At 37.5% G+C, this 117,379-nt stretch overlaps 1 protein-coding gene, 1 non-coding gene and 2 pseudogenes across 2 annotated transcripts; 1 reads left to right on the top strand and 3 right to left on the bottom strand.

Annotated features, from left to right (window-relative positions):
* Positions 1-1,168: 1,168 nt before the first annotated feature.
* Positions 1,169-59,395, bottom strand: Alkbh8 (alkB homolog 8, tRNA methyltransferase). Its single transcript, XM_051155866.1, has 11 exons — positions 59,263-59,395; positions 50,270-50,507; positions 49,509-49,640; positions 48,355-48,450; positions 46,466-46,570; positions 39,181-39,251; positions 30,650-30,756; positions 16,677-16,828; positions 14,685-14,941; positions 5,538-5,687; positions 1,169-1,919 (listed from the first exon to the last, which is right to left on the bottom strand). Exons 1-11 carry the CDS (start codon positions 59,389-59,391, stop codon positions 1,362-1,364), a joined length of 1,995 nt encoding a protein of 664 aa, XP_051011823.1. The 5' UTR covers positions 59,392-59,395; the 3' UTR covers positions 1,169-1,361.
* On the top strand, positions 6,941-8,919 carry LOC127198075 (heat shock cognate 71 kDa protein-like; annotated as a pseudogene).
* LOC127198792 (small nucleolar RNA SNORA24) lies at positions 37,611-37,739 on the bottom strand. Its single transcript, XR_007831840.1, has one exon. It is a non-coding gene; the product is annotated as a small nucleolar RNA SNORA24 (small nucleolar RNA).
* Positions 59,396-65,630: 6,235 nt separating the features above from the next.
* On the bottom strand, positions 65,631-67,511 carry LOC127197933 (tubulin alpha-1B chain-like; annotated as a pseudogene).
* Between the last annotated feature and the right edge of the window lie 49,868 nt (positions 67,512-117,379).

The raw sequence follows: 117,379 nt of genomic DNA, 5'->3' as shown, positions 1-117,379 counted from the left end.
GCTGAAAACATTTTGACTTTCGCAATTTAGCTGTTAAAAGAAACTATTAGAGGAGACAGGAGCTCCACAAGAAGACCAACAGAGCGAACTAACCAGGGTGCAGAGGGGCTTGCTGAGATTGAAGCATCACCCAAGGACCATGCATGAACTGCACTGAAGCTCTCTATGAAGATGTAGCCAATGAGCAGCTCAGATTTCATGTGTGTCCTCTAGTAAGGAGAGCAGGGGGATTTCTCTGACATGAACTCTGTTGACAGCTCTTTGATCACTTCCTTCTGGTGGAACTGCCTTGCTAGGCCACAGGGAAAGAGGACATGCTCAGTTCTGAAGCAAGTTGATGAGGTGGAGTGGACTGGAAATGGGGCTCCCATATTCTGAGATATAGGAAGGGGAAGGGGGGAGAGGAAGGAGGGATGAGGCAATGACCAGGATCTAAAGTAAATAAAATAATTAATAAAAAATATGGAAAAAAGAAGGTATTAGAGTTGTCTTTAAAGCTTGGGCCAATGGACCAGAAATAGTAATTTCTGGTAATAAATCAGTCAGGATTAGTGGTTATTTCAGCCATTAAATGGTAATCTTTTGCTCACAGGCTAATATCCCTTTCACCCTCTTTATTTATGATCACCAGGAACACAATATTTACTAATTTGTTTGCTTTTGTCAGATTTTCATTCTAGAAAGTAAGCTCCCTAGGAATTGGGGCTTTACTTTTGTTTTCTGCTGGTATTTATGTTTGTGGTAATGGTATTAAGTCCAGGGCCTCAGTGATAAACACCGGTTCTTTAACTGATTTACACCCTAACCTCTTTTATTTGTTCACAGCTCCACTCCTAGTACTTAATACTACTCAGTACACGGTATGAGTTTGGTAAATATCTATTGAGTGAAGTTTCTATTAATTTATGAGTATCATATGGCTAAAGTTTTACTGGGCATCAATAATGTGATAGAATTATGCAGTGAAAAACTTACTATAATTTGGGGGAAACAAACAGCTGCTGGTAATACTTCAGATAACTTCATATTTTTCAGGAGTATTCACTTTATTAAAAATACAATAGTTGTATTGTTACAATCCTACATAGGTTAGGTGCTTTATAAACAATTACAAAAGCTTATTTTCAAAATGCTATATACTTAGACAAACTTTTCATAAGTTTCACAGACTTTTCATAAGTTAATGCCAATTACTTTTAAACACTGTACTTAGAAGGCATGTGAAAGGAACCTATGTTTGTGAAGTCAGCCTACAGTAGCAGACAGAATGCTAAGTAAGTAATCTCTGATATCAGTGCTCCTCTAAATAAAACAAAACCATAGGCATTTTTTCTTTACACATGATATGTTCACATAAATGATCAGACCTTTTGAAGAACAACACACCAATTTCCTTCATCATAATAGCTCTGCAGAATGCTAACATCACCCAAAGCCTGGCAAGAAGCCTCCAATTCTCCATCACAGAAAACATGGTAGTAACGATGAAACACAGGACTTGGGTTGGGGCATCCTGCCAGTCCAAATGACTTAACAGCTTTGTCTTTACCAGGGTTTCCCTTGAGGTGCCAGGGAACCAACACATCTTGAGAGTGAAAAGAAGTCCTATTTCTATGAACAGGAAGCTCAGAATTAGAAATTTTCCTTGACTTATACTCTCCTTTCTTGATGTTATTAGTGGAGGGAACAGACAATGCTGGGTCTTCACTGACTCCATCAGGCATTTGATTTACAGGTAGTGCTTCCATGAATCTGTCATTGTTTATGTCCTCTTTCTCTCCTTGGCTAATTCTGTTTTCTTTAAGGTACTTGGACTTCTGATTTTTGTACTCTTGTTCCATTGCCCAGACATAAATAAGGGCCTGCCCACCAGGTCTCAGGAGACGGGCAAGTTCTTGGAGAGCTTCCACTCTGCGCTCCTAAAAAAAATTGAAAATGAAAGACTGATTTATCAACCCAGAGGAGACAGAGAGAGGAAGTGGGAAAACAATTAAATGTAGGACTGTTTGCAGATGCTCAAAGCTGTACATAAGACACCTGGCTAAGGCACAGTAAACAAGTCTACAGGCTGGACCTGAGTGACTTTAATTCACAGTGAGAGGGAATAAAATACAAGAAGGACACCAAGCTCTGAGTGCAGAGAAGCGAAAGCAGCTGCAATGTAGGGGTCAGAATCATAAAGGAGGAACTAGAGAGAAATGCCTCCAAAGGCTGCATGCAAAGTCCTCTAAAGGCATCTTCCAGTTACCATACTGCATGAACGCTGGATAAAACACAACAGAGAAGTAGCTGGGAAGTTAGAAAGCAAAGAAGAGGTTTCAGCAATCTAACTGCTGGAGAGACAGAAGATAACTTTAAGGTCTACAAAGTACAATGGTGCAGATATAAAACAAGCTTAATTTGCTATGTGAGGAAGGAACAGAAGTCACATAGCTATAATCTGGCCCCAGTGGAGCAGAGAGTCAATCTTTAAAGAGTTAAAGTGATCATCTTATACGTACTTGTTGGTCTTAATTTATTCTTCTTTGGAAGAGGACAAAAGAATTCAGACCATTTAATAAAATGCTCAGAATCCAACAACAACAAAAATGATGATGATGATGATACAACCACTATGAGGTATATTGAAAGTAATCATGACTAAAGCTTCAAAAGCAGAGGAAAAGACAGACTATAAAAGTAAACCCTCAAGCCAGAAGAAGGCACCAGGTGTCCACTGCTATCACTTTCCAAATTGCTCCCTTTCGACAAAGGGTCCCCAGACCTAGAACTAGTTTTTTCCTTCTAGGGGGTGTTTAACTACTGCCAAGAGAGAAAGAGAGAGACAGAGATAGATAGATAGATAGATAGATAGATAGATAGATAGATAGATGATAGATATAGATAATGATAGACAGATAGATAAGTGGATTTAACGACATCCTTTTATTATTATTATTTTTTTTTAACTAGGAAAATGAAGGAAATTTTGACTTATTTGATTATGGAGTATGTTTTTCAAAGTTACCTGGATTCTTTGTAAGTATCACTTCCAGAAATATAAGAAACTAAGCAAGGAAAATAACTTTTCATTTTAGAAAGGCTACTTATCACAGTCTGTTTTCAATTGCTTATGTATTCTAAGAAACTTTATCCTCAGGTTTTACAGACAGAAAAGGAGTTATCTATCATTTCATTAGATTTAGATACTTTCCCACCACTAATTAACCACCAATGAGTATAGCTTCTGTGCAGAGATATTCTGTTCACTTTTGTCTATCTTTCTTTTTTTTAAATAAAGGATGTATAATTATATATTGCAGCTTTCAAGATGCATACTGTTTTTCAACACCACAAGTGTTTTACCATTTGAGAACTGAATTCAAGTTCTGAGTAGGCTCCATGACCATTCCATCACTCGGGTATTTTAATTTTTATATGAGCTAAAACAAATATAATATATTTAACAATAATTATTACTATTGCTTCAATATATTTTTGTAAGCTTCTCATATTTCTTCAGTTGATTTACTACTTGTTACAGTTTCTATTAATTTAAATAAAAATCAAGTGATATACTACTTGAAAATGAAACTGGGTTTATACTATTGTTTTCATCTTAAGGCTTTATAGTTATTGCCTTCTATTTTTGTATAAGAGACAAAATTTAGCTCTCTGTTATGTAACAGAAAAAAACCCACCTTTCTATAAGCAATGTAATTAAGAATTAAACCTTATATAATTTGGGCTAAAGAGATGGCTCAGTGGGTAAAAGCTCTGGCCACTGCCTGATGATCTGAGCTCAATTCCTCAAACACATGTGGTGAAAGAACTCAACCAAAGTTGTTTTCTGACCTACAAATACACACTGTGGCTAACATTAACATACACACACCCACAACAGATTAAATAAATGCAAATAAAGTAAAAATATTATATCTTATCATTTTAATTATTTTGTAACAACATAGTTTACATGAGTATATTAAAGCAACTATTAACATGTGTTCACTTATGAATAAAACAAGAAAAGACTTATTTTTCATTTTAAAATATCAATAAATAAAATTTCAAAGACTTTAAAATAACTAGAGCTAATATGTCCACAAAACTAAAAAAAATTTTTTCAATAAAGAAAAAAAATAAGTTCTAGACTAATATAAAACAACACATGAATTTAACAGCAAATTGCATATATCTCCAACAGAGAAATATTGAGCTAGAATTCAAGTCAGGATAAATTACCTAGAAGAAAACAAGATGATAAAAAGGTTGCAAATGTAGAAAATATTATCAACTTAGAATTCAAAATATAGTCAAAATAATTTTTTTTAAGTAGAGTTTGGGTTGGAAAGATCACTCAGTGGTTAAGAGCACTGTCTATTCTTCCAGAGGTCCTGAGTTCAATTCCCAGCAACCACATGGTAGCTCATAACTATTTATACTGAGATCTGGTACTCTCTTCTGGAGTGAAGGTACATGTGTATATGTATATTACACTGTATATGTAATAAGTAAATAAATCTTCAAAAAATAGAATTTAGTGACACAAAATTTAGATGTGCAGTCAACATAACTATACTTAAATAAAAATAGCAAAGAGAATTCTTCAAGCAAAAGAAAGCTGGTCTTTCAGAAAACTTTAAAAGTGTTTCAAAGAAGGACTAGATAGAGTAAATATTAAAAACTACAAATAAATACCAAGAACCTAAAACAACAAAAATAATATAAAATAATATATATTATATAGGCAGAGGAGCTAAATGCTGTTCTGATAAGATATAAGAGCTAAGCATAACACCTTAAGATAGTCTAATGTCATGGATAGGTATTGATCACCTATGGTAACTATTAAAAATATCAAAGACAATCTAGTCAGAAACCCAAGGGAGGAGGTACAACAATATTGAGGCTATAAGGCAAGTAATCAAAGAGAAGAATTATCAATTTTTGTCACTATGGTAAGATGACTGAGAATTGGTGATTTATTTTGGTTTGCAGACTTTCAGATTTCAGTCCACGTACATTTGGCTTCCTGTTCCTAGTGCTACACTGAGCAGACCAACACAAAGAAGAAAGCATCCTGGCAGCACTGCTCACCCGATGGCATCCAGGTAGCAGAGAGAAACGAAGCAGCCCAGGATAAGATATGTTATTCAAAGTCACTCCGCTGGTGAGTTCCTTCCTTCTATCAACCCTTGCTCCTAGCCCAGACAGCATAATATAAGCAAGGAATTAACCCACTGATGGAATTAGCACCCTCATGACCCTATTCACCTTCCCATAGAGCCACCAGCTTGGGCCAAGCCTTCAACACATGAATCATTTAAAATGTTTATTTTTGGAGGATACTTCATGTTGATACCATGACAAAAACTAGAAAAATTAAAAAAAAAAAAAGATATTTAAGGAAAGAAAGGCTTATTTTGACTCACAAAAAAATCTATAAATAAATACATGTGTGTATATATGTATACACATGTATACACACAGACACACACACAAACTTTTCTGTCACTTTAGTTACAAGCTCGTATAGAGAGAAAAGCAATACTCACTGCAGTTGCAAAATGGTGAATGACAGCAATAGAGATGCAGGCATCACAAGACCCACTTCGGACTGGAACTGACAGTGCATCGCAGACTAAGGCTTGAAACTGCCTCTCTCTACAAATGTTCACAAGATTCAGGCTACGATCACACCCAATCTGGGATAGAGAAAAAAATTTATAGCATTTAGTTTATTTCATACCTTGGACTAATCATACAAGCTTCGTATTCACAAGGAAAAAAGAACATTACAAGTTGTAACAGTCAGTACAAGGTCATATTGTCGTCAGAAAAAACAGTTATTTTCAAACCAACACTCAAGGAGTCAGAAGCAGGTGAATCTATGTGAGTTTGAGACCAGCCTGGTTTACAAAGCCAGTCCAGGACAGCCAAGGCAACACAGAAAAACCCTCTCTTTAAAAATAAATAAATAAATAAATAAATAAATAAATAAATAAAATAAAATAAATAAAAGGGGAAAGAATTTATAATTAAAGTGGCAGATTTTATCAAACAGTAGTGGCCAGTTTGAGCTCATATTTACTCATTATTTCTTCATTATAATAAACATTAATTCTTCAGGCTCTTGTCCTTCTGAAAATAAAGAATATAAATTTTCTTATCAAAATAATTCTTGGCTGTGCTAAACTACAATGCCATCCTGGTTATATTTAATACATGTGTTCAACTTCCAATTGGTATTTAACAATGTCTATATTCAATCCTTAGAACTGATTTAATTTATGAAGAGGAATAAAGAGTCAGAACTAGCAATCTTACCTTGATATAATCCAATAAAGGAATGTTCCAAGGGATAAGCACCATTCCTAAATCTCTCCCTTGTTTAAGATGCACACCTGGTTGATCACATTTATTTATTTTCATCTATATTCTTTACAACTCAGCAAATAAGCAGAAACTCAGGATGGTACTACCACTGAAATAATAGGCTATGTTTTCTTACATTTAAATTCAGTTAAAAAAATCATCAGGAGCCAAGCCATAAGTATGTCCAGTTGTGACTGAAAGCTGAATCTTACTAAAAGCCAACAGAAAAAATCCAATCTGACTGTAAAAAGCTTTAAAGGTAGGGCTCAATGGTTATTTAGACAAAAGTTGTTAGGAAACACACACACACACACACACACACACACACACAGAATAGTAGCCAAGCAAGATAAGAGGAAATATCTCTTCTCTTGCTAGATGCTTTTGAAAGTTTGGACATAGCATTCCTTTTCACTAACAGGAAAGCACATGCATTGTGTCATACAAATTCCACTGATGGAGAAGCAGCCCAAGCCTGGCTTAAGACTTTCATCTGTATTGTTAGAGTCTCCACAAACTATAGTTAAATCATGTTGTTGGGGGTCTCATTGAACGCGGTGCCAGCTTTTGTGGGTTTTGTGTGGTCTCGTCGTCAGTACGGTTGGGCCTACAAGCGAGTAACCATGTCTAAGGGACCTGCAGTTGGCATTGATCTTGGCACCACCTACTCCTGTGTGGGTGTCTTCCAGCATGGAAAGGTGGAAATAATTGCCAATGACCAGGGTAACCATACTACACTGAGCTATGTTGCTTTTAATGACACAGAGCGATTGATTGGGGATGCAGCCAAGAATCAGGTTGCAATGAACCCCACCAACACAGTTTTTGATGCCAAACGTCTGATCGGACGTAGGTTTGATGATGCTGTTGTTCAGTCTGATATGAAGCACTGGCCCTTCTTGGTAGTGAATGATGCTGGCAGGCCCAAGGTCCAAGTAGAATACAAAGGGTTTCTACAAACAAACAAAAAGTTTCTACCCAGAGGAAGTGTCCTCTATGGTTCTAACAAAGATGAAGGAAATTGCAGAAGCCTATCTGGGGAAGACTGTTACCAATGCAGTCTATGGTCACAGTGCCAGCTTAATTCAACAACTCTCAGCGACAGGCAACGAAAGATGCTGGAACTATTGCTGGCCTCAATGTTCTTCGAATTATCAATGAACCAACTGCTGCTGCTATTGCTTATGGTTTAGATAAGAAGGTTGGAGCTTAAAGGAATGTCTTGATTTTTGACTTGGGAGGTGGTACTTTTGATGTGTCAATCCTCACTATTGAGGATGGAATTTTTGAAGTCAAATCAATAGCTGGAGACACCCACTTGGGTGGAGAAGACTTTGATAACAGAATGGTCAACCATTTCATTGCTGAGTTTAAACGAAAGCACAAGAAGGACATCAGTGAGAACAAGAGAGCTGTCAGGGGTCTCCGTACTGCCTGTGTATGGGCTAAGCGCACCCTCTCCTCCAGCACACAGGCCAGTATTGAGATTGATACTCTTTATGAGGGAATTGACTTCTACACCTCCATTACTCAGGCTCGATTTGAAGAATTGAATGCTGACCTGTTCCGTGGCACATTGGACCCTGTAGAAAAGGCCCTTCGAGATGTCAAACTGGACAAGTCACAGATCCATGACATTGTCCTGGTTGGCAGTTCCACTAGAAGCTCCAAAATTCAGAAGCTTCTGCAAGACTTCTTCAATGGGAAAGAGCTGAATAAGAGCATTAACTCTGATGAAGCTGTTGCTTATGGTGCAACTGTCCAGGTGGCCATTCTATCTGGAGACAAGTCTGAGAATGTTCAGGATTTGCTGCTCTTGGATGTCACTCCTCTTTCCCTTAGTATTGAAACTGCTGGCGGAGTCATGACCGTCCTCATCAAGCGGAATACCACCATTCCTACCAAGCAGACACAGACTTTCACCACTTACTCTGACAACCAGCCTGGTGTCCTCATTCAGGTGTATGAAGGTGAAAGGGCCATGATCAAGGATAATAACCTGCTTCGAAAGTTTGAGCTCACAGGCATACCTCAAGCACCCCGAGGAGTCCCTCAAATTGAAGTCACCTTTGACATTGATGCCAATGGCACCCTTAATGTTTCTGCTATAGATAAGAGCACAGGAAAGGAGAACAAGATCACCATCACCAATGACAAAGGACGTTTGAGAAAGGAGGATATTGAGTGCATGGCCCAGGAAGCTGAGAAGTACAAAGCTGAAGATGAGAAGCAGAGAGATAAGGTTTCCTCCAAAATTCACTGGAGTCCTATGCCTTCAACATGAAAGCAACAGTTGAAGATGAGGAACTTCAAGGCAAGATCAAGAATGAGGACAAACAGAAGATTCTAGACAAGTGTAATGAAATCATCAATTGGCTGGACAAGAACCAGACTGCAGAGAAGGAAGAGTTTGAACACCAGCAGAAAGAACTGGAGAAAGTCTGCAACCCCATCATTACCAAGCTGTACCAGAGTGCTGGTGGCATGCCAGGAGGAATGCCTGGCGGCTTCCCTGGTGGTGGAGCACCTCCATCTGGCCCCACCATTGAGTAGGTGGATTAAGTCAGTCCAAGTAGAAACATTTGAAGGACCTAAATTTATTTAGCAAGTTACATGGCAGTTAAATTAAACTGCTACAATAAATTTCCGGGCATTCTCAATACCTGAACATGGAACATGTGCACAGGGAAAGAACATTGCACTTTATAACATTGTATCTATCCTAGAGTGGAAAATGCAATGTCTAATAAAATTATGTAAATTGACACAACAAAAAACATCATGTTGTTGTTTCATTTTTTCATCTTTTTTTTATAAATGCCATGGGTTGTATCAGGTATTTGAAATTCTTCATAATAATTTTGTACTGTGCCCACAACAGAACAGAAAGATGGCTTATATAGAAGCAAAAGCATGAACTCAAGAACTCTTGTAAAGCCACATACTTCATTGTGTTGCGTACAGATCAGTGACATAAAAATTCATATTAGTTTTAAAAATATTTCCTTTACTCTTCCCTATTTCTGTTTGTTATGCGTGTACTTGTGTTTATGTTCATGTGTGGGCATGCTGGCATGCATGGGTGTGCCACAGCATACATGTGGAGGTCAGAGGACAACCGCAAGCATTAGTCCTTGCATTCCACCTTGCTTACTTCAGACTCTCTTGTTTACTGTCATATACACATGGCTAGCTGGCCCACAACCTTCCAAGAATTCTCCTTTTTCTATCTCCCATCTCATTGGAGGAGACAGTGAATTACAGACATATGCTACAACATCTGGGTTTTATGTGGGTCCTGAGCATTTCAACTCATCCTTTTCTTTGAATGACAAGAACTTGTATGACCTGTTGAGCCATCTACCCAAGTGAATCTTCATTATTTTTAATTTTTTCAAAGAAAAATAAAACAAACCAAAACCCTAAATACATGACTCTGGAAGTAAAACAAAAAATCATTAAAATAAAGCTCCATTTTCTACTATTGAACTATCAAATATATAGCTTTTAGTGCAAGAAACTGATCGATACTTACCTTAGCAAGCAAGAAGAAAACCAGAAAGTAAGCACACCCTTCAGAGTAGAGAGGGACCTGCACTGAGCAGAATTTCCAAATCTTTTTAGTCAAAATACCCCACAGTAATGGCAGTGTGATAAAACTCTCCTTACATACTGTTGTTGACAGTGTAAACTGGCACTACCATTTAAAAAGCAATAGTCATGCTATCTTTTGTTACCATGATAAAAATGTTCACAACACTAGCTTAATAATCATGCTTCTAAAATATTTTAAAAAGTAAGACAAGGGGACTGGAGAGATGGGTCAGAGGTTAAGAGAAGTGACTGCTCTTCAGAAGACTGGGATTCAATTCGCAGCAGCCACATGGTAGCTCAAAGCAACTCCTGTTTCAGGGGATCTGACACCCTCACACAGACATATGCAGACAAAATACCAATGTGTACAATATATAAACAAAATAACTATTTTTTTTAAAGTAACACAAATTTTAGAAAAAGCTAACCAGGCTAAGAGCCATTTACCTGTTTTAAATTCACCTAGGCAGATTCTTTATAAAATATTTTGAGTTAGTTATATTTCAATATTGGAGATGATGAAATTTCATGACAAAGAAAGTTAGTACTAATGCCTAGAATAAACCAAGGATTTAAAAACCTTATCTTCCTCATCCCCCAAATGCATATTTTTCTTTCTTGTCAAAATGTCTTTCAATATACATGCTTATATATAATAAGGCATTTTTATGTTTTTAATTGTATCATATATACTCAATATGAAATCTAACGTAACAAAATTCTAAGTGCACAGTAGAGTTGAAACCAGAACCCAGAACTCACACATACTAATGCACTGTGCTAACTCTCCAGCCCTCCAGAGTTACTTATAGCAGTGCTAAACTGAAAACAGCCATATATACATATATGTCACCTAATATATTCTAAAATCCAGAAATTTTAAGAGACAATTAATATAAAAATGAAGATAAGTGATATGCACTATCAAATTACATAAACTATGGTAAAAATGTTTATGGGGGAAAACAGTAAGTGAATATACTCATAATAAACTGGCTTACTAGGGTAAAAGAAAAACAGGTAGGTGAATATCTGAATAGGGACTTTGTTTTTCTTAAAAATACACAATATTTGGGCTGGAGAGATGGCTCAGGAGTTAAAAGTACTCACTATTCTTACAGAAGAGGTTAGTTTGATTCCTGAACACTCATACATTGTGGCTAATTATTTGTTATATAACTCCAGTTTCTGAGGATCCAGAGCCTATTGCTTGCATCTGGTAACATGCTTGTATGTGATGCATGTACATAAAAACTAGGCAAAGCACTCATATACATAAAATAAGCAAATATTTTGAAAACAAGAACACACACACACACACACACAGAGAGAGAGAGAGAGAGAGAGAGAGAGAGAGAGAGAGAGAGAGAGAGAGAGAGAGAGAGAGAGTGAGAGTGTTGATTCAGTGGTTAGGAGCACAGACTGTTCTTATGGAGGATACAAGCTCAGTTCATACCACCTTTATTGTATGGCTCACAACCACCTCTAACTCTGGCTCCTTGGGATCCAATAGCCTCTGCTGGCCTCCATGAGCAGTGCACTCATATACACAAATCTACATTCATACATGCATATACACACTCATGTGCACAAGTACATGCACACATGCATATACACAATAGTTTAAAATAATAAATCTTTTTTTTTAAATTCCATTGCAGAGAAATCAAACTGGCAATATATAAAGTTCAGAGAAACCTTACTTCAGTGTGGCATAATTTGAGGTTGAATATTGTGATATGTGCAGCAGTGTTCATCTAAAAAATGGACTGTAGTTTTCTCTTTTTGTTGTGTCTTTATATGGATTTAGATCAGTATAACCCTTGCTTAGTGAATAGATTTGGTTGTGTTCCTTCATTTTCTATTTTGTAGGACAAATTACAAAGAATTAGTATGAGCTCTTTCTTGGAAATTTGATAGAAATCAGCAATAGCTCTTCTGGCCTCGGGTGTTTATAGACCTTGTATTTATTTATAGCTTTCAACTCATTGATTATAACGAGTCTGCAATATCACTGGTTCGAATTTTGTGGATTTAGAAGTCTCTTTCTTTTTGTCAGAAAGCACAGTCTACTAAGAAACATTTTTGAATAAGTTTTTAAGAAGTTAACACCTTGCAAGCATGTGCCTTTAATCCTAGCACTTGGGACAGAGGGAGACAGCTTTCTATGATTCCGAAGCCAGCCTGATCTACATTGAAAGTTTCAGGAAAGCCAAGTTTATATAATAGGGCTCTGTCAAACACTTTGTTTTGTTTTCTCAGTTTTTTTGGTTTTTGTTTTGTTTTGTTTGTTTGTTTGTTTGTTTTTTAGGTAGACCAAGTACCCCTCAAGAACTGAGATTATAGGAATGTGTCTTCAAGTCTCATTTGATTAACCTCCTTTGAACCGTAGGATGGAATTTTTTATGACACATTAAAAAACCTACATCTTCAATGTGAGTTAGTCTGCTTTTTACAAACTAAAATTAAACTATATACATGATAACAATACATGACTATTATGTTGTGTCTAGATGGAACATTACTTTTCATCTGCCTCTTAGTATCAACTCTACTTCCCTTAACCTCAGAAGTCGTGTTTTCTTTTGTCTTGGCGCACACTGTAAAGTGTGGAGAAGGAATCCAAGAATCCAAGCAACCTAAGATATTTCTATTACTTGGACTAACTCATTCATTCGTTCACTCGTGCAATCTGTTCTACTCTTGCCCTTCCCCTCTCCTTCTTCTTATCACTACCTCTCTTTATCACCAATCTTGAGAAACAAAAGCTCTAGTCATCACAAAGCAGTGAGAACATGGATATTTATATCAGAGCTGATTATTCAAAGAACTTTTTTCACACAGCAAGAAGAATAGGTGACTCATGGAATGATAACAAATGAAAACAGACAATTGCAGGATTGGAAATGGCTTTAGCCCTATGTCTAGGACAGTAAAATTGGTAAGGTTTTAATCTATGAGACAATACTTTGTTTTTCTGACTATGATGAATGAACACTAGGAATCAAGTCTGTTACTCAGGTGTAGTGGCTGGCTGTGCTGAAGATGTATTAGCTGGCTTATCATTAGTTACTTTGCATTTTGACTAGATGTGGCTTTCTATCAGTCTTCATCTGTTCCAAAAAGAAGCTGTTTTGATGCTTCTATCTTTGTGTTCTCCTTGCAGTGGTTCTTTGTCACAGCATATTACTATTATTTGGGCTACTGCAGAAAGTTAGAACAGGTTAAACATTAACAACCATGCATATTCTATTTTTCTTTTAAATATTTTGTGTATGTGCACATGTGGGTAAATATACATGTGTGCATTAGACTATGAAGGCACAGGTTACTTTCAAGTGTCATTCCTCAGGAGCTGTCCATCTTGTTGAGACAATTATCTCTCAAGGATCCCTAGAGATCACTGAATCAGCTAGGCTGGTTGGTCACTGAGCCCCAGGCACCATCCTATCACTGCATCTCCAACACTGGGAAGGCAAGCATGTGCCACCATACCCAGCGTCTTATGTGGGCACTTGGGGATTGGACTCAGGTTCTCATGTTTCTCTGACAAGCATTTTATCTACTAAGATATCACTCCAAGACAACTCAAATTCTTTTCTTATTGCCCTAGGTATATATAAGCATAATATTCTTTGCAAATTTTTCTATCTTTAGATTTTACCTTGTTATGTAATCATAAATAAAATATTTTATGACTATAAACTATAGATTAGAAAGGATTGTATACAGAGGTTTTCCTTATTGTGACATCCTAAGAGAAGAAAGATAACACAGATGCATGAGGAAAAGAAAAACAAAACACTGTATAAAAGGATCAAAAATATTTTAAGAGCCAGAGAAACAGGACATCTGCTTTGTGACAGTGTATACGGTAGGAAGCACCCATGGATGCTGTGGTAGTTTTTCCTTATGGCCCCAAGATCCTGGAATAATGACGCATGAGGCTCAAAATATATTTACAAATACATAGGTCATATAGCTAGGTGTTCCTCTGACTACCTCATAACTTAAAATAACCCATTATACTATACTAATCTACATTTTCTCACATGGTACCTCTGCTTAGGTACCATGTATCTGTCCTCACATCTTCCTGTATGAATCTGCCACAACTACCTCTATCCCAGAATACTTCCTGCCACCAGATGTCCCATTTCCTATTCTACTCTTTTCCACAGACCACAGTTTTTTTTGACTGAGAGGCAAAGCATCCATACAATACACAAAATAGTCTGTTGACACATGGAATCTCAACAATATGGCTCTCTAAACAAGACCTGAACAACACTAGGTGACATGCTAATGTGGATGGGAGAAATTTCACAAGTCCACCACTGCATGAAGAGCTATAGGCAGTTAGTAGCTGTTGTGAGAAGGAGAACTAGTCTTCAGGGAAAAGCTCCCTCCCCCAAGAAGTCATCCAATCTCAAGTTGTCAGCTCTAAACACACACACACACACACACACACACACACACACACACACACACACCACCACCACCACTAAATGGACTCAGCAGGTGATGATATATACATATATATGAATATTTATGCAATAATAACAGTTAAAGAAGAGGTCATAAACTTGAGAAGTGAGAGAAACATGGGAAGAATTGGAATTGAGAGAGGGAAAAGTGAAAATGATGTTAAATACAGTACACCCCTTCCCCATTTTTTTTTTTTACATTAATAAAAATGAGAGAGCAAGAACAGGAACAGCATAAGTACTTGCCATATATAATTCCTTGTTGATCCCAAGGTACTTTCCATTTCCACATCCAATATCTGCCACTATGGAACCACTTGGCAAAGCTTTCAGGAACTCTACTATACGTGGCCATGGGCTGTGCCTTGTGCTGCTGAAGTGCCTCGCAATCTCATCATACACATGATGGACGTGCTCTTGCTCTAGCTGCAACGCTTCTTTACTGCTCGCTGGGAGGGAGGGAGGTGGGGCCTGCCTCTGTCTGTCACAGACTGAGGAGTAACCTATATGAGAAGAAGAAGCTCTGCACTCAAGTGTGGCAGTTCATACCAACAACCCCACCACTTGAGAGTCTGCACAGCAGAACCAACATGAATTTGAGGGCAATCTGGACTACACAGTGAGTTCCATGCTGCCCAGGCTTAGAGTGAGACCACATCTCAATCAATAATAAACGACCTAATTTGTTCAATAATTTTTATGCAAAAGACTAGGGTAGCAAATAAAATCCAGATATGGGACAAGGTCTAGGAATTGTTGAAGGTTGCTGGGGGAAGGGATGTCATTTTCTTCAACAATGTAGCCACTGATAAGTTGTCCATGTTCCAGAAAATATTCTACACCCATGCTCAAAGCAAGTAATTCTAACTAAACTCAGTGGGTTATAAAAATAAACAAAAAGAAAACAAACAAAAACCCAACAAAACAAGTAAGGGGTGGGAGGTTTCTTGAGAAAAAGACAAGACAGAGGGAGAAGGTAATGGTGAGTGACAAGGACTGAATTTCACTACACATGCATGAAATTGTCAAAGAAGAAAATGGGGGAAATCTACAAACTAAAGCCCAGTGCGTTCGGCATTTTACTTAAAATTAATAAACACCCACAACAAACAAATGTTTGCATAAGAAGCCTAGTTTTTCTTTCCAACAAAAATTTTAAGTAGCTTTAGTTTTCTATAGCTTACAAATCTTCAAGTAGTGTGAAATTTTTTGAATACTAAACATCGTTAAATTTAAAGTTATGAGTTCATTGACCCTTGTTAGTGAAAGAAAAACTCATTTTTCAGCCTCACAAGTGCAGCAATTTTAATTTTTAAAAAAGATTATCATCTTCAGATGTAATAGGCTTTGTTCTTTAAGATTTGTTTTATTTTTGTTTGGGTATATGTCTGTTTGCATATGCCATGTGGAAAGGGGCTGCCTGAGGGGGCCAGAGGGTATCAGATCCCTTGGAGCTGAACTAAAAGTCTGACAGTGTGGGTACTGAGAAGATGCAAACTCAGTTCCTCCGGAAGAGCTACAGCTGAACCATCTCTTCCACCCTAAAATAAAACATTGATAATTTAAAATGCTCTTTAAGATTACAGATAAATATAATAGCTATTGCTACAGGCTGTGATATAAAAAGCATTCTCTGTTTCCTTCCAATTACAAATTATCATTTATAAAGTTAAAGAATTTTCTGTTGAGTCCAAGAAATATATCCAGGGAACGACACACATATATAAACAAGTCAGGATAGCATCCTGTGATGTACAGATCTTTTTATATCCTTCCAGGTTTTCAAACTAAATTACAAACCACCACTTACTCCCATAGAGTCAGCTACACAAACAATCAGCCATTTCCAACTTCCCTGTTAGTATTTTTTTTTAATGTATAAAGCTGACAAGCATTTCCAACAAAAGCCATTTCTGCATAAGTAATGTTTTATTGCCCTACAATCCCAACACTCTTAACTGTTACTTTAAAAAAATAAAGCACTTTCTTGGCACTCAACAACGCTAAAAAAAAAATCGAATTTCAGGCAATTTAATGATAAAATATAGGCCCTGCCTTACAAGAACATACATGCCAATGAAGGAAGCTCAGAGAAGTGCTGTGAAAGGCTAAGACAAGGTAGAACCCAGGAGCTATCACTTGAGAAGCTAAGAACAACCTCTCCTAATTACTGATGGCCTTAAAGGATTTTCACACCAGGTTAATTCTGTTGCAGTGCAGACATAATTAGAGACTTACTACAATTGCAGGGCGTTCGCCTTACTTTCCTAAATGTAAACGATGTTCGCATTCCCCTCTTGCTCAAAGTCAAGTCTCCGATGTCACTGGTGATTATTCCACCTTTGAACTGCTTAGATGCTTGGACAGTGTCAAATTTTCTGGGTGTGATTCTGAAGACAATAAATACAGTAACTAACTTGACATTATAGAGAGCACAATATTTAAGAAAGACAACAAATGATGGAATTAACATATCTTTTCAAATTTATGACACTCTACAAATTATAATGTACTTAGGAAAGAATGTACATATAGCAGGTTGGGATTTTGTTTTATTTTTTTTCCAGAACAAATATCAAAAGGTTTTAAATCAAGCTTACTTCCTGTGCCTGCATGCTTATTTCAACCTCTCCCTTTCACCAATGATCTTAATAACCATTTCAATAAATGGTATACTGTTTTGTTTTGTTTTGTTTTTCTCTATCACTCTCTTCTTCATCTCTGGCTATCTACCACCTTTTCCCTCATCTCTTTGTGAAGCACACAAGGGCATGCACACACACACACACACACACACACACACACACACACACACACACACACACACACAAACACACACACACCAGTCATTTTGGAGGTAATGAATGTCAATGGCAACCTTCAAAACTAATGCTGATATTTATTTTTCTTTCTCTTAAAAATATTACAAAGAATTTACAATCCTTATATAAGCTTTAAACATTAGCATGGTTTATAATCCAAACTTTCAGAAATAAGTACTCTTAACATCTATATAGTTTCTTTCTTTTAAAAAAATATTTTTATTATGTTTCTTTTTTAACATATACATTAATATTATTGCACATGAGTAAAATAAACTACATACAGCAGGAAGAACACGAGACAACCAGGAATTATATAAATGTTACATTCATAGTGATTTGGCTATTTGTATTTGGCAAACTTGAAGTAAACATCTTTCCTATCTTGTTGGGTCTAAATTTCTGAATGGAGATTAATATCTATCATATCTCATCTCTATTAACTTAAAACATCTCTCCTGATCTAAAAACATCTTAACTCCTAACCTAAGTTTTATCCCTTCTCAAGACTTTGATGGGTTTGAAGACCAGATAGTTTAGTCTTTCAGTTACCATCTATATATTTTCAATAAAGAAAGTGATCAAAATTGTTAACGCCAGCACACTTTTCAGCTACTCAGCTCCTGTAGCTACGTAATCATCACCTACCAGTGTAACATGTGTACTCTTTAGAAGGTCTCTGACATTATGGCCTGCTCTCTTTTTCTCTTGCTCTGTTTGTCTATCTCTGTCTCTCTCATTGCTCCCCACCATCACCACCAAATGAATTTCTAGTGTGAGATCACTTGCATGGTGCGATCTTTGCCAAGGTGCTGTGCTACAAGACCCAAAGAAAAATGGTATCTGAGGAGACGCTATATCATTTCCAAGAATAAATTGAAATATTTTCACAATATATGCAAAGTAACTCAGTTACTGTAAGTGCTATTATTCTAAAAAAGCTAAGAATGAGTAACAACACAAAGAGTCTGAATGAAAAAAGAAAATAATGTTTATTCTCAAAATTCCAAAAATATTTGAAAAATTGGTTAGATTGCATTCAAAGTGAAAATATGTTAATGGTCATAAAAAAATCAAAACCAGCCATCTATTTTTTTATGACTCAAACTCTCAAACCTAATTCTCAAGATTGCCCCAACTGCTACAATAGAACACTAGCTACAGCTTCTCTTCCCACTCCCAGTATACGCCTCCTGTGGATCTCACCATCCTCCTACGCCTGGCCTTCACTTCTTTGCTGTATCATACTCCCCAAATCTGGCAAAAACTGAAGCACTTGGTGATGGAAAAGAAGGATGCAAGATGTCAGTATCCATTATGCTGAGTGGAATGAATCCTGTCAGGTCTAATCCTCAGCTCTTTGTATGAACAAAAAGAAAACATTCATAAATCTTCATTCATGCCATATGAAGAATGGCTTCTAATAATAATTCACAGGGATTCTGTAGCCAACAAGAATTGTCTGTACTTAAAACACTCATGTCTCAGCCAGTCTCAGTTATTCCCATGTAGTGGGATTAGAAATATATGTAACCTGTTTGTCCTGCAGTTTGAATTCTTTACACCTGATTGTATTGCCCTTTTTCATCCCTTCCCAATCCCCTCTTCCTCCATCCCCTAGTTCTCAGAATAAGGAGCCCTCCTCACCTAACATGTCTCATCTGCACTATGGGTATCCTCTTCCTCTGTGGCCTGGCAAGGCCACCCTGTCAGGGGGAAGTGATCAAAGTTGGAAGTCTAGAGTCCATGTCAGAAGGAGTCCCTCCTCCCTATATGTGGGACCCACAAGGAGACTGTGCTGTCTATCTACTACATCTGAGCAGAGGGTATAGGTTCACATCATATACAGTCCTTGGTTGGTGCATCAGTCTCTGTGTTTTAGTGTACTTATCCTGTACTACACTTATGAGTGAGTACAGACCATGCGTGTCTTTCTGGGCCTTGGTTACCTCACTCAGGATGATCTTTTCTCTAGTTCCATCCATTTGCCTTATTTGTAATAGTTGACTAGTATTCAATTGTCTAAATGTACCACAGTTTATTTGTCCATTCTTCAGTTAAGGGATATCCAGGCTGTTTCCAAATTCAGGCTATTACAAATAAGGCTGCTATGAACATAGTTGAGCAAATGTCCTTGTTGTATGTTAGAGCATCTTTGCGTATATTCCCAGGAGTGGTATGGCTGGGTCTTGAGGTAGAATTATTCTCAATTTCCTGAAAAATGCTAGATTGATTTCCAAAATGGTTGTACAAGTTTGCACTCCCACCAGCAATCAAAGAGAATCCCTCTTTCTCCACATCCTTGCCAGAATGTGCTGTCACTTGAGTTTTTGATCTTAGCCATTCGGATAGGTATAAGACGGAACCTCAGAGTTGTTTTGAGTTGCATTTCCCTAATAACTAGGATGTTAAGCATTTCTTTAAATGTTTCTCAGCCATTTGGTATTCCTCTGTTGATAATTCTCTGTTTAGTTCTGTACCCCATTTTTCAATTGGGTTATTTGGTTTGGTGGTGTTTAATTTCTTGAATTCTCTCTATATTTTGGATATTAGCCCTTTGTCAAATGTAGGGCTGGTGAAAATGTTTTCTCAGTTTGTAGGGTGTCATTTTATTCTGTTGACAGTGTGATTTGCCTTACAGAAGCTTTTCAGTTTCATAAGGTCCTATTTATTAATTGTTGATCTTAAAGCCTGTACTGGTGGTGGACATTAAATTTCTTGAATGCTAATGAACAAAAAACAATGGCTGATGAGAATTATTGGATTATAGAAAACTCTGCTGAATTAGATCAACCTGTCTATTTCAAGGATACCTTGACCTCAGAATGGAGAACAGGAAATGTGTTATGCTGGGGTATAGGTTTTATGTATGTTCATATAAGAAAATAGAAATTATGAGTTGCATCAAAACTGATAAAAATCATATATGACAGGAGAATATCCCATGAAGATCTTGCATATACACACCAGAAGAGAGAAATCAAGAAGACCAAGTAGAAGGGAAAGTTGATAGCAGCTGGAATTCAAGGCTCTCTAGCTACAAGGTGCTTGACAGCTATTTCTGGAAAGGGTCCACCTATACATTTTAACAACTAAACTTCCTCCCCCAAAATATCCTTCCTTCTATAGGTAATTTATTGTATATGTGTGGAATAATATAAACGTATATGTAAAAAATAAAAAGGAATTAAAAAATAAATAAATAAAAAGAAATAAATGATGAACAGGGCTTTGCCTGTTGGTGCCTTAATTGGTACAACTGGCCCAAAACTTAGGTTTTATTGTTTCTTTGCTTGATTTTTTTTGTTTGCAGGTTTTGAGTTACAATGATATGGTATTGAGAGGAAGATCTCTTGAGTTCTGGATCAGACTGATTTATACAACAGAGTCAGGGTAGGAACCCTTGCTGATAAGATAACCTGCTTTTTTCAGCCCCCTCCTACAGAAAAAGGGTAGTCAGTTTAAGTTTTTCTGGGCAGGAACTCCCTGCTGATAAGCTGCTTACCAAGATAGTCTAGTATTCAAAATGATAAAATTTTCCTCAAAGTTACTATATAAGTTCCCTTTTACTTAATAATAGAGGATATATCATTACTGATCTAAAAGATGGATACACATCAATCTTAGGTTTATGTGAGGAGAAATGATGTCACTTTGCTTTAAAAAGGACAGGAAATCTCCTTGAAAGTGTGGCTCCCACGGGAAAACTGGTGTCAAAGGCAATCTGGCTTAAGAGGTATGTTCTGTGGGTCAATGTAAGGATCCAAAGTTGAGCGGGAAGACAAGATTGCAAGCTTCGTTACTCTCACATTGAAAAGCTTTCGAATTCTGATTGAGTTGAGGTGTCACACTGCTCTGGAAGCCCAATTACCCCTTTAAACGTGATACATTATCATGGAGGAAAGGTGGTGGTCACACCTGATGCAAAGAGACACAGGGGACTATACAGGTGGTCAAGTACAAGCTGGCCTAGTTGGCTCCCAGAAACTCAAAGGCTACAATTCATATGTTTAAAAGGTGGAACCATCCATCCCATGTGGAGAAAAGGGGTGGGACAAAAATAGATATAACAAATTTAAAAACTAAGCTATAATATGCCTAGGGTATGCTTAAACTCTAAAATTAAAAAGGATGTTATATAAAGTTTATTAAAAACATGTCATTTCTATTGCTCATGGCAACCACTTTGTCTCTTTTTGTCTCTTTAAATGTGATCTATACAACTTTAATTTGATTTCAACATAATAACTGTATGCACAATGATAATGGCAACACACATCCCCTTTGAGAGAGGTCAAAATAAAACAGACCCAGGTAATAAGAAAAAAGAGATTACTAAATTGTAACTGCCTAAACATATATGACTTCAAGCTGCAGAACAAGCAGGTAAAGTACATTAGTGGTTCTGATATGGGAATAGCTTTGAGACTGGCTGAGACATAGATGCCTATGCACAGCCAAAATTTCTTGTTGGCTTCAGAATCCCCATAAGTTATTAATACATGCAATCCTTCATATGGAATGAATGAAGATTTACAGATGTCTTTTTTTCTACTCATACTAAGAGCAGAGAACCATCCTTAATTGATCTGTACATCCCGCACATCTCATACATTTATAAATTTAGGACTGTACAACGCTTGTGACAATTATGTTTTCAGGACAAAAGACCAGACACTGATACTGGCTCAGACCTGACAGGATTTATCTGCCATGAAGCTGAGATGCTGGCACATCTGCTCCAGCATCGTGCATTTTCCAGCCTCAACTGCTTTGTTTGCTGTTCCTCATCAGAGCCTGCTTCCAGGTCAACTCTGAAGAAAGCTGCTGATCTCGAGTGGTCCAGTATTTCACCCTGCTCCAAACAGGACTTCTATTAAACCTGGGATTTCTCAATATTTAGTGACAAGACCACAAACATTATTGCTATCTTGGTTAGCCTTTTTTCCCCAAATTTATTTGGGTCCCCCAAAAGATATCTTATGTCCCAAAAGCAGCAGGAAGCACCCTTGAGAAAACAATGTCCAATTTTCACTGAGGTTGGGCTGCTCGATTTAGCTTGTTTTCCTGAGTAATAGAGCTTGTTGTTTTAAGGGGATTGGGAAAAGCTACTAATGGTCTTATTCAGAAAGAAAATGAAGTTAGCCTCAGGGAATTTCTTTTTTTTTTTTTTTTTTCTTTTTCTGTTTTCTATATTTCTTCTTAGGTAAGGAGAAAGGGGTTGAAAGGAAGAAAGGGGACTATAGAAATATCTTAAAGGAATAATAAAACAAAATGTGGATTATTGTATCTACTCTTCAACTTAGAAATACTGTTATATTTAAATAAAGTTATTTTAATATGTTGGCATAAATTTGGATATATTGATACAAGTTCAAGGTTACTTTGTTACAAACAAACAGACATATATTCATATATTCCTTTGGTATGAGGTACTATACCCATACAACTCATGGAAGTACAAGGTGTACTTCCAGTACTTTTAATGCAGCTATTACAACCTGTTAGGATAATTAAATAATTCAAGTTAATTATTAGTTGATCAACTCATGGTCATCTCAGATACTAGTCTGGCATATATTTCTCATAGAAATATACATCCTAGGTTTAACAGATCATATAAAAATAAATAAATAGGTGATCTTCAAAAATCTCAGAGATCAGGCATAGTGGTACACACCTGTAATCCCATCACTTGGGAGGCAGAGGCAGGTTGACTGCTGTGAGTTTGACATCAGCCGGGTCTACAAAATGAGTACAGGACAGCCAAAGCTACACAGAGAAACTCTGTAAAAAGAAAAGAAAAGAAAAGAAAAAGCCCCCAAACCTCAGAGATCTACAGAAAAATGCACTTAAAGATTTTTTTTTTACTATATTACATATCAGCTCCTTGAAGCATCCCCAGCCAACCTCAAAGAAGATAATGAGCATCCAAGAATCTCCATATGACAATGTCTTCAAATATGGCATACAAGCCACCTAGCAAAGAAATGTTCTCATTTCTACCACAGACAGAATTCTGCACAAGACTGGCAAGCACGGATGCAGGCTGAGTTGACTGCCAATCTCTGCCAAGACAAGGCAAGCAAGTCCTTAATAGTCTCTGCTTCAAAAATATGTCTATCAGATATAATAGGCCAGAAGGCTGAAGATGATGTTGCAACATTATAGAGTTTTTGGATGGCTGTCCAGGCAGTAAACTATGTATTTTTTTTCTTGAAGCTGCTAGCCTGCACACCCTGCTTACTTAGGTAATTGATTTTATACTTTCTCAAGTTTCTGATGGGGTTGAAGACCAGACAGTTATTGTTTTGCAATTATGCTTCATTCCTTAGGAGTTAAGAAGATGTTTTTAGATCTAAATAGATGGTTTTAGGTTGATAGATATAAGATATGAGAGAGATTGATTTATCTTCAGAATTTCAGACTCACAAGAAAGGAAAGGTGATTTTTTTTTTCAAGATTGCCTGTTGGCATAATGTTCTTGTGTACTATGTACAGTTTACCCTTGTTCATTCAAATGCTGGTTTCTCTACCCCACCATCTTGATCAACCCAGACATTGCATTGTGATGATTTTTCTAATTATCTCCAGTTTCAAGTTTGTGTAAACCTGTCACGTTTTGTTCTCATGTTGCCAATAAAACAAACTAGCCAATGCTGAACAGTAACAGAGAATAGGGTGGGACATCCTGATCCAGGGAGGGGAGGAGAAAGAAAAGGAGGGAGAGGATGGAGTCACAAGAAGACAGGGAAACATCAGGAGAAATGAACTAGGCCTAGGAGATGATTTAAATGTAAGTATAAAGTGGGAATTCAGAATGGGAGGTAAGTATATAAACATGGAGATTTAGGATAGAGTAATTATTGCACAGCATTGTACTATAGGCTAATTAAATAGATCCTGTTCTCTCTGTGTGGTTATTTGGGTCTAAAGCTGGTTAAGGAATAACTTCTGATTTCCTTAAATAATAATTCAATATGAAATATTATTAATCATGTAACAATTGTCAAATATAAATAAGCAAAACACTAAGAATGTGACTTTTGTGTATGGTTTTCCTGATTGTTTGTGGTTCTTCTTGTTGTTGTATCCATGTATCATAACATAGATGTTTATGTAAAAGGGTGCCTTTTATTAGACTAACAGGAGGAATTGTGGAGGAATGTCTCCTGTGGATGTAGCAGTCGTCAACAAACAGGTGTTTGAACAATCAGCTGGGCAGCAGGGCAAGAAGTAGGTGTGACTTGCTGACAGGGAGAAAGGAATTCTGGGAAGACAAGGAAAAAAGCTTTGTTCACCAGGAGACACAGAAGAGAAGTGTGTTCATAAATGCTGAGAAGATAGCTGAGCATGTGCTGGAGGAATAGACTGATGGAGTAGAAGCTGCTCTGGAATCATCAGATTGGCATATTATTGGTGTTTGGGTGGGTTTAAAAGGTACTAGGCTTAGAGTAGTTCAGATTCTGCCCAGCATAGTGCTTACAGCTTAAAATTAAATCATAGTCTCTCTATGTCTGTCATTGGGGAACTAGCTGGTTAAAGAAAACTACTACTTTAATAATTTGCTGTATTAAATAATATAAAAAGAATAATTCTTCACTCAAAAATTCCCCCCTGGGCTCCGCACTCATCTCAAAACTGTGCTAACCCCTTACTCGGGTAGACATCCCTTGCTCAATCACAGGTTCTACCTGCCAGATGAGCAGGAAGACTGCCAGTGGCACTTCTCACCTATCTCTGTTCACCTAGACCCAATCCTCCGGGTCACCTCTAGCAGCGAAACAGACCATCTCCCCCTGGCCTACTACAAGCATTCTCTACGAACACACCACTCTAGCAGGCCAGAAAAAGAGGCAAATCAGCCAACACATTCTCTGAAAATCCAGAGAGGAAACAGAAACCAAGGAAAAAACATCAACTCTACAAAAACAAACCTAGACCTATAATCACCCCAAATCAAGATGCCGAGGTACCAATATAAGAACACAATCAGCAGTGAAGGCAATATGTCTTCCCCAGAGCCCAGCTATCCTACCACAGCAGGTCATAAATATACCAACACAGTTGAAGCACAAGACAAAGACCACAATTACATGAATATGATAGAGGTCCTTAAAGAGAAAAGGAATAAATACTTCAAAGAAAGCCAGAAAAACACAAACAACTGGAGAAAATGAATAAATCCCTTAAAGAAAGGCAAAAGAAATATAAACAGTTTAAGGAAACAAATAATACTTTTCAAGATCTGAAAATGGAAATAAAAACAATAAATAAATTACAACCTGAGAGAATTCGGGAAATCAAAAATTTAGGAATGCAAACAGAAACTTCAGAGGCAAGTCTCACCAATATAGTACAAGAGATAAGAGAGAATCTCATAAACTGAAGATACGATAGAAGTAATAGATACATCAGTCAAATAAAATGTTAAATTAACAAAACTCCCAACACAAAACATGCAGGAAATCTATGACATTATGGAAAGACCAAATCTAAGAATAGGAATAAAGAAGAAAAAGACGTTTTAAGGCCCAGAAAAATATTTCCAACACAATACTATAAGAAAAGTTTTCTAACTAAAAGAAGATACCTAAAGAGATACAGGACACATACAGAACACTGAATAGATAGAACCGGAAAGGAAGGTCACCATGCCATATAATAATCAAAAAACTAAATACATAGAACAAACCTGCAAAGGAAAAAGTCCATGTAACATAAGAAACCAGATCTATTAGAATTAACTTGACTCCTCAATTAACAGTGAAAGCCAGAGAGGCTTGAACAGACGTGTTACAGACTTCAAGAGACCACAGATGTCAGCCCAGATTACTATACCTAGCAAAAATTTTCACTCTTAGTCATCAGGGAAATGCAAATCAAAACAACTCTGAGATTCTATCTTACACCCATCAGAACGGCTAAGATCAAAAATTCAAGCGACACCACATGCTCACGATGATGTGGAGAGAGAGGAACACTCCTTCATTGCTGGTGGGAATGCAAACTAGTACAGCCACTTTGGAAATCTATCTGGTGCTATCTCAGAAAAATGGGAATAGGGCTTCCTCAAGACCCAGCTATTTCACTCCTTGGAATATACCCAGAAGATGCTCCAGCACACAACAAGAAAATTTGCTCAACCATGTTCATAGCAGCCTTATTCATAGTAGCCAGAACATGGAAACAGCCTAAGTGTCCCTCAGTAGAAGAATGGATAAAGAAACTGTGGTACATATACACTATGGAATACTACTCAGCTATTAAAAACAAGGAATTCCTGAAATTTGTGGACAAATGGATTGAACTAGAAATTATCATAATGAGTGAGTTAACCCAGAAGCAGAAAGAGTCAAATGGTATATACTCACTTATATCTGCATACTAGCCCAAGGGGCATGTCCCATCAAAGTCTTCACTTACCAGGAAACTGGGACAGAGGGGAGGACATCCTATTGGGACTCTAGATGAGAGAAGCATGGGAGAATGGCAAAATAGAAGGATCCAGAGGGTCCTAGAAACCTACAAGAAGAACATTATGATAGGCAGATTTGGGCCCAGAGGTCCTGCTCAAACTATGGCACCAGCCAAGGACAATACAGGTGGTAAACTACAAACCCCCACCCAGATCTGGCCAATGGACAGGACATTCTCCACAGTTGAGTGGAGAGTGGGGTATGACTTTCTCATGAACTCTGGTGCCTCATATTTGACCACGTCCCCTGGAAGGGGAGACCTGGTGGCACTCAGAGGAAAGATAGCAGGCTACCAAGAAGAGACTTGATACCCTATGAGCATATAAAGGGGGAGGAAGTCCCTCTAAGGAACAGTCATAGGGGAGGGGAGTAAGGGGAAAATGGGAGGGAGGGAGGATACAAGGGATAGGATAACCATTGAGATGTAATATGAATAAATTAATAAAATAAAAAAAAAACTTAAAAAAACTTTTACTCACCATAAATGGAGAAAATAAGATAGATATTCCATGATGAAGCCAATTTAAACAATATCTATCTATAAAGCCAGCTTTATAGGTGTTAAAAGAAAAAATCTATAGCAAAATGTTTAACTACAGCCATGAAAATGGAGCAAGTAATCTTATACCAGAAAAACTAAAGGAAACACACACACACACACACACACACACACACACACACACACACTCATCACTATCACCAAGAATAATTAAACAACAATAAAATAACAGGAATTAACAATCACTCATCATATATTTCTCTCACTAGCAATGATCTTAATTGCCCAATAAAAAGACAAAGAATAACAAAAATGGATGTAAAAATAGAATCCTTCCTTCTGCATACAAGAAACACACCTCAACATCAAGATACTAATTACCATATAAATAAATTGAAAAGAAAACAAACAAGCAACCCACATGATCATCTCATTGGATCCCCCCCAAGAAAACTTCAACTAAATCCAACACCTCTTGATAACATTAGGGATACAAGGGACATACCTAAAAATAATAAAGTCAATTTATAGCAAACCTATAACCAACATCAAAGTATATGGAGAGAAACTGAAAGGGATTCCACTAAAGTCAGGAACAAGACAAGGTGACCTGTCTATTCTTTCCACAGCTATTCAGTACAATACTTAAGAGTTTTATCTAGGGCAAAAGACACATGAAAAAGATCAAATGAATACAAATTGGAAAGGAAAAGGTCAAAGTATATTAATTTTACATAAGGACCAAAAAAATTCTTCCAGGGAACTCCTATAATTGATAAACATATTCAACAATATGGTTGACACAAGACTAACTAAAAAAAAAAAAAAAATTCAGTAGCCCCCTATATACAAACCACAAGTGGACTGAGAAAGAAAACAGGGAAACAATACACTTCACAATAGCCCACGAACAATATAACATATGTTGTAGTAATGCTAACCAAGCAAATAAAAGACTTGTATGATAAATACTTCAACAGTCTTTGAAGAAAAAAATTAAAGATGATACAAGAGTATGGAAAGATCTCCCAGGCTCATGGATCAGTAGGATTAACATAGTAAAAATGCCCATTCTACAGATTCAATGCAATTCCCATTAAAATTCCAACACAATTCTTTATAGAAATTGAAAACACAAAACTCAATTTTATATGGAAAAACAAAAATCCCAGGATAGCTAAAACCAATACTGAACAATAAAAGAACTGGTAGAGGTATCAGCATTCCTGATTTCAAGTTGTACTAGAGAGCTAAAGCAATAAAACCTATATGGTATTGGCATAAAAACAATTATGTTGATCAATGGAATTAAACTGAATTCCCAGATATAAATTACAGACCTATGGACATCTGAATTTTTAAAAGAAGCCAAAACTTGGAACTGGAAAAAAGAAAGCATTTTCAACAAATGATGCCTTTTGACTGGATATCTTTCTGTACAAGAATGAAAGGACATTCATATGTATCACCTTGGCCAAGACTCAAATCCAAGAAGAACAAAGACCTCAAAATAAAACCAGACACATTGTACTGGACAAAAGAGGAAGTGAGGAACAGCCTTCAATGCACTGGCATAGGAGAGAACTTTCTTAACAGAACACCAATAGTATAGTCAGTAAGATCAACAATTGACGAATTGGCCCTCATGAAACTAAAAAGCTTCTGTAAGGCTAAGGGCATTGTCATTTGGACAAAGCAGTCGTCTACAGAATGGGAACAGATATTTACCACCTCCACATCAGAGAGAGGTCTAATATCCAAAATATGTTAAGAACTCAAGAAATTAGATATCAAAACCCCAAATAATCCAATTAAGAAATGGATAAAGATTTAAACAGAGAATTCTCAAAAGAGGGATCTCAAATGACTGAAAAACAAAGAAATGTTCAATATCCTTAACCATTAGAAAATGCAAATCAAAATGACTTCTGACATTCTATCTTACACCTGGCAGTATGGCTAAGATCAATAACACATGTAACAGCTCATATTGGTGAGGATGTCGAGCAAGCTCCATTGCTAGGGAAAATTCAAAGTTTTACAGCTATTATGGAAATCGATATTGTGATTCCTTAAAAAATTGAGAATCTACCTCAAGACCAGCTATATCACATTTGGGCATATACCCAAAGAACACTTCATCCTACCACGAGGACTCTTGCTCAATTATGTTCAGTGTGGCATAATTCATAATAGCCAGAAAACTGGGAACAACCTGGATGTCCCTCTATCAAAGAATGGATTTTTTAAAAAGTGTGGCACATTTATACAATAGAGTATTACTCCCTCTCCTTGGAGTTCTCAGAAGCCCAAGGAAGCATAAGTGAGTGAGAAAAAATTTTAGGAGTAAGCAGGGACTGAGAAAACCAGGAGAACATGGCTCATTGAATCAACTAAGTAGGGCTCATGTGGGCTTACAGACACTGAAATGGCAAACACAGGGCCTAGATGGGTCCACACCAGGTCCTATGCATATATGTAATGGGTGTGAGCCTGGTGTTTTTAATGGGACTTCTCACAGTAGGAGCAGGTGTATCTCTGATGCTTTTGCCTACTCTTGAGACTCTTTTCCTATTATAGGGTTGCCTTGTACAACCTCAATATGAGTACTTTTGCCTTGTCTTATTGTATCTTGTTTTGTCCTATTTGGCTGCAGTCTCTTGAATGTCTGCTCCATTCTAAATAAGAAACAGAAGGGGAGTGGATCTGGAGGACAGTGGAGGTGGGAGGGAGCAGGGAGGAGTAGAAGGAGGGAAAACTGTGGCCATAATGTACCATATGAATGAAGAATCTATTTTCAAAAAACAAATAAAAAGATAAATAAATAACTTAGGACAGGTTACCAATACAAAAACATGACAATTTTCTTGGATATTTTAAATGTGTCAGCTAAATTTTATAAGTATAACAGAATACATAGAAAATTCATCAACATTTTAATTATTTTACACCCACACACATATATATTTCTCTGCCACACATAAATTCTACCAGTACTATGTTCTATCCTCAAAACATTTAATATGCATGACCGCCAAATAGAATTGTAATGCTATAAATTATAGTCAAAGGCTTAAGTAAAAGTAATGATGATAACATGTGAGAAAAAGTAAAAGATGCAGCAAAGTGTTCACAAGTAAGACCTACACATGAAAAGCGAAGCAAGTCTGCCCTTTTATGTTTACAATTTTTCTTTAAATTTGAAATCTTTTCAAAATAAAAAGACAGTGCATAGAAAACAAACAAACAAAATAAAACTCTGCATACATCCTAGGAGGTTTGTTCCCAAATGATTTGATGTGCAGGCACAGGAAATGGCTTCAGCAGCTCAGACAGTCAGATGAAGAAGAAGGAGAAGTTTCACCAAGCAGAAAGTGTCCCATTAGTCACCAAGGTCATATAAATACATACCCATGAGTCCAAAGGTATCTAGATTCTCCTGTCATCACCAGCAAACTCCGACGAGGTAACATAACTTGTACTGTGACACCGTCTGGATGCTTAAAATCCATAACAATCTTAGAGCAAAGAAAGACCAAGAGTGGAAAAGTTATTACCAAGAAAGGTTAATACTGAGTCTAGTTTCATACACTACAAGGATTAAGGATAATTCATTTATGCAGACTTTATTTCTACATTAACAGATGAGAAAGCTACATCTTCCTCTAATACAGTACAATAAAGACAGGTGAACAACTGGGGTAGCAAACTTATGTATTGAGATCCAGACTGGGCAAATGTGAAGGGAAGTTCAGAATTCCCTATTTCTAGGACTCATACTCAGGAAACTATAAGGCTGGTGGTTGTGAGATTTAGAGCATGGGAAACACTAAGGCAGTGTGACACAGGATTCCATAGTGGAAACACTACTACTAGTCTGGTTCTTCAGTTTAGAGGCTATATTTAACAGTCAGTGAGCCTCCTCACACCCTGGTTTTCTTCATCTTCATAGGATTGTTGCATGAATTAAATAATGAGTAACGGATATAAACCATGGTGTTTGGCATGTAGCAAATACAGAAAAGCAGCATATTTTATTATCAATAGAATGTTAATAAGCAATAATCTAAGGGGAAAATAATTATTAGATTCAGAGTCTCATTTAATCTACGTGGTACTCTGAAAGCCATATAACACACTGGAATTAGATACTAACAGATGAGCAAAGAAAACAGAATAACTTTCACTGAGTTACATTCAAATATTCTAAATGGCCTTGTAAAAATACAATACCTAAGAAGATATTCTGACTTAGGAAGCCATCAAATACCAGGGATTTCAGATTATAGACAGCAGTAGCTAATGAGTGGGAATTTAAAGAACATAGCACAGAACTGAAAAAAAATTTTTGAGTGAATAAATCAACCTATATAAAAAATAAAATATGATCAGAAAATATAAGTATGATAAGGAGAATTTAGTATTATCCGTCTTGAATATGAATACAGCACAATAGCTGGAAAAGAGGAATATTTATAAATGTCACTAAATATCACTGTTATTCTGGATAATAATACTGACCTATCTAGATAATATACATAAAAACTATCTATAAATAATGAAGAATTAGACAAGTCTACACTTCTTTCCCTTTGTTTCAATCTAAGTAAAGTGAGGTGACTGTATTTAACTTTCTACATTCTTTCTCAAATGTCCACATAGTTTCATTTAGTCATATTTTAAAATTACTCTAGTTATAAACACTATATATATATCTGGTTATTACAGATGAAGTGCACCTATTTATGACTGACTTGAAATGTATATACTGATGGAGAGAGAGAACAATATTTGACTAAAGCAAATATATTAAAATGTTAATTGTGGATCTAGTGAGCAGGTTTAGGTGTGTTTACAATTCTTTCAACTCCATTGTATGAAAGTGCTTATAATAAATTGTTGAGAGAAAGGGGGGAAACCCACCATGGCTTACTTTAAACCAATGTATGTAGTTTTTAATCTTCTGAAGTTAAGCTAAGGTACAAACGATAGAACAAAACAATGAACAAAATTTTTATTTTATTAGAGATGATCATCTGTTGATTAAATGAAATCCCATGCTGTGATAGCGAAACATTCTAGAAGATGAAATTCCAATTCACTCATCAAGAAATACTTATCATACCCTACCCAGATCTAGCCAACGGTCAGAACATTCTCCACAGTTGAGTGGAGAGTGGGATATGACTTTCTCACGTACTCTGGTGCCTCACATTTGACCATGTCCCCTGGAGGGGGAGACCTGGTGGCACTCAGAGGAAGGACAGCAGGTTGCCAAGAAGAGACTTGATACCCTATGAGCATATATAGGGGGAGGTAATCCCTCTCAGGAACAGTCATAGGGGAGGGGAATAATGGGAAAATGGGGGGGAGGAGGGAAGAATAGGAAGATACAAGGGATGGGATAAACATTGAGATGTAACAAGAATAAATTCATAAAAAAAATCAAAAATTAAAAAAAATAAATAAAATTTAAAAAATGAATCTTTAAAAAAAAAAAAAAAAAGGAAATACTTATCAGTAATTGTGCCAAGTGTCAAAGATTGCAATGGGCAGGCTCTCTCTTACCTAAAGGTTACAATTTATGGCCAACACTCAGCATTTTACAAATACACCATACGTTTAATTTATGAAATTAAAACACCATCTACAGCATCAAAGGAAGGCAAGGGTTTTCTAAAACAGAAACTCCAATTTAACCAAATAGTTAGAATCACAAGAAGCATAACTGGGACTACTCAACTTGAAAACATCTGTCATGACATACACAACCCATATTTCAAGTAAGAAAACTGAGTAACCAATAGCCCAAGGTTATGCGGAGTATAATTTGGAGTGTAAAGAGTACTTACTACTAATGTAAATGATCACTTTGTCCTAGCCACTACACTTCTAAAACATTTTGTTGAAGACTAGTTTCAGGCCATTAATTTATAAATGAGGATGAGCTGAAACTCAAGTCTTTGGCTTGTCTGGTTAGTTCTCAGCCTACCCTCAGTCCCACCATATAAAGACTGGAAGAACATCACATAGGCATTCTTTACCTTTCTAATTTCTAATTCTATGTTGGAAAATTAATTAAATGATGTTTAAAACTGCCATTTGCAGCTTACTCTACTTTATTCTTGTTTTTGGCCTCATAGAATATAAATGGATGGTGCTAGGGAGATGGATCAGTACATAAGAGCACTGATTACTTTTCCGGAAGATCCAGGTTCAATTTCCAGCACCCACATAGCGTACAACCATTCATAATTATTTCCAGAAGATCTGATAGATCTATCCTCCACAGGCACTGCATGAATATGGTGCACAAATATACAACCAAAGCACCCATACACATTAAAAAAAAAAAAAACTCACAAAAAATTCCTTTGAGATGTTATATAGCATTTAAGCATTTTCTAACTGAATGGCCCATTATTCCAACAAATAACATAACTGACAAAATACCTATGAGCTTTGTATAAATATAGAAAATTCACCATCATCTCAAATATTCTGAGTCAGAATAAGTGACATTGTTTGTTCTGGATAAAGATAACCTAGAAGGAGGCAAAATGAACCACAAGAACCACTACAACTTAAATAACAAACTCTAGCTATAAAACAAGGATGCTCACATGTTCAAGTATCCATATGCTAAGTATCCAGGTACTAAGCTTAGACACTTTCCCAGAAAACAGAAAGAGAAAAAAAAAAAACACCAAAAAGATCTTCCAAAACAGAAAAACACTACAACAAATGATGACATCAATGAATGAATCTAATTATAAATTAGACATGACTGATCCTCAATTTTTAAGAATTATCTTCTGAATTCACATGTATACTTCTCTATTATACATGCTGTGACCTGCACTCACACTTATATATACACAGATTAACAAATTTTAAAATCTGTTAACATAAACAACTACTTGGTTGCTTGTGAAAAGTGTAGAGAGATTAGATACACAAAAAGAGAAGAAGTGAAAATAAAGAGTATAGAGGAAGGGTGAAGAGACAGCACCTAACAATTGTATAAAAATGATGGATAAAACTAGCCCACAGATTCAGTAAACGCAACAGCCCAAACATAGAATTGACAAACCCATCATTATTGAGGGAACAAATCCATCAAAACATAACTGTAAAAAACAAATCCATCAAAACATAACTGTAAAAAACAAAAGATGAAAGGAAAAATCTTGAAAAACGGCAAAGTTACCTTCAAAGGCTAAAAAAAAAAAAAAAAAAAAAAAAAAAAAAAAGAAATAAAGAGCATTAGCACATTAGTTTTTCAATCTGTGGGTTACTATTCCTTTGGGGGTCAAACAACCCCTTAACACTATAATAATTAATAATAGTAGCATAATTACCTTTATGAAGTAGCAAAGAAAATAATCTTATGGTTGGGGGTTCCTACAACATGTGGAACTGTAATAAAGAGTTACTGCATTAGGAAGGTTGAGAACCACTGCATTAGCATTTTGAGAAAAATAAGCTAAAATGCATTTAGAACATTAGATATTCTGGTCTAACACCAGACTGTAGAAAATTTAGGCTAGAAACATTTTCCTTTTTCTCATATTCCTGAGGGAAACAGTGCCTAAGAAAAAGTAAGTGACGATGGCTTCATGTGTTCAGTTGAGTGTGGGAAACATTTATGAGCTGATTTGTATTAAACTCCTTTACTTAAAGTTGGTTCAAAAGAAAGCATGGAATGCAATAAACAATAATTCAGAACAAAGGTATAGGGCCCTGGACATAGCTCAGTAGTATAGCTTAGCATGAGTGAGACCCGGAGTTCAAATCCCAGCACTACAAAGAAGTAGAATCCTTAAAATACATATCAAGAACGTTTGCAGATTCTAAAGTGATCATGACCTAGAATGCAAAACCAGAGGGAACAGAGATCTAGTTTTATTATGTATAGGATAACGGAAGTGGTGGCAAGTGACTGACAATGATCATGATTTAGGCAAGTTGAACCTGAGAATAATAAAAATGAGATTGTTTGGCTTCTATGTCTGTTAAAACAGCTTATACATGCAAATACTGAAGGCTGTATATGAGGCTAGAAAGGAAGTCAATATCCAGTTGTCTTAAGTTGTATCAAGAAAATATCCTAGTGTATTTTGTCAGTTTGTGCTCAAGCACAGAATGTAATGAAACATAGTAAAACAATGGATGTAACCCCCTAGTGGACATTCAGTAGATGGAGACTTCATTATCCATGTATCTGATTATTCAACCCCACTGGACTACAAAGGTCATATAATGAGGAATATTTACTAATGGGTCTGGGGATGTATCTCTTTAATAAAGAACTATGTCATGTGAGAATTATTGACCTCAGTGCCCAGCACTGGGGGAAAAAAGAGGAAATATTTGCTGATGAACCAATTTTATAAAATTAGTAATGATCCAAAGATTTCTCTTATATTTTTGGTTGTGAGCCTAGCCTTTAATGGCTGATCCATCTTTCCAGGCCTCAAAGATTTCTCTATGTTCAATACCAGCTATTATCCCTGCCTACTTTGATAGTCTTTTACTGAATGTTGATGTCAAAAATAGTAGCTAAGGTATTGCAAATATAAGCAAATTAAAATCAAATTCAATCATAGACTACTATAAGACTTTCTAAAGTTGACAAAAGGGGTGTCTAAGAATTATTTAAATCATTGGCAACATACTTGAAATTTGAAAATCTAGCAATCAGGGCATAATTATCACTTCTCAATGTGGTAGGAATATCAGAGAGCTAAGACAGACTTCTGGAAAGCCAGTAAGCTAGCTCACATCTGTAATCTAAGCACTAAGATGTTGAGGCAGGTAGATTACCACTAATTCAAAGCCAGTCTGGCCTAGTGAGTTCTATGACAGCTTGCACTACAGTATAAAACATTGCCCCAACAAACAAACAAGAAACCAAAAAACTGCTAAAAACTTCAATTCGTATGTACAGAAAGTGCTTTTGAGAATAAAGCTGTAAAAGGCAAAGGATTTTTTTTACTATGTTGTCATATTTTATGAGAAAATGAGTATCAAGAAAAAGTCTATATTGTATTGATTTAAAAGTAGTAGTTATGATACAAACTACTGTTAAAAGGAAAGCTATTTAATCATCTCTATAATTTTTATTTTCATTTTTCAAGTTATGCTTTGGTCATATTTTAATTTATAATAACTTGGTACATGTTTTGCACATTAAATGCTCATGGGCATCTTCACCTGACTGAGCCCCTATGGCATTTTCTGAACTGATTATCTGCCCAACGTTCGTAGCTCATTATCACAAGGGAGTTCATGGTAAAGGCCTGATTCAAAATACATTTGACCAGAAAAGAGAGGCTTCAATTTCTAACAGAGCAAACCAATGGTAAAGGAAGGCTTGAATGAAACTATACAAGAAGTCTACAATTTTCACATGTCCTGATGCATCCTACCTGTTGCTTTTATCTCACTAAGCTAGACCTTAGGCAACAGAGCATGAACTAGCCTTCAAAATGCATCTTGTTATTTGAGATACCAATTTAGTTCACTGTCTAATTGTTTTCATTCTTACTTGCAGCTAAAAGTATCCTCACATGAATACATATCAAGAAATGTATGTATATATGTGTGAAGCACTTTTAGAGGCACAAAAGCATTTAAGATGACCACAATTTAACTGTAGAAGCAATACAAATAGCTCTGAAAAAAGATTACTGTTTTGTTCTCTATAAGATGTATACTACTGTCTCCAGTTTTGTTTAGCTTGGGTTGGGTTTGGTTTGGTAACATAGTCTCATTCTATATACCAGCTCTACCTAAATTCATGGTAATCTTCCTGTTTTAGCCTCTTGAGTGCTTAATGTATGAGCTAGCACATCTAACGACATTTTTTCTGACCAACACCACAGTTTTTAGAAATATTGTAAGACTTTTAAGTAAAATAGAGTTATAATAGTAACTGAGTTATTGAAATAAGACCTAGATTAATATGACAAAGAACCTTACAGAACACCTTGAGTTAAAACACTTAAAAATTAAAAGTGATCTTAAAAATTTCCCAAGAAAGGAGAAAACATAATATAAATATATCCTCTTGGATTTTAGGTGGGAGGAAAAAAGATAAAACAATGGCATAAACAAACAAACAAAACCAAAAAATGCTACAAAAGAAAAAAACTCTCATTCGAGAGACAGGAAGCTGATATAGAGACAGTACACTAGTCAATAGGCAACTAAACAGTATACAATATAGAGGCTGTTTTAGGTATGCTAAGGACCCTGTACACTCTTGTATAGGCAACTATACACTATTCATTAGGAACTGAAACATTGTCATGTTAACTTAGAGAAGTATACCCAATAATCTGAAACTGCACAATTTATTCACAGTGAAAAAGGTTACTGTGCAAGTCAGAATCTTATACCAATTAAATGGTGACAGTTCTGCCAATAAACAAGCATCTGTTCTTCAGTGGCTAAAAAAGGAAGCTGTCATAGCAAACCTTTGCTGTATTTTTGTGATCATCTTGATGATGTAGTTAAAGAATCAATAATGTTTGCTTGAAACGATAAAACCATCTTGTTAATTTCATATGTGGATTCTTGGTACAGAATTATAAAAATTTTCTTGAAATAACTGAAGATGCCAAGGATGAGAGAAAACTTGCTTCTAGATATTGGGGACACGGGCATTTGTTTCCACCAAAATAAAGGCTTAAAGCAAGGACTTGCTGTGGACAAGCCCTCTTGGGTCTTTACCTATATGGATGGCTCTAAGTTTGAAAACCATTTTCACAAGATTAGCTCGGTTTCTTCCCACCATAACCCTTAGGTAAGGAAAGTAATGTTATTAATCCCATGTTATGATAGAAAAAATAAAATCTCAGCTTCAGAACCTTATTTTGATTAGCATGATAATCTGAAATGAGTCTAGGATTGGTGGGATTTTGTGGACCACACTTGGGGCATGCTAAGGGACTGTTGGACTTCTGTGGCCTTATCTGTAACCAATGCAGGATTGGTGAGATTCATTGCTGATATTGGGGCAAACTTAGGAATTGATGGGATTTTGTAGGGCAGAGCCTGACTACCTGCATCTCCAGGGGCTGGAAATTGAGGTGAAGAGCATTAGAATAGTGTGTGTTGTGAGGCCTGGCCACTTAAATGGCTCAAGGAGGTGAGCCTGGCTGTCAGAGTAGTCTGGGGATGGGGCTTAGTCACTAGGACCTTGAGGATGCTACATTCACCATTTTAAATCATGGCTCTGCATATTTAGCAGCTCAAGCAATGTGTAACTAATAAACAGAGCATTGAATAAACATGGGCCTCTTCTTCAGCTGGAGGGCCAGAAAAGATCCTCCGCTAAAGTTTCTGAAAGGTCTGACTGTGGTTACCTAAATAAAAACGTCCACCACGTGGCTAGGTCTGAGGGCACATACTTTTACTCCTATCATTCAGGAAGCAGAGACAAATGGATCTTTCTGACTTTCAGGCCAGCTTTTTCTACAAAGGGAGCTCAAGGCTGTCTAAACAACAGCAAAAATAAACAAACTAACAAAAGGATAAATGAACTGAGGAAGGAAGGAGCATTATCCTACATCCTTTTGTCCACTACTATCTTTTCCCATAAGGAGGCAATGTCACAAAGGTGGTCAAAAGTTGGCCAAACTGCACCAGAGAAAATCTTGATTTCATGTAACTGCTAATGTGAAATGTATAAATAAATGTATAGATATTTCCGGGCAGCTGATGAGCTATAAGGTAAAGCTTCAGACATCTAAAAAGAGAGGCTGTGAAAATTTCCCACTCTGTAAAGAATTGAAGTGTTAACAATGTCCTCTCCACCTAAACATCTGAATTTATTTTTATTAGAATGTAGATAGTCCCACAAAGGGGGAGGGGCAATGTACATGGTAAAAAAATGCTAAGAGCTGATTTATAAAATACTTCAGCACCACACTTACCGCTGACCCCAAACTGAGAGAAACGATCTCATCCTCAAATGCAGAATGTGTGTCAATATGTGCAGGAATTCCTGAGATAGAAAACATGACAACATCACTTCATTGTCCATTGTAGGTTTAGACTGTGCACACACGTAGCCTCATATAAGTACAATGAAAAGATTGTTTGCTCTCAAGAAGGTTCTATAATTTAGTTAAAGGGAAACAATAAATATGACTCAGCAAATGTAACTAAATCTGAAACAGAATACCTCAACTTCGAGATAAAATGAAACTGAGGCTTCACTATAAAATCAAGGCTCAGGAGTCACTGCTTAAATAGGACACTTTTCATTATAGCACATGAGCACAATGCGGACGACAAATACTAGTCCTTTTCCCCTTTTAACACTGGGATTCTCAGGCAGGCAGTGGTGATGGACAGGGGCTGCAACGCGCTGCGAACGGCTGAGGGTGATGGACAATGGAGTCCTGCGCCTTGGTTCAAGGGCAGGCTGCAAAGAGCTGGTAGCAACAGTGGCTATCAGCAGGATGGCTCAGTGCAGCAAAGCAGGTGAGAGAACCAGCGAGGCACGTTCCAAAATGCAGGCTTGGGGGCTCCTCAGTCTAAACAAATAATGAAGATAAAAAGAAAGCCCTACCCCCCCCCCCCAACCTGGTTGGTCTTCCCACAGGGTTGGGAATCACAAACTCTGAGCACACTGCACTCTTTAGAGAACTGAGGCAGAGTGGCCCTGCAGCAGAACAAAGGATTAACAAAGCAGAAGCCACACAGCATCTGGCATCCAAATCACAGGTCTACTGTATGGTTGATTCCTCAGAGGAGCACAAGTAGCCAGAGGAACCCTACAAAACCACGGACCCTAGGTGGCAGAGCTTAGACAAATATGGATCCAGGAAGACAGAGTCTGTCAAGCCAGTAGAGGAAGCAGTTGCCTCCCAAAGGTACTCATCCATGTGACTACCAGCTCAGAAAGTCCAAGCTTTCTCAGCAGATGTGTAAAGGAAAGAATAAGAGGTCAAATAACAAAATCCAACAGAAAACCCAGAAACCAACAGATACACTAATGTAGTGGAATCACAGGAAAATGACTTCAAAATGTTGCTTATACAGTTATTTGAAAACTATAAAGAGGAAATGAATAGATCCTTCTAAGAATTCCAGGAAAATACAAACAGAGGCCATCCAGGAAAAATAAGAAACCACAAGCAAACAGGCGAAGAAGTTAAATAAAACAGTTCAAGACATGAAAACAGAATTAGACAATAAAAAAGATCACAAATTGAGAAAAACTGCTAAATGGAGTGATTAAGGAAAAGAAGCAGGAATCCAACAGACAAGTATAACCAACAGAATCCAACACACGGAGTAAAGAATCTCAGGTCCTGAACATACAATAGAAGAAATTGATACATCTCTCAAAGAAAATATTAAATCAGAAAAATTGGTGCCCCAAACATCCAAGAAATCCAAAAAATCATTAGGTCTTACTTTAAAAGCATAAAATGCCACAAAAATTGAAAATCTAAAGGAGATGGACAATTTCCTTGATAAATTCCACTTTCCAAAGTTGAATCAAGATCAGGCAAACAAATTAAACAGTCTTATATCCCCTAAGGATATGGAAGCAGTCATCAAAAGTCTCCCAACCAAAAAGAGCCCTGGGCCAGATGGATTCATCAAAGAATTCTACCAGACCTTCAAAGAACTAGTACCAATGCTCCTCAAACTATTCCACAAAATAGAAACAGAAGGAACACAACCAAACCCATTCTATGAAGCTACAGTCACCTTAATACCTAAGGCACACAAAGACCAAACAAAGAAAGACAATTTTAGACCAATCTCCCTTATGAATATAGATGCAAAAATACTCAATAAAATTCTGGCAAACTGAATGCAAGATTACATCAAAAATCTCATCCATCTTGACCAAGTAGGCTTCATTCCAGGCATGCAGGGGTGGTCCAATATAAGGAAATTCATCAACGTAATCAACCATATAAACAAACTGAAGGGAAAAAAAAAGCACACGATCATCTCCTTAGATGGGGAAAAAGCATCCAATAAAATCCAACACCCTTTCATGTTAAAAGTCTTAGAGATCGGGGATACAAGGCACATACCTAAACATAGTAAATCAATATACAGCAAGCCTATAGCCAACATCAAGCTAAATGGAGAGAAACTTAAGTCAATCCCACTGAAATCAGAGACATGACAAGGCTTCCCACTCTCTCCATTTCTCTTCAATATAGTACTGGAAGTCCTGGCTAGACCAATAAGACAGCTAAAGGAGATCAAGGGGATACATATGGGAAAGGAAGAAGTTAAAGTTTCACTGTTTGCAGATGATATGATAATATACATCAGCAACCCTCAAAATTCTACCAAAGAACTCCTACATTTGATAAACAACTTCAGCAAAGTGTCAGGATACAAAATTAACACGAAAAAGTCAGTAGCCCTCCTGTATACAGATGACAAATGGACAGAGAAAGAAATTAGGGAAACCTCTCTCTTCACAATAGCCTCAAACAATATAAAATATCTGGGTATAAGTCTAGCCAAGCAAGTGAAAGACATATATGAAAGAAATTACAAGTCTCTGCAGAAGGAAACTGAAGAGCATATCAGAAAATGGAAAGATCTCCCATGCTCATGGATTTGAAGAATCAACATAGTAAAAATGACAATTCTACCTAAAGCAATCTACAGATTGAAGGCAATCCCTATCAAAATACCAATGCAAGATTTTACAGAACTGGAAAGATCAATTCTCTATTTCATATGGAAAAACAAAAAACCCAGGATTGCTAAAGCAAACTTATACAATAAAAGAGCTGACGGAGGAATCTCCATCCCAGATCTCAAGCTATACTACAGAGCAAAAGTAATAAAAACTGCATGGTACTGGTATAGAAATAAGCCAGTTGACCAATGGAATCAAACTGAAGACCCAGGTATACATCCACACACATATGGTCATTTGATTTTTGACAAAGAAGCCAAAACCATACAATGGAAAAAAGACAGCATCTTCAACAAATGGTGCTGGTCCAACTGGATGTCTGCTTGTAGAAAAAATGGTAATAGATCCATATTTATCACCCTGTATGAAACTAACGTCCAAGTGCATTAAAGACCTCAACATAAAACCACTCACACTAAGTCTTTTAGAAGAAAAAGTGGGTAGAACCCTAGAGCTCATTGGCACAGGACACAACTTCCTGAACAGAACACCAACAGCTCAGGCTCTAAGATCAACAATTAATAAATGGGACCTCATGAGGCTAAAAAGTTTCAGCAAAGCAGAAGAAACTATCAACAGAACAAAATGACAGCCCACATATTGGGAAAAGATTTTTCCCAACCCCACATCTGACAAAGGGCTAATATCGAAAATATATAAAGAACCAAAAAAAAAAAAAAAATTAAACACACGAAACCAAATAATCCAATTGAAAAATGGGCTACAGAGCTAAACAGAGGATTCTCAATAGAGGAATATCGAATGGCTGAGAAACACTTAAAGAAATGCTCAACATCCCTAGTTATCAGAGAAATGCAAATCAAAACAACCTTGAGATTCCATCTCACACCTATGGCAAAAATCAGTAACTCGAATGGCATTACATGCTGGCAAGGATGTGGCAAAAGGGGAACACTCCTCCACTGCTGGTGCTAGTAAAACTTGTTCAACCACTCTGGAAAGGAATATGGTGCTTTCTCAGAAAATTGGGAATAACTCTATCCCCAAGACCCAGCTATACCACTCCTGGGCATATACCCAAAAGATGCCCCACCATACAACAAAGACATTTGCTCAACTATGTTCATAGCAGCCTTCTTCGTAATAGCCATAACGTAGAAACAACCGAGATGTTCTTCAACTGAAGAATGGATAAAGAAACTGTGGTACACCTACACAATGGAATATTATTCAGCTATTAAAAACAAAGAAATCTCTAATTTTGCAGGCAAATGGATGGAATTATAAACGATCATACTAAGTGAGATAACCAGACCCAAAAAGACACACAGGGTACATACTCACTTATATGTGAATTTTAACCAAATATAGACATTCTCTGAGAGACTCCACCCAGCAGGGGATAGAACAGTTATAGAGATTTGAAGCTAGACAGTGGAAAGAGTGCAGAGAGTGTAGGGGGTGGCCCAACCAGGCCACAGAGGAAGAGGTAGTATATAGTACAGGGACACTAGATAAACTAAGGTCAGACATTAGGGGAGGAGGGCTCCCCTTTCTAAGGACTAGGAGAGGGAGGGAAAAGGGACAAGAGAGGGGATGGTATCGGGAGATGATGAGGGAGGGGGTGGGATTGGGAGGGGAAGGGTAAGGGGGGTACAATTGGGATGTAAAGAATTCAAACTGCAGAACAAGCGGGTAATTTATATTCCTAATCCCCCTACATGGGAATAGCTCTCAGACTGGCAGAGATACGAATATAAATGCATAGAGAGGCTTCATGTTGGCCACAGATTCTATGTGACTTATTACTAGAGGCCACTCTTAGTACGGTATGAAGGAAGATGTGCAGACACCTTAGGTAGGCTCATACAATGAGCAAAAAACTAGCTTTAATTGTTATATGCATCCCACACACCTCACACAATTATAGTGTTAGAACTGTATAATGCTTGTGAGAAATTATGTTTCCAGAACAAAAGAACTGGACATTGAGGCTGGATCAGACCTGAGAGGATTAATTCCTCTTAGCATGCTGGATGCTGACACCCTGCATCCTCCTAGCTCCAGCCCCAGATGCCTCTGTTGCTGTTACCCATCAGATTTGGACAGCTTTCCAGACAGCATTTAAGAAAGTTTCTGATCCAATTTGGACCACCATTTCAATCTTTTATCAAGCCTGGAATCTGTCAACATTTAGAAACTAGAACACAAATGCAATGCCTGGCTTGCTTAATAACCATTTTCCCCATTTTTTTTTTTCCTCTTCCAAGGCATTATTCACCCCAATTCAACCTGAAGAAACCTTAAGGAAATGATGTCCAATTCCCTCTAAGAGGGGTCGTGTAGGTTTCTGTTTTCTCTCTTGGCCTACAAATGCTTATTTTCATCAGGAGGTGGTCATAAGTTATTATTGGTCTTATACAGAGAAAAAAATTAGTCTGAACTCAGGGATGTCTCTCTTTTCCTCTATCTTTCATCCACAGGTTAGGAGATAGGAGCTGAAAAGGAAGAAAGGGAGACATAGGAACATAGAAGGAGGATAGAACAAAAGCTACATGATTGAACCTACTCCTTAACTCAAGGCTTGAATTGTACTCATAATGAAGGTTATGTCTAAGTCATTGGTATAGAATTTAGTATATTGATACAAAACATGGGCATGTCAAATAATTTTCAGATTTTAGCACAAGAATATATATATATATATATATCTTAAGTCTAACAGATAGATTTGACTCTATCGATATATGAGATAAAACAGACAAGGTCTTCAAAAGCCTTTAGAGACATACAGAATATGGCATTTAAAGATGATTCTATAATCCTAAAGTTTCTCTGACAACAAGACAAGTTAACTCCTGACAACACCCAGCCAACCTCAAAGATGATGAGCATCAAAGAGCCTCATTATGGAGATGGCTTCAAATGTGAAAAACCAGCCACTGGGCAAAATGTCTTTGCTCCTGCCACAAACAGAATTCTGCCCAAAGGTGGGCAGCTTAGATGCAGGCAGAGTCGACGACCACACTCTGCTAAGACAGGTTAAGTCCTCAATAGTTCCTGCCTTGCGAATAAGTCTGGCAGATGTATTGGGTTCAGAAACCCAAATATGAGGCTCCAATGTTATAGAGAGTGTTGGGTGACTGTTCAGGCAGTAAACTGCCTCAGTCAATTGGTTCATTTTGGAAGCTGCTAACCTCCACTTAAGTTTAACTCCTTCTCAAGTATCTGATGGGCATTGAAGGCCAGATAGCTTAGTTTTACAATCAAGTTTAGTTGGTTAGGGGACAAGATCTTTTTAGATCAAGATAAAGAAGTTAAATTATTAGAGTTGAGATAAGATAGATATTGACTTTTATTCAGAAATTTAGACCCAACAAGACAGGAATGATGTTTATTTCAAGTTTTACAAATCATGAGTTCTAAAATGTTACATTCATAGTGATTTGGCCATCCCCTCCCTCATTCCATTTCCCTCCCTCCCCTAGTCCTGAGAACGGGGATCCCTCCTCCCCTAATGTCTGACATTAGATTATATAGTGTCCCTTGTACTACATATGACCTCTTCCTCTGTGGCCTGGCAGGGCCACCTTACACTCTCAGCATTTTGTCCAGTGTCCAGTTTTGAGTATCCATATCTGTCCCTATCCCCTGCTGGGTGGAGTCTTTTAGAGGGTTTCGAGAACTGTGTAGCCGTGGCTGGAACAGGCTGGTCATGAACTCAAAGAGATCTACCTGCCTCTGTCTCCCTGAGTGCTGGGATTAGAGGTGCACCACCATGCCCAGCTTCCATTTTACATTTTCTGTTTTCCAAGCTTCCAACTCCATCCCTAACATGTTGAGAGGGGAACAAGAACAAGCATAAAACACAGCAGCAATTTAAAAGTGTAACTAAACATCTAAAGTATTTAATTATGTTTTATAATGGAAGTTTCTCAAGGGAAGGAGGTTCAGACTACAAGTGATAAGAAGCAATACAGATACTGAATACAAGCAAGGCAACCTAAAAATGAGTGTGAGCTAAAACAAAAACATAATCCATTAAATTTATAAATATATATATATATATATATATATATATATATATTTTTTTTTTTTTTTTTTGTTTTTTTTTTTTTTTTTTTTTTTTTTTTTTTGGTTTTTCAAGACAGGGCTTCTCTATGTAGCCTTGGCTGTCCTGGACTTGCTTTGTAGATCAGGTTGGCCTCGAACTCACAGCGATCCGCCTACCTCTGCCTCCTGAGCGCTGGGATTAAAGGTGTGCACCACCACAAAACCCACTAAATTTTAACTCTTGATCTTAAGTTGCTCAAGCTTCTTAACTCTGAAATACACAACTGGGATTTTAAAGAAGAAACAATTGTGGTTAAGAGCACTAGCTGTTCTTTCAGAGGACCTACACAGCATTTTACAACCATCCTTAACTCCAGTTCCCAGGACCTGATGCTCTTTCCTGACCTTCAAGGGCACTAAAGACACATGTGATTCACAGATATGCATGTAGGCAAAGCACTTATACACATAAAAGAAAATAAATTATATAAAAAATGTTTTAAAAAAGAAATACCTACCATGTCCAGGCTCATACTCATTTATGGTCAACTGATCTGGTTTATGTTTAATGTAACCTTCTTTCAACCATTTCTCCAAAATGCCATTGCAAATATCAGGAAAACCTAAAGTCAGTAACAGAGAAGCAAAACATGTTAAAATATCTGCGTGCCTAACCAAGAACCAAAAAGAATAACATTATGATAGCGATCAGAGTTTTTAGTGTTGCAGTCAAAATAAATAAAGATAATAAGTCCACAGGAAAAACAAATTTAAAAATTGACTTGTAAAAATCTTTTAAAGATATTACACCATTGATTCTATCAAATAAAAAGCACAAAATAATAATTTTATTAATAATAACTGACAATTTATAAAATGTTAATAAATTTAATATAAATTGAATTTTCCTAATATAAATTTACTGAGGGTACTTTTCTATCTTATCTTTGGTGTACTTGTGTTTTTGACTACGACCCATCATAAGAACTTACATATGGACACCTTCCACTGGTAGCATCATGTGAGCTCTCAAAGACCTTTATATTTGAGGGAAATCTGAATTTTGGATTTTTACATTGGGGAGGGTCAACCTGTATGATTTTATCTTAGAAATTAAATAGAATACTTTGTAAAATTTTTAAAGTATTCCATTTACCTCTGAGATTATTATCATTTAAAGCAAATTTTTTATAAGGTCATAAATGTGATTTCACCTTGTATGAAAGCCTTAAATATGATCAAGGACATAAAAAAATAATATTAGTATTTGAGAGATGGCTCAATCCACAAAGTATCTACTAGATACCACAGAAGAAAAGCTGGGCATGATAACACAGTTGTAACATCTATGGAGGCAGACACAGGCAGATCACTGAGGTTCACTCGCCAAACAAACTGGTTTGTTTGGTGAGCTCAAGGTCAGTGATACCCTGTCTCAAAATAAGATGGGCAGCTCTGAAAGAACAATACTAAAGGCTGTCCTCTGTGTCTCACAGACACCTGTACACATTCAGACGCAGCACACATAAACACACAAATAAATAAAATTTAGTCAAACAGATGCCTGTCAGTATAATGTAGATAATCAGTTTATATGACCCATTTTTAAAAAACCCAGTAAAAGATACAAAAAAAATTTGAAAAGGAAATATAAGTGGCCAATGTCATTACTAACTAGGAAACTAAAGTGCAAGGCTATACGGCATGGTGATAAGGACGGAAAGAGACAGTGTGTAAGAACATACTGGTGCACTATTTGGACAAACTTGTGTCTGTTAGATGAATCTAAACTTTGAAACAACAATTCTACTTCTCTGCAGTCCTGCTTAAGAAACTCGTGGACAGCATATGAAGAGGCAGGCACAAAGATATTCACTAAGGTGCTTTTTGTGAGTATTAAAACCTAGAAATAACCTTAATGCCTAAGGTAGGTAACTACTTTGATACTTTGTAAAATGAATAATGACTTAAGATTGCCAACGTACAATGCAGAGAAAAGCAGTATGTGAGAGAGATACCTACCATGTATGAATGGCGGAAGACAACTTTTACAGTGTGAAACTACTCATGTTCAACTATGTACTTGAATAGTACACACACTTGGATATGTACTCACTTCTTAAAGGAAGAAGAGGAATGTGTACTAAACTGATAAGAGCACATACAGGAAAGAAGTAGGGAAGGATGGTAGAAGTAAATAGGAGATTTGACTTCATCGGTATGCTTGAATGTTAAAAAAAAACAAAAAACAAAAACCAGGCCACTTACAAAATTAAAATGCTCTAGATTTAACCAGGCATATCAAAAGTTTACCTACCTATGCCATGCAACTCAACTAAAATAAATTTCTAATGTATTACATCTTTCTTTCCAAGCCAGCACTGACTGTGTATTAATGTGTACTTACCCCCAGGTAAAGGCTTATCTTTATCCACAGTGTTGTTCTCATAGTGAAATTCATAACCAAAATGTTTTACTCTTCTGTGTTTTAAGGACTTTTGAACTGTATAAAGAAAATAAACTCTTTGAAAGAAAAGAATGACAGCCCTTCATATTTCACTTAATATTATATGAAGACATTAGGTAATAGCCGAATGTCTGTTAATTGATAAATTGCTGTTTTAATAGCATGAGCCGTAAGTTTTGTTGTGTTTAAAACACTTAGAGTTTCACCTATCAATTGAGAGAAATGTGTGTGTGTAAATATATATGTATGTGTGTGTGTGTGTGTGTGTGTGTGTGTGTGTGTGTGTATATATATATATATATATATACTGTCACTCAAAGGGATGCTAATGCTCTGAAAAGAGGCAGAGCAGCTAATAGCAGCTTTGCTTTATTGGATATCCTGCTCTACTGAGTACTTGGAGGAATCCTCAGGGCAGAGAAGAGCTATTAGGAGCCAGGGTAATCTATGAATTTCTCAGAGTCCCTTAATAAAAGACTAAAGGAGTATTATTTCTGTGTCCTTAACTATAGGCAGATCTGGCAAGGGCCACTGAGTTCCATGGTTCCAGGGTTCCACAGCACCTGATCACAATAAGATACCCCATGTTCCTTGATGCAACACTGATTGATTAACTTTTGATGATTCTGTTTGATTTCCCCCCTGTAAACTGTATATAATGCTGTCCTTATTAAGCTTGCTTGGCATTAAGTAATAACCTATGCAAGACCTTCTGACTTTCCTGTGTTTATTATTTCTAATCTTCTTGTCAAGCCCCTCAGAAACTTGTCACTGAAGAACAACCTGCTGGACCAAATGAAGGATAAAATGAGATTTCAAACAGTAGAAATACTGATAAAAGCTATTCCTCTGGAGTTTGTTTAAAAAAAAAAAAAAAAAAAAAAGAGTTTAGAATTGGGCACTAAACAAATGTTATATATAATACTGTTTCTAAAAACTGTACTGTAGTTTGTATACTATTAGGTCCAATCTACTTCTGGGGATCTTGAGGAAATAGTAGGATGCCAGTGAAGCTGTGGCATACAACAAAAGCAAGAGCAGAAACAGGTATTTTCCAATAATTCTAATCTATGGACCTTGTACATTTTACTTACAATTCTGGTTGCCTGTGTCTCCTGTCCATTTAATACTTTCCAAAAGCAGCTTCTCATCCTCAGGAGGAATAATTTCTTCTACCACCAACAGGCCTGGAGGTAAGGTTTGAAGTCCCAACTTTTTCCATTGTGCTACAGGAAAACAAATTAAAATAGTCACATATAAAACCTCAACTCCTGTATACAAAGAATTCTGCCCCAGAGCCACATTTTGTAAGGCTCTTGTCATTTTTCAGAAGTAACTGTGTTGAAAGACCCTGACAAAATGCAAGTCCAAAGACCAAGATCAGAGTTGCACTGCATTTTACACTTTACAGTTCTCATCAGCAAAGAACGGTACTCAAATCTTCTCTTTGTACATAACTGAGTTGCTTTCTAAACCTCTTTCAAAGATAAGCCTTTTCAAAATACTTATTGTATAAACTGCTACTAAAAAAAAAAAATGTCAAGGGCAAGACAGTACAGAATGAGAACAGAAACCATACGGTCATTGAATTCCACTTCAAGTGGTTGTCCATATTTCTACCAGCAGTGAATAAGGGCTCCTTTCTTCCCACATCAAACTTTGACCTCTGCAGGCACAGCACAAGCAAGCACACTAGCACATACATGTGCGTGCGTGCGCGCGCACACACACACCCACACACACACACACCCTCATCATCATCATCCATGCTCCCACACACAAAGAAGTTGATAGAGACTCCATGACAAGAAAATTCACAGAAAAAGTAAGTTGAAAAAAGCTAAGTTCAAGGTACCTTTTTCAACAAAATTCAAGTACAGGAAGATCTTGTGCCCCAAATCATCAATAATTTCTTTTCCATTTAGAGTACCATAGGCTTTCTTGGATCCTTCAATACTTTGGTATATTACAAATGCATAGGGCTTATTAGGTGGCATTAGAAGGTCTTCTACAGGTCCACATTTCTCTAAAGCCAAAAGCAGTTGCTTCCTACACACACCATTACCCAGGCCACCATTGGCAACAACCAGGCTCTTAAAAACAGAAAAGAAAGAAAAGAAAAAAGGTAAGTAAGAAGCAATGGATATAAACTCTTTGTTGAAAACAAAATGAAATCACATTATTATTTCAGAATAACGTGATTGAAAATAATTTCCTTTTCCTTTTTTATTTGGTTTGCTAGCTTCATACAAAATATATAAACTAGTTTGTTAAATTACCAAATTTTTTTGGGGGGGGGAATTACTCCTATGCTGTAAACATTTGTTTTGAAATAACTGTATTGGTGATACATTCATTTCTTCATAACCAAAAGTATAATTTAAAGATTACTTCCTACTCTTCAGAAACGCAAATTAACATAATAAAAAGAAAGGAATGAAGAATAGAGAGAAGCACGCAGTCAGCAGTCATCTTGATACTTTCTGCCAGAGAATGAATGTCCTATGTTCTTTTACTATTTAATCATAATTAGCATAATCTTCAAAACAAAGTAAACTTGAGTAATCTGAGCCCCACTTTATAGAACAAGAAACTATTCACCAAAAAAATTGGGTTAACTGAGTGACTAGGGAGCTATTTATATACTATTGCTGTTAGCTTCTGGAGCCCATATTTTGAATATAACCATTATGTCATGTTTATCAAAAAGTTAAAAATCAAGGAACTGAATCACAGTTTTCTACTCGAGGAAAATAATTTAGTCATATTGCAAGGCAACATTTTTCTTTATATGTTTCAAGTTTACTCCCTGTCACTTTGAAGACTGCTAAGCTCTAGTCAAGAAATTTGGGGTAAAAGAGAGAATCCTTCTATCTTTATTTTGATGTTTATAGCCTAGTATTCTTATAGTTACTATACTTAACAAACACCCTACATGGTGTTAAAATATGTTAACACAATTTATCACCTATTATTTCAAAATTGTATTTGTGTGTATGTGTGTGTGTGTGTGTGTATGTCTGTGTGCAGGAGTGCATGTGCCATAGTACCCATGTGAAGGTTAAAGAACAAATTTCTGGAGGTATTTCTTTCCTTTTACCATGTAAGATCCAAGGATAGATCTCAGACTGTTAGGTTTGTGTAGCAGGGACCTTTATCTACTAAGCCACTTCACCGGCCTAACCTATTACATGTAAAATTATTTTAAAAAGAAGGCAAAGGTTATTATTAATTAATTAATTTATTTATTTATTTATTTATTTATTTGCTCCATGGGGAGTAGGGCTCGAGAAAGGGTTTCTTTGTGTAGCCTTGGTTCTCCTAGACCTTGCTCAGTAGACTAGCCAGATCTCAACCACACAGAGATTCATCTGTCACTGCCTCCTGAATGTTTGGATTAAAGGTATGTGCCAGCACAGCACAGCTAGGATAATGTACTTTTATCAATTTCATCTTTATACCAATTGTTTTAATGTTCTTGTTTTGTTTTGTCTTTGTTTTTTTTTTAATTTTTTGAGACAGAGTTTCTCTGTGTAGCCTTGGTTGACCTGGACTTGCTTTGTAGATCAGGCTGGCCTTGAACTCACAAAGACCTATCTGTCTCTACCTCCTAAGTGTTGGGATTACAAGCATGTGCCACCATGCCCAGCTGAAAATGTTCTTAAAACAGTATTTCAGGGGCATACAGGTTATCTAAGTTTCTGTAACATAGCCTCAATGTAATTTTATTTAACATGTTTTTAAAATGTGAAAACTATTCTTAGCTCACAAGACACATTTGTTCTCCATATAATAGTTTGTTGACTCTTTGAGTTGCACTAAATTCAAGATTAGTAAATTAATGTTAGTCTTATTACACAAAATGAGGATATCTATAACCTTCCTTCAAGAGGGTATAATAGAATTGTCATTAAATTGGATAATAAGAAAGATAAAACTCTTCCATAGAGGGCAGCCAAATACATTTTACACACAAGTATAAGGATATACTTATAATAAACTCATTACTATGCCACTACATTGAAGAGAATAAAATTTATTCTCAGACTGCTTTACCATGGACCTCATTCAGTATGATATTTTCAATAATATGCCATAACAATTTGGTTATATTTGACCACCACTGCAAAAATATTTCCATTTTTCCCTTAAATCCAAGTACAAGACACAAAGGAAACAAAGCACCTTTTCCTATTTTCATACAATATGATTGAGAACACCAATGTACTGGATAGTTTGTGTCAACTAGGAAGGAGCCTCAGTTGAGGGAATGCCTCCAGCATTTTCTCAATTAGTGATATGTTGATCTATGACAGAAGGTTAGTGCCATCCCTTTGTGGGAGGTTCTGGTTTCTACAAAAAAAAGCAGAGCAAATAAGGAGAAGCAATCCAGTAAGCAGCACCCCTCCATGCCTCTGCAACAGGTCCTGTCTCTAGGATCCTTCACTGTTTGAGTTCCTGTCTTGGCTTCCTTCAGTGATGAACACTGCTATGGAAGTGTAAGCTGAATAAGCAAATCCTTTCCTTCCCTGCTTGTTTTTTGGTCATGGTGTTTTGTTGAAGCAACAGCAACTCTAACTAGGACAAGTTGGTACCAAAAGTGGGGTATTGTTGTGACAGACTTGACCATGTTTTGGGGAAGAATGTGCAAGGGCAGAAACCAGTAATGTTATCATGCCATTTTCTGCTATGATAACCTGTAGCTTTTAAAACTATAAGCAAAAAATAAAAAATAAAATAAAAAGATTCCTTCCTCTGTCAGATATTCTCCTGTGGTGATAATAATAAAAGTAACTAATATAGCACTAAATTCAACTACCTTTCCCAGGAAAAAGTCCAAGCATAGCTTGCTATCTCCAGTGACAACTATTCCAAGGCTGTCACAGACATGAAGATAAGTCGTACAGGCTTTGTTTAACAAAGTTCCAGAGACCCCCGACTGTCCAGCATGATCACTTGAAATCCAGAGCAGCTGTTGAGGCTTTGCTTGACAAAGTTGCAAAGATCTATGACTGATCACTACTACTACAGCCCCTAAATATTATGTCCAGGTGTAATGTTTAGAAATCTCCTACTTCTCCTAAAACTTTTTTCTCTTTATTTCTCAGCCCTAAGGAAAATCACACAGGGAAAACTTTTCCCCATAGAGAATGTTGGGGGATGGTCTGATGTATTTTGATGTTAATTACCACTTACTATCTCTGACTTACCTTTTGCTTAATAAAAAGCCATCCCACCTGGACAGGACAAAAGAGGTAGGTGGGGCTAGGAGAGAGAAAGGAATTCTGGGAAGAAGAAAGGACTGCCAAGAGAAGAAAGGAGAGAGACCTGAAGGGAAGAGAGGAAGGCTGCCATAGGTTAGATGGAGGAAAAACATGTGGCCGGCATGGAAGGAAAATCCAGCCCAGATAAAGAACATGAACAAGTACATGAGATTATAGGTGGGAGGTAGCTTGACGAAAGTTATTGAAAGCATGTCTGTGTCTTGATTGATCGCTAGCCAGGCCTACTGATAATACATGTAATTTAAAAACAATAAGGGGCGCCACTTATTGTTTTTAAATTACATGTATTATTTGCATTATCTGTAGGTTTGGTTAGTAATTAATTAAGACACAGACACTTGTTATATTTTAAAATAGTCTTAGTTAACCTGGGGCAGGGTAGATATTAATCTTTTAAACTACCTTCTATAGTGTGGCAGGCATGGGATTTCTGTCTTAATCCCATGCCATCTGTTTTAATAACTTTTATTAAGTTACTTTTTATCTATGATCTTATATACTTGTTTATGTCTTTTATTTGGTTGGATTTTCTTATCTATGCTGCCAGCCATGTGTTTTTGTTTTGTTTTGTTTTGTTTTTTTCTTTACTTAACCCATGGCAGTTGTTGGTCTTTTTGGTTTTGTTTTTGTTTTTTGTTTGTTTGTTTTTTAGGGTCTCTCCTTTCTCGTTGTCACAGTCCTTCTTCTTCCAAGAATCTTCTCTCTCCTAGCCCCACCTATCTCCTTTGTCCTGCCCAGATGGGATGGCTTTTTATTAAGCAAAAGGAAGGTCAGACAGCAAGCAGTAATTAGCATCAAAATACATCAGACCATCCCCCAACATCTCCCCTTTTCTAAATAAAAAGAGGCCATTTTTTATATACAGTAAGTTTAATTATGAGAAATTATAAAAACTAATAGGTAATATTCACACACATAATTTTTAATCAAAATGTATTTGGCAACCCTGTAGAAAATACTATCAATTTTATCTTGGTAAATCTAAAGTTTTGAACCTAAATCAACATCTATTAAAGTTTAAATTTATCAATTTAAATGTATCTATTTAAATTTAAAAGTATCTTTAAAATTTTTTAAACAACTAAGCTTAATTTTAAAATTAACTATCTGGTCTTTAACCCCATCAGAGACTTGAGAAGGAATACATTTAACTACCTGAGTAGAAGGGAAGTGTAGGTTAGCAGCTTTTAAAATGAAAAAATGCCAGAGACAGTTTACTGTCTGAACAGACACCCAAAATTATATAACGTTGGAGTATCATCTTTGGCCTTTTGACCCAGCATATTTAAAAGATATATTTGTGAAGTAGGAACCATTGAGGACTTGTTTACCCTGTTTTGACAGAGTCTGGCCGTCAACTTCGTATCCAAGTTTGTCCATTTTTACGCAGAATTTTGTTTTTGGGAGAAATGAGGACATTTTTCATCCAGTGGCTGTTTTGTCACACTCTCTCTACAAGGAGGTTTTCTAATGTTCATCATCTTTTTTATGGAGGCTGGGTGTTGTCAGGAGTTAACCTGTTTTATTGTCAAAGAATCCTTAAAACAATAAAAATATTTTTTAAATGTCATATTTTATAGGTCTCTGAGGTTTTTGAAGACTTTATCTAATTATTTTACTATAAATATCTATCTATAGAATCATATCTGTTAAACCTAGCATGTATATTTTTATATTTGACATGACTATGAATAGATTAACAATTGATTTGTTTTACTTAATTATTTTAAACAGTCTACAATAAGATTATCAGACTACTGGAAGTAAACTATGTATTAATTGAACTGTACGTGTACAATACCTCATACCAGAGTAGAAATATAATGTGTGAAGAACAATACCAAATCTGAATTTTATTTTAATGTATCAAAATTAAACCTATTTTGTATCAATATACAAAATTTTATATCAATGAATCAATATTAACCCTATTTGTAAGAATTAAGGCCTTGAGAAGTAGATTTAATAATTTGCTTTTTGTTTTATCATTTGTACATATCTCTATACTTTTCTTTTTCTTTTTTTATAACCCCTATCTTTATACCTTTTAATGACAATATATATCTATAGCCTAAGAAAGTAACCAAAAACCTATCCATCCTCCTTAAGAGAAACAGGGCATCTTTTTTTTAAAGTTTTTTTTTAAGCTGATTTGGAACTGAGAATGCCTGTAGGGGGCCCAAATAAAAAATTGGTTAAACAAGTTGGGAATAGTATTTGTGGTTTATTCTTTAAATGTTGAGAAATTTTAGGCTTAATATTAGTCCTGTGTGGGACAGTCTGAAATATTGGACCAATTTGGATCAGGAGCCTTTTTGAAGTTGTCTTTTTTGGATGCGGAACAGTAACCAAAGCACTTGGGGCTGGAACATGAAGGATGTAGGATGTCAGCATCTCAGCATGTTGGAGGAATAAATCTAGTTAAGTCTCATCCAGCGTTAGTGTCTGGTTCTTTTATTTTAAAAACATACAACTTTTTACAAGTATTACACAGTTTTAAAACTATGAATGTATAAGGTGTGCAGGATACACATGTTTTAGACAGTCTCAGAATTATTTTCATTAGTGGGATTAGTAAAATAAGTTAACTGTTTGTTTTGTAGTTTGAATTTATGTAAACATAGACTTTTTTAAGTTAGCAGTCTCTCTTTTATTTAAGTTTGTTTTGTTTTATTGTGACCTCTTTTAAAGACAAAATATAACATCACCATTAACAATGAACATATAATTATCATATTGGAATCAAAATAAGATTGTATAGTTTTAAATGTCTTTTTTTAGGCTCTGTGGCGTTTGATGTATAAGCTAGGCTGCAACCTGTTTTTTGAGAAAATGTTTGTTTTAGAAACACACCTGTTGTCCTGAGTGAAAAAAAAAAAAAAAAAAAGAAAAGGCATTAAGTTTTAAATAAACACCAAATAGAATTTTATTTTATTTTAGGGTTTATGTATATAGTAGGTATCTTATACTTATGTAAGCAGCTTATATGTCTGTTTTGTTTATTTTTTAACCTTGGTTTGTTTTTGGTTTTTGTTGTGTGTGTGTTTTTGTTTTTTTTTTTGTTTGTTTGTTTTTGACCAACAAAATATATTATTTAGGCCATAGGTATCTTGTACCTGGCTTTTTTACATTTGTTTTGGGTGATTTTGTCTCACCCCTTTTCTATGTGGAAGCCATGTAGCTTTATGTCTTTTTTGTTTGTTTGTTTGTTTAACCAATGTCTTTACCTTGACCAACAAAATATATTTAAAGCATTTTTATTACCTTTTTTTTAACACAAACCTCAGATTGATGTGTATTTATCTTTTAGGTTAGTAACTGTTAGTGAGCATATATAATCCATTGTTAAGAAAAAGGAACATACCAAAAAATGTCACTTTAAATCCTAGGCAGTCTCTTGTAACCAACTTATTTTATCAGTAGGGAGTCATACCTGTGGAGGCCAGGTTTGAACTCAAGAGTTCCATCTAGCTTTTGTCTTTACTGTGTTGGGATTAAGGTCTGGTGCAACCACTGCCCTCTTTAATCAGACCATCCTCCAACAGCCAAAGGCTTAAGACAATGATAGAGTTTTTTGCTTTGACTGTAAGCACCCAAGCAGAAATTGCATGTAAGAAAGTTAAGACTTGGATATAACAGTACCTGGCTAGATACTGTTACCTGTAGAAACCTTTCTTTAGAATCTGCTTTGAGAGCATTAGAAGGTGGGCTTGAAACGTCATGTTTTACAGATATTTTACAATAGAGGACCCTTTGGTAGTTAGCCTAGGCTTGGATAGCACAATAGTTGGTCTGGGACTAGAAGTAGGTCAAGTTTTTTCTTTAGAGAACATTTAGCTCATGACCATCTTATAAACACATTGGCTTTAGCCGGGAGAAATTTATGATTAAACTGTCCCATCAGTTGTTTCTAAGATAATGAGCAGGTTATGCTGATCATTGTTTGAAAATTAATTTATTTTTGTTGTATGCTTTGTTTTAGATTACAGAACTTTTGGTATTTCCTTGTTACTTTGTTGATTTTTGATTGCCCTAGTGATTCTAAAGATGGAAAAAAAACATCATGATGTAATCTGTAATGAAAAAAAATTGAACTTCATTTCAATAAAATACTGGAGTTGGCCCAAGGAGAAGGGGGCAAACAAGTAGCAGACATGAGAGAGTAAGCTAGAGTGAGATGGAGAACAACAAGAGAGATAGATGGGCAACAGCAAGCAAGCAAGCTAGCTAGTTACGTAGATAGGTAGATAGATAGGCAGATAAGTCGACAGAAAGACAGCAAGCAAATAATTGAGCAAAGAGCAAGGAGTCAGACAGACAGCAAGCAAGACAGAGACAGAGACAGGTGGAGAGCCAGAAGAAAAGTTCTCCTGGGCTTTATGACCTTCAGCTTGTACCATATATGCCTGAGTCTCTGAGTACTTCTTTGTCCTCCATTCCTCAACACCTCCTCAACAACTTGTTCCTCTAGCTAGTTAGTTGTTCAACCAATGGTTGGTTTCCCTAAACCAGCCATACTATGCCCAGCTTAGAAATAAAGCCATAAAATTAATACTCATACCTAAATAAGGAGAGAAATGAGGAGTTGAAATGAGTTGTAATTTAAAGGCCAAGAAACCCCACAGTAGCTTATATCATTTTATTTAATTACTGTCAACAGATAGTGAAAAGATTTTGTAAATAACTAATGAAATTTTTTATGTTATATAATCAAAATACCTTGTAACATAGGAAAGGTAAGAAAAGAAGAAAGATTATACTAGGATATAGAAGATCAACCTGCAAGTTTCTATTCAACCACTTACTACTTTATATTAAACAAATTAATCTCTCACGATAACAGTTTTCTTACCTAGCTCACATGGACTTTTAAAGAATTAAACATAGTAATGAAGGCCAGGAGGTGGTGGCACACGCCTTTAACCCCACTTGGGAGGCAGAGACAGGGGATCTCTGTAAGTTTAAGGCCAGCCTGGTCTACAAAGTGAATCCAGGACAGCCAAAGGTACACATAAAAACCCTGTCTCGAAAAAAACAAAAACAAAAAACTACAACCATGATAATGAATGTTAAATTTGCTTTATCAACTAAAAAAATTTGTACTATCTTGTTATTAATATATACCTGCAGCGTGCTCTAATTCAGCAGTTCTCAACCTGTTGTTCATGACCATCAGAAAACACACAACACACAATTCTGATGGTCTTAGGAACTGAGACACCATTCACTAGCAAAATTATACTTACAAAGTAGCAGCAAAAATAAATGAATGGTTGTGGGTTCTTAAGATCATTAGAAGCATGTGTTTTTCAATGGTTGTGACCCTCAGGTTGAGAACTACTGCTCTAGTTCAACTCACACTAACAACAACAACAAAAATTCAAACTGCAGACTAGACTACCACACAAATGGAAAATTAACACATGCTACCACATGTATATTTAATATCGGCACATTACATCACAGAATAATTACATCTTTGAACTACACCTTACAATATTAGCATAATACACTAACATATTGATACAGCTACATTCAAGTGATATTAACACTTTAATGTCACCTGAGTAGGATATGACACTGCCTGGATGCCTTCATGTTTCAGCAGCACATGTCTGGCTTTACTCTGTTTCCTTAAGAACTTCTTCTCCATTTTATTGAGTTTCAAAACCGCTTTATGATCGATGTTCATAATAATACTGTAAATAAAAAGTATAAATTTTAAAAATCCTGAAGGAACAATTATTAGGCATATATTCTAGTTTAAAAATACTTGTTGTATAAAAAAATAAAAACAAAAAACAAACAAATAAACAAAAAAAAATTAGTTTCCTTTCCAAAAACCTAGAAAAGCAAAGACACATAAAAAATACATAAGTACTTCAGAACTTAACACAAGTCATAGCTTAAGTTTTCCATCATGATGTAAATTCTGGCAGAATAGGAATGTCAGCATACAGTACATGTCCGGGAAACATGTAGAAAGAATAAATAAATATCAAGTGAGTGAGCTTGTATGCTTATTATGGTCTCAATGATCTAACCACACAATTATAACACAAGGCATGGCTTTGTGTAAACTTGTAAGTTATTTGAGCAAAACAAACACATATGAGACAATGAAAAATATGACATACTTGCTTGCTCTTGGTTGTGGCACATCTAGAGACTAAAACACAAAACCACTGTTAATTGAAAATTAGAAAGATGTCAAATTAGAAGGACCAGAACAACATAAAGTCATTTTAAAAGGAGGTATTTGGTAAGATAATAAAGAACAAATAGAAAACAGAAATGTTCACCAATGGTAGTGAAATATAGACATAATTTGAGGGGATTTCTCCCCGTTTTTTGTTGTTGATGTATCCCAGGATGGCCTCCAACTTATGACTAGGCTGAGGATGACCTTGAATTTCTGCCCACATGCCCAGTTTATACTTATTTTTTGTTTCTTAAGACAGATTTTCACTATGTAGCCCTAGCTGACCACAGACTCACAATGTTTATCCTACCTCAGTCTTGGTGTGCTGAGATTACAAATGTACACTATCATGCCCAGCTGGCATGAATTTTTAGAGCATCAAATTTATTGACCCTCTAGTCCAATGCTGCACACTTCAAAGTTAGCAAACAAACTTAAATAAAATTATATTTCAAAACAATCAGGGCACAGTCAAAACTCTAATTACAAGTTTTAATTTAAGGATAGAAGAAAAATGGCATTAGTTCGTTCCCTAGCACACAGAGCACATGTTAGGAGGTACAGTAGGTAAGGCTGGTTAGTTGGACATCCTAAGAATGCCTAAGATGAAACACTCAAGTGACACCACATGTTGATAAGGATATAGAGAAAGGGGAACACTTCTCCATTGCTGGTGGGAGGGCAAACTTGTACAACTACTTTGGGAATCAATCTGGCACTTTCTCAGAAAATTGGCAATAGTATTACCTTAAGATCTAGTTTTCCCACTTCTAGACATATACCCAAAAGGTGTTCCACAATACCATAAGGACATTTGCTCAACTATGTTCATAGCAGTTTTACTCATAATAGCCAGGAACTGGAAACAACCTAACGGTCCTTCAACGAAAGAATGGATAAATAAAATATGGCACATTTTATATAACGGAATACTATTCAGCTATTAAAAAGAAAGAAATCATGAGATTTGCAGGGAGACGGATGAAACTAGAAAGGATCATTCTGAGTGAGGTAACCTAGACCAGAAAGATATACATGGTATGTACTCACTTATAAGCAAATATTAGCCATATATTACAGGATAACCATACTACAATTCATAGACCCAAAGATGCTAAGTAACAAGGCAGACCCAAAGAAGCCCTTTCTTGAATCTCACTCAGATGGGAAAATAGAATAGACATCAGAAGAAGATGAAGAAAGGGAACTGGGTAGGAGAGGGTGTGAGGAGGAAAAGAGGGGGAAGGGTCAGATGTGGGGAGAGTGAGGAGAGGAGGTAAAAGGGCTTGGAGAGAAAAGGGAAATCGAGGACAGAGGATCTCTGAGACAAGCTGAGGAGGCTACCTTCTAGCAAAGCAGGACATATAGTGGTGGGAGGGGAACAAAAATCCACCTGCAAAAACCCTGAAACCAAAATTTACCCTGTCTACAAGATATGCAGAAATAAAGATAGAGCCAAGACTGAGGGACTGTCCAACCAATGCCTGGCCCAACATGAGACCTGCCCCATGGAAAAGGGACAACTGACAGGCTTAACGATATGATGTTTACAGACAGGAGCCTAGACTAACCATCTTCTGAGAGTCCCAACCCAGCAGCTGATAGAATCAGATGCTGAGACTCACAGCCAAGCATTAGGTGAAGCTCAGGGAGTCCTGTGGAAGGATGGGGGTAGAGATATAGAAGAACCAGGAGACGATGAGAATACAAGAAGCCTTAGGCTCATGTGGGCTTATAGAGATGGAAGCACCAACAAAAGAGCCTGCATGGACTGGACCAACGCCCCCTACACATATGTAACTTCTGGGCACTTTGATCTTCATGTGGGTCCCTAGTAAGTTGAGTGGGTCCTGGCTATGACATGGAGTCTGTTGCCTGCTTTCTACCACTTCCCCCTAAGGAGCTGCCTTGCCTGGCCTCACTGGAGTAGGATGAGCTCAATCCTGATACAACTTGATGTGCTGGGGTGTACTGGTGTGGTAGGTCCCCTTTTCTGAGAAGGAGATGGGGGATGGGGGAAGAGGGGAAGAGGGTGGAACCTGGAGGAGAGGAGGGAAGGGCCTATGATCAGAATGTAAAGTGACATATAAATTAAAAAATAAATGTAAAATTCAAAAATATAATTTTAAAAAAGCAGAAACATTTAAGCAATTAGAAAAAATTACCATTATTTATATGTCCCTTTCTAACTTTCTGAATTACAGATTCTATTTTTTTTCTTACACTATTATCTTCTATAAGTGAATAAAAAGTTAATTTCATGTAGTGATTTTGACTGTATCTGTAACTCAGATAACATTCAGCACTTAAACAGGATGTGATACCCAGTAGCGACTCATTAAATATGTATTTTTAAATAAACCCAAGTATAATTTGCCATTTTAGCTGTTAAACTTCTCTTTTCCGGAATTCTAATTTTGGTAGCCATCTTCAATGATTTCCATAACACCAGGTGTGTATCCCAATAACCTGCATGTATTAAAGTCAGAAAGACTTTCATCTACAATCTTGGATACCTGGCATACAGTTGGGTACAAACGTTCAGGGACCTCGATCAAAACCAAAAGCTGACACTACTCAACTCCAGAGGCAGAAGGACTGAAAAAGGAAGAATATAAGGCTGCGCAGATTCATGGGCGAAGAGCTACTAAAGGTCTGTGCGTCACAGAATTGACGCTGACTGGAAAATGACAAGAAGCAAGGTCCGGTCTCCAACCCCAAAGGCAGCTAACAGTCACCCCTGGGCACCCATCCCATAGCAAGCATAAGAACACTAGACCCTAGTCGAGCTCCCCGTCATTCCCCGGCGGCCTAGGTCGGCTGCGCGCGCTGGTCAGGACAGAGCAGAGAGCTGAAGGAGTAAGCCATGGTTTACAATCCTCCGTGCCCGCCAAGAACAGACACCGTACACTTCTGTCTCACCAGAAATTTTCTTTCTCCTCACCAGAGATTTTTCACCTCCCGACTGCTTTGTCTATCTCCAAGCCTGCCACGCCACAGCCTAGAGAGCTATGCATGCGCTCTAACAATCCTTCACCTGGGCGCCGCCATATTGCAGACAATCGCACTACATTTCCCGTGAGCCCGCGGGGCTACCATAATTCCCTCCGGCATCCAAATCCTTTGTTCACCCTTTCTCCGCCAAGCGTCTGTAAATTGTTGTGCGGGAGAGAAAATCGGCTGATTTATGTGGGTGAATCATTGGAGTAGCACCGACAGCTGCTACATAACTAAAACAGCACACTCCCTAACTACATGCTAAACATTTTACCTTATTCCCATAGATACCCACCCTTTATTAAGGGAATTTATCTTTTTAAAAGATGGAGATCATAAACCTTGGTTGGGCAGGCCTCTAATCCCAGAGAGGCAGGTGGGTCACTGTTAGTGCGAGGCCAGCCTGGTCTACAAAGCGAGTCCAGGACAGGCAAGGCTACACAGAGAAACCGTCTCGAAAAACAAAACAAAATAACAACAACAAAAGACGGACATCATTGCTGAAAACCACAACCAGTTAAAATGCAGAGCTGTGGAGCCCAATGTGAACTGTCATCCACAAGAAATGAAAACAGCCATCCTTGTGTGGTCAGGCAGAAAGTATAGGAGGCCTCAAACCTATACCAAGAATTACAGGCAAATAAGGAATTCTGAGAGCAAGATAGTCTTCTGCAGGCAAGAGCACACCAGTTGTTTATCCAACAGTGAATCCTCAGCCTGAAAACACTCAAATACAAGCAACATTATACAAATTGAGAAATTTGCATTTATGTATATATGTACATTTAATAATAGAAAAGGTCATGAGTTCCAAAGAGTACAAGGAAGACGGATATAGGAGAAGGTTTGGCGGTAGGAAATATAATGGAAAAATTACATAATTATATTATAACCTAAAAAAATAGTAGAAACTAGAAAACAGAAGAAATTAGATCTACTCTGTGGAAACCGTTTTCATTAAAGTCTGTGTCAAAACGCCCCCCCCCCAAAAAAAAACAAAGTAAACTTTAATGGCAGAAAAATTAGTCAAAGAAAAAATTATGTCCGTGACTCCTGACAAAAAACAGCAATAGTACTGTTTTAATTTGTATTTTTTACCCAACTTACATTGTTAGGTCTCAAAGAAACCAGGGACAAATGGCTAACTGAAGTGCCTGCTAAAATACCAAAGCTCTCCTAGCTTCACTCAGTACCGGTTGCTCCTCCCAGCACTGCTCACCCTGCCCCTGCCCTAAACCTTTCCCTTCCAGGGACTTGGAAAGTATCTCTCTGGCTCCAGGAGCTACCATGTCCATCTGAGCATCTACACCCACTTGGTCATCTTTCTTTTTCTCCTCGCCTGCTCTACTGCTTAAACGTGCCCTGGAGCTGCCTCCTTTGTCAGCTACTACTACAAAGGCCACAGTAGTGTGCCATTGAGGTCCTCTAGCCCTTCTGGTATCCCTAATCATGGAGAAAGTGATGCCACTCCTCAAACAAGTCTTTCAGTCTGTTTGGGGACACCTTGGATTGAAATTTGTGTCAAGTTTTAAAATATATTAAAACTTCCCTAAGCCAGTCTGAGCATAGAGCGTGCCTCTCTAAGATGTCTCTATAAGGGGGCTGTCTCTCAGCTCCCTTTTAGAGCTTGTAGGAATTCTTTCCACTTTGCAATTCCTTTCAAGACACCCTCATTTTTTTTTTCTTCCCAGACTTAGACTTTATTAAAGCCTCGGTCTTACCATAAATGGCATGGCCTCAGTACAGTTCCATGACAATTATCTCCTATGGTATCAACCTATGCTACTGCACAAGCAAATGATACTCAAATCTTTTATGTCTATATTTTGTCTGTTCTACACTTCCAAAAGTCCCTCATCTGCAAGTATTTTTTACTTTCTACTCTTAAAAATCTTTTATGTCTACATTTTCTCTGCCCTAAAAAATGTTTTAAAACTATGCTGTACACTATCTCTATTATGAGTTCAGAAATAGCTGTACACTGACCACTCAAACACCAAACTCAGATTGGTGGCATTTTATTGAATGCTGAACAAAGGCTGACTGGTCAGAGACACAATCTGAGATTGGGAAATAGACTGTGAAGACAGTCTGTTTCTAAGGTATACTTTTTATAAGAAAACCATAATTATGTAACAACCAGGTAACCAGGTGGGAAGCAAGAGGAGAGCAGCATTATATTATTTTGACCAGCTAAATAAAGCATTTTTAAGTACATTGTACCTAGGCAGTTAGAAAATCATTTTAATCTGATTGACTAGGATATAGGCTTAAGGACTTTCCAATTCCCTACCATTCTGGAAGAAAAGAACAAAGCAGGATATTGTGGTTGTATTGAAGTAGAACATATGTCATTAATTCAAGCAAAAATCCAACAGCTATTGAGTTGTAAGAAATCGGATATTGAAATTCTCAGGCAGGCAGTGCCTCAGAACCTGAACTTAATTTTACCTTATGGTCAAAATGGAGACTTAAAAACAAAATGCTGTGTATGTAACTTGGATTCAACTATTTTTTTTTAATGGATCTACCAAAGAAATAGGTTTATTTATTTATTTATTTTCTGTAAAGCTTTTACTTTGAGATATCATGGAAAAAACCTTTTAGGCACACATGGAGAAAACATGATCGTAGGATGAAGATAACACTATTAATAGTATCAATGCCTGTCAGCTAAATGTTGAAGCTGAAGTCTTGGGAGTTTGACATGATACATGGGCTCTAAGAATAGACTAATATTCCTCTCCTTCCTCCTCCCCCTCTTCTTCAACAGAATCCACACCAACCTCCTCATAATCCTTCTCTACGGCAGCCATGTCCTCATGGGCCTCAGAGAACTCTCCATCCTCCTTGCTCTCACCCACATACCAGTGCACAAAGAAACATTTGGTATATATCAGATCAAACTTGTGATCCAGGTGTGTGCAGGATTCAGCAATGGCTGTGGTGTTGCTCAATATGCACACAGCTCTCTGTACCTAGGCCAGATCTCCACCAGGAACCATGGTGGGGAGGGGGGGCTGGTAATTAATGCCAACCTTGAAACCAGTGGGGAACCAGTCCACAAACTGCATACTATGCTTGGTCTTGATGGTGAGATGACAACATTGACATCTTGGAGAACCACATCACCATGGTACAGTAAGCAGCAAGCCATGCATTTACTATGGTGAGGGTGACATTTCACCATCTGGTTGGCTGGCTCAAAGCAGGAATTGGTGATCTCTGCTACAGAAAGCTGTTGTGGTAGGCTTTCTCAGCAGAGATGAAAGGGCATATGTGGCCAAAGGGAAGTGGATGCAAGGGTAGGGCACCAGGTTGATCTGGAATTTTGCAATGTCAACATTCAGGGCTCCATCATATCTGAGGGAAGGAGTGATGGATGACACAATCTGGCTAATAAGGTGGTTAATGTTAGTGTAGGTTTGGTGCTCAGTGTCAAGTGGCAGATGTCATAGATGGTCTCATTGTCTACCATGAAGGCACAATCAGAGTGTTACAGGGTGGCATGAGTGGTGAGGATGGGATTGTAGGGCACAACCACAGTGGTGGAAACCTGGGGCATGGAGTAAATGAAGAACTCCAGCTTGGACTGCTTTCCATAACCAACAGACAGACTCACCATCAGCAGGGAGGTGAAGCCAGAGCCAGTTCCCTGGCCAAAGCCGGAAAACAAAGAAGACCCAAAGTCCAATTCACAGAATTGCAAATTCTGTCCAAGACAAGACCAAATATCTCTTTGCCAATGGTATTGGTGGATGGTCTGATGTATTTTGATGCTAATTACTGCTTGCTGTCTCTGTGACCCACCTTTTGACGGATAAAAAGCCATCCCACCTGGACAAGGCAAAGGAAATAGGTGGGGCTCAGGTGGGGGATGTGGCGGGGAGAGAAAGAGAGAGAGAAATCATGGGGAGAAGAAAAAAGGAGGGACACAAGGAGGAAGGAGAAAAACCTAAAGAGAAGAGAGGAAGGCTGCCATGGGTTAGATGGAGGAGAAGCACATGACCTGCATGGATGGAGAATCCAGCCCAAATAAAGAAAATTAGCAAGAATTTGAGATAATGCATGGGAGGTAGCTTGATAAAAGTTATTAGAAACAGAAAGCATAGGATTGAGACAGGGATCCCATGCCTGCCCCACAATGGGAGGTAGTTTAGAGGACTGATACCTGCCCTGCCCCAGGTTAACTAAAGCTATTTTAAAATGTAACAAGTGTCTGTGTATTGATTGATTGCTAGCCGGGCCTACTGATAATACAAATTATACAGATAATTTAAAAACAATACAATGTTGCCATGGCCACAGACGTAGTTACTGGCAGCATCTCATTTGCATAGGATGAATGGCTCAGGGTGGAAGAGCTGGCAGTTGGTACAAGTGTGAACCTCATCAATAAGTGCGGGTTCCAGGTCTATGAATAGGAGCACATGCTTGCCAGTGCCTGGCTCACAGAAGAAGATGTTGAAAGAGACATCTCTCCCTCCAATGGTCTTGTCACTTGGCATCTGGCCTCCAGGCTGGATGCTATGTTCCAGGCAGTAGAGCTCCCAGCAGGCATTCCCTATCTGGACACAAGCTTGGCCAACATGGATGGAGATGCACTCACGCATGGTAGCTATGGGTTAGAAGGTAAGGGTGGCAGAAGCAGACACGAGGTCCCAGTTCCTTTTTCTGACATCTAAGAGTCAAGGTAAGTAACACAATGAGGCCAAAATAAGCATTTTAAAATAACAACAATCAGCTCATCTCCATGGCAAACAGTATAACTTTATTACCATCTTGTTCAGTGATTTTCAACCTTCCTAATGTTGTGACCCTTTAACATAATTGCTCATGTTGTGCTGACTTCCCAACCATAAAATTATGTAGTGGAAGTAAACTTTTGATACCAAGTATGGGAAGTAAAACAGACTTGTGTAAGGATGTGCAGTGTTTTTCCACTGAAAACAGACTTGTGAGAGCACAGGTGATATTTGTCCACTGGAAGAGGAAATGACTATTATGGAGGCATAGTTTTGCCAACTGATAAAGATCTCTGAGAGGATATATATGTAGATACATAGACAGACAGACAGACAGACAGACAGACAGACAGACAGATAGTCCAAAACAAGAGGCAGGGCTTTTTAGTCTTCGCTGTTCATCACTCCACTTCAAGCCTCCAGGTTCCAGCTGCTGCTCTGGGCTTATGCTGCTGCTCCAGGTTTCAGCAGCTGAGACTGATGTCACATTTGCTAAATTACTAGTTTGCTGTTTGACTGGTCTATTGAAATACTGCCAACTATGCCACTGGAGTCACTCCAAGGAACTGAGTCTAAAAAAGGTCTATTTCTTCTGTTCCGATTAACCTCTTTTCTCTCCTATCTAAGGTAGGTGGGCTGGAAGGAGGCATAAGCATTAAAGAACTCCAAATAAAGAGTTCAAAGCCTACAAAATTATTTTTTGTTCCTACTTCATAACTAATTTTGCTACTGTGAGAAACTGTAAAATTATAAAATGTAAGACGCTTATTTGCCCTGCCTACCCAGAGGCTTCTCCCAGTTCTCGTTACTGCTAGCCTCAGGAGTTACACCCTAGTTCCCAGAATAGCTATATGCGAGCTCCCAAATATCAGAGGTCCCATACAGTTTCCAGTAACCGCCCTAGGGACCCACACCCAAGTCCCCACAAGAGGTCTACCAACGCCAGATGTCCTAATGTCCATATGGTCTAACTTGATAAGCAACCCCACCTGCTTTGTGGTTTTAGCCTTTAAAACTAGCCTGTAACAGTCACGGGGTCCTTAGCCTCTCGAGTGCTGAGGGACCCTGGCGCATCAGCAATAAACCTTTGCTTTTGCATCAGTGCGTTGTGCCTCGTGTGGTCTCTCACAGCGACCCCCTTCCCGAGTTGGGCGTGAGGGTCCAACAACTGTTATGAATTGTAATGAAAATATCTGATATTTCTGATGGTCTTAGGTGACCTCTGGGGAAGGGACATTCAATCCCCAAAGGGGGTGTGACCCACAGATTGGGAACCACTGATCTTTCCTAATATTACTCCACAAAATAAACCAATTAAGGAAGCATGTATAAAATTTCCTAGTCCTACTGAGTGCTTGGTTTATAATTGTATCTACTTTTTAGGCTAAGGAGACAGTAACATCTCTCCAAAATATTTTGAACTAGAGTGGATTTTTGTGGGGTTTCTCTGGAATGGTGAAAGTCTGGTGCTTGCAGATAGTCTCTGAACTCAGTGTACAGTAATGGAATCCCTTTTTCAGTGGGATCTCCTCTCTACCTGAACTCTAGAAACTCTAAGAAGCATCACATTTCCAGCAGGGAGGCTACAAACTCAATCCTTTCCTGATAATAAACATGTTCATCAAACACCTAAGGATTCCTGGAGATACCCACCCTATATTAATAAGATATCTTAATGTCTTGGCTTTCAACCAATGACCATTGATTTTTCCTGGAGATCTTCCCCCACCTATACAATAATTAAGTACTATGTTCTCCTTCTTATGATAGAACCCCATGAAAATGAAGCACTGTACTACTGGATGTAAATTAATTGTCCCTAGCATCCTAGTCCCAGTGAATCAGATACATTCACCCTTGAAATCCCTGCCACTGCCCAAGGCTTATAAATGTCTCTAATTCATGAAATAAAATCTCCACCATGACTGTCTGAGCCTCATCATTTATTGTTGGGAAGAATGACCACTGGATGCCTGGGGCTTGACTGCCAGTCAGGTAGTTATGGTGGGGCTGCCTTGGTTAACACTGAGACCCACTCCATCACCACCACTAGCTCTGTGCTGACCATCAGTGAGGCTTTCCAGTCGATTTTTGGCATATGCCTGCTTCCTCTGCCATGTTTACCACACAAGCTTGACAAAGGATTGTAACACTTGTGGAATTCCCAAGTTTCCACTGCCATCTGATATGAGCAATCTTATTCTAAAAGAGCTAACTGTAACACCCAGTGGAAAATCATTTCCACCTCCCCAGTGAAATTAGGCAAGGCCTGATACATTGGCCTTGCCTTGAGTGCTCTAAGCTGCCTCTGAGCAAGAAATGGGACCTTTGATCTCATGGTCCATCATTTCTTGTCTGGAATCAAGCAGCACCTGCCTAGATTGGCTTGTGAGACATGGAACCCAGGGCACTACCAGCTGATGAACAACAGGTTTTTCTATGAAGATAAATTCCTAAGGTTATAAAAACTCTCTCAGGTTAAAAAAAAAACTGACTTGTAGATGTATGTTTAACTACTCATATATTTGCTAATTGTTCCATAACATGCTTCTAAAAAATTACAATAAAAATTATGTATGTTTGTGATATATATATAATATATTTTATAAATCCCTAAGGTCTACTCAGGTTAACAGTAACTGACTTGGAGACACATTTCTAGCCTCTTTGTCTTTACTATCTTTGTTAAGCTTTAGTTATTTGGATAAACTGTGTCATACCAAAAAAAAAACCTGTGATTTTTGTAATACTACACTATAAAATGATCAAAAAATAGTTGTGTCTAAATACTGAATAAAGCTCCCAGTTTTCCTATGGACTTTACTTATGTTTTAAAGCTTTATTTGTGTGCTAAGCTCTTCAGTTAAATCTTCAATTCATATTTTTAAGGATCAAACTTAATAGGAATAAAACTGTATAATTCTATTTTTATAAAAGGTACTAACTTGTAAACTCATGTAATTCATTTAATGGCAAGCCTCTTATATGTATTTTTATGGTTAAACTAATTAAACTAAGGAAAGTTTTTTTTAAATCACGTATAAATAATAGATTATGGTTCTCAAACTCTTCAGAGATCTACTGAGTATGACATTTAATATTTAATTAAAAAGCTTCCCATGATGGACAGAAATTCTAGTGAATCCAAAGGTCTCCAAAGAAGATAGATGGGTACAGAAAATGACACCTGAATTGTAATAATGCTAACCACTGAGCAAAAAATTGCCCTATGCCCCATATCTTGTATTCTGCCAGGGTTCTACATAAACTGCAGGTACTGTTGGGTTGATTGCCCTAACATACTTAAGTCAAGGTAGGTCAATTTGTTGTTTTTAATAAAATCTCAACTATTTGATTTGACCAATGAAGTCAAGCAAAAAGCACTTGGACTAACGGTATGTGCTAGGGCAACGTCACACCACAACAATTTTTGCACTAAACAACACAAATCAGGTTTCACAGTATCATCAAATATCCTGCAACACCAATTTTCCAAATTTACTCATCCACAGAAAAATATCTCAGACTTCTGGTTCTGACAGATGAAACGCAATGCTGCTCTGTGTGGTAGTTGAAGATTTAAAGCTGTCTTGTATGATAGCTAAAGACGAACTACTTCTGGCTCCAATGAAGCCACTAAGATTATCACTGGAACGTACGTTACTGGTCTAGGTAGCAATTTATGTATCTGTCATTTTAATGGATACATAGGCCATTTGAATTTCACTTCTCATTTGAATTTATCCTTCTCAGGTCTCTGTTGACTATTGACTGTTAAGTGTAGCTTTATGTTCATAACAACAAGCAAACCAGCTTCTCTCTCAAGGCCTCAGCTTTCTCTTTAGTGCACTTCAGATATAAAAATCAGGCCTTGCTTTTTCTAGAGCTAGTAGGTTTTATAATTAAAAAATAAGATGTGGGGTGGAGAGATGGCTCAGAGGTTAAGTGTACTGACTGTTCTTCGAGAGGTCCTGAGTTCAATTCCCAGCAACCAAATGGTGGCTCACAACCACCTATAATGTGATCTGATGTCCTCTTCTGGACTGCAGGTGTATACGCAGCTGGAGCACTGTATACATAATAGTAAATGAATAAATATTTTAAAAAAAGAAAATAAGATGCCAGGCAACAGATATATATAGAGGTTCATTAAATGAGCATGAGGAGAGAAGAAAAGGGAGTGGGGACTAAGAGAGAGGGGGGGAGAGTGAGAGAGAGAGAGACAGACAGACAGAGAGACAGAGACAGAGAAAGATAAGAGAGGAAAAGAAAGGAAAGAGAGGAAGAGAGAGAGAGAGAGAGAGAGAGAGAGAGAGAGAGAGAGAGAGAGAGAGAGAGAGAGAGAGATGAGAGAGAAAGGGAATAAGAGGTAAGAGAAAAAGAGGCGAGGTGGGTCTGTCCTTTTATATACTGGGCAGGGCCACTCCCTCATGGTAGGGACAGGTAGGCAATGACATCAAAGGTAGGCAGACTGAAGCAAAATCCTAATATTCCTCCCTTTTTATATTAAAAAATGAGGGTTTTGGGTTGCTTTTCATATACGGTAAGTTAAAATATATAAATGTAAATTCATTGGCAGCAGCTTTTGGCTGCTATGTTTGGGGAAAAGAGAGAGAGTAACAAAATTTCCAGATTATTTAGTGAAGGAAAAGGACTGCCCTAGAAGTTCAAGATACAGGGTAGGGTGTGTCAACCATGCCCTGCAGCAGATAGGAACTGAAGAATGTTGGGAGAACCTGGAACTGTTTGTCCTGGGTCTAGAGCACATCATTTCAGCCTTTTGTAAATGGATAAGGAGTGAAGTAATCAATGTCTTTGGCTGCTTCCTGCTGACACTAGGGTGGCAAGAGGAGGTTAATAGTCTGAAGGGTTGGTCAGAATCAGAAAGAACAGGCTGTTGTCCTTCCTGTCTGGAGTCTGAGAACATCTGTGGCTAGGAAGGGTGATATGTGAGGTTGGACTGGAACAACTGTGGGTAGCTGTTTTGACAATGTCCTGGATGTAGGAACTCTGGCAGGATACAGGAACATATATGTGGGCAGAAGAGAAAGTTAGTTGGTTAGAGAGAAAATTCCCTGTAGATGTACATTTGAAACTCATGGGAGAGCAAAGAGAAAAGGCTTGAAAATAAGAAAAGTGACAATCCTGACAATAATTGAAATTTTTGGATAGCAAAGAAAAGATTGAACATGGGGAACTTCCTACCACTTTACCCAATTGCTGGAAATAATTTTAAAAGTTAAGATTTGGATCTAACCAAGCTTGGTTGCAGAGGTTTGTAAGGTTAGCAGCCCTTAATGTAGGCATAAGAACTTGAAATTCTCCAGAAGGCATCCCAGAGGATCCTCGAAATGTGGCAAATGGACTGTTTCTCATGGCAAGGTGAAATAAGTAATCCAGTAGAGTGTCTCCAGAAATGGATTGTGACTCAAAAGACAGGTACACAGACTGTCCAAGCAACTTGTCAGTGCTGGTCAGCAATCAAAAGAGCGCAGCTCTATAGATAAGCTGGGCTGGGAACACAGCCACCTTGTGTACTAGGATTTTTTGAAGGCCAAACAGCAGCAAGGAGACTGTATCAGAGGTCTCACCCAGTAGGAACAGTCCTAGTTGTAGGTCAGCGAGAAGGACCACCACAGTTATGTAGACAAGAGTTGGGTACCTCTGCTCTCACTGAAGCAGAGAGGTGTCGATGGTCTCTTGGAAACAGGTAAGCATTTATGTGCCTAGGAACAGAGAATTCAGCTACTTTTGGGTTCAGAAATGTAGCAATTAGGTAGTTAGGAGAGTCCCAAAAAAAGGAACAGGGGGAAGAATCCCACCCTCAGAGATAGGAGAGAGGTAAGAAAATTAGGCTATTGATTATTGTTATACTTATCTAGATGCCATTTGATCTGAAAGAAGGATTTCTATAGTTTACTGGAGTCCTCTTAAGTTCATAAGGGGAGATAAATTTTAGACATGTTAGCATCATCGTTGTTTGTAGTCTGCAGTGAAACACACATTGTTAGACATGTACACCTTGTGGAAGAGGCAGTAGACATGTAGCATAGCAGAGGCTTATGAAAAACTTTGTTAAAAGTGTGAATATTCTGTGACATGCGCTTAGGAAAGTCAGAAGCCTTGTGGGTCTTTCTGACATCTGTGGAACAGTAATATGGGTAGGACAGAAATTTCCTATGGAGCAGAAAGGCAAAGGCTTATTTGATCTTGATTTTTAGTATCAGTACACATCATGAAAGATGTCTGTCCAGAAGACTGGAGAAATATAATTCTACCACAATGTGAGACATTTTAAGAAAAAGACAAACCAAAGGAAATTTAAAAATTTGAGCTTGGAAATATGATAATGGATCATATAGTAGAATGGTTTACCATAATTGGATTAACAAATCAGAGCTCCATTCATCACTGTCAACACTCTGACACTCTGTTAATAGAGCAATATCATAGCAACAGGAAAAAATAAAGTATCCTTTACAATTTGACCATAATAACTTGCACTTACTCCCTTAAAACATGTCCTTAGACCTTCTAGCATTCATAACTTGTATGTATCAACCTTAAAACACCTTCTGGGACCCTCCAACATTCCTAAAACACCTTCTTTGACCTTCTAACATTTATACAATGTCTTTCTGGAAGCTTTAAGTTATAGGTAAAATTGCTATAAGCAGTCACTGTCCTTTAGCTAAAAGAATGGTGACAGGAAGTCTGGAAATAAGATCTAGATCTCACAGTTAAAGTTTAGTCTTTTGCGTATGAAGAGGTCTGGGAAGGTATCTGAAGCCTCCCATGATAGAAGTTGGCAGTGTGACTCTGTAGCCCAAGTATGAGGTTAAAATAGACCTGTAGTATTGCCTTGGGTTTGGCAAGGCTGCTGAATTTAGGAGCCATCTGTACTCTGCTAGGTTAAGGAGCTTATGGGCTGGAACTGTCAAAACTCTTGTGCTGGTTGAATCTCCAGTGGCTAGGCACAGAGGACAAGCCTGCGTGGGAGCATTTTGACACTTGTAGGCCAGTCTGCTGACAGGAAAGGCTGGGGGACCAACTGGTGTCCCTTTCTGGCTGTAGCAGCTGTGGGACCAGTGTCTCTGTTTTGGCTGCATCTGAAACACGTCCCAAGAGAAGCTGGGTCAGGCTGGATCCTGGCAGGAGTGGGCATTGCAGACCTCTATTTTCTTCCCTCAGGGAAGTGGCTAAGGCCTAGAGCATAGGTTTTGCTGTAGCTAAGCCTGTCAGGAAGGCTTCGCGCAGATTTTAAAGATTAGGAACCACTCTTAGCCTTTGGTTAAGGTGGTAGTGAGACCACAGTCTATATTGAGAATATTTAGATATATAAACTTATTTTATAGTTTGAAGCTATGTATAACACAGTATATAAGAGCAGAACAGTTTCCTGTATGATTAAAAACATCATATTTAGAAAATGAGGCTAAATAAGGTAGTGCTATTAGTTTTAACATTGTAAACAAATGAATGTTAATACAACAGAACATTGTAGAAATTTAAAAACCATATCAAATCCCTTATCCAGGAAGCTTGTAGTTGAATCCAGGGTAGATGGTGACAGGAGGAACAGAATTTATTTTTCTAGGAATTAGGAAAGATATGTTAGAAATAAAAACATTTTGAATCAGGGTATATATGCTTTATCCATAAGATGGTTTCTTGTTTACTTAGGAACAATGCTCAAGATAAGGTCCTAGGCAGAATGACTGGAATAAACATAATGTCTATGGTTGTCAGGATTGGCCTGGCCCTAAGATAACATAAAATCATTTAAGCTGTTTTAAAGTGAAAATGACATTGTGTTTATGGCCTAAAAGTAATTCTCAATATCTAGGGGATAAGGGTCTGAGGTTAATAAAAGCATGAGTATGGCCAGTGCCTGACTCACAAGACAGCAAAGAAAATCAAGTTGTAAGACTACATAATTTTTGGCATTCCAGGAAGTGAAGCTACCCACCTTATTCCATTGAAGAGATAAGCTGCATGTTTAACTTTTCTGATTTCTCCAGTGTGTATTTGTTCTCTATAGATGATAACAGTGTTTCCAGTATGGATTTCTTTCTATAGCTTTTTTCCCCCCATATGGCATTGAAAATAAGAACTTTCTAACTTTACAAAAGTTCAGTGTAGGTATACTGGGGGGGTACAGAAACAAGTGAGAATGGGTACACATATGGTGATTCAAATGACAACTAACCACTATTTAAACATTTACAGTAATGCAACAAATATCTAACAGAAATTATTTTGAAAAGCTAGTAGAAGTAGAAGTTTTATTATGTTGTCAGATTCTCCTATTACTCTTGGGAGAAGTCTTAATATGCTATTACACAGCACATGAATAATACAGATAGCTTATTCTGCAGCATCCTTCCTCGGGGTTCAATAAAATACTGCTTTAATTATAGACACAAGACCCCACTACTGCAACATTGTATAATGTCCCAGTGCTTCCTCAGACTGAACATAAAATTTCTATGTGCTCACTTCAGAGATACTAGTTTAAGCTACAGCAATTGGTGAGGATTTATTTTATGGACAAATACTGTGTTAGAATAAAATGAAGTAGATTTTTGTATCCTTTATACAGTTCATATACCATTTCAATATGATAACAATTTTCTTCCAATATGATGACTTCATGTTCCCAAAAAGTATTTTTCTATTTATTGTGTAATTCATCAGACTAGAACTGAAAAGCTGTAAGTGTCTGACTCTCCTTATAAAGAGACTTTCTCATTTTCTCTGATGATGACTATTGAAAGGATCCATTACAAACTGTGTTTGTATTTATATGTTCATGTATGTGTGCACATATGAAATTCAAAACAATTGTAGATATAAATTTATAAGTTACTGTGTATTTAATATGGACACAGGTTGTATAAATAAATAAAATTAATGTCTGTAATTTGTATTATCTTATATTGTCATAGGTTGGAGATATGATGTAAGATTTTTCATGTTTATAAAGTATACTGACAAACCCTATATAATTAGAAGTATGTCATTATCAAGATATAAAAACTATTTAACACATGATTAGTATACATATCATACACATCTGTGAAGTTGGAAATAAAATAAGACCATGGAAATAAAATAAAATATGATCAAATCTGGTTATAAGTATTTTAATTCTCTTATATTACTATTGAATGTTCTGAAGTCCTTTATTCTAGTGATTAAAAAAATAAATCATGTAGTCAAGTTAGCAAGCTGAGATATATATAGGACTTTACAAGTTATAATCTTGGAAAAACATTATAATTTCTGCAATATGTAAGCTTTGTTGAGACATTCAATATCCATTCTTTATACATTTTCTATGACAGTTACTGCAACAGTAGGAATAAACTATGCTATGCAAGGTTAAGTGATTCACCAAACAAAATATTTGTTATCTGGGAATCTACAAAAACATTTCTAGAACTTTACTTATACCACAAATGCACCATTCTGAGCCTGATAAAGGAAAACTTTATCAAAACCCAAGAAACAAGACTTTACATTGTTGATAAATTGAATAAGATCCAATATGAAAGAAGGATAAAAATTAAGATCATTCATATTTGAAGTACTACAGTTAACATGAGGATTTACAGATCTAAGGGAGTAGTAGCCAGGCATTATTGAAAAGTAAGAGTGAATTTTCTTGCTTGAGTAATCACAAAGTTTAAATTGGGAAAGGTGAGGTATATTTGAAGAATGATGCAGGCTATTGTAGCATCACAGTTATGGTAAATGCCAGTAATACATGCCCTGACTGTGGGGCATCATCATTATTGGGTTGTGTGTACTTTTGTAGTAGTTTAACAAAAGGAAAATTCCATATAGTTTATTTTAAAAGTCATGTCTTTTGTTTTAACTTTATAGAATATGCACTGTTTACTTTTTTCCAAATAGACTTGTAGATATCTTACATAATGTAGTGTCACTCATATAACACTCTTTTTAAAAATGATTTTTAAAGATTTATTTACTTATTTATTATGTATATAGTGCTCTGCCTGTACGTACATCTACAAAGCAGAAAGGGACATCAGGTCATATTATAGATGGTTGTGAGTCACCATGTGGTTGTTGGGAATTGAACTCAGGACCTCTGGAAAAGCAGCCAGTGCTCTTAACCATTGAGTGTGCTCTCTCTTCAGCCCAAGAAAACACTCTTACAGAAGTATACACTCTGAATGTCATCACTTAATGAACAAGTCATGTTTGATCCATAATTGAATGCTTTTGTGTGTGGTGGTGGTGATTTTTATTACTTAATGTGTACTGTCAGATAAGAATGAATAGCAAAAGGTGATAAATATGTGTTGGTTAGTCTCCTGGAAACTTGGCACACAAACTAGAGTTATCTGAAAGATGAGACCCTTCATTGAGAAAATGTCTACATAAAATCTGGCTGTGAGGTATTTTATTATAGTGATTAATGGGAGAGTGACAAGCCCATTGTGGGTGGTTATGTCCCTGGACTAGTGGCTCTGAGTTCTATAAGAAAACAAACTAAGCAAGTCATTAAAAGCAAGCAAGTAAGCAGTACCCCTTCATAGCCTCTGCGTCAGCTTCTGCCTCCAGCATCCTTCCCTATATGTTTCCAGTCCTGACTTTCTTAAATGATAGATAGTGCTATAGAAGTGTAAGCTAAATAAATAATTTTCTCCCTAATTGGCCTTTTGGTCATGACATTTTTTCCCAAGGCAATAGAATCCCTAACTAAGTTAAGATGATAGAGAAATGAAGACGATGCTAGATGACAGATAGATAGACAGACAGACAGACAAATAGATAGATAGATACATAGATAGATAGATAGATAGATAAGAGTTCAAGATTGTGACCACTTTGTTGACACACAAATGCTAGTTCTTTACAACCTTATTACTCATCATCTAGATTTTCTTTTCTTTTCACTTCATCCACAGTATCTTGGGATAGGAAGAAAATTTGAAATAAGTGTTTATCCAACCTGAACACAACCAAATAAAACTGAAAATTAAAATTATCTCAATTAGTTACATGAACAAGTAGAGATTAAGCAATACACCTCTGAAAAATCAAATAAAAAATGAAACAAAACAAAACAAAGAAAGTTGGTGGCACTCACCTGTAATTTCAGCACTCAGGGAGGCAGAGACAGGTGAGTTTAGGTAAGTGAGTCCAGGACAACCAAGACTACACAGAGAAACTCTGCCTTAAAAACAAACAAACAAACAAACCCATACAGAAACATAATTGTATAAGCTTACCTAAAAACACACATGTGTACATACAGATGTATGAACACACACACATTTGTGTGTGACTTTTGGAATCATCTCTAACATATAGATGTCAACACTTATAGCACTGATAGAGCTTTAGCACACACACACACACACACACACACACACACACGCATGTGTGCGCACGCGCTAGAGTGTGTGTAGGATGTAAAGTAAAAAAGGCCACTTTAAATTTTTGTATTTTATTAAGAATTTTATATATTATATTATTTTCACCATTTTCTCCCGCCACTCTTCTTTGTCTGCCCTCTCTCTCTGTCTCTCCATGTTCTTTAGTTTTGCTTTGAAGCCTGAGCATTTGAGTTAGTCACATTGTCAAGGCTGCTCTTTGCCTGTGCCAGGAGATAGTGTACCTCCTGATGGGGAGGCTGGAAGACATTCCTGACCTCCAGGAGGAGGAGTCAATCCCCCCTCCACTTGGGGAGCGCTCTTGGCCTGCCTGATCACCGGTCCAATTGCTCACTTGGTTCTGGTTTTGATGTAGTCCAGATTATTGTGGCTTTTTGGCTCCATTTTCTGGTTTCGTTTATTTGTGTCTATTTGTGTGGACTTTCTCACTATGAGACAAAAAAAATCAACCCCCCTTGACTGTTGTCTTAGACCACTGGATATACAGATGGACTGGGGCACATAACTTGTCCCTCATAGTGAAAAAAGACAAACTTGTCACTTGTTTGTCTTTGGTATTTAAATGTTGTTTTATATATTATATTCTGTTGGAGAAAAAAGAACAAAATTGCATCTGCAGGCTGTTAGTTCTAACTCATTTCAATGATTCCCAAGAAAAAGAAACAGCAAAAACTGATAAACTAGCTTTGTCTGTTAATGTCCGGCTGGTGCTCTGGAGAGGTCCAAGGTAGGGTCTCTGGAGCTGGATGCGGATGCCCTTCCAGTTTGTTTCACCTCTTGGGTGGCCAGAGCTGATGGCTCAGACAACCAATCAAAATTAAAAAGAACAAAAAGGAAAGGGAAAGAGAGCCCTAGGTTTCTTCTCTAAGGACTGGCTGTATTGAGGCCGAGGAGAACTTAAACTGGCCAATAATTTCCTATGGCTGAGGCTATAACAGCAGCTTCTGGCTAGAAACTGCACAGGGGTCATAAAAGGAGGCCCTTTGATAGGCCTCTTTGGTGTAAACTTAGGCTTATTTGCCATAGAAGGTTGATGGCCCTGAGTCTGCTAATTTATTTGTGAATCTACAGAGAAATAAGCAGTAAGAGAGAGATAGAAAATAAAAATCTCACACACATACATTCAAGAGAAGGGGATCAGGAGAAAAGGTAGATGAAGTCAGACCATCTTCTTCAACTGAAGTTAAGCTTCTCAATTCTCCCCACAGTGTTTGTTGTAGAAGACCATGCTTGTACTTCTGAGAAAAGGGAATTACCTCACAGTCAAAAGAGTGCAATTAATCACAAAAACAGATGAATTCTAAAATATAACAGGTTACATGTTTCAAATCTAAACATCTCTTATCTGTGTATACACTACATAAGTTCATGGTGAGTTCAAAATGACAAAGGTTGGCAGAGTCTAAGGTTGATGGGGTCTGAAACTTACAAGAGTGTACAACTTATCAATTAGGATGGACCTGACTATACATTATCCAGCTATCTCTTAGTTCGTTGAGAGCTCAGGACAATAATTTTATCTGTCTTTCATTCTAAGAAACAGAGTAAATTCAGACATCTCTAGGTAACTTTATTCCACATAGATTCACACGGAATTTAGACAAATTTGGCTTTCTTTATGGTGAAATACCAGGATTTGTGGTGCCATATGCAGTGGAGGCTTATCTGAAGCCAAAAATGCACTAGTAGGCTATCCTTAGTGAGGCATGTGGAGGTCCACAAAGGTATTTATTGCAGCCATAAACTAACTTTAACTTTTAAAACTATTTGAATCAAATCAGGAATTCCATAATCAAGGATTAATTCAGCTGAATAACAAACAGTACACCTTCAACAAAATCCTGTAGGAAGTTTGCTCAATCAGAGCTGGTCAGTGCCCAGAAAATAACAGTTCACACCAATGCCAGATGTATTTACTTTTGGTTTTTCAAGACAGGGTTTCTCTGTGTAATCTTGGCTATTCTGGACTCACTTTGTAGACTGGGCTGGCCATGAATGTAGTCCTGGCTGTCCTGGACTTGCTTTGTAGACCAAACTGGCCTTAGACTCACAGTGATCCACCTGCCTCTGCCTCCCTGGGTGCTGGGATTAAAGGTATGAGCCACTATGCCTGGCTCTAATGCCAGATTTTAGAGAGATGCAGCAAAGCAGAACTGACAGGGTAGTCGGAGGTTGGAGGCAATTCTGGGCTACACCATGATACAGACCTTACAAATATTAGATTACCTCCAGAGATCTCTCATACTTCCTGGACTTCCCCAAATCAATGGCTCCTGACAGCATGTCAGAGGCTGGAAACAGTTTGGTGGTGCATTGTGGTGCAAGACCTTACAAACACCAGATCACCTCCTAGTCAGATGACATGCCTAGTGAGCTCCCTTAACAGGGTGGCTCTTGGCGTCTGTCTTTGGAGCCAGCCTTCCTGGATCAAACTGGCAGGAAGCCCAGGGCTGCCTGAACTCCTAATGATGTGCTTTAAACTCCAGCCAGCCCAAATCTCTCAAACATGATAAGTGCAAGGACACAACAGAAAAAAAATTAGATGTCTAAAAAATAAGAGCTAATATGATGGGTCTTTCCAGGAACTGGGTGGTAAGCAATGATCAGATAAAGGCACTGGTAAGGTCTTTTTCAGTCCTAGTCACTCCTTGGACTCCTTGTTAATGTGCTCTGAATAACTTTCAATGGGGGCTTGTGTGCAGACACATCCTGGGCAGGATGCTAACTCAGATACTCCTAGTTTCTCTATTACCTTTCACAGGTTCTGTCTTTAAACATTTAACATTTAGGTGTAAGATCCTTTTAAATTATGCTATAAAATTAAAGAAACGTTTTGTCAGTTTTACTACATGTTTTTTTTTCTTATTGACTTTAAAGGTAATAAAACTGCATCTCCAGCATATATCTATGAACTTTTATCTAAAAATTAATGATTTGCTTCTTAAATATAATGTTTAAAATTTCAAACTCTTGATTAAAATATATGAGTACATGAATGTTTGTAACACAGATGTTATGTGATTCAATTCTAGTTCAAAACATTGTAAAAATCTTGTTTTAAGTTCTAAAAGTTATGGTTATACTCGATGACTTCATTCTTAAACAAATGTAACAGGACTCATTTGTATTAATTACATTCCAGTCAATATAAAGTATTAATAACTAAATTTTCTATAAATTATAAATTACATATATTAGTAACACTGATAAATTTTCTTTTAAAACTGCTGTATTCTATAATGATATGCCATATGGAAAGCAAAAAAGTTTCCAACTCCTATAGATCTTGATGCTGAAGTAAAGAAACTCTAATTTAATGGTTATCATTTTATTATTAACTGTTATGTAACTTTTCAAGGTCTTATTGTACATCAAAATCATGGTGTGTAAAACAGGAGATGCAAATTAATGCAGGACATAAAACTGCTCAGCTGTTACTGTTTCCCTACATTAAGGGCAAAGCTGTTCCAAACAAAACAAAACAAAACAAAACAACAACAACAACAAAAAAAAACGGGTACATTTGAGAATACAGAAAAATATATGTTCTGATAAACAATGGTATATATTCACCTATAAGTAGATATTAGCCCAACATAGATGGTCTCTGAGAAACTCCACCCAGTGGAGGATTGGGACAAATACTGGAAATGATTGCCAAACTCTGGGCAAAGAGCTGTGAGTTATATATATATATAAAAAAAGTAGCCCAGATAAAACACATTAACAAGTATTTAAGATTATGAATAAAAGGTAACTTAATAAAAATCATTAAAAACAGATGACATGAGATTGGGGCAGTATCCCATACCTGCCCCACTATGAAAAAATAGTTTAATTAATTAATATCTGCTGTGCCCTAGATGCAAAAAGAGAGACTTGTACCCTGTCAAAGGATCCCCCAGGAATGCTCTTACCCATGCCTTATTCATTCTAAACTTCCTGAACCTAGATGCCAAAGGGAAATTGGTGGCAGATAGCTTATGGCACCTTGCTAGAAAGATCATTATGCCACTGTTTTATAGAAAGATCCATTGACCTACAAATGGTCAGGACCCAACCCAATGCTTATCTGGGGTCAAGGATCAGTTTGTGTGTTTGACACCAAAGCAGATGCAGCCAGGTGGCAGTCAGAAAGAATTGTGAAACTGGTGGACAATTTTTAACAAGCAATCCGGTGAGGATGAAACTCACTGAGATAAGTTAATTCTGTTTCCTTCACAGAGATGTTGAGAAAAAAGACCATCCTTATCCGCTAGATCACCACTGGATACCTCTTCCTGATGACCTTTTGTGGTTTTGGAGATTCTCATGAGGCTATAAAAATCATCCAGAAGATGCAAGGAAAGTCTTGTGATTGTCTGGGAGGTCTAGACTTCCACCACAGATCGTGGGTGCCTATTTGTCATTTGATCCAAATTATATTCCTCTAGGAGAAATACAGAAGTTGCAATGTGTTAAGAAACCTAAGATTATGCCTTTCAATAGGAGGGTGTCCTGGTCCTGGCCCTTGCATATCCTACCAACAAGCTATGCACAACATTTGCTATTCCATGTACAAAGGTGCACGGGGCTGACAGACGCTGCAGGTACTTTACTGCAGTGCTCCACAATAATTTTAATCTCCCAAACTTTGGAAATAGTGACTGGCGCACGTCAATTCAGATATTTGGGGTAACAGATAAATACCAGTCAACCAGCTGCTTTGATACACCAGGCAAACCTGCATGCTGGAACTTAATTCCTCCCATCCATATTTCTGATGGCGGTGGCCCCCAAGAACAAGTTAGACAAGCCCAGGTTCAAAAGAGAACTGAACAAATTATGGAAGAACAGTTTCCCCATTTAGAATATCATTCTTTAGTCAAGACCAAATCCAGGGTGGAAGAAACATTGGACCCATTAGACATATTAAAGGCCACTCATAAATTAATTAATGCCTCTAACCCATCCTTGGCACAGGACTGTTGGCTATGCCTACAACAGGGCTCACCAGTTCCCCTTGCAGTTCCTACAGAGAATAATATTTCCTATAAAAATTCTGGTTGTCTAGTCATACCTCCCTTGTTGGTTCAACTGCTTGAGTTTTATAATGTCACCTGCTTCCAAAAAAATCAAAATAATAGTTATAATGTAGATGTGGGTACTGTGGCCTTTTCCAACTGTAAAAGTTATATTAATGTTTCTTCTGCACTGTGTACTGATAATGCCACAGTGTTTGTTTGTGGCTCCAATCTTGCTTACACCTACCTGCCTCAGAATTGGACGGGAAGCTGTGCCCTGGCTATGCTTCTCCCTGATGTCAGCATTATTCCTGGTGATGATTTGGTGCCAATCCCTAGTTTTTATTACATTGCTGGACGACCCAGAAGGGCTGTCCAGTTTATTCCCCTTTTAGTAGGACTGGGAATTACTTCAGCCCTTGCTACAGGTTCAGCAGGCTTGGGTGTTCCCATTCATAAATATGCAAAATTATCAAAACAACTCACAGACAATGTTCAAACCTTGTCCAGCACTATCCAGGATCTACAGGATCAGGTAGACTCCCTGGCTGAGGTCGTTCTTCAAAACCACAGGGGCTTGGATTTGCTAACAATAGAACAGGAAGGTATCTATTTGACTCTACAGGAAAAGTGCTGTTTCTATGCTAACAAGTCTGGGATCACTCAAGAGATAAGATTTAAAGGCTACAAGATGACCTGGAAAAGTGTGAAAAGAACTCTTAGATAATCCCCTTTGGAGTGGGCTCCACGAGTTCCTCCCATATTTTCTCCTCATTTTAGGCCCCTTCCTTGGTTTACTAATACTACTACCAGTAGGACCTTTTTTTTTTTTCTAAACAAACTCATGGCCTTTGTCAAACAGCAAGTGGATGCCATCCAGGCCAAACCCATACAGGTCCGTTATCACAGGCTGGATCTTGCAGATCAAGGCTACTCAGATGAATAGCAGTTAATACCCAGAGTGACCCTGCCTAAGACAGAACCAGGAGTCAAAAGGCTACTCTTGGACCCAGTGACAGGCTATAGAGGGCACCAAGGGACTCAGAGCTAAGGACGGGATTATGCACAATCGGGACAGTATTTAACCTAAGACAGAGATGTCAACCAATTTTCAAAAACATCAAGCTGTTGGCCACTCAATGATGGGTAAGGAACAGTCTGATGAGGCTGATGCAGCCTCAGACAGGCCTGAACCACCCATCCATCTTATATTATATAGGAAAGGGGGACCTGTGGGGGGTCACCCTTAGTGATTCTTGGCTTAAAACATAGGCAATTCCACCTTGCATGTAGGCTCCATTTTCTACACCTCCACTTGGCATGCAGCATGCTAAGGGTCAGCCTGAGGCCACATCACCCAGTCCCAGTCCTGGGAACCTGCTTGCTTACCTTATCTCTGCAGCTGCATTCCTCAAAACTAACCTCCCTATCCTTGAAGTTTTTACTACTAAGATATATAGCAGAACAACCTCATTAGGTCCTAGGAACCCTCTTGCTTATCACCTTTGTTTACTTTCTTATCTTTAAGTTTTTACTGCCGAGCAACAGAGCAGTTTCCATAGCAACTCTGCTCTTGCCCCTCTGAGATTCTATTAAAACTCTGTGAAATTTTTCAATAAACGGGACTTGATCAGAATTCAGAGTTGCCCTCATTTCTTTGTGTCTCCTGTCCCTTATTTTCACTCCGGCACCCCCTCCCAGGCTCCATTTGAAGACCCCGAGGGCCAGGGCTCTTGTCCTTATCAACTTGAAACACTTTTTTATAGACAAGCTTAAAACACTCTTTTGGAACAATTTTCTAGACCTTTTAACATTCTTATCTTGCATATATCAACCTTTAAATGCTTTTTTGAACCCTCAAAAACTTTAGACTCACCTAACTTAAACTATTAGATCCTCAGACCATATCTCTCTTTTTTTTTTACCAAGTTATTTATTAAGAGATACAAGCAGTTGAGTTACACTAAAAACTGTTTATCATTTAACATGAAGCCTGTGAGCAAGGCAAGCCTGTTTGTCTTTTTAAATAAAAGAAGATCCCTAGTACCTAGTAGGTTTAACTAGCTAATGAATTGACTAGTGTACTAACAGTAGATCTAATTGTCCTCTAACTGTGAAGCTACCACTAGCTTAGCCATCAATGCAATCAGAGACCTGAGAAGGATAAATTGTAACCTAGATGATATTATGTACCAATCAAAATGACAGAGATGACTAACTATATCCTGGTCTCTAGAGAGGTGTCTCATTTGTCTCTTGTTGTAACATGGCACCATGAGCAGAGACAGTCTGGATATCAGGCACAGAAGCACAGGAGATGAGAGGTTGTCTTTGTGGTAGGAGACACAGAAGAGATTGACCTCGCTTTGTATTCAGCAACATGAGGCAATGACTCTCCAGGGTTGTCCAGTTTGTCCACAGTTAAGCTGATCCATGGAGCAGTTTTGCTCAGTGGCTAGAAACAAAAATTGAGAGTTAGAGTCACCTGCCATGCCATATCTTCTCAGAGACCTTTTAGTGCTAGGATGTAGGATTTTCTGTCTTAATTAGTTTAAATATACTTAATGCCATATTCAACAAATCTCTGATGAGCTTGAGGACCAGCATATCTGTGTTCAATCCTTGTCTGTTTTTAGCTATCTGTTCTAGATATATTTTACAAACATAAAATGGAATGTTATAATCTATAATCTACAGATAAGTGCTAGAGGACCACATCTGTCTAACTTTAGTATACCTGAATTGTTTGTTTTTAGCTATATATTGGCTGACTTTTTAAGAAAACACCTGTGATTAACTGAACTAGTATCTAACAAAACCATAAGCCTCCTAAACAGTTTGTGGTAGTAGCTTTTTAAAAGGAATAAAACTGCACATATCATTTTCAAGAATTACATAGGCACAATACTTCAAAAGTGTTGATACATAGTATGTTATAATCAAAATGTAACCCCTTTTTAACTGACAGCTGACCATAAATTTGTATCTCTCAGTTATATGTAATAATTTAGTTATTTACCTTTAATTTTGAAATGAGCATAGGAGGCCAAATAAATCTTATCTTGGCAATCCATGATGACCATAAGCACAATCAAAGACATTTTAAGAATACAATTATTAATAAGGCAACTGACAATCTGTATATCTCAATTATTTTTAAGAGTCCATAATAAAATGACAACCATTAAATTGGAGCTCTTTTACTTTAGCACAAAGATCTCTAAATATAGGGGTTGGAAACTTTTCTGATTTTCATATGGCACCATAGAATATAACCTTAATGTTATATCAATATATAAAGATTTGAACAACCAAAAATCATCTACTCCACCTAGGGAATGAGGCATCGTTTTCTTAGAATTGTTTCATTAACTATCAGGCAACTGATTCACTGATATAGCTGAATATAAACTGCATCAGTTATTAGAACAACTTTAAGTATATTTCGGAACTAATATCAAAGCAAACTTTTAATCATAGATACTATTCATTAATGTGTTAGCTCTGTTTCTTAACAATTAAACTTTATTATACAACCCAACTAGCTTACCCAAAATGAAAAAAAGGTTAGAGGGAAACAAGAGTGAACCTTCCAGTATCCATTCCATGGGATAGGTGTTTCTGGCCTGCGTGCTGGTACAGCCTGTTCGCTGATCCTCTTCCCAATCCACATGCACTCAAGCCTGGTCTCAACCTGCTGCTCCTCTCTGTCCTCTTCTGCCTGTCTCTCACGTGCAAGGGGCAGTCTCCCTCTCCCATTGAGGGTCGATTAGAAACACAATAGTCCAGGTGGAGTTCCTCAGTCCCCTTCCTGAATTCCTAGCTCAGGATGGCTCCACCCAGTCTATCTCAAGGTTAATGTCAGTGAGTATCCATGGTGTGTCCAAGGGCAAAGCCTGCCAAGACTTCTTTCACCTGTGACAATGCTTACAATCCTTCCCACACATTCTTCTTCTCTTTTAAAAAAATAATTAAGAACTATATACACAAACATACATATATACAGAATCATCAGGTATCAAGTATATAACAAACTCCTTTTATACTTGTTAAACTGAGAGAAAGTATTCTACTATCCTACCAAAGAGAGTCCTATCCCTTCATGATAAATTGCAATTATCAATCTATAAATGTGTTTTTAATTATTAAACTAAAGCTTCTGGTAACACTGTGGCTATCTAGTCTTCAATCCCATCAGAGACCCAAAAAGGAAGTTCTATCTGATAAAGGAAGTGCTTGCAGGCAAATTCCAAGTGTGGATAAGACAGAGAGAGCAGACCACTTGGACAGTCACTGGATTATCTCCTTCATTGGGGCAATCAGTTTTCAGCCTTATCAGCCCAAAATATCCAACAAACTGCTTTTTGAAGCAGGAATTCCTACTGTCTGGTCCACCTTGTCTTTTCAAAGCTGGACAGTCAACTTTCCAGAATCACTGTTGATCATTGTTGACAGTCAGCCTGTCAGCAGTAGAGATTAAGAGTAGTTTCTCAGTCTAGTGACCATTCTGTCACCCTCGTCTCTTGATGCCCCCATCTTCAATGATGCATACAGAGATGTGGCCAGGAGCAGATGTCTCTCTCTGTCAGGAAAGCCCTCATCATTAAATGCCATATTGTGTGGATCTCTGAAGAGTTTGAAGACCAACTCTCTATCTATTCCTACAGTTATCAATCTATTCCTTTGAAGACATATATAAGACATATGACAAAGTAAATTAGTATCTAGTAAGATTTATAGGTAACTAAATATCAACTTTTATCCCCGATCTTTGTGAACAGATTATTAATAGTTTTTCATAAGATATTACCTTTTCGAATGATTGGCACATGAATAATACATTAAATAAACATTGAACAAAATGATTTTAAGTTTCTAACATACAATATATAATATTTTGTCAACATATAACATACAATACATAAGGCAAAAATGAATAGCAATATACAATTTAAGTTTTTATCAATGTGAAGCAAAAGTTGGAGTCTTAAATTTTCATCAATTGAAAGTATTAAATTTTCATCAATCTATAATATCAATGTAAGATTTTTGAAGCTAGTAGATTCAATAATCTACCTTTTATTCTATAAACCTATATCCTCCCTTCCTTCCCCCTTTTCCTTAATATTAGATGGGATAGAAAGATAAGAGAGAAAGAAAGATAGAAGAAAGGAATCCCCAAATGAAACTTTTATTAATTGTAACTAACCCCCTTAGGCAAAAATGAGCATTGATAACCCACCAAAAACACCCACCCCATCTATTGGGAATGAGGCATTGTGTTCTCAAAATTACTTTATGCTGTTTAGGAGAAAAACATTTTTTGGGTAGCAGAGAAAAATAATATATTGGCTAAGCACTGGAAAAGCTAGCAGTATCTGTTTTTGTCCAGTCTTTTTGGATCAATCCTTCTCGCTAGCCATTTTATTGTTAATATGCATGCAATTTCTGGCAGAAACACCAAAGACAGAAGTTCGATCTTCATCATTGTCCTGTTTTTTGCTCTGAAAGTAAGCAAACTTTTGAAATCATTAGTATAGGTATGTTAGTACATATATAATTTTTCAAGGAAACAACAGTTGAGGCACCTTGCTCGAGGTGCCAGAGGCAGGCTTTTGAGGTTAATTCACCCAGGCTGCCTGCTTTGTCATCATCATTGTACTGTTTTGCAAATAATACAGGGCTCTACCTATATGTACACCAACAGGCCAGAAGAGGGCACTAGTTCTCCAAGCTGTATGAAACAAGTTGTAAGAACCATGTAGCTCTTAAGATTCACTTGGTATATGGTCAGATCTAATCTTTATAAGTTTGGTTGGTAGCCATATTTTTTTACTCCCTGTGGAAGCATATGCATATGCACAACCCCATCTCAAAACTATTGCAGATTTCCATTACATGCTTGACAAATCCTTGGTTGTCCCAGCTCCTCAGTTTTTTCTATCACCCAATGTCTCTCCCCAGTTGGTGTCCCTTCATCATTAACATTAAGAAAATTTAGAGTCAACAAAGCATTATTTAATTGGTCCCTGGGCGTCTTTACCCTTCCCTTTTGTTTAATAAGCATTTCCTTTATGGTATGATTAGCTCTTTTCACAACTGCTTCTCCTGTGGGGTTGTGAGGTATACCAGTAATGTGTTTTATATTATAATACATAAAGAAGTTTTTCATCTTAAGGGACACATATGCAGGAGCTTTGTGAGTCTTAATTTGTGCAGGTATTCCCACAAACGTCATTATTTCCAGTAAATGAGTAATCACACAGTCAGTCCTTTCAGAACTTAAGGCAGTTTCCCATTGAATACCTGAATATGTATCAATGGTATGATGCACATACCTCATTTTTCCAAATTCTGCAAAATTAAACACATTCATCTGCCAAATTTCATTCCTTTTGTTATGCCTAGGGTTAATTCCAGCAGATAATGGTATTTCACTATATAAGGAACATGTAGGACACTTATAAATTATTTCTCTGGCTTGTTGCCAAGTGATAGAGAATCTTTTCTTCAACCCCTTACCATTGGCATGATGTTTTTCATGAACCTATGAGGTGTGGAATACATTACCTATCACTAATTTGTCGATCTCTTCATTTCCTTGTGCCAATGGACCTGGTAAACCTGTATGGGATCAAACATGAGTAATATACAAGGGATAATTTCTACTTCTGATGACCTGTTGCAGTTCTATAAATAATGTAGTCAATTCTGTGTTATCAGCAGTAAATTCAGCAATTTCTATATGCAAAACAACTCTTTCAACATATTGAGAGTGAGTAATTATATTAAGAGATTCAGAAAAATCTAACAATACCCTAAGGATTGCATATAATTCTGATTTTTGAACTGATGTAAATGAGCTTTTAATCACCTTAGTTATTTTATCAGACTTATAACCAGCCATACCTGATTTATTTGCATCAGTGAAGAAGGTGGGTGCCCCTGAGATTGGTGACCTCCTTACACTATTTGGAAGGATCCAATTAGTTCTTTTTATAAACTGTATACTTTTTTTTTTTTTGGTATCTATTTGTTAATGTCTCCCAAATAGTTACTACAAGCCTTTTGCCAATCTTCATTAATTACCCATAATGACATAATCTCAGAATCAGTAAGAGGCACTACAATTTCTACCGGGTCCATCCCTGACAGTTGGCGCAACCTTATTCTTCCCTTTGTAATCAATTCAGAAAATTTCTCTCTGTATGTTTTCAATTTTTTACTTTGTTTATATGCCAGGAATATCCATTCTATGTTTCTGTCTTCCCTTTTCATAAGAAGCCCAATAGGAGAATGTTTCAAAGGCAAAATAACCAGAATGCAATCAAGTTCAGGATCAATTCTATCCACATATGCCTTTTGAAGTTTTTGCTCCACCAGAATTTACTCCTTTCCTGCCTCAACCATTAGAAACCTTGGACAGTTTAAATCCGAATCCTCTTGTAATGTTTGAAACAAGTTATTTAACTCATAGAAGCTAACCCAATTGTAGGCCTTAACCAGTTAATATCTCCCAATAATTTAGAAAGTCATTAAGAGTTTGCAATTCATCTCTATGGATCTGTACCTTTTGTGGTCAAAATTTTGTTCAGTTATTTTATAGCCTAAATAGGTAATTGGATTGGCTTTTTGTATCTTTTTCACAGCAATCTGTAATCCCCAGCATGGCAGAATTCTTTGTGCTTCCTGAAACATTTTTTCTAAAACACTAGGATCAGAATCAGCTAGCAGAATATCATCCATGTAATGGTATATGATAGATTGAGGAAACTACCTATGAATTATTTCTGAAGGTTGTTGCACAAAATACTAGGATAAAGTTGGGCTATTCAACATTCTCTGTGGAAGTATCTTCCAATGACATCTCTTCATTGGAGAATTACTGTTCATAGTAGGTACTGAAGAGGGTACTGTAGAGGGATCGTGAAAAAACAATCTTTTAAATCAATTGTAATTATATTCCAAGACCTAGGTAACAAGGAAGGCAAAGGAATTCCAGGGTGAAGTGAGCCCATGGGTTAAATCACCTTGTTTATGGCCCTCAAATCCATTATCATTCTCCATCCACCTGATTTTTTTCTTACCACAAACACAGGGGAATTTCAGGGACTGGAAGATTCTTCAATGTGCTGAGCCTCCAGATGCTCTTTCACTAAAGAGTGAAGCACTTGAAACTTTTCTTTTGTTAGGGGCCAATGCTCCTGCCATACAGGTCTGTTTGAAATCAATTTTAGGGGAAGGGCCATTGGTGTCTCAGCAGTGGCCCCTCTTATAAATTTTTACACTCTAAATATGAAGAGTTCTGAGGTTGGACAGTGGGATAGCTTGTGGTTGCCCCTGAATACTTACATTAATCTCTTCCCCAGAAGCGTGTACCAATTCACCCTTAGTTTCAACATTGTTTACCTCTGTATTTTCAGGAATAGTAATCTGAGTACCCTACTGTTGTAAGAGATCTCTTCCCCATAGATTTATGGGAATGTCAGCCACATAGGGTTTCAGCCACCCTGTCTGCCCTTCTGGTCCCACACACTCAAGCCACCACACACTTTGTTTTATTTGAGATAACTTACCAATTCCTACAATTTCTGTATAAACCTTCTTAAGTGGCCAATTTGGTTCCAAGACTTCTGACACATGATTGAGACATTGGCTCCGCTGTCCACCAAGCCTTCTATTTTAACCCCATTCAATTGTATAATTAACTTAGGTCTCTAATCATTAATTATTGTTTGCCAGAACACACATGTCCCTGTGCTTCTGAATGCACCAGTCCTTTTCACCGGAGCGGCTTTGCCCTTAATGTAAGGAAACAGTAGGAGTTGAGCAATTCTATCTCTAGCATTGATTTTCATCTCATTCTTTACACATGCTGTGATTTTTATTTCCTTCTTAGAATCTCCATCTATAATACCATTATGCACAATAAAACCACGAGAAATTAGCCCACTTCTTCCCAGAACCATTCCTACTGTACCTGAAGGCAAAGGACTGAAAACACCAGTATTTAATTTGTAACATTCAACCTGGGGAGATAGGGTAAGAGACATATTTGAAGCCAGATCCAAGGCTGCACTGCCTTCAGTAGCATGCATTAGATCACTAATACTCAGTTCTCGTTTTCCTGCAGGTTTGTCACTTCTGGACTGGCCAAAGGAATTCAGCTGGCACTGTTTCAGGGGCCTGAGCCGATGGCCCCCTCCTGCCATTTCCAGTCAGCAAGATATTGTCTTGCACATCTCTCTTAGACTGGCAATCCTGGGACCACTGTTTCCCTTTCCCACAGCGACTACGGTACCCTGGACATCTTAAAATCTCATTGCCATCATGGCCAGAACCTCCTTGTTCTCTCCTATGAGTTATGTTTTCTTCTGGGTTATTGTACTTTCTATCTCTACAGTTTCTTTGCACATGACCAATTTTACCACAATTAAAGCACCAAGTATCATGATATCTGGGCTCTCTGGCTAAAGCTTGCCCCACAATATTATTTTGATATTCTAAAGAGTTAATATTAACTGTCTCCTTTACCCAGTCATCTAATGGAGTGCCTCTTTCCCTTAATGGTCTAAGCACCCTCTTACATTCAGTGTTTGCACTCTTCTATGCCATGTTAAGTTTTAATGCCTGTTTTGTGTCAGAATCTGACAACACCTTATCCATAGCAGATCCAAATCTCTGCAAAAATACTGTAAAGGGTCCTTGGAATACCTGAATAAATGGAATAATTGTTTTCCTAGGTTCCTCTACCAGCTCCAAGCTCTCAAGGCTGCCATACGACATTGTTCACTCTATCTTTAGCTTGAATTTGTTCTCTTAAGTTAGTATATTGTCCTTCACCAAGCAATTGGTCACTATTAATATTTATTCCCTGTGTTGTATTTTCTTATTCTATTCTTACAGCCTCTGTTCACAACCATGATAACCACTGTAACTGTTTTGCTGCTTCCAATACCACTGAAACTTAATTTTTCCAATGTTGGGGAACAAGTCTATTCTGCATGGCCCAGCTGTTTAACATTTGTTTAACAAATGCACAGTGCATACCATATTTGACAACAGATTCCTTAAAATTTATAAGTCCATCATGTCTACAGGATGCCAGGCCATTCCATTATAACTTTCAGCACCATTTTGAGCAGGCACATGTCTTACGGTGACTGGAAAAACTGACCATGTCTGGGCAACTCTGGAGGTGTCCTCCACAAGGACATTTTCCTCCAAAGACTTTTGTTCTGTCTGCCTTCCTTTTCCTCTGATTTCTTACCTTCTCCATCCTTTTTAACCAAAGGTGCCTTCTGTTTTTCCAGTTTTTCCATTTTTTTCTGCAGTTTGCCCATTTGTTCAGTCAAGTCAGTAATTCTTTCCAAAAGAATACAGCTTATTGACTCTTCCAGTTTTTTTCTGGCTTTCTGGTTTTCTATTTTCCAATTTTTTTCTATTTTCCAGTTTTTTTCTGGCTTTCTGGTTTTCTATTTTCTGTCCTTCATCACTTCCAATTACCAAAAATTCTATTCACTTTCCCATCCTTTCATTTTCTTTCTTCAGTCTTTCCATCTGTCTGGTCAAATCTTCAATCTTTTCCAAAAGGATAGAATTCACTGACCCTTCCAGCTTTTCTATATTATTAGCCTTTCTTCTAATCCTTATAAGAATGAAGTACAATAGAAAAAAATGAAAAGACAGAGAATTCCCTCTAAGTATAAGCAGGAAAGAGTTTTCCAATGGTAGTTGTGACTTTGCTGATAGCCTGAAACAGCATTTCTGTACCTTCAAATTCTGAATCTTCCCTCATACTATTAGAAACTATGAAACCCATTGGGCCTCACATTGGGTGCCACTTGTTGGCTCTGTTTCTTAACAATTAAACTTTATTATACAACCCAACTAGCTTGCACAAAAGGAAAAAAAAGGTTAAAGGGAAAAAAGAGTGGACCTTCCGGTATCTATTCCATGGGACAGGTCCCTGGGTGTCTCTGGCCTGTGTGCTGGCCCGGCCTGTTCACTGATTCTCTTCCTGACCCATGTGCACTCAAGCCTGGTCTCAACCTGCTCCTCCTCTCTGTCCTCTCCTTCTGCCTGTCTCTCCTGTGCAAGGGGCAGTCTCCCTCTCCCATTGAGGGTCGATTAGAAACACAATAGTCCAGGTGGAGTCCCTCAGTCCCCTTCCTGAATTCCTGGCCCAGGATGGCTCCACCCAGTCTATCTCAAAGTTAATCTCAGGGAGTATCCATGGTGTGTCCAAGGGCAAAGCCCACCAAGACTGCTTTCCCCTCTGACAAAGCTTACAATCCTTCCCACATTAATGGACTGCAATCTTGCTGATTTTTCCACACTCTATTCTTAAGACTGAACAGCAAAATCTAGTTTAAAGGACAGAGGTTGCCCTTGGTGCTAAGCAAGGCAACTGAATGCCTTTGGCAGCTTTCGATAGAGAGGCTTGAGTCTCTCACAACCAAACATGGCTGACAGCTACATGTTGTTTGAGGCCCTGGTGGGCAATTTAAAACATATCTATATTCAGAGAATAAAACCAAACATATTTTTAAGGCAGTGATTTTTACCTTTTTGAGAATGAAGATAGAAGGTAATAACCATAAATTTAGAAGACAAAACTGAAATTTTAAACAGTGTAAACAATTGAATAGCTCTAAAATTAATATTTGTTAACTTAAAAGTATCTTTTAGAATTACCCATTTTCAAAGTCTGTGATACAACAGTCTGTTAACCTGAATTAACCTTTATAACAAGCAGAGAGTTTATTAGGACTAAAAGGCTCTAAAATTATTTTCATATACCATGTCACTATCTCAAGATGGTAGAGTCACATAGCAGGTTGTTGTTTAAAACCATGTGTGTTACAAACATATATACACACATATATGTTCTAAACAGGCATTTGAACTCAGTTTTAAATATCAAACCCAATAAGAAAAAGTTTAATCCTTAGATAAGAGTTCACAATATAATCTTATGCTATAGAGCTTAGAGGTGTGGCTTTAAAACCTTATTAAAGAAACATTGTTTTAAATCTTATTATTTACTTAAAAGTACTTTAGAGAACTGTTGGATTTTGTCACTTGTTGCATAGAATGGCTCTAACTTTAAGTTACAAATTTAAGTTAACCTTGTTGTTACAGATGTCAAAGATCTTTTTACACACACAACTCTTTTTTTTTTTCTTAACCAAAATATTTTATTAACAACTTATTGACTGGGCCTACATCAACTATAACCCAATTAACCAAAACAGTAGGAAATGAGGATTAATTGACACAACAACAAAACTTTAAGGATATCAGTCCCTAGGAACGATTCTCCGGTCAGGAACTGCAGGATTTCTTCCACTGGAACCGGGGGTAACCAGACCCCAGAGCCTCAGCAGGAGCCAGAACTCTGAAGCCTCCCCTCAAGAGGTTTTCTCTAGGAGTGTCTTGAAGGGCAGCGATGAACAGCCAAATCTATGCCAAGTCTTCAGAATGGTCTAGTGAGAGAATAGGTGATGTTAATTTATTAAAAGAGAAACCACCTCGTGCAGGAGCTTAATTGCTACCAGATGAAAAAGGTCCCATGAACAGACTCTGGGAGGAGATATATAAATAAGCACACACAACTCTTACACAGAGTCCATCTCATCCTGCCCCTCGGAGCAGGCAGTAAGGAAAACCATTCTCCTGATAAACCCTCTGTTTGTAGAGTTCCTTTGAGTCTCTCCTGGTGGTGGTTAATTCACACATTCAGGAGTAGCAGTTCCTGTCCCAGCACAGAAGACGTTCTAATTTTAAGGGAAAGTACCTTGTTATCTGTTGAACACAATTGGTGCAGGCAGGAGCTGGAGCTTTTTAGTAGTGTTGAAGATTAAGTGACCAGTGTACCACACTTGGAGGGACAGGCTTGCTACCAGACTGCAAGCTGGAAAAGGCTTTTACAGCAGAACAAACAGTTGTCATTTTTACCTAACGTCCTTAAAAAGAGTCTACACCAGGTCTAGGGCTGAAAACAGCTTGTCCCAATGTGATCAGTCAGTCCAGATCTTTACAAGAGTCACAAATACCAAACAAAAATTTCAATAAACACACACACACACAGACACACTCAGTGGCTCGTCTTGACAGAAAACAAAAGTACCAGCTCAGACAAAGAAAAAGGAAGTAACAATGCGAGATCTTATGACCTCTCCTTATGAGGCAATTAAAGCCTCTATTTGTGGAAATCAGAGTTTCTAAAACCCTTAGTATGAAGTCTTATGACCTCTCCATGTGAGGCAATTAAAGCCTCTCCCTGTGCAAACTACTATACTCCAGAAAACTTTAGTCACCTTAGATGTAAAAATCCAGTATTTCACAAGAAAGTGAAAATTAAACAATATCTATCCACAAATGCAGCACTACAGAAAGCACCAGAAGGAAAAAAGTCCAACCCCAAAAGAACTTTGACACATGATAAACACCTTCAATGAAGTGGCTGGATACAAAAATTAACTTTAAAAAATCAATAATCCTCCTATATTCAGATGAAAAACGGGGTGAGGAAGAAATCAGAGAAAGAAGACCATTCACAACAGCCACAAATAATATAAAATATCTTGGGGTAACTTCAAGTGAAAGACCTTTATGACAAGAAGTTCAAGTCTCTGAAGAAAGAAATTAAAGGAGATATCAGAAGATGGAAAGATTCCCCATGTTCATGGATCAGCACGCGAAGCATATTAAAAATGTTCATCTTACCAAATGCAATCTAGAGAATCCATGCACTCACTACCAAATTCCAACACCATTCTTTACAAACCTTGAAAGAATAATTATCAACTTCATATGAAAAAAAAAAAGAAAACCTTAGGGTGTCTGAAACCATACTGTACAATAAGAACTGCTGAAGATATCAACATGCCTTATTTCAAGCTATTCTACAGAGCAAAATTAGTAAAAACTGCATGGTAATGGCATACAAAACATACAGGTTAATAAATGGAATCAAATTGAGGATTCAAAAGTAAATCCATAGACCAATGGACACTTGGTTTATAAGAAAGAATCAAATGCTACATGATGGGAAAATGATAGCATCTTTAGGAAATGGTGGTGGTCCAACTAGAAGCCTACATGTGGAAGAATACAAGTAGATTCGTATCTATTACTCTGCACAAAACTCACGTCCAAGTGGAGTCAAAGACAAGATAAAGCCAGATACACCAAATCAGATATAAGAGAAGAAGGGGAATAGTCTTGAAAGTCAGTATGGATCAGATAAATAACTCAAGTGACAGCACATGCTGGTCAGGATGTTGAGCAATGAGAACACTCCTTGGTGAGCATCCAAATTTTTAGAGCCACTTTAGAAATCAATTTGGTGGTTTCTCAAAATTAGGAGAAGATCTCAAGACCCAGCTATATACAAAGGTTTCTCCATCATACAACAAGGACACTTACTCAACTATGTAAATATCAGCTTCATTTGTAATAACAAGAAAATGGAAACAACCCAGATATCCCTCACCCTAAGAATGGATAAAGAAAATGTGATTCATTTACATAATGGGCTATTATATTAATCAGCTATTTAAAATATCATGAAAATATCATCCCAAGTGAGGCAACTGATACTGTAACTGAGACCCAGAAAGACAACATAGTGTTTTGTAGTGGATATAAACATAAAAACATCCCCTAAGTGAGGAATGAGAAGTAGACTTAGAAGATTTGTGGTGTTTATCCACTAGAAGACAAACTGCCTCCTGCAGAGGCATGGTGTTTGCCAGATAATTAACATCCTAGTAAAGACTCTGAGAGGAGATATATATGAGCCCCAAACCAGAGGCTTGGCATTTGGCCTTTGCATTGCTTTCTAGAAACTCCTAGAGAGAAATGCCCTAGAGAATGCTTTAAAGTTCTGGGTTCACCTGCTACTCTGGCTTCTGGCTGCTGTGTTTGCAGTCACGTTTGCTCAATTTATGGTTTGCAGTTTAATGGGTCTGCTTGAATCCTGACAATGAAGAGTGAAATCACTCCAAATAATTGAGTCTAAAAAGGTCTACTCCTGTTCTTATTAACCTCTTTTCTCTCCTATCTAGGGTAGGTTGCTTGGAAGGGGGGTATCAGCTTTAAAGAACCCCTAATAAAATAGGTTTGTAAAACTTCAAAGCTTACAATTTTTAATCACTTATAAGTGTATATTGGCTGTAAAGAAAAGAACTACCATGCTAAAATCCATAGACCCCAAAAATGCTAACTATCAAAGAACTCAGCAGGTCAGTGTATGAATCTCACTAAGAATGGGAATAATATAGACATTGTTGGTATGTTCGGGGGAGGGATATGGATGGAGGTTGGGATAGGATCTTGAGGAATCAGAAAGATAAAGGACAGATAGAATAATGGGATGCCCCAGCCTGCGGGGCCTTTAATGGGTACCTGTGGAGGGGGCGAATGAGTCAGGAGACAGGAGACACAAAGAAGGAGAGCAAGTCTGGGTTCTGATCAAGCTCTCAAACTTTATTTTTCACATAATAGTTTGCAAAGGGTGAATAATGAGGAAATGAGATCTATGTGAGTGGGTCATCATGGCAGTTTAACCACAGGCTGTCCCAAGGCACCAGGTGTCCCAAATAATTTCCTGTAACCCATCTGGTGATCTAATCTCAACATCCTGTTTCTCAGGGTAGCAGGCCAAGAGCTGAGTCCTGGTAATTATCCACAGACCTTTGGCCCCTGGCACTGGGAGAGACAGTTGGAAGGGAATAATCTCTGTGAAGGGGGGGGGGGGACAGGAAGGAAAGCACTAGAAGTCAGGGAAACACAGTCAGGTTGTTACTTAATTTAAAAAGCACTGGTTTTCAAATATTCAGAGTATTACAGAATTGAATATTGTTTGTTTCAGTTCTGTCAGTATTTACATAATGTATTTCTTTTTTTCTGTTATGTATTTTATTCTTTTTTTTATTATTCTTGTTACATCTCAATGGTTATCCCATCCCTTGCATCCTCCCATTCTTCCCTCCCTCCCATTTTCCCCTTATTCCCCTCCTCTATGACTGTTCCTGAGGGGGACTTCCTCCCCCTGTATATGTTCATAGGGTATCAAGTCTCTTCTTGGTAACCTGCTATCCTTCTTCTGAGTGGCACCAGGTCTCCCCCTCCAGGGGACATGGTAAAAAAATGAAGCACCAGAGTTTGTGTGAAAGTCATACCCCACTCTCCACTCAACTGTGGAGAATGTTCTGTCCATTGGCTAGATCTGGGTAGGGGACATAATGTATTTCAAATGCAGAAAAATTATTAGAGTATAAATGCATAATTAGCTTCACTTCCTTGAATTAATCATTCTTATTTTTGCTCTTGTTTATAATGTTCCCTGCTTTGCAGATGGGAACAAATATGAAAACTGAGAGCAAAATTATGCCGAGTGTGAAAAACCTTGGAACACTCAGATATAGATGGGATATCTTCATCAAATCTCTCTCTTCAGGGACCAGAGAAGGCTGAAAGACTGTAGGAGCCAGAGTATATGGAGGACATTGAGAGTAAAAGGTCCTCTCAATCAATTGCATTAATGCACCTATAAACTCATGGAGGCTGAGGCAGCATACAGAGCACCTGCCTGGGTTTGTACTATGTGGGGTCCTAGAACTAAAATGAGAAGTGGACACATGTCTCCATCCCTAACTCAGTATCTTTCTCCAAATTATAACCACTTGCAATTGAAAATTTAGTTTTCTCCATAAGTAATTCACTGAGTAAACAAACAACTCTTTTTTTTTTATTTTTTATTAATTTGTTCTTGTTACATCTCAATGGTTATCCCATTCCTTGTATCTTCCCATTCTTCCCTCCCTCCCATTTTCCCCCTATTCCCCTCCCCTATCACTGTTCCTGAGGGAGATTTCCTCCCCCTGTATATGCTCATAGCGTATCTATCCCTCAGTAGAAAAATGGATAAAGAAACTGTGGTACATATACACTATTGAATACTACTCAGCTATTAAAAACATGGAATTCCCAAAATTTGTGGATAAATGAATTGAGCTAGAAATGATCATAATGAGAAGCAGAAAGACTCAAATGGTATATTCTCACTTATATCTGCATACTAGCCCAAGGGGCATGTCCCATGAAAGCCTTTACTTACCAGGAAACGGGGACAGAGGGGAGGACATCCTATTGGGACTCTAGATGAGAGAAGCATGGGAGAATAGCAAAGTAGAAGAATCCAGAGGGTCCAAGAAACCTACAAGTAGAACATTATGATAGGCAGATTTGGGCCCAGGGGTCCTGCTCAAACTAAGGCACCAGCCAAGGACAATACAGGCGGTAAACTTTAAACCCCTACCCAGATCTAGCAAATGGACAGAACATTCTCCACAGTTGAGTGGAGAGTGGGGTATGACTTTCACACGAACTCTGGTGCCTCATATTTGACCATGTCCCCTGGAGGGGGAGACCTGGTGGCACTCAGAGGAAGGATAGCAGGTAAGCAAACAACTCTTAATGGTAGACATGCTCAGAAGTAGATGGTCAACATAAAATAAACTCACTATCATTTTTTGAGGTTTCTTGTCTCATTATGTCATGTCATAGCTTTTTCTTTAAAAAATTTTTTTTTTTTTGGTTTTTCGAGACAGGGTCTCTCTGTGTAGCCTTGGCCATCCTGGACTCACTTTGTAGACCAGGCTGGCCTCGAACTCAGCGATCTGCCTGCCTCTGCCTCCTGAGTGCTGGGATTAAAGGCGTGCGCCACCACACCCGGCTAAAATTTTTTCCTGTTTAATTATTATTTATTTAATTTTTCTTTCTTTTTACTCTACAGATCCCTTGACTGTATGGTATGAGTTATAGTGTTGTGTTTTTGTGAAATTCTTGAGTGTGATAATTAGTCAGTCTCTATGTCTATGTCTGTTTCTTACAGCAATTTTTCTTAGGTTTTTTTCCCCCCAAACCCAAACAGTGTCTTTTTTGTTCTATTCCAATCTGTTTGTTTTTGTTTTATCTTACTACATATTTTATTAATATCCCTTGTAGGGCTGTTCTTTTGTAATGAGAGATGAAAAGGGGTGGATCCACAAGTTGGGGGAAGTAGGGACGAAATGGAGGGAGAGGAAACTGTAATACCAACATAATATGTAAGGAAAATATTTTTAGTATATAAAAAAAAAGAGTAATATCCCCTGCTCTTTGAATTCTCCCTCCCAAATTCTATTCTCTCTCTCTCTCTCTCTCTCTCTCTCTCTCTCTCTCTCTCTCTCTCTCTCTCTCTCTCTCGTCCATCCTTCCTTCTTTTTATTAAAAATAGTCTTCTCTCATTCAACAGTTTTCTCTCTCTGTGCCAGTACCATGCTGTTTTAATTACTGTTCCTCTATAGTACAGCTTGAGATCACATATGAAGTTGAGAAATGATATTTTAATGTATTTTAAAAAATTGTGTAGGTATTTTGATAGGGATTGAATTGAATCTATAAATTGCTTTTGGTAAGATGACCATTTTACTATGTTAATTCTCCTTATCCATGAACAAGGAAGATCTTTCCATCTTCTTATGTCATCTTCATCTCCTTCAGAGATTTGAAGTTATTTTTCAAACAAGTATTTCACTTTCTTGGTTAAAGCTACTTCTAGATATTTTATATTGCTTGTGACTATCATGAAGGGTGTAGATTCCCTAATTTCTTCCTCTGCATGATTGTCATTTGTATATAGCAAGGCTGCTGACAGTTTTGAGTTAATTTCATATCCAGCCCTTTTGCTGAAGGTGATTATCAGCCGTAGGAGTTCTCTGGTGGAATTTTGGGGGTTATCTATATACACTATTGTTTTATCTGCAATTAGGGATAATTTGATATTCACCTTTTCCATTTGGACCCCCTTGATGTCCTTTTGTTGTCTTGTTGCTCTAGCTAGAACATCAAGAACTGTATTGGAGAGATATGGAGAAAGTGAGCAGCTTTGCCTGGTCCCCAATTTTAGAGGAATTTCTGAAAGGACAGTACTTGTACAAATGTTGGTATTTCAGGAAGAAATGCTGTAATGCATCTATCTTAAAGCAAAGTCACTGTTTCTAAGTAAAATTAAATATACCAAACAAACACATGTGTAAACTTTTCTCACTAGGTCTAAGCTTCTTACTCCCAGAAAAGTGTGAGAAAAGTAGATTTCACTAAGCACTGTCACTTACTGAGAACCTATACAATTGTGTTGGTTGGCAAAGCTGTGCACTCCAAGACATCATTCCTTAGAGGAAGAAAGCCATTGCCAATGAACATGATCACAGCAACACTTATGTTAATAAGTTTCATCTTTCATTCAAAAACTTGTAGAAATACTCATTTCTGAAAGCCCAGTACTTGTAAAAATGTGTTTCTTTCAGGAAGAAACACACTGTAACATTTCTTTCTTAAAGTAAAATCACTGTTTGTAAAGAAAACTGAATACACTAAGCAAACATGTGTAAGTCTTTCTCACTATATACTCAAGGAAATTCCTCTAAAATCGGGAACAAGGCAAGGCTGCCCACTCTCTCCATATCTCTTCAATATAATACTCGAACTTCTAGCCAGAGCAATAAGACAACAAAAGGAGATCAAGGGTATCCAAATGGGAAAGGAGCAAGTCAAATTATCCCTATTTGCAGATGATATGATAGTGTACATAAGTGACCCTCAAAATTCCACCAGAGAACTCCTACAGCTGATAAACACCTTCAGCAAATTAGCTGGATACAAAATTAGCTCAAAAAAAGTCTGTAGCCTTCCTATACACAAATGACAAGCTTGCAGAGGAAGAAATTAGGAAAGCCACACCCTTCGCATTAGCCACAAGCAATATAAAATATCTAGGAGTCACTCTAACTAAACAAGTGAAGGACTTGTATGAAAAAATTTCAAAACTCTGAAGAAAGAGATTGAAGATGACCTGAGAAGATGGAATGATCTTCCTTGCTCATGGATTGGGAGAATTAACATAGTAAAAATGGCCATCCTACCAAAAGCAATCTACAGATTCAATGCAATCCCTATCAAAATACCTACACAATTTTTAAAAGACTTTGAAAGTTCAATTCTGAACTTCATATGGAAAAACAAAGAACCCAGAATACCTAAAACAATCTTGTACAATAAAAGGTGCTCCAGAGGAATCTTCATACCTGATCTCAAATTGTACTATAAAGCAATAGTAATTAAAACAGCTTGGTACTGGCACAGCAACAGGCTGGTTGATCAGTGGAATCGAATCAAAGACCCAGATATGAATCCACAAACATATGGTCACTTGATTTTCGACAAAGAAGACAAATCCATTCAATAGAAAAAGGATAGCATTTTCAACAAATGGTGCTGGTCTAACTGGAGGTCTATGTGTAAAAAAATGCAACTGGACCCATATTTGTCACCTTGCACAAAACTCAAATCCAAGTGGATTAAAGAGTTCAACATAAAACCAGAGACACTAAGTCACTTAGAAGAAAAAGTGGGGAAGAGCCTGGAACATATTGGCACAGGAGACAACTTCCTGAACAGAACACCAACAGCTCAGGCCTTAATGTCAACCATTAATAAATGGGACCTCATGAGGCTGAGAAGCTTCTGTAAGGCAGGAGACACTGTCAAGAGAACAAAGCGACAGCCTACAGACTGGGAAAAGATCTTCACCAACCCCACATCTGACAAAGGTCTAATATCCAAAATATATAAAGAACTCAAGAAGCTAAACACCACCAAACCAAATAACCCAATTGAGAAATGGGGCTTGGAACTAAACAGAGAATTCTCAACAGAGGAATATCAAATGGCTGAGAAACACTTAAAGAAATGCTCAACCTCCTTAGTCATCAGGGAAATGCAAATTAAAATAAGTCTGAGATTCCATCTTACACACAGCAGAATGGCTAAGATCAAACATTCAAGCGACACCACATGCTGGCGAGTTTGTGGTGGGAATGCAAACTAGTACAGCCACTTTGGAAATCTATCTGGCACTATCTGAGAAAAATGGGAATAGGGCTTCCTCAAGACCCAGCTATTCCACTCCTTGGAATATACCCAGAAGATGCTCCAGCACACAACAAGAAAATTTGCTCAACCATGTTCATAGCAGCCTTATTCATAATAGCCAGAACATGGAAACAACCTAAGTGTCCCTCAGTAGAGCAATGGATAAAGAAACTGTGGTACATATACACTATTGAATACTACTCAGCTATTAAAAACAAGGAATTCCCGAAATTTGTGGATAAATGGATTGAGCTAGAAATGATCATAATGAGTGAGTTAACCCAGAAGCAGAAAGACTTAAATGGTATATACTCACTTATATCTGCATACTAGCCCAAGGGGCATGTCCCACGAAAGCCTTCACTTACCAGGAAACTGGGACAGAGGGGAGGACATCCAATTGGGACTCTATATGAGAGAAGCATGGGAGAATGGCAAAGTAGAAGGATCCAGAGGGTCCTAGAAACCTACAAGTAGAACATTATGATAGGCAGATTTGGGCCCACGGGTCCCACTCAAACTAAGGCACCAGCCAAGGACAATACAGGTGGTAAACTTTAAACCCCTACCCAGTTCTAGCCAATGGTCAGAACAGTCTCCACACTTGAGTGGAGAGTGGGATATGACTTTCTCACATACTCTGTTGCCTCACATTTGACCATGTCCCCTGGAGGGGGAGACCTGGTGGCACTCAGAGGAAGGACAGCAGGTTACCAAGAAGAGACTTGATACCCCATGAGCATATACAGAGGGAAGTAATCCCCCTCAGGAACAGTCATAGGGGAGGGGAATAAGGGGAAAAGGGGAGGGAGGGAAGAATGGGAGGACACAAGGGATGGGATAACCATTGAGATGTAATAAGAATAAATTAATAATAAAAAAATTTTAAAAAGTTTCTGTCACTATATCACAAGCTTTCTTTTCTAATAAAAGTGTGAGAAAGGTTGATTTAACTAAGCATAGTCACTTACACAGACGCTGTATAACTCCATCGGTTGGCAAAAGGTGTGCACTCTAAGACATCATTCCTCAGGAAAAAACCCATTTCTAATGAAAGTGAACACCTGCAGTACTCATGTTAGTAAGTTGCTTCTTTGGTTTGAAAACTTGTAGAAACAAGCATTTCTGAATACACAGTACTGGTACAAATGCTTGTTTAAGGAAGAAACACACTGTAATGCATCTTTCTTCAAGCAAAATAACAGTTTCTATGGAAAACTGAAAACACTAAACAAAGACATGTGTATATTTCTCTCACTAAATCCAAGCTTCCAACTCTCAGGAAAGTGTGAGAAACATTGATTTCACTAAGCTCAGTCAATTTCGAGAATTTGTACAGCTGCGTTTGTTGGGAAAAGCTGTGCACACTAAGACATCATTCCTTTCTAAGAAAAGCAAGCTTAGATTTAAAGAGAGAATCTTATACAAGTGTTTGTTTAGTGTAGTCAGTTTTCCTTAAAAATGGTTTCTCTGTTTTAAGAAAGATGTGTTACAGTGTGTTTCTTGCTGAAATAAATACATTTGTACAAGTACTGTTCTTAGAGAAATTAGTGTTTCTAAAAGTTTTCAAACTAAAGGGAAGTAAAACATCAACTTACAAACATGAGTGTTACATGTGTTCACTTTCCTTAGAAAGAGGTTTTTCCCCTATCTGGGGCACAAATATGCCCACAAACACAGATTTCAAGTGCTGAGTAATTGACACTACTTAGTGAAATCATTGTTTCTTACACTTTACTAGGAAAGGCAAGCATAGACTTAGAGGGAGAAGCTTACACAAGTGTTTGTTTAACTTATTCTGTTTTCCTTAGAAACAATTTATTTGCTTTAAGAAAGATGATTTACAGTGTGTTTCTTTCTGAAACAAACACATTTGTACAAGTACTGCACTTTCAGATATGAGTGTTTATAGAAGTTTTTAAATTGAAGGGTAGTAAAGAAGCAACTTACTAACATGAGTGATTCGAGTGTTTACTTTTGTTAGAAACAGTTTTTTTTCCTACTTAATGGTATACAGCTTTTGCCAAGAAGCACAATTGTACAAGTTCTGAGTAATTGACTGTGCTTACAGATATCAACGTTTCTCACATATTTCTAAGAAAAGCAAGTTAAGATTTAGACAGAGACGCTTACAAAGGCATTTGTTTAATGGATTCATTTTCCTTAGAAATGGTTTCTTCACATTAAGAAAGAAGTGTTACAGAGTGTTTCTTGCTCAAAACACACATTTGTAAAAGTAGTGTCCTTTCAGAAATGAGTGTTTCTATACATTTTCAAACTAAATAAAATTAAAGAGGCAACTTCCTAATGTAGTTTAATATGTGTTCACTTTTGTTAGGAATGGGTTTTTTCCCCTAAGAAATGGTGCAAAGCTTATGCCATCAAACACAGTTGTACACTTTCTAAGTGATTGACTCTGCCTAGTGAAATCAATGTTTCTCACACTTTTCTTAGAAAAGCAAGCTAGGATATATGTAGAGAAGCTTAAACAAGTGTTTGTTTAATGTATTCAGTTTTCCTTAGAAACAGTTTCTTTGCTTTAAGAAAGATTCATTAGTGTGTTTCTAACACACACACACATTTGTACAAGTACTGTGGTTTCAGAAATAAGTGTTTCTCCAAGTTTTCAAACTAAAGGAAAGTCAAGAATCAACTTACAAATGTGAGTATTGCATGTGTTCACTTTCATTTGAAATGGGTTGTTTTAGATAAGAAATTGTCCACATCTTTTGCCAACAAATGCAGTTGTACAAGTTCTGTGTAATTGGCTGTGCTTAGTGAAAGCAACTGTTTTCACACTTTTAAAGAAAAGGAATTGTTTCTAAGGAAAACTTATTACACTAAGGAAACACTTGTGTAAACATCACTCTGTAAATCTTACCTTGCTTTTCTTAGAAGAAAGATAAGTTACACTGTGTTTCTTTTTGAAAAAAAAAAGAAATTTATACAAGTACTGTGCTTTCAGAAATGAGTGTTTCTACAACTTTTCAAACTAAAGAGAAGAAGCAACTTACTAATGTGAATATTGTATGTGTTTACTTTCATTAGAAATAGGTCTTTTCCTAAGACATGATATCTTGGAGTACACAGCTTTTGACAACACACTTGTACAATTTCTGTGTAATTGATTATGATTAATGAAATCAATATATTTTTTTTTTTAAAAGAGCAATCTAAGATTTAGAGCGAGAAACTTTCACAAGATTTTTTTTTTTTTTTAGTGAATTCACTTTTCCTTAGAAATGGTTTCTTTCCTTTAAGAAAGATATGTTACAATGTGTTTCTTACTGAAACAAACAGATTTGTACAAATACTCTGCTTTCAGAAATGAGTGTTTCTATATGTTTTCACCCAGAAGGAAAGTAAAGAGGCAACTTACTAACGTGAGTGTTGCATATGTTCATTTTTGTTAGAAATGTGGTTTTTACCTAAGGAAGGGTGCACACCATTTGCCAACAAACACAGTTGTACAAGTTCTGAGTAATTCACAGAGCTCAGTGAAATAAACATTTCTCACACCTTTCTTTAAAAAATCAATCTAAGATTTAGAGAGAGAAACTTACACATCTTTTTTTTAGTATATTCACATTTCCTTAGAAATAGTTTTTTTTTTGCTTTAAGAAATATGTGTTACAATCTGTTTCTTTCTGAAACACACATATGTGTACTGTATTTTCAGAAATGAATGCTCCTACAAGTTTTCAAACTACAGGGAAGTAAAGAAGCAACTTTCGAAAGTGAGTGTTGCATGTGTTCACTTTCATTGGAAATGTTTTTTTCCCCCTAAGGAATGATGTATTAGAGTGCACAGCTTTTGCCAACAAACACAGTTGTCCAATTTCTCAGTAAATGACTGTGCATAGTGAAATCAAGGTTTCTCACTCCTCTAAGAAGAGCAAGTTTAGATTTAGAGAGAGAATCTAACACAGTGCTTTTTTTTTTTTTTAACAGTATTCAGTTTTTCTTAGGAATGGTTTCTTTAAGAAAGATGCCTTACAGTATGTTTCTTTTCTGAAACAATCGTGTTTGTACAAGTACTGTGCTTTCAGAAATGAGTGTTTTTACAAGTTTTCAAAATGAAGGAAAGAAGCAACTTGCTAACATAAGTGTTGCATGTGTTCACTTTCATTAGAAATGGGTTATTTTTTCTTAAATAATGGTGCACAGATTTTGCCAACAAAAGCTGTTGAATGTTTTCTGAGTAATTTACTGTGCTCAGTGAAACCAGCATTTCTCACTTTTCTTAGAAAAGCTAGCTAAAATTTAGATAGAAAAGTTTAAACAACTGTTTGTTTAGTGTATTATGTTTTCCCAGAAATGGTTTCTTTGCTTTAAGAGAGAAACATTAATCTGTTTCTTTCTGAAACAAAGACATTTGTACATGTACTGTGCTTTCAGAAATTAGTTTCTCCAAGTTTTCAAACTAAAGGGAAGTAAAGAAGCAACTTGTGTGAATGTTGCCTATGTTCACTTTCATTAGAAATGTTTTTTGTTTCTTTCTTTTCTTTTCTTTCTTTCTTTTTAGTTTTTCTTTTTCTTCTTCTTCTTCTTCTTCTTCTTCTTCTTCTTCTTCTTCTTCTTCTTCTTCTTCTTCTTCTTCTTCTTCTTCTTTTTTGGCTAAGGAATGATGTCTTAGAGTTAACAGCTTTTGTAAACAAACACAGATGTACAAGTTCTGCGAAATGTACTGTGCTTAGTGAAATCAAGATTTTTTTATACTTTGCTAAGAAAAACAAGCTTAGATTTAGAGAGAGAAGCTTACACAAGTGTTTCTTTACTGTGTTCAGTTTTCCTTACCAAGGATTTCTTTGATTTAAGTAAGATGCATTACAATGTCGTTCTTTCTGAAACAAAAACATATGTACAAGTACTGTGCTTTCAGATATGAATGTTTCTATAAGTTTCAAAACTGAAGGAATGTAAGAGGCAACATACAAACATTAATGTTGCATGTGTTAATTTTTATTAGAAATGGTTTTTTTCCCCATAAGGAATATTGCACAGCTTTTGCCATGAAACTCAGTTGTACAAGTTCTACTAAAATCAATGGCTCTCACACTTTTCTAAGAAAAGCAAGCTGAGATTTAGAGAGAGAGTCTTCTACAAGTGTTTGTTTAGTGTATTCACTTTTCCTTACAAATGATTTCTTTGCCTCAAGAAACATGTATTACAGTATATTTCTTGCTGAAACAAATTTTACAAGTACTGTGCTTTCCAAAATGAGTGTTTCTACAATTTTTCAAACTAAATGGAAGCAACTTATTAACATGAATGCTACATGCTTTCACTTTATTAGAAATGAGTTTTCACCCTAAGGAATTGTACACAGCGTTTGCCAAGAAACACAGATGTATAAGTTCTGAGTAATTGACTCTACTTAGTGAAATAAACAGTTCTCACACTTTACTAAGAAAAGCAAGCATAAATTTAGAGACAGAATCTTACACAAGTGTTTGTTTAACATATTCAGGTATGCCTGCACTCCCCAAACAAGAGATCTTGGCTGGGGCACCTGGCCCAAGCAAGGCAGGATCTCTTACACTATCAGGAGACGAGAAGTGGGTCTTGCTTGCAGTGTCTAACTGCTGACCTAGAGCGTTAGCAGACCCTCACAGCCCTGCAGGAAGAGCAGGTTCCGCAGGTGACCAACAGAGCTCTGCAACCCTATTGTCTCTAGCCACCCACCCAGCCACAAGGCACTGGCCCTGCACTCCCCAAATGAGAGATCCTAGCTGGAGCACCTGGCCCGAGCAAGGCAGGAGCCCTCACGTTATTGGGAGACTAGATGTGGGTCTTGCTTACAGTGTCTAATTGCTGACCTATAGCGTTAGCGGACCCTCACAGCCCTGTGGGAAGAGCAGGTTCTGTGGGCGACCACCAGAGCTCTGCAACCCTATTGTCTCCAGCCGCCCACCCAGCCACAGGCACTGGCCCTGCACTCCCCAAATGAGAGATCCCAGCTGGGGGACCTGGCCTGAGCAAGGCAGGAACTCTCACGTTATTGGGAGACAAGACGTGGGTCTTGCTTGCAGTGTCGAATTGCTGACCCAGAGCAATCTTGGTCCCTCCAGGTTTATAGTTCTGGGAGAGGCTGGACACTTCTACAGAGTATAGAGACAGAGCTAAAAGACAGCTACAGACCAGAAGATCTGATCTACCTGGGGTCTTGGCTACAAAGTGACAGGAAGGACAGGCAGCTGAGATCAACCTACATAACCAGAATGTTTGTGTTCTAACCTTATTGTAGGTCCCAAAACTGCTGATCTGAATTACAGCAGTAAAGTGAAAGGGTCCAAACAGAAACCTACTTTGGCTGACTCAGCCTGGAGCCCACAGTGTAAAGGAAAATCACCAGGAGTGAAACCGGATCACCTGCCTGTTCAACAGAAATACTCCCTGATCCCCACAGGCAAGAGCATCTGACCTATAATCAGTCATCAACTATCCACTCTCAACCAGTGAAGGTCACTACAAACTATCTTCCAACATCAGAGCCACCAAAATGACAAGAGGACAGTGAAAGAATGCTAACAAAAACCAAAACAGTTTGGCATCTCCAGATCCCAGCAATCCCAATGAAAACAACTTGGAGAACCTAACAGCAATGGATAGTCAAGAAAATGACCTCAAGTCCTTAGTAAAGAAGATGGTAATGGAAGAAACAAATAAAATCTGTAAACAAATGCAGGAGGAGGCAAACAAGAGAGCTGAAGATTTAAAAGAGTCATATAAAGAGGCACTTGAAGAATTTCAGAAAAATATAAATAACCAGATGAAGGAAATCATTAAAACAGTTCAAGACCTGAAGATAAAAATGGAAGCTATGATACAGGAACACACAGAAGAAAAACGTGATCAAGAGGCATCAGAGAAGAAAGCAAGCATCTCAGAGGTGGCCTTATCTAACAGATTGCAAGAAATGGAAATGCTAAATCTGAAAAGTTCCTGACACAGAACATTCAAGAAATAAAAGACAACATAAAAAGATGAACCTTGAGAATAATAGGGATTGAAGAAAGAGAAGGCAACTGACTCCACAGCCCAGAAAATATCTTTAATAGAATAATAGAAGAAAAGCTCCCCAATTTGAAGAAGAAGATGCATATGAACATACAAGAGGACTACAGATCACCAAATAGAATAGACCCAAAAAGAAAGTCTTCCCACCACATAATAATAACAACACAAAATATACAGAACAAGGAAAAAAGATTAAAAGTGGCAAGAGAAAAAGGCCGAGTAACATATGAAGACAAACCTACCAGAATTACTCCTGACTTCTCAGCAGAGACCATGAAAACCAGAAGGGCCTGGACAGAGGCTCTGCAAACCCTAAGAGAACACAGATACCAGGCAAGATTACTATATCCAGCAAAATTATCAATAACCACTGACAGAGAAAAACAAACTATTCCATGACAAAAACAAATTCAAACAGTACCTAGCCACAAATCCAGCTTTACAGAAGTTACCAGAAGGAAAACTCTACCCCAACAGGTCAAACTACAGCCAAAACTACATAGGAAATAGGTAACTGTACCATCGCAAAATCACAACCTCACAAAATCTCGACTGCTTTAAATACCAAAAATAAAGGGACTTACCAATCACTGGTCATTAATATCTCTCAACATCAATGGTCTAAATTCTCCAATAAAAAGACACAGACTAACTGAATGGATGCATAAACATGACCCAACATTCTTCTGCATTCAAAAAACACATCTCAACCACAAGGACAGATATTGCCTCAGAGTAAAAGGTCGGGGAAAAATATTCCAAGCAAATGGTCACAAGAAGCAAGCTGGGGTAGCCATTCTAATATCTAATAAAATAGACTTTCAACTAAAATTAATCAAACGAGATGAGGATGGTCACTTCGTACTCGTCAAAGGTAAAGTCAACCAAGAAGACATCACAATTTTGAACATCTATGCTCCGAATACAAGGGCTCCCACATTTGTAAAAGAGTTATTAACAAAGCTTGCCCCACTCATTGATACCCACACAGTAGTAGTGGGAGACTTCAACACCCCTCTTTCACTCAAGGATAGGTCTTTGAATCAAAAAATAAGCCAGGAAATAACCTCATTAACCAATGTCATGAATCAAATGGATCTAACAGATATCTATCGAACTTTCCACCCAAACACAAAGGATTATACCTTTTTCTCAGCACTCCATGGAACGTTCTCTAAAATTGATCACATAGTTGGTCACGAAGCAAACCTCAACAGATACAAGAAGATTGAAATAATGCCTTGTATCTTAACAGAACACCATGGTCTAAGGCTGGACTTCAACAACAACAGAAATAACAAAAAGCATACTAATTGGTGGAAAGTAAACAACTTTCTACTTAATGACACATGGGTCGTGGAAGAAATAGAAGACTTCCTGAAATTCAATGAAAATGATGGGACAACATACCCAAACTTGTGGGACACATTGAAAGCTGTGCTAAGAGGAAAATTCATAGCACTAAGTGCCATTAAAAAAAATGGAAACATCCTACATAAAAAACTTAACAACACATATGGAAGCTCTAGAAAAAAAAGAAGCAGAAACACCCAAGAGGAGTAGACGTCCGGAAATAATCAAACTCAGGGCTGAAATTAACAAATTAGAAACCAAGAGAACAATCCAAAGAATCAACAAAACCAAGAGCTGGTTCTTTGAGGAAATTAACAAGATAGACAAACCGTTAGCCAATCTAAGTAAAAGACAGAGAAACACTATCCAAATCAAGAAAATCAGAAATGAAAAGGGAGACATAACAACAGACACTGAAGAAATACAAAGAATCATAAGATGCTACTTTGAAGGCATATACACCACAAAATTTGAAAATCAAAGGGTAATGGACTATTTTTTTTTATCAATTCCATTTGCCAAAATTGAATGAAGAACAGAAAAACAAGCTAAATAGTCCCATTTCCCCTGTAGAAACAGAAGCAACCATTGATAGTCTCCCAACCAAAAAAAGTCCAGGGCTAGATGGTTTCACTGCAGAATTCTACCAGACCTTCAAGGATGTGCTAATACCAATACTCTTCAAGCTACTCCAAAAGATAGAAATGGATGGAGTATTACCAAATTCATTCTATGACACCATAGTCACATTGATACCTAAACCTCACAAAAACTCAACAAAGAAAGAGAATTTCAGACCAATTTCTCTTATGAACATTGATGCAAAAATACTCAATAAAATACTTGTAAAAGAAATACAAGAACACATCAAAGATATCATTCACCATGACCAGGTAGTCTTCATTCCAGGATTGCAGGGATGGTTTAATATATGGAAATCCATCAATGTAATCCACTATATAAACAAACTGAAAATAAAAAATCACATGATCATCTCCTTAGATGCAGAGAAAGCATTTGATAAAATCCAACACCCATTCATGTTTAAAGTTTTGGAGAGATCAGTGATACAAGGCACATACCCCAACATAATAAAAGCTATATGCAGCAAGCCAATAGCCACAACCAAATCAAGGAAATTCCTCTAAAATTGTGAATAAAGCAAGACTGCCTACTCTTCCTGGAAATAAAATAAATATAGTGAAAATGGCAATGTACAAAGGATACATATAGCCTGTTTTCCTCTGAAATGTGTATTTTTGAGGATTTTTTTTTTGTTTGCTTGTTTCTTAGCTTGTTTATTTGAGGCAAGGCTTCTCTATGTAGCTCTGGCTGTCTTATAACATGCTTAGGTAGCCCAGGCTGGTCCCTATCTCAGAGATCTGCTAAGCTAGCCTCCCAAGTGTTGGATTTAAAGGAGTGAACCGTCACCACCTGGCTGAGCTTTAAAACACTTTTTTCTTTATATTTCGTGTGCAATGATTTTTTTTCTGTATGAGGTTGTCAGATCTCATAGAACTGCTATTATAGAGAGTTGTGGGCTGCCCTGTGGGTGCTGAGAATAGAACCCAGGCAATCTGAAGAACAGCAAATGCACTTAAACACTAAGCAGTCTCTCTGTCCCTGAAGTGTGTTTTTTATGTTTTTAAAAATATATTTTATTAATTTATTCATATTGCATCTCAATGTTTATCCCATCCCTTGTATCCTCCCATTCCTCCCTCCCTCCTATTTTCCCCTTACTCCCCTTCCCTATGACTGTGACTGAGGGGGACTTCTTCCCCCTGTATATGCTCATAGGGTATCAAGTCTCTCCTTAGTAGCCTGCTATCCTTCCTCTGAGTGCCACTAGGTCTCCCTGTCCAGGGGACGAGGTTAAATATGGGACACCAGAGTTTGTGTGGAAGTCAGACCACACTCTCCACTCAATTGTGGAGAATGTCCTGTCCATTGGCTAGATCTGGGTAGGGGTTCGAAGTTTACTGCATGTATTGTCCTTGGCTGGTGCCTTAGTTTGAGCAGGACCCTTGGGCCCAGATCTGCCCATCATAATGGTCTTCTTATAGGTTTCTAGAACCCTCTGGATCCTTCTATTTTGCCATTCTCCCATGCTTCTCTCACAGAGAGTCCCAAAAGGATGTCCTCCCCTTTGTCCTACTTTCCTGGTAAGTGAAGACTTTCATGGGACATGCTCCTTGGGCTAGTATGCAGATATAAGTGAGTATATACCATTTAAGTCTTTCTGCTTCTGGGTTAACTCACTCATTATGATCATTTCTAGCTCAATCCATTTATCCACAATTTCGGGAATTCCTTGTTTTTAATAGCTGAGTAGTATTCAATAGTGTATATGACCACAGTTTCTTTATCCATCTTCTACTGAGGGACACTTGGCTGTTTCCATGATCTGGCTTTATGAATAAGGCTGCTATGAACATGGTTGAGCAAATTTTTTTTGTTGTGTGCTGGATCATCTTCTGGGTATATTCCAAGGAGTTGAATAGCTGGGTCTTGAGGAGCCTATTCCCATTTTTCTGAGATAGTGCCAGTAGATTTCCAAAGTGGCTGTACTAGTTTGCATTCCCACCAGCAATGAAGGAGTGTTCCTCTCTCTCCACATCCTCGCCAGCATGTGGTGTCGCTTGAATGTTTGATCTTAGCCATTCTGCTGTGTGTAAGATGGAATCTCAGACTTATTTTAATTTGCATTTCCCTGATGACTAAGGAGGTTGAGCATTTCTTTAAGTGTTTCTCAGCCATTTGATATTCCTCTGTTGAGAATTCTCTGTTTAGTTCCAAGCCCCATTTCATATTGGGTTATTTGGTTTGGTGGTGTTTAGCTTCTTGATTTCTTTATATATTTTGGATATTAGACCTTTGTCAGATGTAGGGTTTGTGAAGATCTTTTCCCAGTCTGTAGGCTGTCACTTTATTCTGTGACCTTAAGGCCTTGGCTGTTGGTGTTCTGTTCAGGAAGTTGTCTCCTGTGTCAATGTGTTCCAGGCTTTCCCCCACTTTTTCTTCTAACTGACTTAGTGTCTCTGTTTTTATGTTGAGTTCTTTGATCCACTTGGATCTGAGTTTTGTACATGGTGACAAGTATGGGTCCAATTGCATTTTTTTACACATAGACATCCAGTTAGACCAGCACCATTTGTTGAAGATGCTGTCCTTTTTCCATTGAATAGATTTGGGTTCTTTGTCAAAAATCAGTGACCAATGTGTGTGGATTCATTCTGGGTTGTCCTTGATCCACTGATCAGCCAGCCTGTTGCTGTGCCAGTACCATGCCGTTTTAATTACTGTTGCTTTATAGTACAGCTTGAGATCAGATCCTCCAGAGGATCTTTTATTGTAGAAGATTGTTTTACCTATTTGGGATTTTTTGTTTTTCCATATGAAGTTCAGAATTGAACTTTCAATGTCTTTAAAAAATTGTGTAGGTATTTTGATAGGGATTGCATGGAATCTGTAGATTACTTTTGGCAAGATGGCCATTTTTACTATGTTCATTCTCCTGATCCATGAGCAAGAAAGATCATTCCATCTTCTCATGTCATCTTCAATCTCTTCAGAGTTTTGAAATTTTTTTCAAACAAATCCTTCATTTGCTTGGTTAGAGTAACTCCTAAATATTTTATATTCCTTGTGGCTAATGTGAAGGGTGTAGTTTTGTTAATTTCTTCCTCTGCATGCTTGTCATTTGTGTATAGGAAGGCTACTGACTTTTTTGAGTTAATTTTTTATCCAGCCAATTTGCTGAAGGTGTTTATCAGCTATAGGAGTTCTCTGGTGGAATTTTGGAGGTCACTTATGTACACTATCATATCATCTGCAAGTAAGGAGAATTTGACTTCCTCCTTTCCCATTTAGATCCCCTTGTCTCCTTTTGTTGTCTTATTGTTCTGGCTAGAACTTTGAGTACTATATTGAAGAGACATGGCGA

The sequence above is a fragment of the Acomys russatus genome, chromosome 14 (assembly GCF_903995435.1).
Source record: "Acomys russatus chromosome 14, mAcoRus1.1, whole genome shotgun sequence".
Lineage (NCBI taxonomy): Eukaryota > Metazoa > Chordata > Mammalia > Rodentia > Muridae > Acomys > Acomys russatus.
The sequence above is the reverse complement of the archived record's forward strand: the minus strand, read 5'-3'. Positions and strand labels throughout refer to the sequence as shown.

What these genes read in the sequence shown, in the direction of transcription:
- Alkbh8 (XM_051155866.1), bottom strand. Translation starts at nt 59,391, where the DNA reads ATGAACATCGATCATAAAGCGGTTTTGAAACTCAATAAAATGGAGAAG. An exon ending in AGACACAGGCAACCAGAATT is followed by an intron (nt 48,451 to 49,508) that starts GTAAGTAAAATG and finishes TTCTTTATACAG; the next exon opens with TTCAAAAGTCCTTAAAACAC. An exon ending in TGAGTATGAGCCTGGACATG is followed by an intron (nt 39,252 to 46,465) that starts GTAGGTATTTCT and finishes TTTCTATCTCAG; the next exon opens with GAATTCCTGCACATATTGAC.